Source organism: Ammospiza caudacuta, chromosome 3, assembly GCF_027887145.1.
Source record: "Ammospiza caudacuta isolate bAmmCau1 chromosome 3, bAmmCau1.pri, whole genome shotgun sequence".
Classification (NCBI taxonomy): Eukaryota; Metazoa; Chordata; class Aves; order Passeriformes; family Passerellidae; genus Ammospiza; species Ammospiza caudacuta.
In genome coordinates this window covers 34,549,431-34,661,811 of record NC_080595.1, presented here as the reverse complement: position 1 = coordinate 34,661,811, position 112,381 = coordinate 34,549,431, and the positions used below count along the sequence as shown (strand labels likewise).

The window sequence follows — 112,381 nt, the reverse complement described above, 5'->3', positions numbered from 1 at the left end:
GATCCTTACTGGGGCTAATGGGACTTAACAGGGCTGCAGCACAGGGCTGGGCAGTTTCAGGCTGCAGGACACCTAAAAGAAGCACGAGGCAGAGGTGGATGGCAATGCCAGAGGTGAGAACACCTCCCTGCAAGACCAAGAGGATATCTCAGGGCAGTGGTGGCCTTGCATCACCATAGGGTCAAAGGATCTTGTGGAAGGATAACTGCCATGTAGTATCTTTGGCCACCATATCCCTCACCTGAAGGGTGGTTTGATCCCAACCAGCTCCTCCTTTGTGAGGGATGTGACCCAGACAGTGGTCCCTAGATGAACCACCTTAGTCCTTCCTTCCCCGGCACAAGGCTGCTCCTTTCACCTCTGCCTTCCCAGCTGGTGCTGCTTCTGCCCTGTCCCTGAAAGCTTTGGAGCTGGCTTTGCTAGTGTTACTCCCTCTGCTCCTTCCCCCTCCTAAAGGCATCTGAGGAAGGGCCTGCAAAAGAGGGAAGAGAGGAGATCTGTGAATTACTGAGGTCTAGAAGAGAGGAGCAAATGCTTCATGCTGCAAATATGTCAGCAGAGGCTGCTTCAAAGGCAGGCCTGAGAGGGACAGTTGGGAAAGGGTGGGGATGGCAGAGGCAGGGCATTCTCTGGGCCAAAGCAGGAGGATGAAGGGTGCCAAGGACAGGGAAGCTGTATTTCCTGGGAGGCAGTAGTGTACAGATGACAAAGGTAAAGGCTGTAGAAAAAGGGAGCCTGATCTGATGCAGGGTGGAAATGGGGAGAGAAGGAGTGAGTGTTAGGCAGCTGTGAGAATGCTGGGAATCCTTTCCCTGCAAAGGTCCTTGTGCCTATGGAAGGTGCTATGATGATGGGTCACTTTTCAGGGGGAAGAGACCTGATTCTCCACAGCACACTAACCCAGCTGAGACCCAACTCCTGATGCTTGATGGACTTCTGTGGAAGGGCAAAACATAGCTAGAAGGCAGTGAGGTGGCATTAATAGAAGTGGCTGGGAAAATTGTTTTCTCCTTGCTCAGTCCTTTGTCCTATTCAAAAAGCATCTGTATCATTTTGTCCCTCAGGCCAATCACAGCTGATTGGAGCTTCTGATGGCTTTCTTGACCTTTTGGAAACAATCATTAAAAGGCAGCTGTTGGGGAGAGCCAGTGCAGCATTGATAGCCTAGGATTATTTCCTGTTTGCTCCAGGAGGTTATGGGATTGCCTGTTTACCCATGGCAGGTTGATTTTCAGAGGGTAGGTAACCCATGGCACATGCAGGGCTGCCAAATGGGCTCCAAGAGTCCAGGCAGGAGACACAGCTGCCCTGAGGCAGTGCTGCCCAGGCTGCTGAGAGGCTTTCCCTTGATCTGAGCCCCAGAGCAAGTCAGCTCAGCTGACTCCACCATGCCCACTACAAAGCCAACAGGAGCAAGGCTGCAAAGCATCCAAATCAACCCCATGCCTGTGCTGCCAGGTCTGACACTGAGCCACTGCTCCCAATACATCCAATTCCACCACACCAGCGTGGTGAGCACACCTGCCAGGTGCCCTTAGCACCAGGGAAGAGCCTCCTTCACTGCTCACCCCCTCTGCCTTGGCTGCAGGAATCTCACCCAGCCAGACCTGAGACTCTAAGCCAGTTTCCAGAGCTGGGTTTGCCAAGCAGGTATTTAAACACAGGGGTAGTGCCATAATTCACTATCAATAAACCAAGCCAACACTGTTAATGCACACTCCTTCCCACCCACTCTGCATACACATCACTCACCTATCCTAAAAAGGATTTATTAGACAATATACAGTGAACAGAGCCATGTAGCAAATTCCCAGTTTTTGTCATTTAACACCCAGATCAGACTGAAAAGTAAATAATGCTTGAACTTTTTAAAAAAATAAAGGAAATCACACATCCCTTCCCCAGGAGGAACTGACAGAAATCTACTCACACAGCCAAATTATGCTGCTACTAACATGCCTTACAAACCTTCTTCAACTAATCCTGTTTTGATCTGGAAATAAAAGATTTTTGCTCTTTTCGTTCACACCAAATCCCAGACAGACCAGAAAAAAAAGAGCTGCATGGAAACTGGTGACCTTTGGCTGATGCTCCTACCAGGATTACAGAGATACAAAAAAATGGAACAACAGTAAACACTGTGCTTACTGGAGAGTTTGTAAGAGCAGGATAAATTATTTCAGAGGGTGGCTATGCTCCAGCCAAGACTGCATTTGCACTGAAGCTCTGCCTGCCCATTAACTGAGGAGGCTCCTAGGCTACTGCAGCAGCACCCTGAAAATGCCAGTTGTTCTGCAGATGTGCCAACCTTAATGCTGTTACGTGTAGTCCAGGCAAGTGATCCTGAGTCTGGCTAACACCACTGATCCCACTGACACCTGTGGGGACTTGCCATGCTCTGTGGCACCTCCATAGGCTAATGCTAAGAGTTCATTAGGACACTGTGTTGCAGTCTAAGTCTGGGCCTGAGACACTGCAATGGGCTTTGAGTGAGTTTAAAAAAAAAAAAAGGTGCCAAATGAGGAATCTATTTAGCTTCAGATATAATGAAATTTGTCTGCAGTGGGAGATTGGGCAGAGTGAGGCCAGCTGGCCGTTTTGGAATTTGGTTAATGTCACCACTGTAATCCTGGCGGTGTGAAGCGCCAAAACTGTGCTCCCGCATCTCTGTCAGCACGACCTGGGAAGGGCCACTGCCCCAGTGGGATGTCAGAAAACCAAGAACTCTTTCGGACCTGAGCACTGCCCACCGCAGCCCCCGTCACTGCGCGCAGCTGGCTCTGCCGAGCCGGCCCCCGGAGGCTCCGAAAGGGCTCCCTTCCCCAGAGGGCAAGGAGAACGCCAGGGTGCCCCGCCAGCCCAGCTCCGGGGGATGCCGGCCCTGCGCTCCCCCCGCCAGCCAAGCTCCTCTCCAGAGACCCCGAGAGGGACGGGAACTCATCGGCGCGGCCGCTTCGTTACGACCCAGCCCTGCGAACTGCCGGGGGAGGCCTGCTGTGGGGCGCTGAGTGTGCCCAGACCTGCGAACCGCCGGGAAGGGCCGCTCAGGGGCACTGCGTGTACCCCGGACCTGCGAACCGCCGGGAAGGGCCGCTCTGGGGCGCTGGGTGTGCCCAGAGCTCCGAACCGCCGGGGAAGGCCCGCTCAGGGGCGCTGGGTGTGCCCAGAGCTCCGAACCGCCGGGGAAGGCCCGCTCAGGGGCGCTGGGTGTGCCCAGAGCTCCGAACCGCCGGGGAAGGCCCGCTCAGGGGCGCTGGGTGTGCCCAGAGCTCCGAACCGCCGGGGAAGGCCCGCTCAGGGGCGCTGGGTGTGCCCAGCCCTGCGAAATGCCGGGGAAGGCCCGCTCTGGGGCGCTGGGTGTGCCCAGAGCTGCGAACCCCCGGGAAGGGCCGCTCAGGGGCGCTGGGTGTCCCCGGACCTGCGAACCGCCGGTAAGGGCTCGGTCAGGGGCGCGGGGTGTGCTCGGACCTGCGAACCGCCGGGGAAGGGACCGGGGCGTGAAACGCGCGGGTCCCTCCCGGCACCTGTGCCTGTGGGATTCGGCCGCCGGCTCTGTCCTGCTGCTGCGGGGCAGGGAACGGAGCGGAACCAGGACCAGCCCGGCCCCTGCGCTAGCCACCGCCGCTGTCGCCACGGACGCGGCCGTTGCCGGGGCGGGGCTGCCGCGGGCCGCGACCCCCGGCCGGGCACGCGTGGGGCTCGGGACAGCCGGGCCCGGGTGCGCGGCCCGGTCCGAGCCAGGCCCAGGCAGGGCGCCGGGCTCCCTTCATGGGCCTCCCGGCTGTCACGGGGCCTGCCCGCTGCCAGGGCATGCGGGGCGCCAGGAACCAGCGGGAAGGCAGAGGGACGGGATTTGGGATGGGCTCCCCCGTCACCCCGCCCCGTGCAGCTGCTGGGAGTTAGTGCCGTGGGGAGTAGGAGCCCCCTCTTGCAGCACAGAGATGTGTGAGCTCACCACCATGCTCCACGAGGGCTGGGTGGGGAGGGAGCATTTGGCGAAGTCCCGGACACTCCTGCAGCCGCAGCAGCTGCTGTGGCATCATGGAAAGAATGGGGCAAGGTGTGCAATGTGAATGGTTCAGTACCAGTCAGTATTCAAAGGATGAATACATTGCTATCCTCAAGATACCCGTTTCCTAGAAAGTTTGTATGGCTAAAGGTACGCTGTCAGTGCCTGAAATGGGCTTGCTTCAGGGCCTCATATTTTGGGGCAGACGACATCACAGGCAGGTCTGAGGGGGAGGAAAGCAAATTTGAGAACTCCACTGATGGCAAGAAGATCTTGGTCCATCTGCTCCATGTTCGTCTCTTCTCCTCAACCTGTTCATTTTTCATTCTGTTAAGCATCCTCTATAGACGTGGGAAAAGACCAGAATCCTCATCAAGACAAACATCATGCTGTGGAATATAAAGAGTAAACAAGGGGATGAAAACATGCATCTCCTCTTTCCCGTTTCTCAGATCTAAGCATTGCAGTATTTCCCAGGGTATTTCCAGCCTGAGACAGGTTTTTCTTTCACTCCTTTGGAATGCTGATGTAGCGGGCACAAGAGGAGTGCAGCCAGCCTGTGCCCTGTGGGAGCATACATAACACTGGTGCCAGCTCTCATGACAGTCCTGCAAGTCCCATAATAGCTGGCAGTTTTAGGAAGCTGTGCTGACTTTCATATAAAATTTACCTCCTGGTCATGAAGAAGATGTTAAAAGCATGATCCCAGATCACCCCAAAGGCTCAGCAACAAAACAATAAATGCAAAGAGGCATGGATTAAAAAAAAGTATCAAGACTCTGAGGCTTCCTTTGTGAATTTCAAAGATGGAAAGTTAGACCTTGGCAGCAATGTACTTCTTTTTCTAGGTGTGGCCTGATTCTGTCACTCAGCTCCCCAGAAGTCAGTATCACTGCCTGTGAGTCAAGCTGGTGTTTAGCACAGTGGGGTGGTCAGAAGGCTTGCAAAGCCCTTCACAAACCCTGGCCTCACACTGACCATGTTACTCCTGGGAACACATCTCCAGGGCTTTTGAGACCTTGAAAAGCAGAAGTGAGAGCAACATAAAGCCAGGGATATTTTCTCTTGCACTGATTTCCATGCACACATTCAGTCAGACTCCTGAATTGGAAAGGAGATAGCCAAACCAGATCCACAGAAATAGCACCCCTGAATTACCTGCATAACAGTGATCAGTTTCTGAGCTGAGCCTTCAGCAAGCATCAACACTGATGTTTTTAGCCCACCTCATGGACAATATAATGCAAATGTCATGTTTTGTAGACTTCACAGTCCAAAGGAGCTCAGCTGTGTCTACCCAGTCATTGATTCCCAGAGACACCAGTGCCCAATATTGCAGTCAGTTGTCAAAATAGATGCAATCAGGTGTTGAATCATATGCTGAAAAGAAGTAGTGGTAGTCCAAAAATAGCTGTGTTAACTCTTTCTCTACCTTAGCATTTATTTCCAGTGGGAAATGTAGACATTAGTGTTGTTCCCAGTGGGGTGTGCAGTGGCAGTTGCTACTTAAATGCTGTGGAGTAGGGATGCAGGGTAAAACATTGCATCCATTCCCATTCCCATCCCCACTGTTGACAGCTGAGAGTGAGGATGAGGGAAGGTGCTGCTTCCTGGCCCCAGTGACTAAGGCACTGTCCTACCAGCAGACCCCAGGTGCCCTCTGTATCCCTCCAGCTACCAGCTCTCAGATTTCCCCTAGACAGCACCTGTGATGGTGTTGTGCATTATCAGCTCTGCCAGCTTTGCCTAGAGTTGGAGGACAGTGTAACAACAGTCAAACCTCAAATCACAACAAATAAATTGGACAGTAGCCAGGTCCTGCAGTGCCTTGTGTGGGAGGAACACGTCCCACAGAGCATCTTCTGCTGCTAATGTGAAGATTCAGGTGCTGTTCTGGAAACAAAGCTGTGGCTGTAGGGTGACAACCTTTTTTAGTGTCCCAGCATGATGGACTAGAAACATTATCCTCCCTGGCTTTGCCCAGCCACCAACACATCCTGCAGCCAAGCATTTCTGCTCTACCTCTCCATCTTCCTCTCCCTCTCCTCTCCAGTTACACCAGCAGCAGCTGTCTCTTCAGGGACTGCAGGAGCACATCTGGTGAGCTTTCTGCCCACAGCAAGTAGCAGGCTGTTTATTTGCAGTGGCAGCTGGAGGTAGAAGGAATGAAAAAAAACCTCTCTGTGCATGTGTCCTACTGGTCAGCCCTGCTAGTGCATCTCCTGCAGCCTGCAGTGTCCTCACATCACACCATGATGGCCAGAAGTCACCACACCAGTCCAGGATAACATTTCATGTGAGTGCTGTGCTCCATGTGGGGCAGCCTCTCTAGCTGATGCCTGCAGCGAGGCAACCTCCATCTGTCAGATGTGGTTCATCTCTCCGTGGGGAAGAACCATGGGCACAGCTGAAGGTCAGGTTTGAGAGGAGCCTGTTGGTGTTTGATGTCTGCCTGACACCAAAGGGACTCACTAGGGCAGGAGCCAGTGAGGTTTGTCCTCAGCACTGGAGTCCTCTTTCATTAATGGCTTCTACCTTTTCAACACAGCACAGCACAGAAAGGTGCCAAAACTGGGCAGGACTCAGAAAATTGAGGATGCTGGAGAGCAGGGACTGGCTCCAAAGCTCTATTTCCAGGCCCTCCTCTGGCTGGCTCCCTGCAGCTCTTGCTGGAAAACACTGCTTACAAGCAGCCAGCAGTTCCTGGAGTCCTGGGGGAAGCAGCAAAACAAATGACATCCTGGAAGGTGGAAAATTGCCCCTGTACAGCCAGTGCTGAAGGATGGGGGAGCAGGATGCTCCCTGGGCTGCTGCTCTCCCAAAGCTTTCTGCTCTCCCTGGGTTGCAGCAGGAACCATGCAGCTGCTGAGGGCTATTAATAGATGGGGAGAACGTGGGCTCTTTTTCCTACTGCTTCCTGGGATGAATGGTAATTACCCTTAATGAGACTGGATTTGGTTCTACCTCCTACCTTCCAGCCCCCTTGCCTGCGCTGGCAGGGAGAGCCCAGCCCATCTGCTGCCTGCGCTGGCTCTGTGGGGAGCAGAGCTTGGCAGCAGGAGTGGAGGCTCGTCTCCCCAGGACATCCCCCAGGCCCTGCTCGTGGGTGCTGGCTCAGGGCAGGAGGCAGAGCCTGCCAGAGCCTCCCCCCAGCCTGACCTTTCCAGTGCTCACAGGAGCCCTGTGGGGGGTGAGATAAATGATCCCACCGCAGGCTGAGGGTGCAGCTGGCTTGGATGCTCTCTCTTTGAGATTAATTAAAGAAACAAAACAGGGGAACAAATAATCAGGGAATCTGACCTGTTGCCATGGTTGGCATCCCCATCATCATGCATCACACCAAGGTTTGTGAAAAGGGGTATCCTTCCTCCCTTGCTGGTGCAAAACCAGCCCTAAAGTATTCCTGGACTTGTCCCCCCATCTTCCACAGGGCACAGTCTAGCTGCCATTGGGTTGATCAGGGTATGACCTGCACAAGGGAGATGGTTTTGTTCTCACTCTACCGTGCCTCTGGCCTGAACTCAGAAGCAGGAAGGTTTCCTTCATTCAGATAACTTCAAAATAATACTGATAAATAGTGCAGGAGGTTTTCTTCATCCACTGGGGGGCTGTGACTCCTAGGAATCACCTCCAAGAATATGGATGCAGATGTTAAATCTTTCTTGTACATCCCAGACTCTGTCTCTGGGGCAGGATATCCTCTGCACTAGTGTTTGCCCATGATGCTTGGTAAGGCTGCACTTCACAACCCCACCTCTGTGCTGTCCTTCTTATCTGGAGAACCATGCTGCCTCAATGACTCTTTACCCCTCCCTGAAAACTTAGATTTTTCCTTTCTTCATTCAGGTTAGCATCTGGTAACACTTTAAACCATGGGAACCCCTTCCCTTCACTGACCCTTGCTACTTGCAGCAGGGCAAGAGGTAAAAGGCTGCTTCATCTTGCCAAGCTGAAACTTCTCAGGCAAGACAGTTTATTTGCCTCTTAGTTTTTAATTAGTTTTTTTCCAGATCATATGTTTTCTTGACTGAATCAAAGAAACCTTCCTGCAGGCAGGATCTTTGATCTGTGCCCAGGGACCTCCTGGTTCCCATTTGCAAGCCCCTGCCTCCTTGCTTCTGGAGCCCTCTCTTTTCCCCTCTCTCTGAGATCCCTCCAACGTCAGACCAGAAGTTTCAAGTCCCTCTGCTGACTCCCACTCAGCCCCTTGTGTTGCATCCAAGTGCCAGATGGCACTCTAGGATCGAGAAGGAGCTGTGCCAGGCTCCCCTCCCTTTCTCTCCACGCTTCAGTCTAGGGAAAAGAGAGAGAGAAACAGCACTGCCAGATTTCAGGCTGCCGTGTTTGTGCCAGCTTCTGTGGTCTTCAGCCCCACTTCCAACGGGATTGACATGGGAGGTACTGGCACAATCCTGGAGCAAGGGGTTGGTGCCAGGGAAGAGAGGACCTGCTCTGAAGCTCCCCTCTGTGCCCAGCTCTGGGCTATAATTAACAACCAATGCTGAGGACACAACCACTGCCACTGCTTCCTCCATGCTCCCCCAGCCCTGCTTCCTTCTTGTTGGAAAATGTCTTGTTTGCAAAGGTCTGCAGGTCTGAGGGTGTAGCAAGCTCCTCTTGGGCAGGACAAGTGCCCAGACCCCCTGTATTGAAATGAGGAGGAGGAGGAGAGGAAAAGCAGAGCAACTGCCCTGCTAGAAGGTGGATCACAGAGGCTGTGGGCAGCAGAAACATCCTGTTTGTGAGTCCTGCTGGGAGCATGGGGTTGTGTTTGGACAGCAGAAGGAACTTGGGGAGGATGTGATCAGATATTCCCAGCCTTTCTGCTTCAGATAGCTGTGTGAGCACAGTGCCTGCTGCTTTTGGCTCAGAACTGGCTGACCCCTTGAATAAACCCTCCTTTCCTGGAGGGACTCTGGCACTTTTTGCTGGCTCTTCTTGATGCCCAGGGATGGGCATCTCCATTAGTACTGCCTCAGCTCTAGGGTCTCTGCTGTCACTACTGTGTCACAGCAATCCCCACAGGTCCTGTCCCTGGAGCAAGTGTCTCCTCACTGTCAGGTTGCTGTCAGTCAGCTCCATGGAGGGAGTCCATGGGGACTTGGCTCCTTAGTAGAGTCCAGAAGGAGACATGCACAGAAGAGATGAGATGCATCCTGCTGCAAGAGGGCTGGTGATTAATACAGAAACACTGATCACTGAGATTTTGCCAGCCTTCCTCCTCAGTTCCTGGTGAATGGGGTGCTGTTGTGTCCTTGCCAAGGATGCCAGCTGTGGCCAGCTTCCCTTGGCTGTGCTGGCCACATTCTGCCCTGCCCTGTGCACCTGGCTGCAGGGCTGTGTGACAGGGAGATGTGGCATCACCACTCGGCCAGCCTGGCACTGGCCACGTGAGCCAAGCTGGGGTGCCATGTAGGAGAAGAGAGCTGGCTGCATATTTGCTTGGAGGAGGGAAAGCTTCTAGTTAGGGACTTCTATTCCTGTCTGGGCTTGTTGCAGACTTCACGACTTTCAGAGCAGGTGTGAAGCTTTTCCCTTACCAGGCTGGGGATGAGAGTTAGTGGGAGGCTGTTTTCCAGCACTCTCATGGAGATGATCCATTGGTTTTACATTGGTCTCTTTTTTCCCACAGGATGGTCCATGATTTGCATTTTAGCTTGTGACTCTGTGTCATTCCCTTCCCTGCCCCAATTTCCACCCCTCCTTGTTGTGCTGTATTTAGATAAATCCAAGTGCTTGCAACAGGGTAGGTACTCTAGAAGGGCGTGAAGCAGGATCAGGTCCTACAGCACAGGCAGTGCACCATGAGATTTTGAAAATCCCAGAGGAGGCAGTGCATCATCCTTCCCTTGTTTGGCCACCAGAAAGCAGCTGAGAGGTCCAGGGTCCTTGTTATATTTGAAATGAGGGCATCCTCCCTGCTTGCCTTATTTACCTTCAAGGCCAGCTGGGCTGTGATATCCTTTGCAGAGGGAACAACCAACTACCCTCACAAGTAGACATCCCTTCCCTTGGAGGCTGGGGATGCTCCCTGGAGTCTGACCCACGGAAGAAGGAGAGGACTGGGAGGGTCTCAGCTGGGCTGTGTGGGCTGGGGATGTGGGGGCACATGGGGAAGGAGGCACATTTTCCCGCTCTCAGACCCTTGGTGTCTCCATATAATATATCTTGTAGCAGGAGTTGCAGGGCCTGGTGCAGGGCAGCTTGCAGGAGCACAGGGGGGCCTGTTCTCCCCATGACAGCCAGAACAGCGTTGGGGTGGTGGCTGTGGTGGCAGTCGGACACTGATGGGACAGGACAGCCGGGAGCCTGTGCACCGAGGGCTGCTGAGTTGACACTGTCCTTTGGTGCCCTCTCCCCAGCCCAGCGGAGCCCAGCCCCGGTAGGGCTGTGGAGCTGCCAGCTGCCATCACTGTCCCTCCAGAGCCATGCTCTGTGACAGATCTGCTTCCTGCTGCTGTGCCCAGCTCCCAGGCACCCCCTGGCCTCACTGCAGGACACGGGGGCCATGGCACAGCCAGGGTCCCCTTGGTGTTCCCTTGCAGGGCTCGGCTGGTGGAGCGGGGCCCCAAGGCATCGTGCTGTGTGCTGGGGGGAGCTGGGTGCATACAGCCAGATGCCCCCCTGCAGCTCTCTGCCACTGCCTCCCTGAAAGCCTCTGCTGTGTCTGCAGCATCGCAGGCCAGCTCAGGGAGAACCACTGGGCTTCCCTCCTCTGCCCCGTTGCTGCCTCTGGGTCACACTGGCAAAGGGAGCTGGACTGGCATGCTGTAGGCTCTGCCTGCAGCTGCTGAGCCAGGCTCTCTGGAAACCCTACACTTGAGGATGTGTTCAAGGGTCAGAGATTGCCTGATGCCTGCAGGGTGCTTTGAACCTACAAGAAGCAACCTGGAGTGTTCCCAAGGACTTCTGCAGTGCCAGCAATGTGCCGAGCCCAGCTGCTGCCTCTGTGCCTGGTCTGTCCCTGAGTTATGCCACGTGGTGCTTCCTCTGGACCAGTGTAATGCTTTCCATCCCTGATTCTAAGTCCAGCTGTCCCCCTCCACTGTGAGGCCTCTGGCTCTGCCTGCTAGGGCCAACTCATCCTGCTCAGCTGTGGTTTTTGGCTGCACTGCTTGGTGGGTCTCTCCTTCTTCCATCTCCCTGGCTGGGTGCCCAGGGTGATGCTGCTCACCCAGGGCTGGGAAGCCCAGCTGCAGAGCCCTCACTTGCTGTCTTTCCCACAAAGAAACGCCAGTGTGCAAGCTCCATTGCCCTCAGATGTGGAAAGGGGGGGTCTCTTCTCCCAGGCCCTGCCTCTGGTAGGGAGGGATGGTGCCCATGGTGGCGACACCCCAGATATCCCAGCTCATCCTGATGCTGCAGTGCTGTGAAAGCCAGCACCTCTTGGGGCAACCAGCTCCAGCAGGAAACTCTCCTGGCTCTCTGGCTGTCCAGTCTGTTCCAGGTGGGTGATTCCTGTGTTTCTAACAAGGCAGGGAAAGAAAATTAAAAGCCCAAGTGAGCAAAGCAGCCAGGCTGAGCCAGGAAACGTCAGAAATGCCTCTGTCAACACTGCAGCTGAGGCAAGCAGGCAGGCAGGCAGCTTCTTAATTATTGATGGTGCTTATAAATAAATGCTGGGGTAGGGAGGAGAAGGTTGTAACAGAGCAGAGGAGCCACTTCTGGATGGGGGAGGGAACATGAGAACTTGCTTGTTTTAAAGGTCATTTAGTTTTGCCTCTGTTTCCCCTTTTTTCTGTAAAACTCGGTGATATTTGAGTTGGTGGATTATCTTCCCTGTGCATCTTCTTGCACCTGCCTAACCTGGCCATCCAGGAGGAGGAGAGAGGAAAGGCACCAGTGAGGGCAGTGAGAGAAAGAAGGGGGAGGGAGGGAGGGAGGGAGGAAACACTGTGTGGAATGTGGGACAAACAGGCAAACCAGGAGACAACGAAATTAGTAGAGCAGCAAATCCCAACCCGAGTGTAAATAATTTTTCACCATGTGAAAAGAAGGTCTACGTAGGCTCAGATTTATCTTCCTGTTCCTGGAGCTCAAGCCCAGGCAACCTCTGATGTAAAGCAAGAGGAAAGTGCGTGACATGAGGCTGGGCAAGGACTAGAAGGAGAGGCAAGATCCTGGTTGGGGACTGGAATAGTAACCCAGTGTCTGCACAGCCTCAGGGACTTTTGCAGCAGGCTCTGGGTGGTGTGTCCCAGAAAAACCAGACAATCTGATGGCAGTAGTTCTGGGATAAGGATCCCACAGCCAGCTGAAAACACAGGTACTGCAGAACTTTGAGACTGACAGCCCCCATAGGAATCTTAAATGATTGTGCACGGTAGGACTTCTCAACTTGGTCTGAAGCCCTCCAGCCCACAGAAGTGAACACACAGGCAGTGGGTGCACAGTGGAGCTCCTTCTAGTCTACACAACAGCAGACTCTACAGGGTCATCTTCCATCCTCCCCAGTCTCAAGGGAGCCACTGTAGGTGGTGGGCAGCAGCACCCCAGTGCCTGGGGCCGGTCATGAGTGCAGCTTTGGGTGCAGTTTTGCTCATCCTTCCACTGGAGCCTGCCATGGTTACACACCTGCAGGATAAGCAGCTCTGCAGTGCCCAGGGGATGCAGCAGCACATGGCTCTCTGGATGCAGACTGGGTAACACCATGAGAGCCTCACTGCATTCCCTCTGTGCTGGAACCCTGGGACCCCACAGCCACGTTTCAGCGACCCAGAATGACATCAATCAATCAAATTTCAGCCCTCAATGGAAGTGGGCTGCTCCTGGCCAGGAAGATGAGCTCAGTAGCAGGGTGCTCCTGACAATAGTTGGGATGGTGATGGGGAGGAGATGCAACGGGAAGCAGAAGCATTCTCCCAGCCCTGTGGGTCCACCAGGTGCGTTCTGGAGGAGGGAGGAGCTTTGGGTTGCAGCTGAGGAAGTGACGCCTCTCTGCAAGCGGCATGGAAACGCCAGCTGCAATCCGGGCTGAGGAGCTGAATGCAAAGTGCTGTCGCCCAGGGAACCAGCTGGCCGTGAAGGGCAGGCAAAGGCGGGCTGCTGGGATTCCCCAGGAAATGCCTCTCCCGCCTCCTCGGCCGCTCGGCTCGCTGCTGTGGACAGCGTTCTCCTGCGGTGCAAACTTCTCTTCCCCAAAAATGCTCCCCAGAAGTTGGGGACGCAGTGTTGGAGGGGTGATTCAGCCAGGGGGTGTTCCTGCCCATCCCATGGTGCCTGTCCCACAGCTGAACACCTCTAGCACAGAACCATTCCTCTCCTTTCCCAAGCATCTGGGATGTAGGAGGTGAGCAGCAGCTCACACCACCAGCTCGACACGGCCTCGACTGCTCCTGAGATGGGAAATCTCGCCTCGCCATGGCTGCTGAGTCCATGGTTCCTCTCCACAGCCTCGTGTGTGCTGTGCAGCAGCTGCCCACGAGTTTTTTCTGAAAAATCCCCTCACCAGGATTTCTTCTCCTGAGAAGATGAGAAGCCTCAGCTTCTCCATGTTTTGCTGCTCTGGAATGTAGTCTGGAGATTGTTTATCCAAACATGTGAATTGTTTTAATTTAATGACCAACCATGGTCCAGCTGTGTCGAGGCTCTGAGGAGTCATGGGTTTTTCTTTATCATTCTTGCAAAGCTTTCTGATGTATCCTTTCTCTTTCTTTAGTATAGTTTTAGTATAGCATTATAATATAATATAATATAATATAATATAATATAATATAATATAATATAATATAATATAATATAATAATACATCTGCCTTCTGAGAACATGGAGTAAAATTCTCATCTCTCACCTCGTCCTGGGGACCTCACAAACACCACAAGTGTTGGCTGCTGCAGGAACGGGGAGCCTGTGGTGCAGGGGAAGAGTCTGCAAGTGTAACCCACAATTCCAGATATATGCACGCCTGGGTTCCTGGATTACAAGCATAATCCCTGTGTGGTGTGACCAGTTCAGTGCACACTATCACTGTGCATGTACAGTCACAGGATCATAGAACAGTTTGGGTTGGCAAGGACCTTTAAAGGTCACCTCTAGCTCCCTGCCCCTGAGGTCTCTCCCTCCCTGCAGGGCTCAGCTTGGACATGCTACATTATGTTCAGTGTCACTGGGAGATGGCTCAGCACCACATCTGATGGACCAAGCCCCACAGCTTTTGAGCCTGTGGCTCAGCATGCTGTTAACATCCTCTGCATGGCTCAGCTCTGCTACTACCACAACAATCCCAGGACCTTCCTGAAGTGAGACCTACGGCACTCAAGGTGCAGCATGTCACGGTCCTGCATCAGCCTGTCCCAAGGCTTGGGGAGGCAGGGGTACCCAGGGAGAGCTGGGCTTCTCCCTGACACTGTGTGCCAGCCTCCCAGGCTACTGAGAGTGAAACTCTGGAGCAAAGTGTGTGAGAAGAGACATGCAAGTGCTTTCTGCTCCCCTTTTGCCAATGTCAGGTAGCTGCTTGGGGCTGATGCTGGCAGGCCCTTGCATTGCAGGTGCCCTTAAGGGACCTCGGGGTCCATCTGGCCTTAGGAAGGTGTTGCCAACCTGACAGCCCTGGCTCACAGCAAAAACCCCATCGTCTTTTAATTAGTTTCCCACTTCCTGCCATTCCTTCTGTGTGCATGTGTTAAGAGGTGCAAATGTGTGCCCAGGATACTGCTTGCACCTTAGACTGCTCTTTGATGTTTGTAAGGGAATGTAGGCTGCAATCTTGGCCAGAGAACTCTATTTCAAATGTGTGTTTCCTTTCCCAAAGCCTTCCTAGCTAAGCATTGCCTGACCTGCTGCTGACATGCCAGGCACAAACATGGCAGCTACTGCAGCTGCAGCACAGTATGTGAAGGTCTTGTCCTCCTGCAGCAGGGAAAGAGGAGCACTTTACCAGCCTGAGGTGACATGGGCACCATGGATGACTCCACAGAATCACTCCTTGGTAGGGTAAGATCCATTTTCTCCTTCAATTCCAGAACACTTTTAGTGCTACTGCACTTACAAGATCAGGATTTGGTTATGTTGACATCATTGATTCTTGCAAGCTCAGAAAGGATACAGGAAATACTGAGTTTCATGTCTATAAAAGCCAAGAGCAGCAAAGGAGGAGGAAGAAAATGGGGTTCCCAAGACAGCCCCAGATGAGGCAGAGGAGCACCACTGCAGCAGCTGCAGCCCTGCTTACAGACCAGGTGGTTCTTAAGGTTTATAGGAAGGTGGTGCAGGAGCTGCAGCAGCCCTGCCAGCAGTGGGTGCTGGGGCTGCTGCAAATACCCTGGGAACAGAGTTATTTTCCCATGGAACACAGGAGGGGATGAACACATCTGAAATGCCAAGGCATCAGGTCTTTGCTGCTTGCTCACCACACAGTGCTGAGAGCCCAACAGCACCGCAGTGAAGATGGATCTCCTTCCAACAGCTCCAAGAGCCACTGCTCTGTGGTGCCTCAGGCAGCAGCCCTTCATCTCCCATGGGAATGGTGTCAGGGGCTCAGTAAAGGCATTACCTGGAAGGGCAGCAGCCAGAGCTCTGCCCTGTAAGGGGCTGGGCAAAAGTCTATGAGGTCAGTGGCTTTTAAGCTAACAATCAAGCCAAAGCAGGTTAATTCCATAAGGCTGCTGCTCCTGGCAAGCTCAGGCTGTTTTGGAGCATCATGCAGGAGCAGCTCAAGCCAGCATTCCTTTCCTCCTCCTCACACCTGCTCTCCAACACAGAGAGGAGACATCATCTCCTGTAGCAGTTATTAATAAGTATCACAAGAGCACTCTGGGAAAGCTTTCCCAGTGACACAGAACACCCCTTGCCATCCCCACCCGATGCTGCTGGGGCCCAAGAGAAACACAGGAATTGTGCCAACACCAGGCACTGATGGTGCTTTCAGCTGATGGCATGAACCATCCTCTGGGACTCCACATACCCTCTCCAGCACTCTACCAGCCTGTCACAAGGGCCCTGAAGCACATGGTGTTCCAGCTAGGTGTTCCAGCTCTCCCTACTGCTCAGATGCAGGGATGTTAGGAGCACCAGTAGCACCCCTGCATCCAGAAATGGAAAGAATTTTGAGAAGGCACCAAGCAGCTCTGCTACAGTGAATGCAGGCAGGGTCTGGGATGAGCAGCAACCTGCCCTACTGACAGTGATCAAAGAGAGGGGCATGAACACCCCTCTGATGGCTGAAGTCTTGGCAGCAGGGGCAGATGCCCAAGACCTTGGCTCACAAATCCCTTTGCAATAAGCCCTGCTTTAAGCTTCCTGGCTGGAAGCAGCGTTCACTGAACCAAAGGCTTGAGGTCTGCACTCTTGCAGAAGCTGTCAGTCATTTGGGGGAGAAGGGGAAGACAGCTGGGAGTACTACTAGCCTCTAAAGGCTCCTCATTCCTTCTGCCTCTTGAGTCCTCACATTTATATCTAGCACTTTCCAATGCAAAATCAGCTGCTGGAAAGATGAGTAGGAGCCATATTAAGCCATAGGGACCACATATGAGATTTTGGCTGGACATCCACTGGGATATGGAAGAAAACCCCTTGTCTGCTAATGATGCCCCCCAAAGTCCACATCTCTTTTTCCCCTAAGGTAAGCTGTTCACTGAAGAGAAGGGAAATGAGACTCTGCTCACAGCAGCTATTCCCCCTCCCTCAGGCAGACAGTTAAGTGGGAAGCCTCTCATTTGGACACAGCCATGCCCCACCACATCCTCTTCAGTAATCTGTATCTATGTGACAGCCATTTCCTGCTACCTGTCCATCAGCATCACTGTGCTTCTACACCTCCTCTCTCCCACCCCAAAAGCAGCTACTGGTCCTCCACCTCCCTTCACAGTGACAGACAACCCTACCTGCTGGTGAAATTCATTTGTGTCAGGCTGCTCTTGCTGTTCACAGGGTGAAAACCTGCCTTGTATCACTATTCTGTTGCACTTCTGGCTCAGCTACCATTTATGATCCCTATTTAGGTCAATACTGTATCTAAAGTAATGATGCTTTGGCTAGGAGCTCTTAACACTGAAGTCTGAAATGTCTTTATTAATTGAATTTGCGGGGTCCACCACTGCTTGTGAAAACGAACCAGTTTATGAGATGTGCTCGCCTCAAAACAAAGCAGGGCACAGTCCTGCTGCAGGGACCTCCATGCTGCAACACAGCAACAGTTTCCATTCTCACAACTCATTACATCAGTGCTGATTTTTACCTATGAGACAGTAAAGAGCCAGAAGAAAGGACTTGCAAGGGAGTGTCAGGAAGAAACAGTTAACATTCATTCAAAGCAAAGAGGTGGAGAGGGGGACAATTTTGCTCCCTCAGTGCTGAGGACTGGCTTCAGCTCTAGCCATTGCAAAGCCTAACAAGCCTGAGCCCACAAGCAAGGTGGGATTTCTTTAATTTCTAAATTAGAGTAGCAATTTTAATCAGAGGGGTGCCCTGAGTTCTGCAGTAGGAAGGAACTCCTTAGAGTACGTGCTGACTTCTGGAGCAGCAGGGGCAGAATGAACCCCTCTGCCAGAGCACGAAAAAAAAAGGCGCAGCTACAAGAAACATCAGGTGATTGGATACTCTCTGCCTTTTAATGGCTTTAAGACAACAGTGCCAACTCCCCATGTTCTCACAAAATCTCTGTGCTGGTCTTGTGCCAAGATTTGCAGTGTTCCATGAGAAGCAGATCTGCTCTTGCGACTGGTGCTTTCCAAGGCTCCATTCCCAAAGGCTCGTGCTGAGAATGGGCAGCACCCTTCTGTCAGTGGGGTCTCTGCTGATCCTGGATGGGCAGAAGTCCAGTGCTCCAAGGCAGAGGTTGCAGCAATGTTCAGCTGCTCATGCTTTCAGATGGGCACAGTATATGCTTGGTATCAAGTGTCCAGCTGGGTGCATACAGCTGTGCTGGCACCAAAGCATCACAGTTTGCTCTGAGCGAACTCCAGTGCAGTGCTCAGGGCTCCCTGCATGCCTTTGGCATTTCCACTGCCCTTAGCCACGATGGGAGAGCCTCCTGCCCTCCCTTCCATCTGAGTACAGACAGCCACAGCCCAGTCAGCAGCAGAGAAACCAGGGAGGCAGCTCTGGGGAAGAGACACAGGCAAGTTATTTGTACTGTGGGGCAGCCTGCAGTGTATGAATAAAGAAAGGTAACAGCATCCTCTCCTCACCCAGCCTGAGGCAGTCCTGACCCTGAGGACCACAAAGGCTGAGCTTACATGTTAATGCTGTGTCTTGCCCCTGGGCAAACACTGCCTGGAGGATCCAGGGATATCTGGGCCCAACAGAGACTGAAAGCACATCGGGTCCCAGTACAGGCATCTCAGGTCCTGCCCCTGTGTGATTAACCACCAACACTGGGCAAAACCCCAGGAAAAGCCTCCAGCAAGACCTGCTGAGCAGTGGGTGCAGCCCCCCTTGCCAGGCAGGTTCCCCTTGTGTCTATCAGGGTTCTGCTTACCTTGGACACCTGACAGGCACAGAGCACCTCACCCGAAGCCTGAGGGCTGAGCAGCAAGACTGAGGTGCCAGGAGACTTGTCACACAGCTGGTTCACTACTTTCATTAGGATCTAGGAGAGGCAGGAGGCAGGGACAACAGAGGTCAGGCAACAGCAAAGAAGACCAGCAGCCAGCAGAAAATGTGCCCAGCAACTCCCTCTTGCTGTTTGCAGCACCTGAGGTACACTGGGCCAACAAAGAATGTGGATTACTCACAGAGAGGGAATCAGCTGGGATAGTATCAATGATGACAGGCTGGTTGCAGTATTTTGCTAGCAAGATTTGTGCCACCTTCTCAGCCTGGAGGGAGAAAAACACAGCACTTTGAAGGGCTACAGGTGGCACAGGGTGGGCTGCATGAGGATATATCTGCACTGCTTTGTAGGACAGACAGGAGATGTTTGATAGCAGAAGTCAAAGTCAGACTAGCAGCCTCAAATCTCCATCTCCTGTGGAGACCTGTACAGCCCTCCTTCCCAAATGCAAGCAGAGATGAACCCATGCAAAATGGAATAGCAAGTGACTCATTCAGTCCCCAGACTCTCTCCTAGAACCTATACAGTGCCATATGTCTCAGGAAGGCTTCTGTGGCAAGATGTTCCTACTTTAAGAAAGGGACAATTCTTCCTGAGATATCTAAGTTAGCAGTAAGTATTTCTAATCTGCTTTTAATGTAAATTGGCAGAACACAAACACATGTGAGAAACACAGCAAAATCCATGTAGCTGGAGGACTCTGTCCTGTCACTGACTGTAACTTTGTTAAGCCCTCTGTGAGAACCATCTCATCTTCTCCATGCATAAACAAGGAGGTGATGCCCAATGCCTATTGGTGATGGCCAAAAGTGCTGGTATTGGGGCTCTGTTCTCACAGGCAGGGAGACATGGAAATTCTGCAGGTGCTAAAAGCCCACCCAGTCATTCTCTGCATTTTAACCAAGGGCCCCATAAACAACAGCCAGTGAAACCAACCCAACACAGGGCCTGCGTTGCACCATGAGTGATTGTATGGGCTTTCTTCTGCCTTCTGAGTGACTGAGTGGCTCTGAAGTGTGACAGAGACATCAGGTCCACTGCTGTGTGCCATCAGCTGACTGCAAGTCAGTGTGCTGCTGCCTCAGTACCTGCTGCAGCTCCAGTTTCTTGACAGCTGTGTTGGCTGTTCGCTGTAGTGCTTTCAGGATGGTCTGCAGTTCTTTTCTTTGCCACTGGGGCATTGCAGTGCTGGCCACCACCTGCAAGACAATTTGCTCTGTAAGAACATTAAACTGTACCCCTAGACATAAACTGCCAGTTCTCTGGGAGGTCAGGCTGGAGCATGGCCTCTCCCCAGACCCTGCTTTAACCAGGGCAGCCAGTCACAGTGCTAAGCAGCTTTCTCTTTTCAGTTGCCCATCTGCAACACAGCCACCTGGACACTGGCAAAAATCCTTGTGACCAAAGAGGCAACAGCAGATAGCAACTTGCCCTTGCTACTGACCACGGTAGGATGTGAACCTGATAGGGAAAGAGTCCTGTGTCTCATGTGCCCATGCTGGGCCTTCTGTACAGGAGTGTAACCCTTACTTTGGTCAAGTGGCCCACTTCTTTGGAGAGGTTCTGCATCTCAGGAATAGAGGTGACCCTCTGCTTCATCCGTAGGGAGACAGAGTCCACTTCCATAGCCAAGCACTGGCCTACTTCCCGGGCCTGCAGAGATGGAAGGAATGCATGCTTCAAATGCAGCAGCAGAAACAGTCCACAAGGATGGAGAAAGCAGGGAGACAGCAGGGTCATGAACACTGAAGTGCTGCTCAGAATCCAGTCAGAAGACACCTACAGATGGTTTAGGAATGACTGCTCCTGCAAGACTCTGAAATACAACATTCCTCTCTAGATTTGCAACCAACACTAGATGATCACACTCAGGCAGACCAAGCTGTTGAGCTTTAGGTGATATTTATGGTCAAAATTCATGTTTCCTCAAAAATTTGCACCAAAATCATCAGGATTTCATTGAGAAGAAACTGGGGAGCTCTGTGGAGCATCTTAGAAATCTTTTCCCATTAGCAAATGCAATCTTGAAACTGCTGATTGAAGAAACAAGAGAAAAAACACTAACACTAAAAGAAACCTCATTAGCCATTGAAGCATATTTCCTGAGTTTACCTATCCTGATATATTTCTTATTGTTTTTCACCAACAATGCTACTATAAATAATTTTTTAAAAAATTTATTACAAGCTTTTTTCACCAGTGCCAATCCTTATGTTTTGGAGCATTTCCTCCCTGCCAGATCTCTGTGCCCAGGATGGTCCTGCAAGACTTAAGGGAAGGAGAGCAGAGGACTGCTCTGCCTAGCTAGGATACACAACCCTTGTTCCAAGTAAATCTCTCTGCAGTCTCCCTTGTCTCATTAACACTTGCACAGAGCTCCTCTCAGGGGCTCTCCAGGTCAGCACTTCCAGCAAACATGCAGATGTGCCCTGCAGCTTTTTGTTCTTCTGCATGAAGAAAAGCCTCTCTGGGACACAGATGCACAGGGGATGGCCAGCCAAAAAGTAACAGATTTGCAGGGGTGGGCTTTGCCTTTAGTCTTTCCAATTCCAGTGACTATGAGTCACTCTCCTCTGATAGCAGCCTTAAAGGAAGAGGGAAAGCTTATGGGACACCTGACACTTCCAAATACTCAAAGGACAGAGTGATCTCACAAACACAATAGTATGTTGTTCACTTTTTATACAGAACCAGCCAGACCAGAATCACAGTTTAGCAGGAGAAAGACTAAAGACAGGAAGCAAAAGGGCTGTAAGAATGAGGCCAAAACCCTGTAATCATAAAGTGCAAATCCAGCTGTGATAGGCAGGAGGCAAAATCAATGCACCAAGAATTACACCTTAAAATACCTACTGGGGGATTGAAATTTATAGACCAGAGGCTTCCTGATATTTTGTGCAAGTTTTTATCTGGAAAGGGGAGTCTGAAGGGAGAAATGAAGGTCAAGGAGACGGAGAACTAGGATGGGAGGGAAAGGAGGTGAATAGTGAGGTACAGCAGCAGAGCTGAGTCCAAGGCTGAAGCAGGAAGCCAGATGTGGCACAGCAGGGAGGCTCCAACCAAAGCTGTGGGACCTAATTGTCTATGAGGAACCTACAAAGGTTGGTCCTTCTGGCAGTGCCTTGACATGGCAGAAATGTCATTTCCCTCTTTCTCACCTCTTTGGCTCGTCCCCCTGTCACTGCAATGACACGGCTAATGCCTTTGACAAGCTGGCGCTCGCTGATGATGGCCAGGTCTTCCACAGAGCCTGTCTGGAGAAGGTGCCTACAACGTCAGCAGAGAACAGGAAAGAAATCAAGTTGCTCTTTACAAACAGAAATCAGGAACCCTGCTTTCTTTTTCAAAAACTCTGAAGTCCAGCAGTCCTTTCCTAATCCTAATCCCAGTACCTTGAATCCTTTTCCATCCCTAAAATCCTGATGGAACCTTGTACGGCAAGAGACAGCAGAGTTGAGGCTACTCCAGAGGAACCTCTGTGCTCCCTGCCCAGCAGGCTCCAGTCAAATGGTGCAGCCAAGTTCTGTCCTCCTTTCCTCTCCTTCAGCAGTGAGATGAATTGGTGTTTTTCTCCTCTACTCAGCTCCTCTACCCCACCCCTCTCCTGTCAGGCCAGCTCACTGCCTGGCCAGCAGACTCCAGACAAAGGATAGTTGTGCAGTCTCAGGACACTGACAACCTCCCTTTTCCTTCTTGTTTATTCAATGCTGGGTATGAAAACTACAGTGTCTTGGGTTCTGTTACCACAAGCAATCATTCCAGACATCTACATAAGAATTTATCATCTCCCATGCACTTTCTTGTCCCAGTACTCCCACAAGAAGATCTCATGGGTAAAAAATTGCTCATTTTCAGTTCTATCTGCTCTAAGGCCAGTTTGTTCCTTCTTTTTTTTTTTTCTTGGTGTCAGCACTGTCCTAAGATGGATTAACTTTTATTCTACTCTCATTACTGCTAAAAGCAGAAGAGAGTGAAGATAATTAATTAAAATAATCAGAGCAGTCTCAAGTTCTCACAGCTGAATTGGAGTCTCCAGCCTGGCACCCAGCTCTTTTCTAACCTCAAAGACAAAGCACCATAACCCTGGTGTGACAAGTCACACACATCTTTCCCATCCTCTGCTGGTGCCCTGTGGCTTCTTCCAGGTTGGTTTCAGACTATGAAGTAAGGAAAAATGCTGCGCATTTTGTTACAGTTTGCTCACCCTGGAACTTCCAAAGCTTTGTAAATAGCCCATCCTGTCCTCACAATATTTTTCCAGTGAGGAAACTTAGTTTCACAGGGACAGGGATGTGAGCTTGTAGTGATGTTTCTACCTCAGCCACCAGTGCCCACACACATGCCTTCTGGCTGCAAGAAAAGTCACTTACGTCCCACAGCAGAGCTCCACAGAGGTCTGCATTGCAGCCTTGGAGTCACAGGTCAGCACATTCTCCACAGGGACCCCCAGGGACACTATCCTCACTGGATCTGGATAGCCCTGACAGAGGAGACAGGGATCAGCAGCTAACAACATGGTTGTGCAGGGGCACTTACAGACTAACTACACAGCTTCACGTGTCTGCCTCATTTTCCCCTATTCTAGAGGAGCCCCTGAGTCAGGGGTGGCACTACTTGTCCCCCACAACCAGCCACCAGTGGGAAAAAAAATAATTGGTGACACAACAGGCTTTTGGTCTACAGGCATAAACAGAAAGCCTGTGAATCACCAGTCTCCATGTTTAACAACAGTGTCTTGAGACCTCATCTCTGTCCTATTTTCCCATCTGAGTTTTGGGAGACAATTCCCTTACAGAGAGATGTGTCAACATCTCGTGTCCCAGATGATTCCTGCTGAAGGAGAAGGCTCATGAAGATGTGTGCTGCCACCCTGTCATACCTCATCCACTGCACGGAGTCCCTCAACTCTTCTTGCCAGTGTGAGGGGCACTTCAGCCATATGCACCACCTCATTTTTCTGGATCAGGTCCTGGACCACTTGCTCCACTTGCTGCAGCTGCTCCACAGTCACATGGCCCTGAGGAAGCAAATCAGCCACACTCAGGAGAAGCGTCCTGAGAGGTACAGAATGAAGGAGGGAGATCTGGGGCACAGCCACCAGATGACTCAGCTTGAGCACACCACTCTTCCCCTGCATCTCATCTTCTCTGCTTGTAAAAGGGAACTGTGAACATCATGGCCCTCCCACCTTCTCCTCCCATGAGAGATAAGGATTTTTGATGCAAGAGCCTCAGCCAAAGTCTTCAAAAGAAATACTAGAATGAGTGACAGGTTACCAGGGCCAGCACTCAGTCTGACTGAAAGCTTCACAAATACTCTCACCTGAATGTCCAGTACCGATATCAGATATGTGCCACAGCCAAGCACCATCTCTCAAAGACTCCTTTACACTATTTTGTGTCAGTCTCATGGCCACTGGCCTTGCTAAGTCCTTTCCCTTCTGACCCCCATTCATCCCCTCAGCAAGCCCTGCTCAGGGTCAAATCAATGCCAATGGACACAGTCACATCCAGAGGACCAAGCTTCATTGCTCAGATGAAGTGTGACTTGTGTCCAAAGGAGTGATTATGGGGAGAGGGGACAAATCCTGGAGAGAAGAGCTGCACTGGAATGCTGGTAGTGCTGAGAACAGGGGACTGGATTTCAGAGTCACCTTGGTGTCAAAGTCGAAGCGCAGCCGCTCTGGTGTCACGTGGGAGCCCCGCTGCTCGGTGCTGTCCCCCAGCACGCGCCGGAGCGCGAAGTTCAGCAGGTGGGTGGCAGTGTGGTTCGTCATGCAGGCCAGGCGCCGTGCCTGCAAGCACACAGCACCATTAGAGGGACTGCTGGCCCTCCTCAGCTCAGGGGAGCGGGGCATGGCACAAAGGAAAACGCTCCTATCCCCTCCTATTGGGACAGGAGAAGATGGAGGAAAACCAACAGGTAGTGTCAGATGAGTTATGTGACAGGGCAGATCTAACTCCTTTCTCCATGGGATCATCTTTGTAAAACAGTAACGGGTAAGCTGGATACTTTTGGACAAACCAATGGTGTTGGAATGTTGGGCGACACAAGACAAATTGTGGACTTTGGACCTGGTTAACAGGAGAGATTTGATAACAGGATGCCTTGGCAAAAGCAAACAGAACTTTGAAAATTAGACCTAGATTGCAAGAAGATTACATCAAACAGGTTTACCAGAAAAAGAAAATCCCATTAAACTCTGCAAGCAAGAGATGTTGTTATATGCACAAGTTTGTGTATGTGATTTTAACCTACTCATTGTAGTACACATTACTAGTCTCCCTGAAATAGTATATAAGTACTTGTATCCCACAATAAAATTGGATTCTGATCACTGAGTCAGTCTCCCTGTCTCTCTCCGTTGCCGACACAATGGCTCACAAGGATTACAGTCAGCTGTGATATCTCCTTCCCACTGCACACTATGATGAAGAACAGTCTCAAGAATACAAGGGACAAAGATCTGCTGTGCCTGGGTTCTCAGGGCATCACAAGGAAAAGGTTAAGAGCACTCAGTCATCACCTCATCCACAAAGAGCTGCACTTGGTCGCCAGCACGCAGGGTCTCCACAGCAGTGACCTCATGGATCACATAGCCACCACAGAGATGAACTGACTCTACAGGGAAGAGTACATCCTGAGCAAAGAGACAGAAAAATTAGTTAGGACATAGGGAAGATCCAAATATCTGTGCTATGTACCTGCCTGACCCTACTGGGAAACACAATTCCCACCGATCCCTTAAAAGACAGGGATGGGGTGGGAAAAGCAGAGAGAAGCTTACTGCAAACATAACCAAGGTGTCCCAGACCTCACCTGTACCCAGCCACTCACTACACAGTATGCTGGGGCTGCCAGCTTGCAGTGGAGGGGCAGTAACACCATGCAGGCTGACAAATTTTCTTAACAACTATGCTCATCCATGCGAAAATGAACAGCATCTCCCAAGGCATGTCTCTGGCATCCAAGGCACAATTTCTGCCTCACTGGGATGGCAACAAAACTGGACCACCACTATAGCTTGGGGAGAAGTGCTGAGCAAGGCACTGTAACCCTCTGCAAGGCTAAAAAGGCCCAGGGGTGATTATCAAGACCAGGAAATGGGGAAAGGAGAAAATGCTGCACTCTGTGTAACTTCCCAGGACAGGGTCAAAGCTCTTCCTTTGGCAAGGCTGAAGGAACATGCTGCAGAAGTGGAGGTCCTCCCTGATGCTCTTGGGAGGAAGAAGAGTTTTTGCACTGGGTCTCAGGTTGGGCAGCACTTGCAGCTGTCCAGGACTGACCAGAGAGAAGTTACTCAGTTCACAGACTCTCTGATCTATGTTTGCCTTCTCTCAGCATTACAACCCCAGCTGGCAAGAACACAGCACACTGAAGGAAGACCTGAGAAGGTAGAGACTTTGGTCTTCCTCAGCAAGATGAAATTGTAAAGGGCTGTGAGAGACAACCAGAGCAGCAAGAATGCCCTTGTGAAGTTACTGCTGATTCTGCCTTACCCCACCAACTCTGATGCTATGCCAAGGAAACTGCCAAGAGTCAGCAGCTTGCAAATTAACACAGCAGAACAAGCCATCACTTGGAGGATCCTGCCTGGCCTCAGAACCCATGGCAGCTTTGGGTTAGGCAGCAAAGGGCCTTACCTGCTGTCCTAAACGTATCATGTAGCCTTGGTCAGAGTCCTGCCCTCCCTGCTGTGCATAGAAGTTAGTCCTGTCCAAGATGACACCACAGCGCTGCCCTGCCCCAACCTCCTTCTGGAGACACTGATCTCTGTACAGCATCAGCACAGTGGCCTGGCATGGGCTGAACTCTGTCAGGGGGAAGAAGAGAGCAGCAATTAGTGCACACAGCCTGTCAGACTGCAACAGGAAAGGAGGGATCACTTCCCCATGCCAACCCTGTCAACACTGAAAGCTGGCACTTTGCCTTGGTAGGAGAGGAACAGCTACGGGCAGAAGGGACAAAGGACTGGAACTATGTCACCCCTCACTCTCCTAACGACAGAGTAGCAGCTAAGCAGGCAGGGACACCCAATGCAGCTCCACATAAGCCTGGCAGAAGAAAATGTAACACAGACACATCTGCATCTTGCTACACTGTGAGCTTGGCAAACCTGACTGACTGATGAAGATGCTGTGGACAGGGGCAGCAGGGATGTCACATTCCTGGGTGCAGCAAGCTTCTAACGTGCTTTCCTGTAGGCTCCTTGAACCCAGATTTGGGCACTATGGACCAGTGGACCATGAGGTGGGTGTGCAACTGGCTGGGCACAGAATTGCTCAGTAGTTCAATGCTCAACTGATATTCAGCTACTGGCAGAACTACTTGGTGGCTGATATAAGGGACACCACCACTTAACATCTTTGTTAATGACTATCCATGACAAAATGGGATGTACCAATATCCCACTTAATAGGCAGGGATTGGCTGATACATTGAAGAACTGGACTGTTTTTGAAGGCATCTGAGCAGTCTTCAGAAACAAACTGACAGAAATCTCAGGTTCTCAGGAGCAAGCTGAACACAAGCCAGCAGGGTGCCCTTGCAGCAAGGAAGGCTGCCTGCCTGCTGAGCTGTATGAACACAAACTAGCCAGCAGTCAAAGAAAGAGGTTATTCATCCCTATTTAGCATTTGGGAGACTATATCCAAAGTACAGGAAATTCTGGCTGTATGTGAAGGAAAAAACCTTTACACACTAAGAGTGATAAAGAACAGGGAATGGATAGGCTGTGAGATTTTTGTCCCTGAAGATACCAAAAACTTATATGGACAAAGCTCTGAGCAATGTGATCCAACTGTGAAACTGATGTTACTTTTAACAAGAAACTGGAGATCCAGAGATCCCCTCCAACCCAAATTATTCCATGATTCAGAAGCTGAGAAGGTGGGACAGCTCTAGTTTGGGGATTTGAGCCAATGTCACACACAATGCTAGGCTTTTTTCCTCTGTTGTGCTCTTGCTGTAGTATATATAGCTTGAATTGCCTCCCTTTCTGCTTAGCGTGGGCCGCCACCAGCACACTGGGTAACAGGGAGTTGGCTGTACACAGCCTTCTCTAATTGTCTGTGACAGCCACCCCACCTCTTGCTCCCTGTGGCTTATCTTGATGCAGTCCCTGGAGCATCAGCAGCCTCAGTCACCCTTGGTGACAAAAGCCTGCGCTGGCACCTAGCGGCCTGCCAGGGAAACAGCAAGGGCACGGTTCCACACAGACACCTAAACCCTTGCGTAACCATCCTTCTTTCTCCCGAGCACACACCCAGGAGCCTAATTGCTGGAGACAGACTTATCTCTAGAAGAAATCAACAGTCCCTGTTTCACCACTGCACCCAGTGGTGCCAACCCGGAGCTCAGCCCAGAGCCTTCCTAGGGACGTGCCAACAGCGCTAAGAAAAGCACCCTGTTAGGGATCAGGTACAGAGGTAGGGAACAGATGTGGCAGCAAGGTTTGGAGCACAAAGAACACATTGTGCTTGCATGGGGTCAGGCAGCAAAAGCAGCCACGAGAGGGACTCCAGCAGAGCTTGCTGTGCAGGGGGCTGGGCACTCACCATAGTGCCCGTGCTGCCCCAGGGCGTAGGCGTACTTGGGAGAGTCATCTGTGGCAGGCACCCTGCTGCCCTGCAGCCGAGCCAGCGAGTGCACATCCAGGTGGGTGTTGGTGCTCCCTGGCTCTCCTGCCTGGGGGCCACCAGCCTTCCGCTGCAGCAGAGCAAAGGCACAGTTAGATGGAGATCTCTGGGGGCAAGCAAACAGCTCACTGGAGCTGGAAGGCTAGGAATGGCTTCTTCCACCTCCATGGCTAGTTCAGGTCCAGGCTGATGTAGGCTACTGCTAACTAACCCGTCCCTTCAAGCTTCACAAGCACAGAATACCACTCTGTGCTAGCCTTGAGCCAGGCCATAGCAACTGCTAACACATCCCTGCTGGCACAGCCTGCTGTGTGGCTGTGAAGGCCATTAAAGCTCAGGAGAGCAAGGCCTCAAGGCAATTACTGCACTAGGGAGTGGTGGTGGTGGGTGGGCAGTGCAAGTATTTCAGCACTACAGAGGTCATGGCGATTTTGTAAACTCTTCATAAATAATTTGCTGCTTCAGCTGTCTAAGCTGGTTCTACTTTGTGTGAGAAGTTAGACTACATGACTAACAGAGGACTGTCCCAACCTATATAAATATTTCATAACCTTCACTCCCGCATCATAAAATACCTGAAGAAAAATCACCAACCAATACTTCAGTTCCACATTCAGAAACAAGGGGATTGTGATGACACTGCTATTTCAGACTCACTTCCCCTTCAGGAAGAAGGCATGTAGCCCTGTGGTGCTCTGAAGAGCCTCAGCAGTGAAAGGGATCCTGCTTCCACGTTCACATGAGACACATAAGGCTTTAAATTATTATGACAAGGCAGGTCTCCCTGTTACCTTTGCATCTTCCAGAACAAGTTCATTAAAAGCAGCTGAATCCAAGCTGATTCCCTTCTCTTCAAGCATCAAGTCAATCAGATCCAGAGGGAATCCTAAACTCCCATACAGAGACCAGGCTACTTCAGCTGTAAGACAAAAAGAAGGTCAAGAACTCTGTGAGAACACAGAAAGCAAAGGCATCTCAAGATCTGTCTGGATGGGACCAATCTAGTGTGTGCTTTGGTAACTGGATCCACCTGTATTGTGTGCAACTGTACAGTTAATGGGGAAAAGAAGCTTTGGAGCTCTTGCATGGGACTGAGTATTAATAATGCTCCACAGCCCCCTTCCTGCTAAAATTCAGTGCAGCACATCCACACAGGCAGCTGCACTGGTTGGGTCCTGTGCTACTCCTCTCAGCTGTGTCTTACAATGACTTCATTGATCAGTCAGTAAAACAGCAAGGGAATGTTTCTAACTTGCCTGGTACCTAGTTTGTTGTGAGGACAAAGTACTAGAAATCAACTGCAATCTGAAGAAAGGAACATCTGCTCCTCTGTCTGGGGCTAGAGTGTCACAGAAAATGTAGGGGAGGCAAACATCCACCAGTTTTGACTGCAATGCTTATGAGGACCTGGAGCAAACTGTGTCTAAGTACAGCTTGTCAGAGGAGGGACACTCACCTGGGAAATTTGTGGAGGGCTCCATCTGCTGCACTGTGCGCTCGATGATACGCCTCCCACGCTCCAGGGAGGACAGAAATGCAGCCTCGTTCTCATTGATGATATCCTTGATCTGCCCAAGGATCAGAAGGGTTACCCACATTGCAGGGAGTTCCCCCGCTCAGCTCAGCCCTGCTCAGTCAGCTCAAAGCATATCAACCAGCCTTTTTGTTCTGCACGTATCCACCACAACATGGCTCTGATGCATTATTGAACAGTGCCAAAGTCATTGTGTCTCCTGTCACCATTCCTGTCAAAGAAATATTGACCATCCACTTGGGGAAAGCTTTAGGCTGACAAATGTTCCCTATTGGGCATTCATATCTGTGACCCAATTACAACTGTATGTCTGGAACAGCCAGAGAAGTTGCTGTCAGTGGAAGCAAGCTGGACTAGCCTTAAGTCATCGCTCCACTTTAGACAAAGGGTACTCGGACGAGGACAGGCTGTACTTGCACTCAACCAAAAAAGCCACTATAGCTTTTTTAGAGCAACAGCCGCCTTACACAGGCACATGCAGTCCCTGGTAAGGACCTAGTGGACCATATGGAAATCTGCCACAGATACTTGTGCCCAGAACATCTCAGTCCACCCATGAGAACATGGCTGCGGAGGAAGCTATGTAAACTCCTCCAGCTAAATCCCAAGGGCGGGATGATTTCTGGGCTTGAGAGCAGTGCCTCACAAAAATAACGAGACAAGGGGATTCCACATTGCTCACCTGGTTGGCATTCCTTGTCAGCTCTGGATAAGCATCTCCCTGTGGAAGTGAGCCTCAGTTAGTGATAACATCCTCAGAATCTTCCTCAGGGGATCTCAAAGCATGTCACAAACATTACAGAGGTTACTTGCATACATGCACACATGCTTGTGCTGACTGCACCATTGGTGACACTAGGTCCTCTCCCTCCCATCACAAGTGATATGGGGACATGAGGTTTTAATGCTGGAATGCATAACAACAGGTACACCTTCCTGGAGCTCTTTCCCATCCAAGACTGACTCCTGACAGCGTGCAAAAAATGGACATGGGGTTGAACAGGATGTGTGACGACCCTTTTCCCCCAAGACAGCAGTTTTACTCACGAGCACTTCCACTACAGTAGGCACCAGGGAGGCCAGGAGCCCAGGGGGAGCCTGCAGAACTTCAGAGCAAAAGCGCACAGCCCTGCGCAGGATCCGACGCAGCACCAGTCTGAAAACAGAGCAGGATTCCTCAGGCAGCCTTGTGAGCATCCCTGCCCAGCTGCCACATCCAGCATCCCCCAGCTCATTGGTCTGATTTATCAGCACAGGCCAGCTGCTCCCAACACGCTACAACCATCCAAGGGGAAGTCTGCAGATTGGCACCCCTTCCTGACTCTCATCTTCCTGTCTTCCCAAAAGCCCATGTACTCCCTATCTGGGGCCCACACCAGAACCTCTTCCCTGGCTGTTCATATTGCTTCCTAGACCTAACTTCCTCCACCCCCTGCCATTTCCTCATGTCCTTACTCTGCTCCAGAGAAGCCTGGGTAGATGCCATCAGTGATGCACACACACAGGGTGCGGACGTGATCTGCCACCACGCGGTAGGCCATGTTCACATGCCCAACATCAGCATTCCCGACCAAACCTTGGTATCTGGGTGCCCTGCAGCCCTAAAAGGGAAAGTAGAGAGACAAGTCAGCAGACAGTAGTGGCTGCAGAAGAAGTTTCAATGCAAGAGACAGCCAGCTATGCCTGACATCATGTTTTTTCAACTACCTCCGAACCTCGTGCACCTAAGATGTATTCATTAAATCCTTCCACAGCACTACAGACAAGACTTCTGTACCTAACACAGGTCAGCCAATGCCCTGGCACTGAGAAACATAAGACACTTTGAAGGAAAAATGAATCAGCAGTGCTGATATCCTGGCGGTTTTCCAATCTGGAATTCTCTCTTTTTTCTAGAACATTGCATTGGACCTGGCAGGACATAACCTCCTGTCTCAAGATACTGCTCAGTACCCAGCAAGCAGTCTGTGTTCAAGGAGCTTTTGTTGAGCTGTGACTCTGAGCAGAAGCACCATCACCTTGTGAATGGCATCCAAGATGGGAGTGAAGAGATCTGTGTCATAGTTGGAACGTTTGTTCTGCAGCACTGTCACCAGCCTTTCCAGACCCATTCCTGTATCCACGTGGTGCTGTGGCAAGGGAAGGAGATTCCCCTCCACCTCTCTGTCAGCCAGGCAGGAAAAATAAAAGGCACAAGAGAAGCAAGGATCAGTTCAGGGGCAAAAATAAGGAACAGGTGAATCAAAGAGAGTGGGGGAAGTGAGAGGGGATGGAAACAGTAGGTGACCCAGCATAAGGAAGCTCAGGGACAATAATGACAGCAGCCTGCCTTGGCCCTGTCAGGATCTGACCATGACATAGTCAGGATAGGCTGCAATGTAAGGAAAAAGGCCTCCTCCTCTGCTGCAGACCTCAAGAGATCTCTGGAATGCAGCACTAAGGGAGAACAGACAGTGAAGGCTGAAGAAGACAGGGAAATAAAATAAAGGGGGCCAAGAGCCATACTGGACAAATCTCCATAGCTTCTCTCTTGCTCCTGGTATTGCTACCTTCTGGAAAACAGTGATGTCTGAGAATCAGAACACCTGATTTTGGAGTCAGGCTAGGGGGAAAGGCTCTGGAGTTCAGATGATGTGCTTGGTACCTGCTGTACTGCATGAAAACCAAGTTCCAGATCTCCACTACATCGGGGCTGCCCTGGTTCACCAGTGCTGCAGCATTTCTGCCACCACCCACGTGGTCATAGTGGATCTCTGTGCAGGGACCACAGGGGCCTGTGTCTCCCATCTCCCAGAAGTTATCCTTCAATGAGAAAGGAAGCACGTGACTGGCAGGAACCCTGGAAAGGCAAATAGAGATGGCAGTGCTGAGGCATTCACACCAACCACACAGCAGCCTAGATCACAGAGAAAGCTGGAAGAAAAGAATCCTTTCTTCCTACTACAGACTCAAAAAGCAAACACATTAGAATTCCTCTGCTTCTCTAATTCCTTCTGTTCATACAGAATTACTCTGCTCAGTGAGATTAAGTGAGCCAAGCCATAGAGGACCCCAGTCTCAGCCCAGAATGACAGGCAAAGACAGCCTGGCCCCTGATGACCAAGACAGGCTCTCCACTGGGTCTGTGGAGCACCCTGCTCTTGGGGCAGAGGCAAGACCTGAACACCATCAGTGGCACAGAGCTGGCTGCCTTGGGTTCAAAGCCTACATCCAGCTGGAACAAGCTCCCAAAGCACAGCAGTGCTCTCTGCAATGGCTGCACCCTCTCACTGAAGCAGCCATTGCCTGCTTTCAGAGAACATACTCTCATGATGGAGAGGAAGCAAAGCACTAGAGATCCTGCACATACGTCATCCAGGCCAGCCAGTTTTAGGCACATACCTACCCCCACTGTCTGAGAATGAACCAAAAGTTCAAGAGACCCAGTGAGCTCAGAGCCCAGCTGACTTTTAACAGCCCAAAGAAACCAGAAACAAAATGGGTTGAAAACACACTCTCTGGCCCCTACAGCTGACCAACTAAAGAGCAAATGCAAACTGTGGAAAGTGAGATGTCAGCACCTGCTGCTCAGAACCTCTTCAGTGACACACTCACCCCAGGCGGAGCCACACGTCCCTGCACTCCTCATCTGCGCTCAGCCCCAGCGAGGGGTCGCCCCCAAAGTAGGTGACGTAGAGACGATCTCTGGGGATCTCATAGACCTCTGTCAAGAGCTCCCAGGCCATGCTACATGCCTCCTCCTGAGCAGGTGGGGAACATAAATGAAGCACAGTAATTCAGGAAGGGTCTTTAGAGTGGGAGTTGAACAACAAAGAAGTTAAATTCAGCTGCTTCTCTCCCTTTCTAATTTTCAGGTGTATTGCAAAGAACAGGATGAAGGTCAGGAGAGTGAGACAGATCACTGCTGCCAGTGGAAAACTGACATTCTTAAAATGTTGTGAGACCTTCAGCATGGTGTGCATCTATGTGCTTACTGGCAGAGTTACATGGATTATTTTCTTTCAAAAGGAAACATGTATTCACCACCTAAAAAACCTAGCATCCTTTATTCTTCTTCCCTTTTCAAAATTTCTAGTAATAATCGTCAAATGAACTGGTAACCTCTTTTCACCATATTAAGTGGTCAACACTGGCATTCTCACAGAAAACTTTCATTTTTACATGTTGGTTACAGCTTTGGCAGGCTGAGTGCTTTGAGAGTCTGCAGGACACATGCAGCGACAGAGCCCACCTCTGTTCCAGGCCACAGAGTTCCCAGGAATTAATCTGGATCTTACCAAAATGCCTTCTGCACACAGTCCTATGGCACTACAGCACAGCTCTGAAAGGCAGGCTGTGTTTTCCCCTAGAAAGGGTTCACTCCAGTCACCTCACCTTAAAGTAATCCCCAAAGGACCAGTTCCCCAGCATCTCGAAGAAGGTGTGATGGTAAGTATCTCGGCCCACATCCTCCAGGTCGTTGTGCTTCCCTCCCGCACGCACACACTTCTGGCTGTTCACCACGCGCCGGTGCTGGGCCAGCTCGCTCCGGGGGTGCACCGTGCCCAGGAAAATGGGCTTGAACTGGAAACGAGAGACACCCGCTGGGGAGAGATGCCACCCCGCGCAGGGGCCTGCGCCTGGGGCTCCTGATACACAGAACGGGCCGGGCTGGAAGGGACCACGGTGGGTCATCTGGTCCAACCTCCCCGCTTAAACAAGTTCGTTCTAGAACACACGGCACAGGATTGTGTTCACATGGTTCTTAACTACGGCCAGCGAGGGAGACTGCCACAGCACTACGAGAGGCGCCCGGGAGGACGGCGGTGCGGGCAGCCCAAAGCAACGCCGGACATCGCCGTGGCAGGGGCACCCTGAGACGCGGAGCGCCGCTGAGCCGGAGGAGGGGAGCGGGGAGAGCACCTGGTTCATGCCTGCGTTGACGAAGAGGAGGCGCGGGTCGCCGCGGGGCCGCACGGGGGCCGAGGGCAGGCGGCGGTGGCCGTGGCGCTCCTCGAAGAAGCGCAGGAAGGCGGCGCGGATCTGCCCCGCCGAGGGGCAGGCGGCACCGCCGCGGCGGGGGCTGCAGCGCCAGCGCCACGGCACCTCCAGCAGCAGCCGCCGCCGGAGCCGGGCGGCCGCAGCCATGGTGCCCCACGGCGGATGGCAGCGCCGGGGCGCCCGGAAGGGGCGGTGCGAGGGGAAGGCGGGACGCGGAGGAGCGCGGCGGGGCTGCGGAGAAGCACCGCGGGACGGTGGGAAAGCATCGCGCCGCTGTCGCCGCGGCGCACGCGCGGGCCCCGGTCACAGCCCGGGTTCGGTAGGGGCGGCCATCCCATCCCATCCCGTCCCATCCCGCCCCATCTCACATCCCGCCCCGCCCCTCCCGTCCCCGGCGAGCGCCGTCCCCGCCGCCGCCGCAGCGATCGCTGCCGCCGGTCGCGGCGGGCGGGCGCCATGGCGGTGCGCGGGGTGCCGTGCCTGGTCTGGTGCCTCCGCCGAGTCGGGGCCAGCGGCGACTGGCTCCTGCTGGAGGCCGGCACGCAGGTGAGCCGCGCCGGGCTCCGGCCCTCGGAGCGGGCGGGTGGGCACGGCTCTCGGGGCGCAGTTTGGTGCGGTCTCCTGGTTTTTTACAGCGCTTCCCGCTTAAGGAGCAGCCTCCGTTCGGGGCCGTTGGGAGCGGCCGCCCGGCCGGGCCGCCCGAGTGGGCGAGCGTCGTTCAGCCCCGGTAACGCCCGCGGGCGGGGAGGGCGGACCCGGCGCTGGGGTCGCCTTGGCCAAGCCTTCGCTTGTTTATATCTCTGAATTCTTCTGTCGTATTTAGATAGAGTTGTTCGTGTGACGGTAACGTACGTGAGGACGAAGGGAATCCGTAGCGTAATTAGCAAAGCGATGCTTTTGGCGAGGTTAACAGTCCGACGACATTAGGTATTCAGGTGTAAATGAGGTCGCGTTTAAATTGTATTGGTTATGTTTTGGTGCGGTACAGGAATAGCCATTTTCTCAGCGATCGTGGATTTTAGTTGAAAAATGGGCCCTGGTACCCTTCCCTAAAACCCAGCAGGCAAAGATATGTGATCACGTTGGGGCAGCGTAAAAGGATTGCTGTTCTGGTGGTCAAAATCAGGTAGTGTGGCTGATGCTGTGGTCAAGGCCTTGTGCTCACACACTGCAAAAGGCTCCCATCCAAATGTGTGCTTTTGTTACTCTCCCATCATGGATTCGAAGCCCTGAGATGTGCAGATCTCCTCAGTGAAGGACTGGAGGTAACAACTTACAGCCAGGGCACTGGTAAATGTGCAGGGAATCCAGTTTGGGATATTACTGCTCTGATTGTCTGCACAGTGGTTGTCATTCACAGCCGGGAGGCTGATGGCATTCTGGTGCTGTAGGTGTGCCAGGCCACAGAGCACACACTGCTTTTGCTGAAGATTTTAATTATAATCATAGAATAACCTGAGTTGGTAGGGACTCACAAGGATCATAGAGTCCAGCTCCTGACTCTGCCCAGGACAGCCCTAAGAATCACACCACATGCCTGAGGGTGTTGTCCAAACACTTCTTGAACCCTGTCAGGCTTGGTGCTGTGACCACTTTGGTGCCAAAGGACAGTGCTGATGTGTGGGGATGGGATGTGATTTGCCAGTACTGCTGTGAGCAGCACTGAACTCCAGCAGGTGAGGGGTAACATCTTGGGCCCCTGTTTGCTAAATGAACTTGATCAAGGGGGAGTTTTGTGACTGGCCCTGCTTGCTGTCACTCATATTGGTATGTGAGGTCCTGCAGATGTGTGTGACTGGGCCCTGAGGATGCCACTGCAGGGACAAATGCAAAGCTGGTTTTATGTTTGAATCCTCATGAAGAAGGGAGTCTTTATCCATTTGAGTGTCTGTACCTCTTACATATGCAATCCATGCTGACAAAAACATATATGAAACATGTAAGAGGTGGGCACTAACATGGTTAAGTTTGCTTTTGTCATCTTAATTTGCTTCCTTGCCTTTGGTTATGACATGGGGGTCTGAGTTCTTGCTCTAAACTCAAGTGAGAACTGCTCAGGTAATGCAATGCACATATGAATTAAGAGAAGTGTGCAGAGGAGGCAGCAGAGAGAGGGAGAGCAGGGATGTGCTTTAAATGGCAATCTGAAATTAGATGAGATTTAATAAGATACTGTACAATAGTACAATTAAATTATGTCCTTTCTTCCAGAAGATACTATTAAGAGTCTAATCCAGTTACTTAGGTCACTTTTACTACTGGCTATGAGCTGCATCTGTAGCTTAGATTCTGAGCCATGAGATTGATAATGTGATTTATACAAGTACTGTGTATTTAGGGCAATGTTGAGTGTGCACTTTTTTTGATGGCAGCTTTCTGGACAATTTTTTTTCCTGTATATTTCCTGTTCACAAATGGTTGAACAGATGCAACTACCAAAAGAAGAGGGTAAAAAGTAATCTTGAGATCCACACACAATAGGGCTAGTTTGAAGAAATGGTTAGATAATGAGTGAGGTGGGACATAGATGTTTTGTGAGTGGCTTTGAGCAGCTTTGGTGCTGAGGAAGATTTCCATAAAACCAAGGTTGTAATGTGCCTCAGAGAAATCAAAATTTCCTCAGTGGGAGAGAAAGATAATACTTTGTAAGCTTCCATTTTCTATATACTCTTAAATTTAAATGAAAAAGAATCATATTACGCCAAACTTTTTGGAATAACCATAAGATGTTGATCTAGAGTTTTGCTGTACTTAAATGGAAGTGCCATAACCTGAAATGACCATGTCATTACTGATTGCAATAACTACACTACTTTATTTTTAGGTGACTATTGGCCGAGGATTAGATATCACGTACCAGCTGGTGTCAAAAACCTGTCCCCTGATGATCTCTCGTAAGCACTGTGTCTTCCAGCAGAATGCAGAAGGGCAGTGGACTGTCAAGGATAACAAGGTACAGAGACCAATTGAAGACCTTGTACTCTGAGATTCATTGAATAGAATCCATTGTTTTGGATCTAGCAGTGAATAGGCTATGGTATAGCATAAGTTTGATAGAAGGTCCATGGGAACATGTTTTACCTGTTGTGCACTTCCAGCAGGAAACTTCAGTCTGCTGCAGTAGGGATGCAGACTGGATTACTTTCTGTATGTAGATCCAACTCTTGGTTTAGCATTTTTCAGACCAGTGTGGCCTGGCCAAGGGCACCTTGCAGTCTGTGAACTTGTTTGGTGTCACTTTCTTAAAAAATATCCTACATGAATTTTGACATAGGATTTTATCCTTTCAAAAGGATAACACTCTTGTAGTGCTGATGAAAAGATAAAGTGCAACTCCTTATTTTAGTGACACAATTGCTTTAATTGTAATCAACGTCAACAAGAATCTAGTGTTAGAAAAGCCATGCTTCATGTTGTGTTCAAATGAGTTTGTCCTGAAAGTTCTTCTCAGCTGATTAGGATAAAATGTTGATGTCAAGAGTTCTCAACTGGGTCTCACTTTGACTTCAGTAATCTGTTTTTATATCATGATCTCTCTACTTTCTAATTTGGTCTGAAAACAGTAAAATGAATAATTTGCTTTAAAACAGCACTGGTAGAACAAAAACGTTCATCAGGCAGATTTGAAGGATGTTTGGGTTGACAGCAGATTAGTCAGAAAGGAATGGAGTGGCTACTATTAAAATTACACTGCTCTTAAACAAAACCCTCTTGTAGTACATGTATAAACTTGAAAACCTAATGCTAGTGCATGATAGGAAACATCTACCATAGATTAACTATTAACACTTCCTGTCTGTTTTCATGGTTGACCAGTTGGTCAGCTTCTTTCATTGAATCTAATTGAGACATGTCAGTTCCTAGTGTTTCTGCAGTTCATCCAGAGCATAGACCAGTTTTGCTGGTTTTGAAAATTATTTCTTGAGCTAATTTTGAAACCATTTTTGTGCTTTGAACATTATCTCTAGAAGAACATTTTCCTTCTTTACAGTCTCCTTGTATTTATGAAAAACTTTGTTTTCTGCAAGGAGTATAGCCAATGCTTCTTTCTATTTCCCATTTTTTTCTGGAATTTCAGGTAACATTAATTGTCAGGAAAAATTACGGTAGTATTCTATGTTACTGACAATGATCTATTGTGGAGTCTTTTTATTATTTAGTTCTTATTTCTGAAGCTTTTGTGCAGGTTTTCCCCTCAGCATTCATTGTTTCCCTTCTGCACAAGCACATATGTCAGAATGTTGTTCTTGGTGCTTGTACACAAAATCTGTAATGCAAGAATAATGTGCAGTAAATAATACAGTGCAGTAACTGTAATAAATGCAACACTGAGCCTGTAAACTGGATATTACAAGGTTTATTTGAAGAAGGTGGCTTGTTCTGATTGAAGCACTGAAGAGGCTGGCTGTGTTTACTTACAGTTGCCAGAAATAACTTTCAGAGGATGCTGTAACTACATATTAAATTTTGGTGGTTCTGTGTTTATCGGCAGAGTCTAAATGGAGTTTGGCTTAATAAACAGCGCCTGGATCCATCAAAAGTCTATCCTATTGCTGAAGGAGACCGTATCGAGTTGGGAGTGCCTTTGGAAAACAGAGAGACTGCTGAATATGAGTATGAAGTGATTAAAGATGAATGGGAGAAAATTAGACCCTTTTTAGCCCAGAGAAGTGACCTGGGGAAAGCTAAGAGTTCAAGACCTAAACGTAAATTTAGTTTGGGGGAATTGGAGACATGTGAATCAGAAGGCCCTTCAAACTCCAGATGCAAAAGAGACAGAATGTCCTGTGGCAATGAACCTTTAGATAAATCATGGGGACAGGCAGAAGAGGTGAAACGGCTAACAGAGAAGATGGATGTCAAGCTGCCTTCTCCTGGGCCCAGTGAGGGGGACGGTGCTCCAGTGCATGGTAGCCCTGTGCACTTCAAAGCTGTGACTGTCCCCCAGCAGGACCAGAAAGGCTCTGGTCTTGTAGAGTCATGGACTGGCTTGAAAAAGCTGAGGAAATCTCTAGAAGATACAATGAAATTAAAGGTTAAAGTGCAGGAGAAGCAGACTGCAGTTCTAAATGTCAAGCAGAAGCGCAGGAAATGTGATCAGAAGGAGATCCTAGTAATGGAACAGGAGCTGCAGGAGTTGCAGAACCAACTCTGCATGGAGCAAGAGCATCAGCAGCAGCAGGTGGAAGAGCTGGAGAGGACATTCTGTAAAGAGCAACAGAAGCTAGAGGTATAGTGGTGGCAATAATTTTGACCTGTGTCTTCACTTTGATGGAATGCCTCGTGTAAGGCATTGATCCAAAATAGCTCTTGAACTGTACAGTAACAAAAATAGTGCTTGTGTGATTTACCCCTACTAAAGTTTTCGTGGAAGTATTTAACTTAGCACGTATCACAGTGCATATACCAAAAGAAAGTGCAGAGACAAAAGAGATTTGGCTGCATGGGGAATTCAGAAAAAGGTGCAAAATAAAGCATTTCAGTTGGAAAGAAGCATGTTTTTAAATAAGAAAATGAAAGTCATTGCCTGATCTCTGTTGCTTATAGAGAGGACAAGTTGAAAAGTAATTACTTTAAGTGTGAATATCTCTCAGTATATGGCTGAAGTAAAGCCCAGTTTGCATGGCAAGTGCACTGTTTTTACAGTCAGTGAAATACTGCATGCCTTAATCCCTGGGGGGAAGGAGATTATTTTCCTACTTTCAAAAAACCCTTTCTTGCAATCTGTAAGTACCTTTAAGCAGTAAGTATATGTGATAAGTTGCTTTTTTGGTAACAGACCAAAATCTGTTTGAACTCGAGACCACTCAAAATCAGGTTTAAAGAAAGTGAGGATTCATCTTGGAGTGAGTCTAATAATTTATTAGTTACTTCCTTAAAGTCCATTGCTAAAGACAAGATACCAGTATGAGAAGTACAGAAAGTTCGGAGTTGTGTCCTTAGAAACAATGGGACATTTACCTGGAGCTTTAAGTATCTCTGAAGTCTTTGAATGTACTCAAAGACAGAGTTGCATCTTTTAGGCTGTTGCTGATCTCTTTGCTTCTATGAATATGCTGGTGCTTTTTGAGCTAGAATAATGTGGAGATATTACAAATATGGAATTGTAAATGATATATCCATTTTAACTCATCACAGTAAATGGTAGCTCTAATTTCTGTTGTACATATGTAACCCAAGAGTGGAACATATCACTGTTTATTGAAATCAGTGTTGTTTCCTTAAGCATATCCTCTAAAGAGAGTGTGCAGCGTAGTAATTTTCTCTCTTATGTTCTTCAAGTCTTTTTTTTTCCCCCTGCTTCTTACCCCACCCAGGGAGAAAAATGTCAACAAGGGGAAGAGAATCTGAAGGAGCAGCTGGCCCAGGTCCTGCAAGAGGCAAGTGATTATGAGTCTAGGTTTGGTCTAACTGTGTAGCTCGGATATTTAAATCTTTCCAAATGTTGTGGCCTCTTGGTAGAAGACAAGGACTGTGCCTTAGGTGACTGAAGAAACCTAACTGAAGTGAAAGAGTAACCTGGAAGAGGGAATGCAAAGTGTGATGGCACTGGGAAGGTCATAAATAACTGGCAGTGCATTCCAATTTTAAGTTAAGGATAAACTGCCTTAATACCTCAACTTGCATGTGTTGCTCTTCTAGGAGAATAGGAGAAATGAGTGTGCTGAACCTTATAACTATGGCCACATATCTTTAATAGGATAGCTTAGAATGGTACCCTTATAACTTCTGGGATGGTGTTGTTACAGCATCGTGCTTTGATGGAAGAACTGAATCGTAATAAACAAGATTTTGAGGAGATAATTCGAGCCAAGAATAAAGAACTGGAAGAAACCAAGGTAAGGAATAACTGCATTCTTAGTTTTATTCATAAGTGAAACATTATATGCTGCATGAGCAGAGGAAATGGTTTATTTAACATTTGTCTTGGCTCTGCCTGGCCTCCTATAGTGCAAAATTTCTGTGTTTTGAGATGGCAGCTGACACTGGAAGGAGGCACCTTGCCCTTTTCATAAATTGGTGTCAAACAGTTGTTACTAGATCTTTCTCAACCATAAAGAAAGCCCATAGCAGCTGAACAGTGCATTTTGGAAGAGAAATGGTCCCATTGCACCCTTTCTTTGAAAAACAAACAAGCAAAAAATCAAGCCAGAAATAACAGGAAAAAAAATCCACTGACAAACCAAAAGTGTTTGAAAAGTGAGGTGCTTCATTTTCACTTAAAATGTATTCAAGTAAAAGTACATTGTGACAGCAGTTCCAGAAGGGACTGTAGGACAGAACTAACGTGGAATTTGAATAATGAATGAGATAAACCACAGTTCTTCCTGCCCTTGACACAAAGTGATGAGTAGAAAATAATTAAGGAGATCCTTTCCTGTGTCTTACTTTTGGAAGTTATCACATTGTCCACCACTGGCAGTTTGCTTTGTTTTTTTAATGTCATCTTTGGAAATTTGTTGCTGTTTCAACTATAGCTTCAGTTAGTAGAATTTTCCTGTTATTTTTAGAAAATACATCAGGCACTTAGCCTAATCAGCCTAATTTAACTCTTAACAAACAAACAAAAAGATTATTAGGTTGTTAAATGCAAGTAGATGTTTTAAACTTTATTCCTTCCTTTTTTTTGTATTTGAGGTGTTTAGTCTGTTGAGTGTTCCGCTTTTTATATCAGACACCAAAAAAAAACTGATTAAAGCCAAACTCTTGCTAGGAACAGGTTGAAAAAGATTCTGAAAAGATTGATCTGCTGGTAGTTCCTTTAGGCTGAAGGGAATTTTGGGTAATAGCTGTTCTCTCTTCCAAGTTCTCTGTAGTGGGTAGGAATATTCCCAATACTGCTGAGACTACAAAGAGGAAAGAGATTACAGATCTGGGTATGTGATAGATATCCACTCCACTTGACATGTGGAGATCTGCAGTATGATTTTCTTCCCCTGCCCACACTCATGTCAGTTGAGAAAAACCTTGTTCTTTGTTGATACACAACAACATGTACTTTTCCACCAGGAGGAGAAGGAAAAGGTGAGAGCCCAAAAAGAAGAGGTGTTGAATCAGATGAATGATGTGTTGGAGAATGAGTTGCAGTGCACAATCTGTTCTGAGCACTTTATCGAGGTATGTTTAAATCTGTATGGGTTTGCCAGTAAAAAAGAGACTTGAGAAGCTTTCCATAGCTCTAGTAACACAGTATTCAAGCCCTTTTCCTTACTTACCCTGTTTAACAGTCCCAACAGACCCACAGTGAGTTCTTATGGGAAAGAGTTGATCCAGAGATCTATTCTGTCTGCGCTGACTATTCTTTGCTCGACTGCAAGTTCAGCTTTAATGTCTCTATCTGCATAGACAAGAGTGCTTAATCCTAAAATGCACATAAGTTTGGAGCACTTGTGTAGGTTTTTGAACTGGTGCCCTGAGTTGCTGCTGACAGCTGCCTGGGGCTGACTAGAGTTGGACTGTTTGAGGTTTAGCTATATGGAGAGGTTAGTAAAGGAAGGGAGGTATAGTATTCAATCAAGTCCTGGTATGTTTATATTGTTCAGATAATTTTTTTCTTTGAGAAATTGGCCTGTTTTAATGAAAACAGGCCAATTTCTCAAAGAAAAAGATTATCTGAACAATGTAACTGATTCTACAAGTAATAGGCTATGTAATAGACTATCTGAACAATATAACTGATTCTACAAGTAATAGGCTATTACTGATTCTACAAGTAATAGGCTATACTTGTCGTGTAGACTATTATTTTTGTTTATGTTTTGCTATAAGGTCAGTTTCATGACATTATTGTTTTACTATGGGAAACCTGTTGTGTTAGCCTTGTTATAATGGCTTAAGAGCTAGCTGAAATTTTAATTTCTGGTTTCTCAGTACATTAAGATGCTATTTTGCAGTATCTTGAGTTTTTTCCATAAGTTATGCTTTTCAAATTGGGGTAACTTGTAAAAATTAATTACTTTTCTCTGTTTCTGACTTGCTGTGACTTACAGTGACTCTATTAACTGACTTGTAACGCTGGTCTGGGGGAGTTTGTGTGTGACTCCTGTGAAGGCCCTAAAGGCTTTGGGCTCTCCAGTCCCTTTCTCTTTACAAAATATCCATCTAATAGTTCCCTGTATTCAGTACATTTTTGCTTGGCAGTGCCTGTATGAGCTTGCAGTGACCAGTGTCCTTCTGCTGAATTCCACAGGCAGTGACTCTGAACTGTGCACACAGCTTCTGCTCCTACTGCATCAATGAGTGGACAAAACGTAAAGTGGAGTGCCCTATCTGCAGGCAGGAGATCAAATCACAGACACGCTCTCTGGTGCTGGACAACTGCATTAACAGGATGGTAGAAAAACTGGATGTGGAAATGAAAGAGCATCGCCTGAGCCTTATCAGAGAGCGGAAAGGTGAGAGGTGGGTGGATGTGGCATAATGAGTACAATCTCTTATTCCATCTGTTTTGCACAACTTTCTTTGGCACCTATATACCAAGAAGATGCTCAGGGAATACTGCAGAAACACTAAAAAAATAATAATGAGGTCTGTCTACTAACGAGCTTTACTGCATAGTAAAATAAAATAAGTACAAAGTTTGGAAAATGACTTCAGTATGAATTTCATGGTCTGGCAGGAAAACTTAGTTTAACCATGCTCTTTCAAAGACATCACTTAATAAAAGCAAAAATACATAGAATGGTCCTTGAAAAATGTACCAGGCACTTTTGATTAAACTGCAGAGTACATAATTACAGAAACTCAGCAGACCTGACAAGAAGCTCTGAATTCTTTTCTATGTGCTAGATTTATGTAGGAAATCTCTGAAAGAGACACTGGTATATCATGTAAGTATGACTGAACTGACAGTTGCTCTGACATGTTTATTTTTGTGGAATTAAAGCCACTGTGGCTTACAGGCATAACATCTTGCCTAGCTGTTGCTAAAATACGTGCATCATGGTGGTTGTTTTATTAATAACCCCAGTATGGGTTATTTCTAGTTTGCTTCCTTCTAAATTTCTTTGTAGAGCACTTGACATTGGTATCTAGGTGCTGAAATGTAGATGTCTGTTCCTGCTACCCCTTAAATTTCTGTTGCTGTGTTCTCTTAAGTAATTGTTTTGTTTTCCCTTCATAGAGATGAGTGCATGATCCTTAATTTTGCAGTGTATCAAATTGTATTTTTACCAAAAGAAAGGTGCTTTTGATAGATGTGCCATGGTGACATAGAATGACATGACTAAGCAGTGCTAGTTCAAGCCTGAAATGATAACCTATGTAAGCCTTTCAGTCTGATTCCCTCAGGAAGGGCTGCACTGCTGAGAGGCTGCCTGGCTCAGCTACAACGATTGCTTTTACCTCTGTGGAACTGAGGCAGCCCCTGTGCAATGCATGCATCTGCAGAGTGCCACAGTGCTCCTAGGTGTCTGCTCAGGTGGCTGATGGGCACTGGCTGAAGTGGTGCCTTCAGTGCAGCCCATTGTGTGCTACACCAATGGTCTTCATCCTTGTTCAAACAAAAAGCAAATGAGTTCTTAGCCTACCTTCAGAAATAGCTACCAGTAGGAAATAATTTACATTTACTGTGACACACTTCAGCTGGAAGGTGAAATGGTTTCTGTGTCTCTTTTTGTGCCGTGATGGAAACATTTTGATTGAAATGAAGATAACCATTTGTCTATTTAAAATTAATTCCTAAGAAATACCTATTAAAAGAAGAATGATATTGGAAGTCACACTTGAGAAGCTGTCAAGGCATTCCAAGAAACCTTTCTAGGAGTCTTAGTAGCCCCAGCACTAGAAGGACAGCTTGCAATCTTAAATAGATGAAGCTTTTGATGAGGCTATAAATGTCCTGAACAATCAGTACCTGTTTGAGAGCCCCTTACCACGCTTTTTCTTTCCTTTTCTTACCTGGCAAGACACTGAAATAGTTAGCCACTTCCATTGCCTGTTGTGTCCCTGTGAAGGGGTGGAGAATGTCTCCTCCTCACCTGTGTTACCTTAATAGGAAAAGACATAGAGAACACTTTTGAGCACTTAAAACAAGCAAATAAATAACTCCCATTCATTTGTTTTTTTTTTGCTGAAAACTGAAATGAAAAAGGCCTATATCCTGCAGCTTGAAAGACTGTGAGAAGCTAAAACATAGTTTCTAAGAGGAGTAGTAATTAGCACTTGTGGGTACAGTGGTCACAGCTAACTTTTGTTTCTGTGTGTTTTGAATGCAGAGAAACAGAATGTGATGGTGAAGCCAGCCACAGACAGTGACAACGGTGTCCCTTCTACCACCTACTCCATCTCGTCAATGAACAGTTGTGACAGTGAGGACTCTGAGGAGGATTCTTCCTATAGTGAAAGCTACTATGTTATCTGAACATTGTTACTGCAGACTCATTGCCCCTGTGCTGCCTCGAACCAGCCTAATGGTGTTTGGTTGACTGCTGCTGGAGGAGTGGACTGGGCACCTGGAAGGACCTGTGAAGAGGCTGGAGCTGTAAACTAGCAGCATTTGGAAGAAGGATCTTGTTTTCCAAATGAATGCACAGAAGCTTGATCTCTAAAACAAAATTGGGTTTGTGAGAGAACAGACTGCCATTATGCTGTCTAATTGAATTACAAACCCTAAACTTCCACTTTAGCTTGTGACCTGCTCAGTGTAATGAAAGAGTTTGTATTGAATCATTGCCCTTTCCTTAACGAATTACATGTTTACATCAGCATCCCTTATTTCAGGCAGCAGAGGGAATGTCCCAAGCCTTTTGAGAACTTGGCCATCCCCACCAGCAGGCAGGAGATAGGTATAGCAGGAGAAAGTGCCAATGTGGGTTTTCCTCTTGAATTTCATATGGCAACTAGAGTCATCCCAGGCCTTTGGCATTGAAGGTGATAAAGGGTGGGATGCAGACACTGTTGGCTGCAAGTGCATTGTAAGCTAGCTGCTGGCCATCAGCTTGCTCTGTTTATGTAGCCCATTTTCCATTAGATAGGGATAGAGGAGATTAAATCTTCCAGAAGTCTTTAGCTAGTGTTCTTTTCATTTAGTGTCTTTGGTTTGTTCCCTCTTCAGGCTTTTGCATAAAGGATTTTAGAACTGGGAAGCAGCGCATCCAGAAATTTTTAGTAATGACTTTAAAAACATATAATCAGCAGCAAGAGAGGAACCTCTGTATCTTCAGGTGTGCTGTTCTCCAAATTAATGAAATGTCCTGTTGGCAGGGTAGGAAAGCAGCATCCATAGACAACCATAAGATACAGAATGAAGCACTTCTTTTTATTGTTTACAAGACATAACTGTTGAGTTGTGGGTTGTACTACTCTCATACCAAATCACTCATTCATAAGAGATTGATCAAGTCTTGCCTCATCCTATCATGTATTTGTCTATTGAGTTCCATTTTCTAGTGACTTATGCTTTTGATTTAGCTGTTACATGGAAAGGACTCTTACACTGTGAGAACAGGATGGGGAAGCCCTTCTCATCTGTAATATTTCTTTGGCTCTTTGTATATACCTTTTTGGTTCTATGTTTATTTTGTTTAAGAACAAAAATATAAACCCATTTCTCATTAGTCTTCTTTGGTGCAGCCACTGAGATGTCTTCTAGTTGTCTTAGGCTTTTTTTAGAAAACCGACTATGTAATTTAAATACTTTGCTTCATGTTTTGATTGCTGTATGCAGTGTGACTATTGTAAAGTTAATTGAAAGACATTTGTATTCAGGAACTGATCAAAGACAGCCCAATCCTTCAAGACTGTGACTACCCTAATGCTAATTTAATAGCTACAATCATACCTCTTACCTGCTTCCCCCAAGAAAGATCCCATTTAAAAGGTGCATGAATGATGTCCTAAGGGAGGAGTGCTGACAAATTTGGTCAGTAGGATTCAAACAGGGGAGGCCTGATCTGTGGGCCAGGCAGCTTGCTTAAAACTTTACTGTAAGGTTTCTTTTGTGAAGGAGACATTACATCTTCTGTATTCTTCTTTATCTTTTAATGTTCATTTTCTCTATGTGCTCTTGAGAGTTTCTTTTGTGAATAGATGCTTTCTAGAATGAGCAAGAGAAGAGCATTCCTCAATATGCTCATGAAACAGGCTGATGTGGAACAGGCATTTCCAATGAAGAGGAGTAGAAGGAAATCTGGTTATGTAGGACTCTGAATTCTTTGACTCTGTATCTCTTCCATACTGCTGTGCTTTTTTTCTCATTTCATTTTGCAAAATACATATTTATTTTATTATGTTGGTGTTTATGCATATTGCAGAGAAGGATAATACTTCCCCTGGTAACAGAGTGGTAATCTTTGGTTTGGTTGCTGATTGTGTCCTCTTTTCACTAGAACACAAAGAATGTAAGCGGTGTATTCCAAATTATTTTCACTCTTACTGGTAGGTGCACAGTGTGTAAATGTCCACAGAGAGAGGTTAAGTGTTAATAATGTCCACGTACAAAAGCTTTTCACTGACAAAAGCAGACCTGTGTATCTGCAGTGTGCGCTCCTTTGCTCTAAGGTCTGGATCTTTTCTTCTCCTTGGTTGTCTACTTGTTTCTACTTGGCTGTGCCCTTGGAGATATTATGCCCTGAACTGTTACCTGTCTTGGGATGGCATCAAGTGCTTCCAGCTGTCAGGTTATAACTGAGCTGGTCACAGATGATGCAGGGCAGGTTCAAGACTTGCTGTTTCCCTTGGAAGACAGCTGTTAGGTAGTGTGATAATCAGACACTTACAGAGCAATACATTGTCAGCATCAGTGGAAGAGTTGGGAAGGGGTGCCAGTAAAAGGGGATCACTACAGAGGGATGTTTGCCTCATACAGATCTGTGGAGTCCAAGACCAATCTGACAATCTTGTGCAAGAAAAATATACCACGTGTGTGGTGAGCCTGCCACAGGCAGAGTGGGAGCTTCAGACAAAGTTTAATTATTAAAGAAGCCCTCCCATTGAGTCACGAGGTGCAGACAAGGCCCCCTTGCTTTCCAAAATCCTTCTCAGAGAGGAGCATTGATATGGCTGGATCCAATCTTAGCCCCAGACTGTCAGTGGTTCATGTCTAAAGGATTTTATAGGTGTAAATGAACCTTTATACAACTTGGTCCTGGAGGATTTAAGGATGGCAAACCAGATATATAAATACGTATGATTTATTATAATAATGATTGGACAAAAAGATCTTAATCAGAGTAATTTACTAAATAATATAGGAGGTAGAACAGCTCTTACAGTGCATTATGATGCAATATTGAAGTAATTGTTTTAAAGCAATTGTATTAAAGCTAAGAAAAAACCACAATTCAGTAGAGATAAGGTTCACCCATGACTGTGGACTAATTTATTTTTCTCAGTCATGAGGAATAGCCTTGAACAGCATCCCCAGTCCACACTGGGAAATGCACACATACACTTTGAGAAAGGGTATATTAGAAGACTCTGCCCTTAAAATGTGGGACTGGGCTTTTATAGTATGAAGTTATTGACTGTCAATCAGGTCTCCAGGCTAGCAGTGTCATCTCAGCAGCTTTGGATAAATTATCTGTAGTGTCACTTACTGGTTCTGGGTATTTTAGCAGGCCTACCACATCTTCAGCTCACTATCAGGATGTTTAATTTCGGGACTGATGAGTCAGACTGGTTTCAGCATTACTGAGCATCAAAAGCATCATGATGACCCCATCTTCATTTACCATGGACAGCTTTTCCCATAGTCATTGTTTTGAGTTGTTTTTCCCATTCCAGGCAAGCATCCTGCTACAGAGCCTTAGCAACAACTGTCAAATTTGACTGCAGAACATGTAACAGGTAATTCAATAATCCAGCTGTGCCCCCCTTCCCCCAAGTGAAGTGCAGGTTTTCTTTAACAAAGGCTCTGACTAGTCAATGTTATACTTTCTCCTCTTCGTCATCCCATCCTGCCATAACTCAACCTATTTAGACATACAGTTTACAGCAACTACATAACCATGAGCCACACTTCCCAAGTAGGATCCTCCTGTCTCTTGATACTACTGTGTTTGCTTTGGTTTTGTGAGACTAAGCATTCCAGCTTGTGTGCTGAGCTCTGTGTCCTCAGGGTTCGAGCTTAATGCAAACTACAAGACGGCTCCTAGGATCAGGTTGGAAAAGACCTGAGGTCATCGAGTCCAACCCATGACTTAACGCCACCATGGGAACTAGACAATGGCACTGAATGCCACATCCAGTCTTTCCTTGAGCACCTCCAGGGATGGTGACTCCACCACCTCCCTGGGTAGCGCATTTCAGTGTTGAATCACCTTTCTGTAAAGGAATTCCTCCAGCTGTCCAACCTGAACCTCCCCTGGGCAGCCTGAGGTTGTGTCCTCTTGTCCTGGCACTGATGGCCGGCAGGAAGAGGCCGATCCGCACTTGGCTGTGACCTTCTGGGAGCTGTAGAGTGATTAAGTCCTCCCTGAGCCTTCTCTGCTCCAGCCTAAAACACTCCCTCCTTCCGCTACGCTACACGATCGATAAACATTTTTATATCCATACAGTCATAAATTATTCAGTCTCTGCAGCGTGTTCCACGGAATCCCGGGGTTCCGGGGCTGCCCGGGCCCGCCCGCGGTCGCGGCCCTTGGGGCAGTGCGTCACTGCCGTGCGCCGGCGGCCGCCGAGGCCCCGCGCCAGGGGCGGGCCGGGGGCGGGGACGGCGCCGCGTCAGAGCGGGGAAACGAAAGCGGCGGCAGCGGCCTCGCGTCCTGCCTCACCGCGCCTCGGGAGCCCGAGCCCTTCGCAGCCGGAGCCCTTCGGAGCCCGCCTCCTGCCGCGCTTTCGCCGTGAGTGCCGCCCGCTCCAGCGCGGCGCTGTCCGCCGACCCCGGTCGTGTGCGGGTCAGCGCGGGGCGCGGCCGCGGCGGCTCCCGCGGTCTCCCCGCTGCCCGCGCTCCGCCGGCGGGGGGGTCTCGGCTCGGCCTGTGGGACCGGGGCTGCGCGGCGGGCGGGGTGACGGCCGTGAGGGGCAGGGAAGGCAGTGGAGCTGGTGAAGGGTTCGGAGGGTAAGGACTGTGCGGATCGGCTGAGGGAGCTGGGGGTGTTTAGCCTGGAGAAAATGAGGCTCAGGAGAGACCTTATCGCTCTCTGCAACCCACGGAAGGAGAGTGTGGCCGGGGGGGTTCGCCCCTTCTCCAGGCAACCAGGACAAGAGGACACAGCCTCAGGCTGCACCAGGGGAGGTTTAGGCTGGACATCAGGAGGGATTTCTCCACAGAAGATGTGATTAGACCTTGGAGTGGGCAGCCCAGGGAGGTGGTGGAGTCACCATCCCTGGAGATGTTCAAGGAAAAACTGGACGTGGCACTTACGGCCATTGTCTGGTTCCCATGGTGGTGTTCACTCGTGGGTTGGGGTCCATGACCTCAGAGGTCTTTTCCAACCTAAACGATTCTGTGGGAGGCCGGTGGGGCGGTGCAAGGGGGCTGTGGGGCATGGCTGAGGATGTGGAGGGGCTTTCTCTCGCACCTGTGGGGCTCCTGAGGGACCGAGTGTCCCTAACTTGTGCCTAATTTTGCATGGTTCGAAATTTGTCGGGAAGACAGGTGTGCTGAGGGACCCTTAGTGGGGTTTGGAGGGTGGGGGTTTCGATAGGGAGCTGGCAGAAGTGAGCTGAGAGTGTTGGCCTCTCATTTGGCTCTCTCAGAAGAAATATAAAATGGCTGGTTTGTTAGAGATAAACAAGGGTAAAAACAAAACCCTCAATTGAGGCAAGAGCAGATAAAGGTGAGCTGTCATTAAAAGAACTTCTGGTGGAAGGGAGAAGATTTCTTAGCCATAGTGCAGTGAGGTTGTGGGATCAGTTTGTAGTCAGAGTTGTGGGGGTAAAAAAAGGATTTGGCCTTAAGCTGTTTGTGGAAATAAGTTTGATAACTAAAGGTTTGAATTGGTGACCTGGGGCATCTTTTATAGCCCAACAATCCTATGTACAATAATAAACACTAATCAAGGTACAGTTTAATTTTTTTTTTTCAGTTGCAAGGAGGTTTTAGCATTTTTGCCTTTACACTTTTCCCTTTCCTTGCTTGTTGTCTTCTGCAAACCTGCCAAGCTGGCTTCTATTAACTCCATCTTAAGCATTAGACCTTTCTCTGAGTTCACGCAAAATTTTTCAGCCACATCCAGAAGCTGGATATTTTGCCAGTGATTCCTGGTGAAAAACACAACTTCACACACAACTTGAGCATGCATATTTAATAAAGTTCTTTTATCAAAGCTGTGCAGAAAAGTTCCTTTATTAATTAAGATTTGCAGAGGTGAGGTCAGAGTTGTTTGGAGTCTTGTGAGAAATTGGTTCCACCTTGCATAATCTCTGTTAGATGGATCTGACATTTTTTCAGTGTGTTTGGATAAAATGACTCTTTGATTCAGTAATGAGCTGCCATATATTTAAGTTTATAACTTTAATAACTGTCTACATCTGGGTTGACTTCATCTATGTGCATTTGGGGATAAGTAGGTTGTAGAAGTGATTTAAAATTCATCAGTTATAGGGGAATTTCCATATCAGTTTCCCATTTGATTAGTTAGACTAGATGTTTACAAAGGTGAGTTAGCTAACACTTTTACCTGAAGACATTTAAGTTGAAAAGCCTAATACTGAAGAGCATAAAATGATCTATGCCACCATGCTGCTGTGCATTACAGAAAATTATGCTTAATGTTTGCCAAGTGTGATCTTCTTCTTTTAGCATTTCAGGAAAACATGAAGAGAAGGACAGAACCCGAATTTAGCAGCCCCCAAAATAAGCAGAAGAGGATAGAAGACTTGGGATTAACCCTCAGTTCTACTTCAGATGATGAAAATCAATTCAGTAATCATACCACTCAAGGTAAGGTTGGAGATCGGGAATGTGCTGCTGCAGGGGATGTAAATAATAACCAGGAATTGAACCTACATCTCCTGAATCCTAAATCCTGATTGATAGCCTGAACTTCAACGGTACACTCTCTCTTTGGGAAAAAGGCTACATTATTTATTTTCACAACCTTGGATTGGTGTGAATTCTCTTAGGCTTTTTAAAAATCTTATGTAAACCTTTTAATCTGGGAATTGTGTGAATTCAGACGTAGAAAACTGGATTTGGATCATGATGTGCATGATCCAAGGCTCTAAACATTCTTGTCATATTGATCTTTTCAGTCTCAGCAGTTATTTCTGGTTTGGAAACTCAGTACTCAGGCATTGTGGGTGTTACACCATAAAGAAGCATCATAATTTTGTTTAAAAAGGAAGAAAGAAACCAGTAGTCTTACCACATTTCTGCAGATGGGAGAAATTGAGATGAATACAATGGAGCCAGTTGGTTGGGGCTTCTACTTTGTAGGACCATCTCTTATGCTGGCTCAATGTGATTTTCCCAGGGCACAGAGTTGTGAGAGCTCACAGGTATTTCTTTTCAGAAAGATCTCTTGCAGAGTTAACTCATTGCCTACTTTTTCTTGGAGTGTGCTGTCTCACCTGGAGCTGGGATGTACCACAGATGAGGCATGTGACCCCCACAATTGGTGTCGCTGTTGTGGGACACTCTAAACTCTCCCAAGGTGGTACTTCAGGTTGCCTCACTGTGTGCCTGCTATGTCAGAGCCTTGGGATTTCTCATGGTCATGAAGTGTTCAAGTGCCTGAACACATAAAGAAGCCTTCCCTTGTGAAAATGGAAGGGGTGTGTGTGGAAGATGAGGAGGTTGGTGTGGGAGTAGCTGTAGTTGCAGGATATATATAGTGTGTGTACCTGTCTGAGGAGGCCGGAGGTGCAGCATGTAAGAGCTGGGGTAGGGAATGCTCTGTGCACTCAGGCCTGAGCTAAAAAATTCAAACTGATGTTGTTTTCATTTTTTCCCCCCCTTTTGATTATTGAGTTCATACATGAATCAAAATAGGCTGTAAGCCTTAGTGTTTAAGAAACAAATTATACAGTTCAGCAACAATATTATGGGTTCAGTTAATTGTTTATTATTCTATTACACCCATTGTGGTTTCTAATGAAAGAAGGGAGGTTGGGGAAAGAAGTGATTTAAGATATGCTAAGCCATGCTCAGCTGATCATGGCTTAGCATATCTTAAAAACAAAAAGAGTTGTAAAGTGACTCCATTGTAACTTATGCAGTAGGTAATTGTGTTTAAGGCACTTTGAGTGTCTAGCAAATAAGACAGGTAGCAATTAGCAAAAAGTTAAAAAGCAGGTAGCAAAGTTAACTGAAGCTGTGTACCAAGAAGCAGAAAGCAGTAACTGACCCTAAAGCAAAAATCCTTTGTGAGTGTGTTCTTAGGTAAAAGCTCTGTGAAAGAAACAGGAATATATCTTGTGATAGATATTTGAAAATCGAGATGGGTACAGAATGTTGCAAACACAGGTTGAATCAGAGCCTTCCTTTTTGGAGCTGGAAGCCTCAAATGTTCATACTGTAACTGATTGCTCAGCAACAAGCACTGAGGACACATTGAAAGGTTTTTAACTACAGTTATATATTTTACAGTAGTGTCTTTCATTTTTGCTTCACTTTCTTGTAATGGCCTTTTTTTGCTGATTTTCAGTTGTGTCCTCTTACTTCACTGATGCTCAGTTTTCCAGAACAGGAAAATACAGAGATCTGTGAGTTGAGAGAGAAATAGCCTGTGCTTTGTCTTAAATTAGACAAATCTAAGAAAATTTCAATCCTTCTTTTCAAGTATTTTAATATCTTTTGGGGTTTTTCAACACTTCTGTGGAACTAAATTATTCCTTCTTAAGAGAAAAACAGAAAAAGATCAACTCTGCTAATCTTCTGTGATTTATGTCAGGAGAACTTTTGTAGTTCAACTTCCCCTATTTGTACAAACCAGCACAAAATTATTTCTAGCACTTGGCAAACAAGGGAGCTCAAGAGGCTGAGCTACCACAGAGCAAGGCTTTGCCTGCTGTGAATTGCTGCTCGTGTAGTCTGTATGAATTAGCTGTAGTAAGAAACTTGTGCCACTGCTTCATCCTCATAGTGATATTACCCCAGGAAAGCCAGAAGGACTCATTGGATTGTAGGGCCTCCCTGGGCACCCAGCTGGTACAGAGCAGGCTGAGACAAATGAGACTGCCAGGATTCCTGCCCAGATCCCAGTTACATCCTGCCTGGAGTGAGTACATTTGGGCATTTCACAGCTGGAGAGTAGCAGTGAGGACTTTACAGCTCATACAGGCCAGGTTCTTGTCAATAGATCCCAAGGTGGAACTGGGCACAGACAGAGCTTCTTTATTTGTGCCCATGAAGGTTCTGGTGCATCAGTTTCTGGTGAGGAAGGTTTATTTTGAGTGCTTGCTATGTGTGTTGATATTACCTTGACTGAACCATTGACTTAAGTTCTTCCTCAAACCTCTCTCATGGTATTTTAAAAAAGATTGGTGTCCTCTGACCTCATCTTTCTTTTAAGTTTGTATGTATCTGTAAACTCTAGAGGTGAAAAACTCTCTCACTTGCTGTAGTGAGCTTGGGAATCCTTACAAGTTAACTGAAGTATCATAAATGTAGCTTTCTCTTCTTTCTGCAGTGTTGGCCATTTGGTAGATGCCTGTGTACTTGATATGAGTTTCTGGCTAAGTTAGGGATGAATTTGCACTTGTAGTTATGGATATGTAAGAAAATTCAAAATGTTTCATCAGGATGTAATTGTCACCATTCTCACGAGAGAATCCCTGTGGCCCTTCTCAGCTCCTCAGGATCATAGCAAAGGTCAGGCACACCACAGTACTATTGTGGTCATGCTGTGGCTGCTCTGCTGTGTGATGGGGCTTGCCCAGCCCTCTGTGGGGCCTGGAATCCATGGGGTCAGAGAAGCTGTGTGCTTCCCTGAGGCAACAGGAAAGATAACCAAGTGTTGGTTGCACAGGGTGTGTTATATTGCACCTGTAATTCATTATATTAATTCCTGTAATACATTTGAGATACTGAAGTGTCCTCTGTATGTGTTCAGAGGATTTAATGAGTCTCACTATATTCTAATGTGATTACTGAGATATCTTTCTTCCATTTTATTTTTATTTTCATTCTCACTTTTTTGTTTGTTTTCAGAATCTTCCAGTAGCACCAGTGGCTCTGACAGTGAGGGTGATGAAAAAAGACCAGTCTTCAGCAATGAGTTCAAACAAGACTCTCTTGTGGAGGGTACTTCATCTCGCTACTCAATGTATAACAGTGTCTCCCAAAAGCTGATGGTAGGTCAAAATAGTTTTGGACCAAACTATTAAGAGCTGATGAGAGCAAAGTGAAAAGACCAGTTTGTTATAAAAAATACTTTGATTCTGATCCATTTTGTAGCAGGGTTCTCTGTCTTTTATTTCCTTACTGTTTTGTACATACATGAAATTGACTGCATCCCCACGTTTTGTTACTGTTCTCTTATTGCTAAAATTTACTGAGAGAAAACCTGAAAAACTAGCAGATAATGAACATAGTTCTTTTAACCTAAGAGATGTGTACGTGTTTCAGGTGCAATGTCTTGCATTCCTCCTCTGAGTTTTATGTGAAATTTTAACTGGTATTTGAAATGCATCTGAATGCATGTTCACAACAAAGAAAATCATCACAACATGAATTTTTTTCTATACCAATGTCTTTTTTTATGAACCATTCATGCTTACTGAAGCCTGTGATGAATGGCTCCAGGCTCCTCACTACTTTTCTCTCTGAGCAAGCTCTTCCCGCATTACTGAGTCTTTTGCTGTCATTTCAAACATCATTCTTCAGATCTAGTTTTTTTGTATCCTGCCTCAGTGAAGTGAACTCACTCAAAAGTCCTGAAAGCTGCAATTGAGATTAAAAATGCTCAGTGCCTTTGAGTCACTTCAGGGCGATGTGCCATTTTCTGCACTACTCTTTGACCTCAGCAGCAGTACAGAAACTCGAGTCCACTTTTCTCAGAGTGCTCCCTTTGCTCCCTTTTTAGGCCAAGATGGGCTTCCGGGAAGGAGAAGGTCTGGGAAAATATGGCCAAGGCAGGAAAGATATTGTTGAGGCCTCCAATCAGAAGGGAAGGAGAGGCTTTGGCCTGACCCTCAAAGGATTTGATGGGGAGCTCAATGTTGATTGGCAGGATGAGCCAGAGGTAAGTACTTTCTGTTTTAAGCCATTTCTCTTCTTGTGTTCAGCAAAAACTGGGTGAAAGAATGTGTAAACTGTGGTTTTTCTTGGCAGCTGTCTCTCTTCCAGTGTCTCTAAACTGTACTTTGAGTACTAGACTTCTGTTCTGCGTTGAGTAACGGACTCTAATAAAGGGGAATGTGGTGAGGGTTTTTTTTTTTTGTGGCGGAGGTGTTTGAGGTTGTTTTTTATTTTAAAAATAAATAAGACATGTTTTAGTCCAGGAGGAAAAAACTCTACAGTTTTGGTAGAAAAAACTCTACAGTTTTCTACACCATGACTTGGTGCTGAAGTCATGGCATAACCCCTTATGCTAGCATTGGGAGGCAAACTTTTGGGGAGCAATTAGTTTTTATATTTTTCTAGTAAGAACATCTTTGGCTCTTCCCATGACTTGTATTTGCAGCCTAGTGCCTATGAGAAGGTGGACTGGTGCCCTGAATGTACCACAGAGATCCCAGATGCTCAGGAGCTGAAGGAGTGGATGACTGTGGGGAAGGTAATTTTGTATGTCTTGGTACTTACCAGCCTAAGATAAAGCAGGATACTCAGCCTGGGCCAGTTGCCCTGTCAAATAGCTGTAGAATAGCATGAACTCTGAACAACCTCTTGAGGTTGCTAGTTTAGCTTCCTACCTAAAACAGATCCAGCTAGATCTGATCAGGTTGCTCAAGGCCTTGTTTAATGGAATTTTGAGTATTTTCAAGGATGGAAGCTTTACAGCCTGTTTGGGCATCTATTCAGTGTTTGACAACCCGATGGACAAAAGAAAATTTACATATGGCTAATTAGCATTTTTTAATGTGGCTTTTGTCCATTGTTTCTTGTCTTGTCACTGTACATCTCTAGGAGCCTAGGTCAATCTTTTCTGCCTCCTGTTAGGGACTTGTCCCATTGTTAGGTACAGCAATAGGATCTCCCTTTCTGCATTCTGAACAAACTGTTCTCAGCTTTTTCTCATATACCAGGTGCTTTTTGACCCTTGTCATTTTGCTGGCCCTTTTGCTGCTTTTGTTCCAGTGTGTCCATTCTTATACTGGGGAGTGCTTAAACTGGATATAGTATTTCATATGTGATCTCAAGATGCCTAACATGGGAGAAAATTCCTCAGCCTAATTGCCACACTGCTGCTGATACAGCCTAGTGTGTGATTGGCAGCCTTCATGCATTATTGGTACATGCTGCATTCTGAAATGACAATAGCATGCTTGCTAATTGCTCCCTGTGCTCTTGTCCTGTTGCAGAGGAAGTTGATGATTGAAGATGAAACAGAGTTCTGTAATGAAGAGCTTTTACATAATGTCCTGCAGTGCAAGGTGAGCCCCCTTTTTAAAGAGGAACTGAAGTTTTGGGGAAGCAAGTGAAATAAATAATTAAAGAGGATTGAGTAGTTAGGTAATTGACAAGAGCTCAGAATGCCCTCTGTCACTTCGATGTCACTGGGATGACCTAGCATCCTTTTTTATTTTACTATCTGTTCAGCAGCCTGTTTTGAATCTCAGCCTTCTGAGAGATTTTCTTGCTATAACTCCAGCTGGCAGCTAAGTCCCCTGCAGCTGCTCACCCATTCTCCCACCAGCAGGATTGGGGAGAGCATGGGGAGGGTAAAAGTGAAGAAGAGTCATAGGTTTAGACAAAGGCAATTTAATAAGTAAAGCAAAAGCCACTCAATGGAAGGAAAGCAAAACAAGGAATTAATTCAAGGAATTAATTCACTGCTTGCCATGGGCAAGGTGATCAGCCATCTATCTTCAGGAGAGCAGGGCTCCATCAGATGCAAGGCTTACTTGGGAAGACAAAACCCTAACTCTCAATGTCCTTGGCTTCCTCCTTCTTCCCCCAGCCTTATATAGTGAGCATTATAGGGTATGGTATGGAATATCTGTTTGGGCAGTTGGGGTCACCTGTTCCCGCTATGTTCCCTCCAAACTCCAGAAGAATGCATTCCCCACCTACTTGCTGGCAGGGTGGTATGAGGATCAGAAAAGGACTTAATGATGTTCAAACGCTGCTCAGAAGTAACAAAAACATCTCTATGTTATCAACACTGTTACCATCACAAATCCAAAATGTATCTCAATACTAGCTAATATGAAACTACTACTATGAAACAAATTAACTCTACCCCAGGCAAAACCAGCTCGGAGAGGACAGAAAGCAGTCACCCGCCCTTAGGCCGACGGAAGGGCTAAAGGCTTGACTAAACTAAGGAAATGAGTTCCCCTTCTTTTCTTGTCTGTTCAGTCTTTCCTCCTAGATTTTATCATGCCCTTGTATACAGCAATAGAGTGTGTGTTTATATATGTGAAAGAAATACTTTAGGCTGGGACTGCTTTTGAGGTGGCTAACCATGTTATCAGGCTCTGGAGCTATCAGTACAGAATTTGTCAGTGTTATTAAATTTGCTTAAGAGCTGAGGTGGCTTAGAAGAAGAGCAAATATCGTTATGAGACAGAAAACCATTTTGTATTGGTGAACCAAATCCTGCATGGAGTTTGCTGTCTAAGGAGAGAGAAGCAAGAAATAAGACATGCTGATGCCTACCTATCCCTCCAGCCAGTGCCAGGTCCAGATGAGCTTTGTTTCTGTTTGTGCAGAGTGTATTTGATGAGCTGGATGGAGAAGAAATGCGTCGAGCCCGAACAAGGTCTAACCCCTATGAGATGATCCGTGGAGCTTTCTTCCTGAACAGGTTTGTAGAATCTCTGGTACTGCAGTCCCTTCCCATGTAGGTCCACTTGCAGCTGAGGGAGCCCAGGATGAAACTTATCAAGGCCCTATTTATGTGTTCACAGGGCTGCGATGAAGATGGCAAATATGGACCATGTTTTTGACTACATGTTTACAAACCCTAAGGACAGCCAAGGGGTGAGTTCCTCTAACTTTCAAACAGCAGTGCTTTCTCAGAAAATGTGGAAGGTGGGAAGAAAGGAGAATCTTTAGGATACTAGCTGGGAAAACAGGTCCTTGAAAGATTCCTCTGAGCAGTGTAGTTTATGATGTATGTGGTTTGACTGATGGGAGCTGTTACAGGTCAGAAGAATTTCCTCAGTTTCCTTTTGCAGGTGCCTTTGATAAAGGAGTATGATGCAGAGCTGCTCTACTTTGCTGATGTGTGTGCTGGTCCCGGAGGCTTCTCTGAATATGTCTTGTGGAGGCGCAAGTGGCATGCGAAAGGATTTGGCATGACCTTGAAAGGACCAAATGATTTTAAACTGGAGGATTTCTATTCTGCTTCCAGTGAGCTCTTTGAGCCTTATTATGGTATGTAATGCACCCATGAATGTTACCTGATGTTTTTGCTCATGCTGCAGCCTCTGTATTAGTGGCAGGACTGGTATCGATACCAGCAGGGGGATCTAGGAGAAGCCTAGGGAACCATTTTGCAAGGTAGAAGGGGGCTGTCATTGGAGAAAAGGCTTGAGGCTGGTGAGCTTGCATGTCAAGAAATTTTTCTGAGAAATAATTTTCATTTTTTCAAAATCATTTGCATTTCTTACCAGTCTGACCTGGGAATATGTTTCATTGCAGCAATTGATATTTGAGTTCTTTGCTTATCTGAACATTATAGAGTGCTTAAAGTTTGCTTGGCAATGTTCATCGCACATCACTGATCTCAGCCTGAAACAGTGAATGAGATGATTTGTCATAGAATCATAGAATTGTGTGGGTTGAAAGGGACCTAAAATCATCTAGCACCAACCCCCCTGCTGTGAGCAGGGACACCTTTCCAAGGGACCAGATTGCTCAAAGCCCCATCCAAGCTGGCCATGAACAGAGACTGGGCATCCACAGCTTTTCTGGGCAATGTGTCCCAGTGACTCATCACTCTGAGTAAAGAATTTCTTGTTAATGTCTATTTTAAACGTGCCCTATTTCAGTTTAAAGCCATTATGCATTATTCTATCACTATATGCCCTGATAAAAAGTCCCTTCCCATCTTTACTGTAGCCCACTTTAGATACTGAAGGATGCTTGGACTTCCTAGAGCCTTCTCTTCTCTTCTCTAAGCTAAACTGCCTCAGTGTTCTCCATCTATCCTTATGGGAGAGGTGCTCCAGCCTCCTGATGTGCCCAAAGATCTATTAGCAGAGCCAGTTAGACACCTCATTTACCCAACTGTCAGCATGTTTCTGTATCAGACCTTCCTAGCTGTGCTCTCATAATTGATTGTGGGCTCTTAGTAAAGATAAATAAAACAGATTTGGGCTAGAGGCTGTATCTGAATCACTGCGACTAAATGAGCTGCTTAACCCAAGGAGGTTTGTTATTTTAACATGTTTTACCTAGCATTGAGAAAGACTGAACAGGTGTACACAGACAATTGCTGCATCTCATCTCATGCATTGTAACTAGTTAATATTGATGATGTGTTTGAGCCCTCTGTCTGCCTTGCCTTTAGGACTAGAAGGAGAAATCCAAGGATTGCTAGTATTTGTGCTTCTTATTTCAGACTATTAAAGAAACTGGAAGGTGACTGTCGTGTAGAGCAGGGAGTTTGCTTTTCTGTTGTTGTGCCTTTTGTGGATTTTTTTTTCTCTCCACCACTTACTCATGTTGGCTGCCACTCTTACACCTGACTATGAGCTCTTAGTGAATGGTTAGTAGCACTTAAGGATTAGATCTTAGTTAAAGTGAAGGTTCATGGCAAGGGCAGCAAGGCAGATAAACACCTTGGCTGCAGTGTTTCGATCTTCATAGTTCACAGCAAACTGGTGTTACGGAGAGGAGGACATACCTGGAGAAATTAATAGCCCAATGATTTTGATTAACTTTCTTGATCCCTTTCTGTTATGCTATAAAGTCCAGTGAGGTGTGTACAGACTAATGAGAAGGAAGTAGCCTGGCATGCTATTTCTGTTGTGAAGAATGGTAAAAAATTCCAGTGTCACTTCACTTACTGACAGGATGGTTGTGAGGAGTTTGGTTATCAAAACCATTTCATGCGTCCTGATCTCTTCTGCTTTCTAGTCCTCCAGCTGAGGTAATAGAATCTGTAGTTGTAGAAGATTTACAGGGTCTAATACTAAATAGAAGTTCAGGGTTACTTGAGGCACAGCTGGTAAGCTCTAGAATGCACCTTAGCTCAGCTTTCTAAAACAGCAGCTGGGGGACAATGTAGCTCTTTTAAAAGAGCCACAGAGGAAAACTGTATGAGTATTTATGCACAAATCCTACGTCTTTTTCCCTACTCCCTTTGTAAACTTGTTCACAGTTTTTTGCTTTTTAAAGCTCAAATTACACTGTGCTTGAAAATAGGCTATTATGTTTCTTTGGAATGATTAGAATTCTTAGTAGAAGGGTTCAAATGCACAATCTAAATAATTTTGCCTTGTCTGTAATAACATGTTTTTAACAGGTGAACTGTGCAGTGCAGTTGGATCTTATCTTTTCATTAGGTTCAGCTATGTGCCACTCCTGCTTGGATGAAAATATTATTTTGTCATATAGTCTTCATTTGTTTTGTGCTGAGGCTAACGTACAACTCATCATTTGAGCATGGTTATTGTATGGTCTTGTTTCAGCCCCCCAGCCACTCAATCTGAATAATTTTTCTGAATTAAAAAGCATCTTTGGTGGTGAACAAGGGACTTTGTAATGTTTATTCCATCTATCAAGGTCTATTCAATTTCTGACTAAATGTTGATTGAATACAATAGATCATCTGCACATACTGATCTTTTATTTGTACTTGCAAATGTATTATTGATTGTCTCCTTTTTTTCTTTAGGAGAGGGTGGGATTGATGGAGACGGAGACATCACTCGATCAGAGAACATTACTGCTTTCCAGAATTTTGTTTTGGACAATACTGATCACAAGGGAGTGCATTTCTTAATGGCTGATGGGGTTGGTTTATTTCTTTTTCTTCCTGCACTAAAAAAAGCCTGACAAAACTGACACCTTTGTCTGCATGCAATAGGGTGTTTGACATGTGTAGCTACAATTATGAAATTGTACAAGCCTTGCCATTAAAATTCCTAGTGCTGATTCTTCTACTTTAAACAAACAGAAATGATCATGATTCTATTATTTAGTACCTCAGAATCCTTTGCTTGACCAACAGATTTGTGGAGATACTAATCATATGCCATGCACTTTGCAGGGTTTCTCAGTGGAGGGCCAGGAGAATCTGCAAGAAATCCTGAGCAAGCAGCTCATGCTTTGCCAGTTCCTCACAGCACTGTCCATTGTCCGGACAGGTATGTTCTGTCCATTAACCTTCCTCCTTCTCTGAGGTGTCTATGGCACTGGGGAACGTTGCTGTACAATTTTTATTAGTGCCTTGAAGTCTGCTCTGCCATGAGTTGCACAGAATTGAATGTGTATGCATAAGTCCTGAGATGGTTGTCACAAAGCTAAGAGATGTGGCGAGAAAAATAAGCTAATCTGTTGTGATAACTGGGCAGTCTACCTGAGATTTATGGCACTAGCTGGACCAACCTCCTCAATATCCCAGCTGATTGGAGCTGAGTGGTGTTTATCCAGTTCTTTCTTTCCTCTAGCTTTTCTCCTTTAAATCTGTCATCTGTGGGATAAGAACTAATGATCCCTTACCCTGTGTTAGTGCACCTCATTGTTGGTAAATGATGGACCTTACACTGTCTCCTTCCAATGGGTCCTGTCTTCCACTGAGTTTAGTTAGCCTTTGGCACTGATATAGAAGACAATTTGTAACAAAATGATAATTTGTATCTTATGCCCTATGTTTTGAGGAACCTGAGGCAATGATCTACTAAGGAGTAGTCTCAAATGAGATGTGATAAAAGGGGCAGCTTTCTTTAAGTCTTTCCTACATGGGTAGACAATAGTTCTGTAAAAATGATGATAGTTCTGCCTGCTTTTTGTTTGGGGAAATTGGGAATCTTGTTTGAAGGAGAGGGGCAACACAGACTCTTTTCTCTCTGGATGGCAAGTTGTTCTGTTCAGGTAACATCTATTAGTCTTTTCCTCTAGTCTGAGGTTCCTTGTTGCATATATCAGGGCTCCTCTTCCCTGGAGGCTTTGGGATGGCATACTGCCAGGCTGTAGGGCACAGTCTGGGCCTGGAAGGGAAGGATGGGGGGCAGATAGGAGGTTTGCTTGTGAGACAGCCTACGTACCAATTAGATTCTTGCCAAGGGAATGCTTTTTTTCTCTTTGCTGCAGACATATAGGGAAGATGTTTCATGAAGTCTTGCTGGCCCACTTCATAACTGTGTTCTGGATGCTGTTTAATTGCACAAAAACTCTGTTACTAGTTTTGCAGAAGGATTGAGGTGCTCAGTATCTCCTTATTTCCTTATTATCTCCTGGCATCAATGTACTTCCTCTTTTTTTTACAGGAGGACATTTTGTCTGCAAAACCTTTGACCTGTTTACTCCATTCAGTGTGGGTCTTGTTTATCTGCTGTATTGCTGCTTTGAGAGAATTTGCATCTTTAAACCTGTGACAAGCCGCCCTGCTAACTCAGAGAGGTGAGATGCTTGAGCATGAGGGCCTACTAAAGAGAGCAATCCTCTAAATACAGTGATAGATAGATTTGGGTAAGCTTAGTGGAGGCTTTGTGACCTGCCTCAATTAGCAGGTGTCTTGGAGGAGGAAACATTTTAGCTGTTTGGTAAATTATAGACAAGGTAGAGATGATATTTGCCAAATTACTGTTATGGGAAGGAAGCTATGGAACTGGGTATGTAACAGATCTTGTTTTGCATGAAACAACTATGGTTTCATGAAGCCAGAGGATATATGAGAGGTTGGACATGAGCTGGCACTGTGTGCTCACAGCCCAGAAAGCCAGTTGTATCCTGGGTTGCTTCCAAAGCAGCATGGCCAGCAGGATTAGGAAAGGGACTGTGCCCTGCTACTCTGCTCTGGTGAGACCCATCCTGCAGTGCTGCATCCAGCTCTGGGGTCCCCAGCACAAGGAAGGATATGGACCTGTTGGAGCAAGTCCAGAGGAGGAAAACCAACATGATTTCAACGATGGAGCACATTTCCTATGAGGAAAGACTGAGAATTGGGATTGTTCATCCTGGAAAAGAGAAGGCTTAGGGGTGGCCTAACTGGGGCCTTCCAGTACTTGAAGGTACTGGATGATCTTTAAGATCCCTTCCAACCCAAACCATTCTATGATTCTGTGATATTATCTGTGTTTTCATTGTATCTGTCAATTTTAGCAGAATTGATTTATTACTTGGGGGAGATATGTGGGGGGTTTTCATAGGGTTGCATTTCCTTGTCTTTCCAGAGCTTAGAAAATGTACGATGACTCAGTGATAGGTCAGTTTGCATCTTCCTAAGGATATTCAGGAGGAAAGAGTTCCTGGAGTTTGGGAAGCTCCCCTTTAAATGGGAGTGTGGCAGAAAAGTTGGCTGTGTGAAGGAACTGATGTCTCTGCCTTGCTGTGCAGGTACGTGGTGTGCAAAGGCCTGAAGTCAGGCATTGAGGATGTGCGGGATTACCTGTTCACAGTAAACATCAGACTCAACCAGCTGCGCAATTCCGACGTGGATGTGAATCTTATCGTCCCGCTGAACGTGATCAAAGACAACCAGGACTTCTACAATTACATTGTCCAATCCAATGAAAAGTGAGTTACTGTGGGTGATGAAGGCTGCTGGCTGTAGGCAGATTAATTTAGCGTGGCTTTCCTGTGTAACTTCTTACACTCATGGAAGTACTTGTTGATGCTGCCACACTGCTCTGCTTTTGTTCCCTGAGAGGCTGAGCAGAGCAGGGGTCCCTGTGCAGACAGAAATTCTGTATTGCTGTTAGTGACTGTTTGGCCTCAGAGAACTGTGTAGAAAAGAAAATACTGCCTAATTTGTTCCAGTGATCTTCCTGTCAGTTTGAATCATATTGGCTAAGATCCCTCATTGCTCTGTGAATCAGACTGGCTTCCCCCTGTTGTCCCAGCACTCTTTCTTGTTTTGAACAGTAGAACAATGTTGGTGGTGATTAATTTCCTCCCTGACTAAAACTTTTCTTCTCTTTTAGCCACTGCAAAGTTCAGATAAAGGCACTAGCCAAAATCCGTGCCTTTGTTCAAGACACGTGAGTATATTCCTCTGCCTTTTGGTGAAGATTGAATTAACCTACTATTAATGAATTGTTTTGCCCTTATTTAATAAGTTATTGATTTGAGTTGGTACTTGTCTTGGCCTTTGGAGCCAGGAAAGTGAAAAGTGCTTTTAGGTAGCTCAGTTTGTGTCTCCACCTGAGTTATTTGCAGAGATGTGTGGGTGGCTGGAGGAGTCCTGAAAACTGACGGTCTATTATCACCCTTGTCGAGAAGGCTTCCATGCATTGGATGATTTCCAGTTACCATAAGTGAGCTTGCTTCTTACCAGGAATGTAAGCAGAAGAGTAACTTGCAGCTGGTATTTTCAATTCAACAGTAACCATCCAAGTTGATTGTGGGTCATAGCTGTTCATCTTTCCAGGGGCAATTCAAAACATCTATGTTACAGACCTAGAATTACCTAAAGTTTGATGTTAATTGCTTGCATAAAAATAAAGCCATTGCAATGTTTCCCTGCTATGGCTTTTCTGCTCAGGTGTTATCCAGACATAATATGGGGTAGAAAGTTGAGAGAATATGGTAGTTAGAAATTGTCTTAGAGCTGATTCTACCTTGAAACTGTAATTTGTATGGCCTTCAGCAGGTTTGCACTGTTATTCTTAAGTAGGTCTGTGTACCCAGCTCTTGGAGATTAGCATAAGTTTGTACAAATACATAACTTAGTGAAAATATTTATACCCAGTGGTACTTTCATGGAATGAAGGGATGGCTGATAGTCAGTAGTGCAAACCATGAAACAAAGCTAAACACAGGAACTCGAGGGTGGGGAGGGAAGGCAGCAGCCTCTTTCATACAACCCTTTGTGGAGCAGTTCATGTTTGTTGTTCTCAAGCCAGATGCTGAAAGTTCCAGATTTTATAAGGCTGGGATATAAAATGCTGCAAGATCAAGGAGGTTTCACCATCTTTAACAGTTTGCTGTCTTTCTTTAGAACGCTGGTTGAGCCACGGCAGGCTGAAATCCGAAAGGAGTGTCTCCAGCTATGGGGGGTAAGTAAGGGGTCAAGCAGGCAAATTGTGAAGGTGTCCTTGCTACAGTGAAACAAGAGTGGAGCTGCAGTAAAGATAGGACTTTCTAGACAGAGGTTCAATATCTTGTCTTGTGGGAAAGTCAGAAAGCGTTTCAAGCTGTTGTGTAATCAAACAGGATGTCCCTGATTTATTGTGTATGGCTTAACTGAGCAGGCTTCTTTACAGTTGAGAATATTTCATTGTACACAGGGTGAACTTAGCACCTAGATCCCAAGCAGCAGAGCTTTCTAAAAGGTCTCATTTTATGAGTCTGCAGTTTCTGTTTCCTAAGCTTTTGACTGCAGTGAGGCCATAGATATGGCAGTTAGTTTCACAGGCTGATGGTGTGTCTTTGATGAAAGGATATTTCATCAAAACATGCATGACATCAAAGGTTTAGACGAAATCTTTCTGGAGCTGCTGGTTGGTTTCTGTGAGATGTGGCATGCCTACATTAAATTTGCAAAACATGTGTGACATTTTATTTGCCACATGACATATCTTCTTCATCTTGAATCCCAAGAGCAGGAGTTTCAGGGGCAGAATGTCCTGTCATATATTGAAACCAGAAATGTTCCTTTCAATGTGCCAGAGAATTAGCACCCAGTATCAATTGTTTGAATTTGTTTTCAGATTCCTGATCAGGCTCGTGTTACTCCTTCATCTTCAGATCCCAAGTCCAAGTTCTTTGAGCTGATTCAGGTGAGAGCTTGCCTAGAATCCTTTCATACAAATACAACTTTTTTTTCATATTGGAATTAAGAGATGAAGAAGCTAGTCCTGGATTATTGCTTCATGTAGAATTGTTTACCTGCGTGTTGATGTGTCTATCTTGCCTTTTCCATATTTTGCTCTTTAGGGCACAGACATTGATACCTTCAGTTACAAACCCACTCCTCTGAATTCCAGCACACTGGAAAAAATTCGCCAAGTGTTAGATTACCGGTGTATGGTGTCTGGAAGTGAGCAGAAGTTCCTCTTGGGGTTAGGGGTAAGTGCTAAGAACAGTCTGGGAGTCTTGCTGATTAATTTCAATGCTACTATTCTGCCTTGCAGTTTCATCTCATCTTTTTCTGCCCTTAAAGGCCTAAAAGAATCTCATCAGCAGTACCTGAGACTGCTAGTTATTTATGTTTCTTTCTCCTGATGTCACTGCCTTTCACACTAATTAACCCTTTTTCTGTAATCTCAGCCTACACAGAGACCTGCACTCCTGCTAGTGTCTCTAATTATCTTCACTGTCCTTTTAAAGGTCTTTGTGTGGGTGTGAAAAGTCACTGGTAGATTAGAATTGGTGTTTTTGTTCCTTTGCTGTAGAGGTTGAGATTCTTCCTTAAAACTTATGACAAAGAAACTGCCTGTGACAGCCTAGGACAAAAAGATTCTCTGAGGGTTGCTCTGCAGTTAGAGGTCTCTTCTCCACCCCTGCCCTCAGGAAGCCTTGGCTGAATCTCACTCAGTCTTTATGTACAGAAATCACAGATCTACACCTGGGGTGGTCGCCAGTCAGACCGCTGGACAAAGCTGGATTTGAAAACTGAGCTGCCACGAGATACTCTTCTCTCTGTGGAGATTGTTCATGAGCTAAAAGGAGAGGTAGGAACCTACTTTCTCTTACCATTTTGCTACAAAGAGCAGTTTCACTTAATCTCTGTATGATACTGCAGAATAAATGTTCCATCTGTGCCGGGTACAAGGTGGGCTTTTTTTGTATAAGATCTTTAGAGTAACTATTTTGAATTAAGTTCTTTCTGTCCAGTCCTAGAAATATGAGCCTTCAACATTGTTTTGAAAACACTCTGGACCTACCTGATGTGTTGCTGTTCTAAGTGGAGCTGCTCATGACACTGCCACCATGACTTCATGTGTCTGTGGCTCTGTGGGTACATAACCGCTCAGTAGTGACTGCAGGCTACGGGGAGGAGATCCTCGGGGTATATTTACAGTGTAAAGTGAAAAATCCCAGGTGCCTGGGAAGTTTCCCTGTCCTCTTGCACCTCAGGCAAGGATACTGTAGAGTACTGGGCTTTGTGATACCTGATAAGGCACAGATAGCTGGTGATGGCAGCTGTGGTCCTGCCCTCTCTCCCTCCCCTAAGACAGAACTGGGTATTTGAGATGCACCAGTTCTTGGAGGATGCCATGTTCCTGTATAACAGGCAGCAGGGAATTTGTGTGCTTCTAATACCTGGAAAGGTGCCTTCTTGCTAGAAGAGATGTCCTGTCAAAAAACAGGCTATAAATCAAAGCTGAAATATCAACAGTGTGAATAATCAATCTCTGTATTGCTGTCCTTAGGGGAAAGCCCAGAGAAAAATCAGTGCAATCCACATCCTTGATGTCTTGGTGCTGAATGGCAATGATGTTCGAACGCAGCATTTCAACCAGAGGTATGTAGGTTCTGGAGAAGCTTTTTTCTGTACATGTGTAGGAGTGACTGGGAAACAGTGTTCAGACAAAAAGCAGTATGCTGAGCATGGGGAGACAAGTGCATTCAGCTGAAACACTGCTATAAAGATGAACTGGGAATGAAGCTGCTCTGAACTGAAGTACATATAGGCTTTTCCAACTGTATCTTCTCTGTGTATGAGGGCAGCTCTAGTTCTTTCTTAGCTTAAGGTAAGCCAGGCACGGCTAGGGTAAACTGACCATTCTGGGAATATGAATGACCTGAGAGAGAAGGAGCAAACCACTCTGTTTCCTTCCTCAGGGACATAATGTCTCTGCTAATCCTGCTAGCCTGATAAATATATCAGTGTTCAACAGCATGAGGACTAAGAGAGTAAGCTATGAAGACTCATTTGTAATGGATAATAGGCAGTATCACTGGGCACTGAATTGGGAGGGTGGAATGAAAAGAAATCTTGCCAGACCCATTTGCCTAGCAGTATGCATGTCCTGAGTTGTCAAATCACTCTGTTGAAGCTGTTCCCTCCCTGCTGTGCCAAAGGCCCCGTTAACTTGCTGGGTTCTGTTTCCATGTTCATTCAGGATTCGGCTGGCAGAGAAGTTTGTCAAAGCTGTTTCCAAACCCAGCCGGCCGGACATGAACCCCATCCGGTGAGTGACACCTCCTTCCCTCAGCCTCGCCTGCCTTGGTGTCACTGTGTGGAGGACAGGAAGGGGTGTTAAGTTTCAGGCTGAAATTTATAGTTCTGGTATGTTCTTTGGAAAGAGGCTAAAAGCTTTTAGTACATTTAAGGTAAATATTGTTAATGGAGAAGTTGTGCCCTTCTTTCACATGTCACCTTTCATCATAGGTGGATTGGCTGGTGTTGATTCCAAATGTGTGTGATGGTAGGTCTAGTACCCAGTGAGCTTAATCATTGCAAAGAATTCTCTCCTTGTCTGCCCTGAAGGGTCAGCAGCAGTACAGTGATGCTGACTGTTAGTAAATGCAGGACTGACCAGCATCTCTGAGGGCAAGGCTTTTGTTACAACCCCCAGGAAAGTTCCTGACAAAGGGTTTCAGCTTTGGTTGTCTCCTGGCCTTCTATTTCATTAATTCTACTGCAGTGTAGCATAAGAGCACCACTGTGAAGGCATCAGTTACGTATTATGGACAAAACAGCTTCTCATTCACAAGCTGAAGTGTAGCAATATCAGGAAAAAATCTGGAGGAAGGGAAAGAGGATCTTCTCCTTAATGGCTTAATGAAAGGTAACGAGTGGAATCTCTGCCTAATGACAAATGGACATTCTAATAATTGGAGGAACCCAAAATGCTGGGGAAGGCTGAAGGTGAAGTGAGGAGGAGAGCTGGAGAAATGGATTGTAGAGGGGTCATTTGCTGCTTTTGTGGAAAGGTGTTAAAGTGCTCCTGCTGTACTCTTTTGAAGCCTGATACTTGTAGCAGTATGTGAGAAATGAGTGGTTGGGGTGTCCAATCAGAGGCAGTGCTTTTTTAACTTACTCATTGTTTTTCTGTATCTCAGAACAACAAAACCAGTTTGATGTAATGACAGAATGAGGACTCAAAACAATCTTTACTGATTAAAAAAAAAAAGCTCTTTTTACCTCAGGGTAACTAACAAGTTTGTTGTACCTCTGAGGATAGTAATGGTGAAGATCAGATTGTTAATTTTACTGTGAGGCCAACATGTTGAAGCCAGAACATGCCTGGGACTGAGCTTGGTCAATTTATCTAATGGGAAAACAAAAGCACCTGACTTTCACTGTTTTCATTTTCTGTATAGTCAACCTGAGGTAAAAATGTACAGTTGCCTTAGCAGCAAGGACATTTATCTGCTGCTTACAGCAATCCAGCCATGGGCATGCAGGTGTCAGGTTTTCTCAAGCCAGGAAAAACTAGGCACTGAAGCATAAAGATAGAGGAGATGAAGAAGGGTAAAGCTCAGTTGAGCCTGACTACCTCATGCTATATAAAACCAACAATTTGTCTGCTACCTGTAGCTGGGCAGAAAAAAAAAAGCACAGTTTAAACTTTTTTGAAATAATGTTTTTGTCTTGTCTTCCCAGAGTGAAGGAAGTATACAGATTGGAAGAAATGGACAAGATTTTTGTGAGGTAAGCATTTGGTGCAAATAAAATGTCAGGGCCCACTGAGGTTATCAGTCATTGTGCAGAGCAATGGGAGGGAATGTTCTGATCTGTGCTAGTGGGGTCATGCAGAAAGAGCTGTTAGAGCTCTGTTAGAGCTCGTGGTGGCTGCTGTTCCTGAGATGCTGCTCACTCAGAGCATCATTCTAATGCCATAGATGTGGCCAATGCACTTCATAACAGTTGGAGTAGCAACAGTGCCTGAGTTTGGGTGCAGAAGTATCAATGACTTCTCAGTGGCCTGAAAGGTCAAGAATTCACACTTGAAACAGGAACCCTATTTGGATTAATTATGGTAGCTTATCACAGATTTTTCCCCACAGCACTCAATTGGCAGCCTGATATAGACAGGTCTGACTGGTTTCTCTTGTCCTGGATGGAAAGGCAAAAACTCCAGTTTTTCAGGGTGTGATGATTTTGATCCTATCCTGTGCAGTGCTGTCAGTTCTCACTGTGACACTCTGGGGAAGGGGATGCAGGTGGTACCAGGTGTGTAGAAGCACAGTAAAGGAAGGAACACTCTCTATCACTGCCTTCTCTCAACGTTTAGGTTAGAGATGAAAGTCATCAAGAGTTCAGGAGGAATGCCCCGGCTGTCCTACACCGGCCGAGATGATCGGCATTTTGTGCCCACAGGACTCTACATTGTACGGACTATGAATGGTAGGAAAGAGAGTCCCCACTCCCTCTCAGCTTTTCTTTGTCTCTCCAAGTAAAAAGTACTGACTAGGCTTGCTCATCTTGTAACTTGGTAAAAAATGAATGGCAATGTTCGAATGGCTAGAGATTAAGTGTTTGCATGTAATGGGGGTAGCTTGGATTTGGGTGAGGTTTAGGGTATTATATGTAAGTTTTTGTGTTGTGGGTTGATTAGCTATCATGGGGGTAATTCCATTTTTTTTACATGACTGACTACCTTCTTTTTTAATGAGATCACAATTTTTCATCAAGATGTTTTCCAGAGTAATAGGAAGTGGAAATACCCTGTTTCAAATGTCAGCTTCTAAATGGAGGGAGATGGGGTTTTTTTTTGTGAATAGAGAACAGCTTGGAAAGCAGGTTGTCTTGGGAGAAGGAAGGAAAAAGGAGTAATGGAAGGATCACAGTTACTCTTATAGATTCCTCTTCCCTGCTTTTACTGTATGTCTATTTCTTCTGTGATTTTTTTTTTTCCTCTGATCCCTGTAACCCCTCTGGCTAGATCCCTGGACAATGGCATACAGTAAAAACTTCAAGAAGAAATTCTTCTTCAACAAAATGACCAATGTAGCAACATACAACCTCCTTCCTGAAGCCATTGCACCCTTTCAGTGAGTATGAGCCAGAGCTGAGGCTATGGATGAGTATGTGTCTGCCAGTGTGTGTGTGTGCCTGGGTGTTTGGGAGGGAGCTCTGCAGGGCTGTGTCCTTGCAGTCGTTTGCAGTGCAAGTGTAGCTGATCACCAGAAGGGTGTGCTGCAGGAGCTGGCACCTTGTCAGGCTGGCAGGAAACTGCTGATGTGGAATCATGGATTTTGCAATTAATGGCTATGAATAGCGAACATGTCACAACTTCGTTCCTCTGTCTGCATCAGACTACAAGTTACTGAACCTCCTGCATGCAGGGAAGTAGAAATTGAGCCCAGCAACTGTAATTTGCTCCATCTATGTATTTAACATGTTTGGTTGGAAGTTGCTAATTTAAAAGCAAATCCCAGCTCATTTAGCCCAGGCTCTGAATAACCTGTGGGAAGCTGGGAGCTTTTTTAAAGAGAGTGAGAGAGTAAAACAGTAGCTCCTTGGGAAAGGATGGAGTGGCATGCCATTGGACAGTTATTAACATTGTGGCTGCTGAAAACCATCCCTATCTACTGAGTACTAGGCTGAGGGCATTACCCAAGTACAGCAAATCCTGAGTCTGGTGCCTCAGGGCTCCTGGGTAGAGATGTTCTGCACTACTACCATTACTCAAGACTGTGCCTCTGAGTAAGAACTTGATATGAAATAGCACTCCTGATTTTCTCACTTTGAACCTCCTTACTGTCTTAGAGCAGTGCTTTCAAGAATCCTTAAGCCTTTCTTCATGTGGTGAATGGCAGAACAGGCTTAAAAGGAGAGGCACATGATGCTTTTTCCCTTAGTGTGTCAGGGTGGGGTTAGTTCTGCCTATGTACTCTGAAATAGGCTAGCATGAATCTACAGGAATGGCTGAGGAGGTGGAGGGAGTGCTTGTGTGGGACTCCAGAAGGGATGTGTTGTGGTTAGTGAGTACTAATATGTCTATAATTAGCCACTGACATGTGCTCTTGTCGCTGTGCTGGTACTGCTTTGTTAGAACAGAAGCATTAAATAAGCTATGAATATTAAGTGTCAGTAATTGTACAAAACTAAAGGCTGCTGTGTTGGCAGTAATTAGTAGCTCTGATTTCATTATGGCTGGGACTGTGTTGATGCAGTGAGGGAGGGCTGTGCTTGATGGATGGAGTGGGAGATGGCATTGTAGGACCAGAACTCTCAGCAGCAAAGCAGGGCTCAGTTATTTCACATGAGGGGAAGGAGGGAATGATCCTAGCTGCTTTTGTGCCATGGGAAGTGCTGTTTGTTTGCAAAGCTACATAGGACAGCTGTTACTGATTATGGTAGGTATGTGGTGAGGGATTAGGTTGCTGCTCCTGGCAGACTTTCTAAATTCTTCATTAAGGTCTTTCCATTGCCTGCAATGACGGTTTCATCCTCTGAGAAACTTAGGGGGAGGTAGGGTTTTCCCCTAGTGACCTGACTCCTTCCAGCAAATACTGAACTGAATTTGAGTGAAGCTAGAATTAACAAGTTTGTTTCCATGGAAATCTCTTAGGCTTGGCTGTTGCTGTACTTTGAGGGCTGTAGAGTTTGTAAATTGAATGAATAAATGCACTGGTCTTTTCTAAGGCACCTGCTCTGAGTATTCCTGTGTGGCTCTCATAGCAAGGGCAGCTGTCTCTCACTGGGATGGAAGTGTTTCCTTTCCCTTCCCTGTCAAACTAACCTTGCTCTCCTCTCTGCCCACAGTGTCTGCCATTACAGCCGCCTCTTCTGGGAATGGGGGGAAGGTGTCAAAGTGCACGACTCTCAGAAAAGACAAGATCCAGAGAAGCTATCAAAGGAGACTGTTCTGTCTTTCATCCAAGCACACTACCCCTAACCCTGCTCTCCTGAGGGTGCAGGGAGGGGCTGAGCCCAGCTTGGATTCTTCAGGGACTGATGGGACTGGGAAGGCTCCACAACTTCTATCCTGATATTCTCCAGAGCTGATTTCCTGGAGATGATGGAACCAGGGGATGGTATGCAGAAGGCACAGGATGAGGCTTTGCCCTGGTAGTGTATATAAGAGTATAGCCCAGGTAGCACCTGCTGCCAGAGTACCCAAGGTAACTCCTGGAGCCGAGGCCTAATGTCCTTTTGTCCTGACCTACTGCATGCATGAGGCCAAGGGGCTGGCAGCTTTCTGTGCTCCTATTGAAACATTCAGCAAGGTTTGTGGAGCTCTGTGTGTGCCAGAACTCCCCAGGCTTCTGCTTCTCTTGCAGTGTGGGAAGGAGCGGAGATGTTTTGATGTTTTGATGGCAGAGCTAGGCAACAGCACATTGAAGAGGCCCTGCATTGCTCCTGGCAGCTCTCTCCTTGGCCTTGTCAAAGGCTACACTATCCTGTGGAAGGTGTTAAGTCTTTGGTGAGCTGTGAGCAAAAGTTATATATTCTTGTCAGTGTCTCCAATGCTTCTGTTTATCAAGGCACTCAGCTAGCCACTGGCAATTCTTATGTGATGGTTCCCTGTTGGAAAAAGGCCAATGCAGGTGATGAGTACAGTTCCTGGCATAGATCTGATGTGCTCACACTTCTGCAAGCTGCTGTGACAAGGATTTCCCGTCTCCAGGTTAGTGACTGATGCCAAGCCAGCAGCCTGGGGCTAATTTGTGAAAATGTACCATGGTTGGTGTATGTGCTTCATGGTACTTCTGAGACCAAGGTGCTTTGGTTCTTGGTACTTAACATTATTACCTAAACCTTCAGCGAGGAAAGTGGATGTGGGAGGGAAGACATAGAAAAGCTAGGATGCTGAAGTCCCTGGAAGAAATGATGGGAATGTCCAACTTAGTTAAAAAGACCCAGGGCTTCAGTAGAAAGATATTTCAACTTTAACCATGTAGGTTAATAAGAAGCAATTCCTGTCCCCTGACTGTACCCACTGGAAAGGTAACCAGACTTTACTTTTAAAATACCAGACTGGCTTTGAAATCCTCTGTATCCTATTTGACTCTGGAACTGCATCTGAGGTGAAGGCACAGAGCCAGGAAACTCCTCTCAGTATGGCATTTGTGTCAAGACTTCTCCATGCACTTCTGTGCCAGGCTCAATGTTGGCTTCTGTTGCATGTTTTACCTTCATTTCTGGTTTCTGTGGCACTTTGCCAAGTCTTCCACATAAATCAGAAGATAACACATAGTTGAATGCTTTGGGATAAACAGCAAGATAGTCCAATTTTTGTTTTGTTTTGTTTGTTCTTGGCTTGTTTTTAAACACTGATTGGCAGTAGGGAGAAAAGTGATTTAGGGGTTTATCTGAACTGTGCCTTAAGGAAAGCTATAGTTCTATAGAATCTATAGCGTTGTTTAGACTGTCTTTTTCTCCACATCCATATGAATGATTTGAACAAACCTGCGCAGCAAGACATAGAAACCTTGACTTAGACACAGGTCTGTCAAAGCAGTTGAAGGACTGCAGGCTGTTAGTGCATCCTCTTGGCTGATCTGTAGACCCTCTCTGCTCTCAAACATTGGTAAAACGTGTATGAAAGAAATGGTGGCTCTTCCCCCTAAACAAGAGGTGTGTCATTAGTAGCTTTGTCTTGGCAAAGGCACTTCCATGAGGGATGGGGAGGAATCTCTCCCAGTGGGCAATAAAGTACCTCAACCTCTGGTGTCCAGCCCTGTGTACAGTTGGCTTTTTAAACCAACCAGCAATTTGACTGCCTTGAGGCTGTTCCAGTGCCAGCAATGCATGCTGCTCCCTCTGCCAGGCTCCTTTGCAGTGTTGTGTCCTCGGCTCAGAGCTTTGACTCCTGGGGGCTGGCAGACAGAAGAGTGACTAGGAAGTAAACCAGGATCAGTGTAGGCCTTGGAGGGTACAAAAAAACTTGGTCAGTCTGCAGGCTAGCTTTTATGAATAGATGCTTTGTTTATTCAGTTGTCTCTAGTCGCTTATTTTAATTTGCTTTTATTTTTATTTTTGATGCACTGAACCTTGATTCTAAATCTCCCTTCAAGAAGGCAGGCATGAGCCACCAAGCTAGTTGCTTCCCTGCTGAGGGATTATGTTGGGAAGGGCGGGTGAGGAAGGTCTTGCTGAAGGGAGTATTTATGTATGTTAATTGCACAATGTATTGTTATTAGGCTTTGTATCATTTTGTGTTGACTTCTGTGCTTTCATGTTCTATTACCAATACAGCTTCTTTAGTTCTCAGCAGTCCTTCTTTCCTTTGCTTCCCACACAATTTGGGCCAGCAGTGCCTGTCAGTGTGGCAGCAGAGAAATGTCAGCAGAGCTAAATATTCAAGGCAGTCCATTTTAAAAGTTCTTGTGGCAAGTTTAGAGCATTGAAATGAGAGGGCATTACAGGGGACAGTCTCTGGAACTCCTGCAGCATGGGTAGGCTCCTGTTCCAGTCAAAGGAAGTACATTCCAGGCCACAACAGAGCAGTAACCCACTGTTGAGAGCTCACTGACCAGGGGCTTAAGTGCCTAACTTAGTCTAGGCTTACCATAGTGCAATATGTGCCAGTAAGGAAATAGTAGGATGAGAATAAAGCAGTGACTGAGAAACAGGACAGAACAGGGGGAAAAAAGCCACCAAATAAACAAAACAGGAAATTAAAAGGTCAAATTATTTTATTTAAAGCTTTACAGAAGCACTTTCATCTCTAGGGGTTGATGGTAAATTGTCTTCTGCAAACACTGATTCTCAAAGGCACAAAATGGCTACCAAGCTCTGATGCACTGGAGAGGTAGGCAGATCATCTCACAGTCCAAGCACCCATATCTCAATGTGGATGCTCCCTGCTTGCAGAGATACCTACGTGCCATCTGCTTTTGTGAATGTAGGATTCCTTTGGTCCTGGAAGTCGGGGTGGAGGAGGAAGCATCTTTAGCTCAGCTCTGGGAATATATAGAATTGCAACACCTACAGATTACCCTTAGCATCAAGAGCTTGGTCTCTTCAGTTTATGACTGTGTCACAGGAGCCAGGGTGTGTATTCCACCTGGGCTGGGCAGAAAGCACCTGTTTGTAATCACAAAGGTCCTCTTCAAAAGGGAGAATGTATTGCCTTCCTGGATCAGGCTGCATGGTCCTGACTGTGTTTTGGCTAAGATGGCACCACCTTGAGCTCTGCTTGACCTGATTTCCAAGTGCAAGCGTGCTGTGATTTCTGGTTTGTCTCCTGTCCTCCTCAATTTGCAGAGAAAAATCTTCCCTACAACAAGGCTTGGAGACAATAAACAAGAACAGTAATTTGAAATGCTGATCCTCACCCTTGGGGGAGGCACAATGGTGAGAGGAGGAAGAGCTCCTTGCAGGAGTCATTTGTTCAGCGGGGAGAATTCTTGAGTGCAATCACATTGTCCAGCAGGCGTAAATAAGAGCAATCAGCAATGCCATGGCCACAGCAAGGGCAGCATTCTTGCGATTTTCCTTACGAAGCACACTCAGTTCTTTCTCTGGGAAACAAACAAAAGACTTGTCTGTGAAGGTTCTTCATGTTGCAGCTGCATCTCCTTTCAAAACTCTCTTAAGAAGCACAAAGCTACCTTGGCCACAGGCAAAAAATTTGGGAGCAGTATGCAAAGCTGCCAACAGGGTATTGTGCTGAATGGGAGGTAACTACCCAAACTAGTAGGAGCCCTTTCATTTGCTCTCATCCTGACACTTGTGGTAGCTGTGCTTGGGAATACTTCAGTGCCAGACCAGTTCCTGTTGGGAAATGACACTGCTGTAGGCCTCTACTAAGGACAGACTGTCATTAGAATAACTGTGTGTTCCCTAGGAAAATGAAGGAGCCAGGAGGGCAGAGAGCTATTTCTACTATCTTCTAGATGTAACAGCCTGGTAGCTCTTTCTAGTGCTAAAATTTAAATACAACTGTAGCCACCTTTGAATGCTGCAGAATCTGTGTCTCCTTACACCTCAGAATGATCAGTGTGGAGAAGGCCTGAACCTGGGCACTTATTCTGTTTGGGTCTGAAGCTTTTAGCTTTTTAGAGACAGGTAAACCAGGGAGAAGGAAAGCAACCTTAGAACAACAGATGCAGAGAGAGGAAGACGGTGGCTATTTCAATCATGGAGTCTTACCAATCTCCATTTCTGTTTGGTTCCCTTTACCAAAGATGAGAATCCCACTCTTACTAGTTCTCTTCCAGAAAACTTTGCTGGCTGGTACAGGCAAGCAGTGAGGCCTCCAGCCTTACAGACTGCAAGGCCAAACAGCACTAAGTGTGTGTCAGGCAAGGCTGGGGTGTGCACTGTCCAGAGACAGACTGCTTCTGTTGCTGAGTTCATCTGCACAGACTACACACCTTACTGTCTCTACAGTTTGCACAAGCAGCCTCCAGCAGTTCCCAAGTGGTGCTGGTAATCAAAAGAGACTTTTAGCTGTTCTTTCTGCCCCATTCTTCACCTAATACAAGCACTCTCATGCAGCCACAGAGCAACCTGCTTGAATGTGCAAGGCCACAAAGGAAGTGACAGGGTCACATAACCTCACACACAGCAGTGCCAGCTTAAACGGATGCTGACAATGCCACTGTCAGCAGCTGCTGTTCATGGCCTCAAGTGCATCAGCTGGAATAAGGAAAGATTTAGTCAGAGGCCATAGCAGTGATGTCACCATTAGGTGAGGCTGTTGCTGCTGTCTGAGCTGCTGTCACACTGCTCTGCTGATGCCACCAGGGCTGCCTGACTGCTGACTGGTGAAAGGGTGGCAGCAAATTTCAATCTTCTGCTGTCTCTAGTGGTAGGCCCTTAGGGAACAGCTTTCAGTCTGTTTAAAATAACTGTTACTCTTCTGGAAACAGTCCTCTAGCATGAGTTATAATTACAAATTTGCCGGCCATACCCCAGCTTTCAACCCTCTAGACCCAAAAGAATACTTGTGCCTCTTTCCCTTGTGTGAGCTCTGCTGCTTGCACAGCTGCAGAGTACTGCCAAGCAGGTAACACACTGATCAGTTCCTGAAGATGTACAAAGCAGCACCTCTAGTGGAATGGAAGTCCTGTCAAGTATGGTATCTCAGAGAGGCTTTCATTCTAAGTGTCTGCAGCAGGACTTGCACCAAGGAAGGACCCTGGCTCTCTAGCAGTGCAGGCAGCACGTCAGTGTGAATCGCTATGCTCTTGTGCTGAGTGGCCTCATAAATTGATGCAGTAAGAACCTTCCCCAAGGAAGGTATATTTTGCTACACTCCTGATAGCACTTAGCACTTACCTTCTTGCCTAGCAAGCCTCTACTAGGAAAAAAAAAAGAAAAGGTTGGGGAGAGGGATGTTAAAAGCTACTCAAGCCAATCTGTTAGCTATGATTATCTAAAGACTGGTAATCTGGGGTGTGTGGAGGGGGACATTTTCTCCCCTTCATTAGCTGATGCTTATTTTTTTCCCTATGGAAGTACAGCTCAAGTAGGAGGATGCAGACTCCTATTATAATATGCTGACTACATTTCCATTAGTTTAGCTCCCTTTGGTTGAAGCTAAATTCAAAGGCAGAAGTCAGAGGTGGCAGGAGCTTGAAGACAAAGCTAAGCTGCAGCACTGATCCCATCCTGCCCAGAGGGACCATTTTTAATGAAGCTCTTACCATAGTTGTCAGCTTTGGTCATTAGTAAGTTTCGCTCTCTCTCCAGTGACTTTCTGTAATGAGAAGAGGAGTTCATTACCTGCGAGGCAGAACACAGCCTATTTCTTTGCTTACATGATGGAAGAGAGACTGTCCCCACTGCGGGGGATATCTGCTCAGAGGATGAGCCCCTCACCCCCTCCCTGCTGGAAGGGTGACAGTTTAGAAGTACCCAGTTGTGCAACAGAAGAGATGCAGCATTTTAGATTATTTTTTCCTTCCCCCAAATTGCTTCCTGTCTCTCCTTTCAGGAGAGCATTGTAGAAAGGGTTCTTGGGTCATTTCCCTGCTCCAGTTCCCCCTAGGTGAGGCAGGAAGTTCTGAAACAGCTATGGGATGGGGGAGGGTGCTTATATGCTCTCTGGAGGATCCTTCCCCCCATCACATTGGGCTTAGTGCTTGAATAGCAATTCTTCTCACCATTTGAAGCTGGGATCCCTTTTTCAGAGGTATCCAATTTGCAGAAATTGGTGAACTCAAGGAAACAAGCTGAATCCAAGCCCAGTACTAATAGAGTTAAACAACCTGTCATTAGACTGAAGACTCATAATAACAAAGAAGACTAAGTTAGGCCAACCCAGCCCTTGTCTTAAATTGCACAAGATTAATTAATATGCAGATTAAAATATAAACCTAAAGTGAAATTCCTGAGAGCAGCAGTGTTTCCATTACAGCAGTGAGGACATGGTCAGTCCTCTCAGACTCTGCACATAAATAAACATGCACTAACAAATTATCTCCTGGTTCAGAGAAGGCAGAAAGTGTAACAGAGTTTGTTGTTCCCCTTGGGGCACAGTAAGAACAACCTGTAGGAGGAAAGAGATCCAAATCTATGTGTACAGCTAGTTAAGTGTAAGGGAGGGCAAGAAAGCAAGCTACATTAGGAGCAGCAGGAGAGGAAAGGGCTCTAGAAGAAAACTGGGTGGAGGGCAGCCAGTAGGAAGTGAGAAGACAGATTTACCAACATGACTGAGCTGCTACTTAGAAAGTTGCCTTGTGAAGAGAGTCAAGGGAAGAAGCTTTGAGAAAGAGACATGGAGAAACCATGACAACTGAACTTCAAAGTGGAAAAGCAGAGCTCCTCTTTGTGTGCTATACACTGAATCGATAATTTTGATCACGGTACCTTCCCTCCAGGGTTTTTCAAAGGGTCTGGAATTGGACAATGGAAGTTCTACTTCCATACAAGCTGTAAAACTCATAGAAGGCCCCAAGAATCTTAATTCGTAATTCTTTGCTCTAGGCCCTGTATTTCAATCAGAAACTATCATATATCACATCCTGTCAAGTTCCCGCAGCTGTAGGTTTGGTTGTTGGCCACCTAAGCCCCAGATAAAGAATACAGACAGTAACAAGGAGAATTTAGGCCAGGAAAGGATTGTTAAGACGAGGAGCTACAGACAAGAGGGACAGGAAGAGACAGGACCCTGTCTAAATACTGATGGGGATATAGAGCTCCAGTAAAGGAAGAGGGGGAAGTGCAAAGGAGAGTTTTAAGTTTAACAAAGAAGTTAAAGTAAGCCTGATAAATGTCAGGGGATAGAGACATCACTATTTTTATGATCATTTCTAATGGGGTTCTACAGGACAGTAGTGTAGAGCAAACATGAGGATCATCAGGACCACTCCCTGGGCTGATGACTGAGCTTCCCAGCCTTTTTGCTAGGAGCAGACCAGTAGGATGCTAGTGACTGAAAAAAATGTTCTCAAGCAGAGAGATTTGAGAATCAGCTGGGACATCTAATTCTCTTGCTTCACACTCAAGAGAAACAGCAGGTTCTGCCTATGTCTACTACAAAATCCAGGTCAAAATCCTTGCCTGACTCCCAGTTCTAGAAGCCAACAACTGCTGCCTCTCTGGCAGCCACAGATTTCAGGGGAATTGTCCCTCTTAGCATTCCCAAGAAAAGCCAGTGTGTTAATTCATCCCTACATCCACACACATTAGCAACACAGGCACAGATATTTTCCCTCAGCTGCTTTTGCAGCTGGATCCCAGCCTGGTTTGGCCCTCAGCAGTAGTTGCTGCACATCTCCTTGATTGAACCCAGGTGGCTTCAGCAAGGCCTGAGCAGCAGTGTGCAGAAGACCTTTGCCAGATTCACAGAGCAGGTTCCTAACAGGCCAGGAGCCAGGCCTGCAAATGAACTGGCAAGTTTCAGGCACTACTTGTCTGCTTGTGGCACAGGCTGGAGTCAGGCTGTTAATAAGATATAGCTCTCTCTCTCTATCACTGTACTTCTCACAGAGGCAAATTCCCCAAGAAAGCTCCAAGCTGTGGGAAGAGAGTTGTGTCATGGGAATGTCACACATTCCCGCCCCTTCAAGAGCCCTTGCTTGGTGCTACAGCAGGATGACAGCTAAGCTGAAGTGCACACACTCAGCTGTGTAAGGAGCTGGTCAGCAATACCTTCCTTCGGGGCTGAGCTTCTCCCTGCGCAGCTTTAGGTCCACCTCTTCCATGCTCTGTCTGCAGCGTGCCAGCTTCTCCTCCAGTCCATCAATCTGAAAAACACCACTCCAGTCACCATCATTTCTTCTCCCAGCTTACAAAGACTCATCCCCATGCAGATGGTGGCAGTTCAGCTACTATTCCTCCCCAGATCAAGGGAAGAATCCCAGATCTGTGTAGAGATCACAGCACAGAGAACTCATCATCTCCCAGCTCAGCCTGTATTCTAGCCCAGACAACTGTAACATCTTCACCCCAGACAAAGCCAAGCCAGCCCTGACACTGCCAATTGTGTGGCTGGCCAGCACCCTTTTGCTAGATCTGATCCTGTTCCAGCCTGCTTTAGTTTCTTTGCATGTGGGTCTACAAGGAAAGGTGTGATCTTAGGTATCTTTATGCAATTAGAGGATAAAAGGAGAGACACTGGCCTAAACCAAAGCCTGAGGGACAGGGTCTTATGTTAGCACTGTGAATGGATGCAGAAATCTACAAAGCACCCCCAGCTGTCTGGTTGGGTGAAGAGGGAACAAAGAGAAACTTCCAGTCTCTTTTACCCAGCAAAATCTACAACAGCAACAGAAGTCTACACAGTATGGTCAAGAGAGCATTTGCCTCTTCAACCTGTACCAAGTGTTGGCAGCAATAAGTTTCTGTGCAGAAAAACACTGGTTATCTCCTTGTGTCTCTTCATCAAGTATCCCAACAGCCACCCCTGTGTCTTCCTGTGGAGGGCAGTAACCACAGCTAGGCACAGGAGGGTTCATTTCCTTGTATGCAAACAGACTGCCCAGGAGGGGATCCTACCATAGGCAACAGTTCTGGGAATCACTCCTCTCTTCTGCCTGGCAACCACAGCATAGATATCTCAAGGAAAACTTTGTCTTTCAAGCTTGCTTCCAGCAGGGAAACAGTGGGCTAATCAGACAACATGAACACAATAACCTAGCCTGAAAGAAAACGGCCTCAGTGCACTAAGGTGGCAGTGACCTCTGTGCAACACTGCTGCTGTGCCTGGTTCTCCAGGGAAGGCCAAGGCTGGCAGCACAGCCTCCCTGTGGTGGGAGCTTTCACACACCAGACACTAAGAGGCAGCACAGTGCCAGGTAAAGGTGGAATGAGCTGCCTGGACACCAGTCTCAGAAGCAGCCCAGAGCACACACATACTCATAAACAGTAATAAGGGAAACAAAATCAAAGTAGTGATCCCTAATTATTGCTGCTTTGGGATCAGCTCTGTTCTGATCAGCTCCTGTTAATGAGCTCATTAACAATCTCACACCTTCTGCTCAGGAAAAGCAGGCAAGCATTATAACTAAGCAGGACTGGAGAGAAGAGGCTTGACATAAAGCAGACCATGAAAAGAAGTTTAACCAGTCAAATAGTCTGGAAGAGGCACAGCAGAGCTGGGGAGAGGGACATATAAGAAGGCTCAAATAAATATTTGATTTATCAGATAGCAATCTCAAAGTCCTGGGCTATTAGGCAACTCTGCCAGTGCTCAAGATGCCAAACTCCCCAGAGGCACATGCCCAGCTTCCTGAGCTCAAGGGGAGCACCAAGGCATGTCACTGATCCCAAAGCTCAGGGAAGAGCACTTCTGTTGTTGGCAATGCTTGGTTTTGCCTGGATGAGGGTAATTGTCCTCCTCCATTTCCAGCTGTGCCACTTAAGGATGTTAACTGCAGCTGCTCATCGCCATGTCATGCACTACAACTCAGCATGATGCATTGCCCCAGTCTGCTTCAGGGCCAAGAAAGGGCTTCACCCAGGCCAGCTCTGACCACACTTATCAGCAAGTTACTTTAAGTACCAGAGTGGTACAGCACAGGTGAGGTGTTGGTCCAGTGAAATTTAAGGATTACCATATCCCTCACCAGTTCCTACCATTTGCAAATGGCAGTTTCTGCTCCCTTAGCTGCAGAAACCCTTACATGCACACACAGGAAAAGATTCTTCAGCATGTGTTACCTGGCTCCTCCTTAGCCTGTTAAATTATTACAGTGCATCGTGGCTTCTCTGGAAATATATTAAAAAAAATGCTAAATAATACATTAAAGAATTAATGAGAGCTTTACTCAGTCAGCTGCCAACCCCACCACTAAATTATCCATGCTACTGCACTCCAATCCTCTCCTCCATGCCTGCTCCTCCTAGCTGGCAGTTGCTCTCACTAGTACATTCTCTGCCCATACTTCCCTCATTTCATGAGACTTAACAAGAGTATATTCTGCCCAACTTTGTCAGTGCGTTCACTTTCTGCTGACTAAAAATCTCCAGATTCCACATAATACTTTAAAGTTTCAACTGGTTTTACTGCTCTTAAATCAAACCCCAAGTTTGGGTCCCCTGCTGGAGAGCAATAATTTGCTAATAAACCACATGCCCCAGAACTGCACCATCAGCTGTGCTAAGCTGGGGGCACAAGGGATAAAAAATAACCAGAAAAAAAAAGAAAAAGCAAGCAAGGAAGATTGCTGAATGAACAAAATACTTTTCTTTCAGAATCCCACTACTTCTTTTCTTCTGGCTAGCCTAGGTTATTAGGGGTTATAAGGAAGGACAAGAGTGGGGATTCACAGATGTTATCCATTCACTGTGCCTCAGTTTCCCCACTTATAAATTAAGACAATAAATTCTGCCTCCTGAAGGCAGGTCATTTGAATAAGAAGCCTCAGACACCAACCCAAACTATGGGCAGAGCATATCTTGATATGTCAATGCCATAGCCTTGCTTGGCATTTAGGAGCTGCTCCTGCAAGCCAGGAGTCTCTCAGCAACTCAGCCATCCAAGTAACTCTTCACTGCAGAACAAAAGAAATACAGAAAAGAAACTAAGCACAAGGAAAAAAATCAGAGTAATATCTGGGAACTACTGCTTACTCTCAGGGCTGCTCAGGAAACTCCTGGCAGGGGGTAGAGTCTGTAAAATTGTAGCACAAGAAAATCTGTAGGGCTTTGCCATAATTCCCTGCTACAGCTAGCCCTCCAGGAGAGCAATCCTAGAAGCAGATGCTCACCTGAGCGTGCTGTGGATGGAAAGCTTTACCTCCTACTAAATAATATGTGAGGTTAGTTTGGGTACATACCTGGGCACAATGGAAGCCCAGAGGAAAACAAGGAGCCGAGCTCGCTTAGCTGAACCACCCTTGCACTTCACACTTGCATTATTTCTTTAGTGGCAATCTCAGCACAGTGCCTCCTAAGTTGCAAAGATGAACCTTTCCTCCTTTTAGCTCTCCTTTCCTTGAAGGGGATCCTCTGGGACAGAGCTGAAATGCAGCAAGCAGAAAGCTTACATGACAGCTCCTCAGGTTCACACAGATGGTAACAGGGACACAGGACTTCATTCACAGCAACATCTTTAAGTAGTTTCAGTTAAAAAGGGGGAAGGAAACATGTGATTCACATCCAGGCAGCAGATCTGGGCACACAGAGCTGCCCTTCTGAAGCTCCAGAAAGTCAAGTCCCAGCAGCTTTGGATCCACGCAGGGATCTAAGACCAGATGCTTCCTTTGCTCCACAGGTATGACAAGACATTCAGCTACTTTTGCTGAATTCTGGCAACATCTGCTCATGATCTGGAAACCTTTTTAAACTAGAGAGACCTGGAATGGATTTCAATCCAAACTGACTTACATGCTTATTACAAATTCCATTTGTTGGGACCATCTTGGGCAGAGAGCCCAAAATGGCTCACATAAAGGCAGAGAGAAAGAGAGAAGTGAAAAAGAAGCAGGTTTGCTTATAGAATTGAGCTGGATCCCATTTAATACATTTTGTAGCAAATTAATGAAGGCTTTCTTTCCAGCAGAAAGGCTAAAAGCGCTTTTCAAGAACTGGCATCCACCCTCCACTTTCATGAATTCCCTAATTAAGATACTGGCAAAGAGCCATATCACACATACGTCGACATCCAACAGCATTAGGTAATGAGGTTTTCATCTTCTGACCCTCATAAAACAGATCAAAGCCAACTGAAGAGGTGGGGGCAAAGAAAAAAACCCTTCCCTGAGCAGTCTTTACATGCCTTGTCACCTGCCAGCACACTTGAGCTGTTCTTTCACAGAAGAATTAATGGTTCCTGCATCCACAAATTCGGCTGGATTATTAAAATCAGTCCAGCAGAGACAAATTTTGTTTAAATTCAAGTGCTAACTTGCTGTTCATGGACACACTTCCATTTTCTCCATGCTCTTGGAATCATTTTGTACACTGGAAAATCATTTCACAGACATGCCGCCCACAGCATGCTTGGAAATATTTACCAGACAAGCTAGTCACAGCAGAGGATGATCCACCAGCAAAGATGGCTCCTACAGAACAACCCTGTGTGCTGCTAAAGGAGGAAAGGCTGGATCCTACCTCCACCTCCTCCTTCAGCTTTGCAGGCACCATCTCGTTAGTCAGCCCATCCTGCCTCAGCGCAGAGCAGCGGCTTTGCAGGACCGCACACAGGTGTGACCACAGAGCAGTGAGCCACATTTTCAAACTTCTGCCTGAACAGCTTCACTGAGCAGGAACTGTGTCGGCTTTCCCCTATTCTTTATGCTCCTCCACAGACACTGATCAGCCATTGCCCTGCCAGAAGCAGCAACACATGTAACAATACTTTACAGAAGCACACATGTGACATTTTGCTGCCCAGGCACTGCCTTTAATTTAATGCACTTTTCTGCTTCTCTGATATCTTTTTTCAGTTGTTGCCTGAGCCACAAGTATATTTACAATATTCTTTGGTGAGAAGTTTCACAGCAGAACCAACCCCTCCTGTTTGTTCTGAGCTTGTCAGCTGCTGGTTTCATTTGATAGCCCTAACTTTGTATTGACAATGTATGTTCATTCTTTGTTTAAAGCTACAAATAGCATGCAGAGGATATAGGCCTATATTGGTTCCCTTGCAGTCATATTTTCCAGCTTAAAAGGACCTGAAATGCTTGGTAGTTTCTTGCATAAAGCTCTCCACACCTTTGGTCATCCTTGTCACTCTCTTGAGTTAATTTCATTTTCACTATTTTGGTACAAAATGGACTAGTCTTGCCAGTTTCATTTTCCTGATGAATTTCCTCAAGCAAGTCCTATGCAGCTCAGCATTGTCACTAGGGCTGCCTGTCAAAAGACTAGAGCTATATGAAAGAAGTGGCACAAATTTAAACCAACACAACATTATGGAGACCCATTTATATCCATTTAAACAGATCATATCAATTACACCTGCAATTTGTAAGTGCAAGGTAATCTGATAAGTGTCCATATAGAAAATTGCATTCATTTAGCATCATGACTTCAGTTAAACAAGCATGACTCTGCCTAGATGAGGCCTTTCAAAGCTAGTCATGCATCACACCACATTAAGACTCGTTTGAAAAGTTTTCTTTACAATCATAACAGTTCAGAAGGTAATACTGAACAGAGTAATTTTAACTTATGAATCAAGTATCTTGGTTGTCATGCAAACTAAAACACAGCCCTCTCTTCCTCTGGCTTAAAGGCATTTTTTCCTTCCTCCCTAACCTCTCTTCAGTAGTGTTCTCATCACTGCAAGTGGAAAGAATTTTATCTAGTAGTAGTGTCTTTGCACTGTGCTCCTTCCAGACAGGAGATTTTTACCTGTAACACACAAAAAGGAGTAATTCAACAGTCCCTTCAAAACTAGTATGTTCCATCCTGAAAACTTCTAAAAATCACCACAAAACTTAATCTAAAGCTACTACAAGTCCTCAAACACTTTGCAGGAATTTTCTGTGGCAGCTAAAATCAGTCCCTTTTCATTCTGTGAACAGCAGGTCCCTAACAGGCTGAGCCATTTTGCCACCACTCTTTTTGTAAGGTAGACCCTACCATCTCAACACTTCTTGTCTACCAATTCTCAAACCACAACCACAAAAAAAAAAAAAAAATTGTCACTGTTCAATTCTCTCTGGCAGGCTCACCAAAGGAAGCCTGGACAGTCAGCAAAGCCCTCTGGACCCTCTGGTGGTTATATTTGGGTTAGAGTGCTCAGAACTGTGTTTCTCTAATGCAAGCCTAACCAATGAAACACACTAGATAATCATAAACCAAACTCCCATTCCACACAGCAGGATGAGAGGGGGTCTCATCAATACATATAAATATCTTAAAGGTGGGTGTGAAGAGATTGGTGCCAAACTCTTTTCAGTGGCACCCAGTGAAGCAATGATGAGGAGCAATGCCTGCAAACTAAAACACAAGTTCCAGCTCAATGTGAGGAAAAAACCTTTTTAGACAGAAACAGACCACTGGAACAGGCTGCTCCAGCAGGCTGTGGGGTTTCCCTCTCTGGAGACTTTCAAAATCTACCTAGTCACATTGCTGTGTGATCTGCTCTAGGTGACCCTGCCCTGGCACAGGGGTTGGATGAGATGATATCCAGAGGTCCTTTCCAGCCCTAAGGAGTTTGTGACATTCACCTTAATGTTACTAGCTGGTGACATATGGCATGCCCTGCCATTTCCCTGGCCTTTCCATTCTGGTTACATTGGTCTGTTGTGCATGTGCTCACCTGAAAACACTTCAGGGCAGAGAGGTGACCAGTGAAACTCACTGAATGAATTGTGCCCCATTGCAGCCATTTGTGAGGAACATTCAGGATTTACTGTCCCCACAGACCTGAACTCAAACAGACTTGAGTCCAGACAGCACTGTTCAGTGCAGGAGCCAGAAAGGCATGTGCTTCAGGGAGATCTTAACTAACACAACTCAGGTTGTTTACAGAAAGACAAAGCTTCAGCAGAGCTTAGCAGCAGCCCTCCTGCCACCCAGGAGATCACAGTTCCACAGAATGGGTAAGATTTGAAGGCACCACAGTGCTCCATCTGCTCCAACCTCCCTGCTCAAGAAGAGCCATCCTCAAGCACATGGCACAGGTGCAATCTCCAGTGAGGGAGACACAGACAAAACACCCAAGCACAATGAAAAGGCAGCCTTAGAAGGAAGACATACTCCTGAAACCCAGCCTTTCCCCTTTCTCCTCGCTGTGATTACAGGCCCCTCACATGGCGGTTTATCACTGGGCTCCCCTCAAGTAGCAGCAGCACACAGTTGACTTCCAGCGCCGCACGTACACAACGGGCTGGTGGTCACGGCCCGCCGCAGCATCCCCACGGGCACACACACACCCACGGCCCCTCACGGCACTGGCTCAAGGGCTCGGCAGGAGCAAGGACACCACACGCCATCGCTCAAGGCGGGAATAAGGCTGTGGCTCCAAGCCCCTCGCCTGCCCAGCCGCTGCACCCCCCTCACCTCCCGGGCCACGCTGGGCCCCGCTCGCCGCCTGCCCATGGTCCGGCCCCGCCCGCCGCGCATGCGCAGGGCGCCCCGTGCGCCACCGCCCTGGAGCGGGGCCGCGCTTGGCTGGGCTGGGCGGGTGCCATGTTGGGAAGGGCATTGCTGCCTGCCCGCGCCCTTGGAGCCGCTGCCCCGGGACTGGGTCTGGCCCTGCGAGCCCGCTCGGGTGGCTCCGACACAGCCGAGGGCGAGCGGCAGCCAGGGCACTGCCTCCCCCGTTGTGCAGCTGCTGGCCCTGCTCTGTCCTCTCTAGTGGTAGCGGGTGAGGGATGGCTGCGGGAGGACCTGCAGGCTGGGAAGCTGAGGTGGGACTTCTTGGTCATGCCTGGTCCTGCCTCTCCGCCCCTCAGGGACCCCTCGGGTGCTGTCTGGGCAGACCTGAAGTGATCACTTGGTTTTCCCGCAGGTGGAGCCAGCGCATTCCTGGCCTCTCCAGACCAGGGCTTGTAGTCCCGGGTGTTACTCAGGAAAAAGGCAACCTCGGAAACCCAGGCAAACCCGGAACGGCTGCTTTGTGGCGTGTTGGGATAAATGAGAATTTTTTGGGGCATCAGGAGGGATTTATTCACTGAAAGGGTTGCCAAACACTGGAACAGGCTGCCCAGGGAGGTGGTCAAGTCACCATCCCTGGAGGTGTTAGGGAAAAGATGGTGTGGAGCACAGTGTCGTGGTCTAGTTGACAGGGTGGTATTTCATTACAGGTTGGACTCAGAGGCCTTTTCCAACCTAATTGTGTCTGTGATTTTCTTATTCAGATTGTCCTTGTGGCTTCCTATTCAAATGCTAGAATTGTGCTAAAGCAGCTGAAGAAAAACTGGCTGTGTGATCCCCCTGGAAATAGCACTTTGTGCATGCCAGCCAGTTCAGTGCAAGAAACTAATCATGATGTTACATATGCATGACAACACTTATTCTGACCAAGAAAGCTTTTTATGAAACACTGCAATCTTGTATTAAAAAAAAAAACCAACACCACCGAAGTGCATCTGTCTTCAGGGCAAGACATGGCTGCTACATGACAGAGAGCAACAGTGCTATTTGCTGGCAAAAACGAAGGCTGGGCAGCAGCACCATTTATTAGACATACAGTCTGAATTTTCATTTTGACTAAATACCCTCTGCTGACTGAAATTTTGCTAGAATGGCAGGAGTGCAGATGTGTGCCACACAAGCAGTGATAATACTGATACCTAATTAGTGTGTTTCATTTTTCTTTCAAACACCTCCCCTTTCTTAATTTTTACTGTGGGAGGTAGCATGTGTTGGTAACAGCATCACTCTCATTTTATGTCTGGAGAAAAATGAGGGACAGCTGGACTCTTTTCTGCTTCCCAATGTGGTACTTGACTCTATGCAACAGAGTCTCTACTTCTGAACCCAAAGGAGCCAGAACTCCCATCTCCAAGCTGAGACACTGTGAGATAACTGCTTTCCAAGCCAGAAGGCAGTAAAGAAGCTGAGTAGGACCCAGCCAGCAGCCCTGGGGAAGCACAACATCAGGGGGAGGGAGAAAATGAAAAAGTGGGAGAATGTTATTTTTTCCCATCTTAGACAGAAGACTTGATTAGTGAGTGTAAATACAATCTAAAAATGCATAGAGGTTTGAAGAAACCCATCTGTTATGGTTTACAATGGGCTGAAATAGCCATTAGTTCTACAGAAAGCATTTTCTCCTTCACAAAGGTGAGTATTGATTCAGGGGAGGACTGTCAATTCTCACATACACTTCTCTACAGAGAGACAAACATGCAGCATTTTGTGGGCAGATGACTGTGACCTTTGTTGTCACATCTTTTGGGAAGACAGAAAAGGGGAACTGGCTCCTCCCTCACAAGCAAACCCCCATTCCCACCATTGCAAGCAGCAGTTCTCAATTCATGCATTACTCCTCCTGGCACCCCTAAATCCAGCAAGCTGATAACCTTATTATGCCTGTTACCTGGTTTTGAGTCACCTGGTTCTGCCCTCAGCTGGCACCTTTTCTTCATCCATCCCTGTTATGTCTTCATTTCCTATGTAATGTCATTCATGTCATCTACATGCTAATGCAAGAAAGAAAAACTTCCTTTTCCTCTGCAAATTTATGGTATTTTTCTTCTTGAAACATGAAGGACAGATCTGGGGGTTTTTCACATGCAATGACATCAGCTTCCATGGTTTAGAATATTCACAGACAAGAGTACGAGTTTGAACTTCTCCATATCAAGCAGCTGCTACTGTCAACATGCATATCTAAGCTGGAAATCAAAAGTTTTTAGCTTTGAGAGCATATTATGGAACACACCTCCTGCAAGAAAGGTGGGAGGAAAAGAATGAAATGGTTTTTAGTAGGCTCTGGAATGGGATGGTCTAACAGAAAGCCTATGAGAGAAAGGTGCAGGATGTGATGACATACAGGTGGGCATCAAATAACATATCCAGTAATGAGTCTGGATATGGTCCTGGTGAGACCCTGCTCAGTGTCCCCGATTATGCTGTCCCTACTGCATCCTTGCAGCCAAAATGAGTGACAAGGTGGTGTTAGAAACTAAAAATACTCAAGTGTCAGCCTTAAAGGAACATTCATTCAGGAGACACTGCACTATGTGTCCAAAGGCAGGATCAGATACACTGATGCCACTCAAGCAGGTGTTTTCCTTACCCATGCATAACACAGCAGGAATGCTGGCACCTCCTCAGCACCTGTTACGCTGCTCATTGACTGGCACCAGGGAAGGTTTGTCTCCTCTCTGTAACCTAATTGAGTTTGTTGCATCTTGACCTATTCTCAGCACACATGGGGAGCAATTGATCAGCATCTTCTAACAACCTTATGTACTTGAGGTTCATTATCATATGCCCTCTTCAGTTTTCTTCCTGTTAGTCCTCTTCTTTCAATCCTGTGCATTTTGCACCTCCTATACTGTTTGTTTCCATTCTCCCATCCAAACCTAGACTAATCCTATCTAATTTGGGTGTATTGAGAAAGCAAAAAATTATCCCCTTTGTCTTATAGGCAGTATGCCCTACTGATGCAGAAGGAAATTTGTCTTTTAATTCAATACTTTCACAATGGCAATTCATATTTGGTTCACAGCCCTGTAACTTCTCAATGTTTCCTCAGTGCTGAAGTCTAGGTAGGTGTTACCCTATACCCTATTACCCAATTTCTTTATTGGTGCATTTAATTTCTTCCCCTTCTCAGTTCAGTATTTTGCACCAGTTTTATGAAATTTTAGCTGGCTGAATGTGAGCTATTTCTCCATTTTGCTAAAATATTTTTCCCCTATTGTGCCTTCTTGCATGATCTTCCAGAAGCCAACTATGCATTTTATAAATATACTTTATTTGATTATCCAAGTCACTGGAGAAACCAGTTGATAGATCTGTTCTTTGTAAGTCCTCCTGATCTGATGACAAACTACTGATAACTAGTTTCAGAGTGCATACCTATGAAAAATATTGTTTCAAAAAGCCTTACTACACATCAGGATAGTCTGCATTGCTGGGCTTGCTCTCTCTACTATTTCAGTTACTATGACAAAGAAAGCTAAGCAGTTTGCATTATTTGTTCTTGGTTTTTCTGTGCTGGCTTTTTTGAATTACCTGATTATCTTTAAGTGATAACAAATTGATTATTTAATAATTTTTCCACATTTATTGAGGAGATGGGAAAGTAATGAGTGAGGAATCAAAGTTTTCAGGAAGGTTTAGGAGCACTTGCTGATTTTTATCGGGGCAGTGCTGACTTTGAGGGTAATTTAATAGAACAGACATTAAGTCTTCACTAGTAATTAAGTCTTTACTAGTAAATTAAGCAACATCAGGAAACGTTCCTAGAATACAAACTCAGATTACAATACAAAATCAGATTTAAGTGTCAGCATACCCCCAAATGATTTTATTTGGTCCCACTAGGACTGTTCCAGACAATTTCCAGGCATGATTTGGGAGTTATAGGCAGAGGACCATTCCCAATGGGCTGCTCAATGAGGTCATGGTTTCAGAGGTGAAGAGAGTTTAATAATATGGATGTGAGCCATTTGGTGCTAGTTTACAGGATGTATCTAGGACAGTGTTCCTGGGCACTCCTGATTTACTACCTTCCTACCTCTTTTTGCATTCTCCATCTGCAAGATTCACTGCGCTTTGTAAGGACAAATGAATCAGTCCTCTGACAAGTCTGAGAGGAAGCTGAGGCCAGATGTCTCACTTTATTGATGTGAGGCAGTATCTGACCCAATCTTCACAGCAATGAAGCAGCTGGGCTAGCACTGAATCAGGGGCCTGACCTCTTATGCTTGGCTATACCATGGGGAGCAACCCTTTGTGTCCCAAGCACATCCTTCCCCAGCTTGTTCGGCCATGTCTCAATGGGCCGTGAGACAGGAGGGGACCTTCCAGGAACCTTCTGAGAACAGGTGTCCCCCAGCATAGTGAGTGTCCAGCTCTAGCCCAGTGTTATGTCTTCTCTCCCTGGCCACTGGGGGCACAGAAGGAATGAGGTCCCTGTGCTGTGTCGATGGAGAACCGTCTCTGCAGGGAAAAGCAGAGGTGAGAGCAGGCAGGGTGAGCTGGCCTCTGTCTGTATGCTTGCACCTGTGAAGAGATGGAGGGAAGCATCTTGATGCTGAAGGCAGCCAGGAATGGAGAATCCCTGGGACATGATGACTCCCAACACATTGGAATAAGTAGAAGATTTCTCTGGGGCGGAGGTTGTGTGTTGACCTCCTGGGGAAAACAAAAACTAAGTGCAAACAAGGCAGACAACAAGCTGAGATGTGCTGTGAGCTAGAACTCAGCTATGGAGCTTAATTATTCCCCCACTTCCCTCTTGTAGGACCAACATATAAATTCCCTGCCTTCTCCCCAAGCTCTATAAGCAGGGATGAAATTGCCTCTTTGCAGTGATGACCAGGGGACAAAAATTCCAGTGCAGACATGTCTGCCCCTACCAGCAAAGACAGTAGAATTAAATACCACCAGGGAGCAGAAGAGCAACAAAAAGCACTGTCAGATTTCAGATGTTTGAAAGATGCTTCTGTAGTGTGGGATGTTTTTTTCCTCTGGGAAGATAAATATTGAGAATCCAATGGACTGCATCTTCAGTTTGTGTGCATCATGTTCTCTGCTTCCACCTTGATGGGCTTCACACACATTCTGGGAACAGCTTGAGATGATAGAATTAATTAAATGAAATTAATCAAAACAACCTACCGGAGACAAAACTGGCATCGGTGAAATGCAGAGTTGGACCAAGAAGGGATTCTGTAGTTCAAGCTGATGCCTGCCCTCATCAATAGGTTCTGTTTGGATGAAAGCCCGTGTCACATACAGCTCGGTCAAACATGAGGGGCTCTCAGGAGCTGTGTGCCTCATGCAAGATCACGTCTGTCCATGCAGTGCAGTAATTGTACTGGGAACAGATGGAGTCCTGCTTTGCACAGAGCCAGGCACAGCGTGGAATCACAGATCTTGCTTTGATGCTGAATGAAGCTGAACTCCAAATCGTGGTGTGTTAATGCAGAGGATGCAGGAGAACTGGAGCAATGGCTTTTAGGGATGTGATCTAAAAGGGTTCCATGGGTCCAGTGGATGTGTCTCCTGTGCAGACCTAGAAACAGAGGTACAGATTTGCCCAAATAGATTACAGAAACTGGAGATTCCCTTCTGATTTAGTCTCTGCCCATTACCCCAGCACATGTCAGCCCAGCTGTTCTTATGCCAGATACCAGTTTGGAGGCATTCTTTTGGGTCTGTCCCAGTAATTTTTGTTCTATGCTTTATGAAAGTATTTCTGTCCTCCCCAAATCACACTGCATCATCTTGAGGACCTAAGAAATTGTGTAGGCAGGGTTTCTATCTATTGAGCAAGGATAACAGCACAGTTACAAGAGAGAGAAAAAAAAATCTATTTGAGTGTGAAGTGGTCAGATATATTGTGGGGATGGGTCCCTTATAAATATCTGAGACTAGAGAGAGAAACCCAAGCAGCTTTATGAAGTGCTGTGTTATTGGGGCCACAACCCTGTGCCTGAGTTTATTCTGCAGCCAGCAGAGGTGCATCCATCACAGGGACAGGCAGTGTGATGCAGAGGCAGTGCAGGTCCTGTGGCTTGCCTCAGGAGTCACGGGGAGGGAGCTGTGTATTTCTGAATCAGGGCATGGCTGAGAAGAACAGCGTGCCCTGCTTCTAACACTTGCCAAGTATCAGGGCAGGGAAAACGTGGCCATCACAGTTACCCCAGACAAGTTTGCTTCTGATGTGCTTGAGGGATCTTGAAGTGTCTCTTGAGGAGAACCCCCTGAGCTCCCCTGCCAGTTCAAAATTGGGTGACTTGGCTTTATACAATATTTTTAACTTGGGGTCCCTCAGCTATGTTCAGAACCTGAGCCCTTTCTTGGAGATTTATACCCTTGAATAGGCTTCAGGGAACCAGAAAGTACTTACTTGGCAAGTAGGCTGCAGAGATTTAGGGTGGCAAGATGGGCCTGGCGATGCAGAGCTCACACACTGCATTTGTAGTCCTGTGCTGGGGGTCTGGTTTCTAGCTCAGTCACCTGGTGCACAGCGTCTCTATTACTGCCCTTGTCACCCCATTCTCACCTGCTCTACTTCCTTGCCTGTCTCTTAGGAGATAATGGGCGAATGGCAAATCCTCCTCTGTTCCCATCTTGACTTTTCTACTCAATTTATGTGTGGCATTCCCTCATCTCCTTGTCCCAGGGGCATGAAGATCTCCGTTTTCAGATGACAGTGCTGTAAAAGGCATGAGGAAGCTGAATCACATCTGCTGTTTGTCAAAAGCACCATATTCTCTATTCAGATCCCATGGGGAACTTGTCCTACAAGGTTCCAGGTAGTGTTAGAGTAGTGAAGTGTTCAAGGATTTTGTAGTCTTGCTGACAGAGGCAGGAAAAACTAAATCTGTACCTCTCCCCACATTCTGCAGGCCTGTCATGTGGCAGAGAGGCTGCTGAGTGCTGTGGCAAATCCTCACAGAGCTGTCAGTTGTTATGAGAGAGGACAGCCATGTAAATGTATTCCCTGGCTCATGCACCTTGCTGTGCAGTCAGACTGAGTCCATCCTCGTCTGCAGGGACAGTGAGGGACTTGTCCTCTCGCGTGCCCTGTGGTTTTCTGGACAGTGAGATGTTTTTTGAAAAGAAAGTGCCTAATATTTATGCTAAGCACTGTCCTTCCCAGTCACCCTCCTGCTTCAAAGCCCCTTTTGTTCATCCTGGTGGTCATCAGGCCCCTGTACTCCAGGGAGAACACGGGTTGACCCCTTGCTTCTCTTTTTCCCTGGGGTAATGGGAGAGAGGCTTGTAAGGACAGGGGGTGCTTTGGGCTCCCTGAGGAAGGAGAATAGAGAAGTTTGCTCCTACACAAAGATCTCTGCAAATGGGAGATGACAGCCCTGTGCATCCCTGCATGCTCTTATCTTGTTTAGGTAGAAAGAGAGTGATTAGATCCTTCCAGGTCTTTGCTGAGCTCTAAGGGAACGTGCGGCTCACTGCCTCTGATCAGGAGGTTAGTAGGGAGTCTGAAAATAGCATTATTTCTCCTGCTATCATTTCTGCTTTCTCAAATGACTTACTGGGTGATTGGTGGAGACAAATGCTCCAGAAATGGGAACCTGGCAAGAAATCTGAATGCCCCCAAGTCTGAGATGACCAGAGAGCTGAAATCAGACAGACAGACACGTGCACACATCATTAGCTGCTAGCCTGCATGTGAAATCAATTGAGATTTCCTGAGCTGGGATCCAGCTGGCACCCTAATGAAGTCTTCCTTTCGTTCTTGCAAGCAGACAATAAAAAACAATCCTGATACACCCCCAGCTTCCCCAGCCATTTCTGTTATATAAGTAGTCTGGATCTTGATCAGTGGTTCTTTAATTATCTCTGTGCACCCACATAAATATACTGTGTGTGTGTTCACACAAAATCCATCTATTTATCCACCCCACAAACCATTTTGCTGGAAGACAGCATGGTCTCCTGAATTTTTTATGGCTCTGCTTAGGTTGGAAACAATCCAAAGGTCAAACACTGTGCTGTATCTCCAGTCACCTTGTCAGTCAGCACTGAGCATGGGTCTCTGATACTTTCTGAATCTCCGGATCGCCCACAGGGCACTAAATTACAGCTATTACACTGCAATTCACTGTACAATTTTATTCTTTGATACACTACCTGCCTTTGTCTATCTGCATAGCAGCGAGAGCAGTATGCATTATTTACCAGGCTAAGTACACTGCTGCTGCTACTGAGGGGAAAAAAATAAGAGAACAGGAACAGGCTTGAAATATAAAAAGATGGCACAAATACAGCTTCCTGGGAAATGGTTTCACAGTTATGTAAAACTTTCTGAAATTTTGCAGTGCCTTTTGCTCCCTTCACAGAGGTGTCAGTGGCCTCCCAAAGTCCTTTAGGAAGAACAGGTTCTATGGCAGATGGGAAGTCCAACCTGTCCAGTGCCCTGGCTTCAGGAGGACCCATGGCAAATGCTGTGCCTGGTAGGGAAGAATACTGAAAAGCACACAGTGAGGAGAGCAAGATGCTGCTCCTCTCCTCATGGGATACTCCAAGCCCTTAAAGTTGCCCTGTGTTTCTTCTGTTTTGTTCAGAAATCCTTCTGGGCACTAAGAAGCCATTCCTATGTTACTTCAGTTAATATGTTCCAGCCTTTCTTCAACCTAGCTATGGTTTGCATTCCCTCCAGCTTGTCCCTTTGTACCTTGAACCTACTGGGGTAGGGATCTGGGGAATAAAATCAGTTTCAGAAGATTTCCATTTAGTGCAGAGATCATCAAAAAAGTGCTTCCTCTACTTTGACAGCCTGAGAAAATCAGGTTTTGCTGCCCTGCATTGGCTGCTGTGTCCTTTGGGCTTCATTCCAGGGCAGGAGTCTGTCTGCCAGGCAGCTTTTGGAACGTGCCTGGGTGGAGCTGTCTGGGTGATGCTGCCCCTGGCTGACCTGCTGGGAGGCAGCTCCAGGCTTCCCTGTAGTGTAAACAGCTGGTGGAGGTGACAAGGCAGAGCTGGCCAAATCCTGGCAGGAGTGAGTGGCAGAGCCAAGGCCAGCCCAGAAAGGGTGAGCCTGGGGATATGGAGGTTTGCTGTTTCCACCTGGTGAGAAGAGGTAGGATGTGCACGGTTACCCACTTGTTTCTCTTCTTCCCTGCAGATGTTCCCTTCATTTTCCCCTCATCAGCTGGCAGCAACAGCCTGACCAGCTTGCTGTGTGTCTGGTTTAGGCACTGCACAGAGCAATGGTCAGATATCACCATATCCATCAGATTGTGAGTACACTGGGTGCTAATCCTGCAGGGAGAGTGAAAGCAGCTCTGCACAAGCCATCTGAAGGAAGAATTGAGTGAAGTCATGCACTCAGGCCAGCTCCTGGTCTTTTATTTGTTGAGATAAGCTGCAGACAGACTGGTTTTAAATCTAGTGTGTGGTCAGGAGTTTGCTTACTGTTTGAATGTCTTGAGGTAGATTTGGAAGGGAGAGATAGCTGGGGCTCTGATTAGTGCAGAGCTGGTTGAAACAGCATCATCCTGTATTGTGGCAGTCACTGTTCTGATTGTTTCCACTCTCCCCAGTGACTGGAGCCTTATTCACTTTCTTTCTATCTGCTTTTCATCTCACCTGGTCCCATTATTGCTCAGCAATATGAAGTAGATTGCAGGTTGCTTTCTGTCTTTGGCCCCCAAAGCAGTCCTTACAGGAGATGTATTTCTGATTGAAATTCTCCCTGTCAATTGCTGCAGGGGTGGTTCCTACACAGCATGAAGACAATTCTTGTGAAATTGCTAGGAAGGGACGGCTGTGTTTCCATGAGGCTCAGGCTCCCACTTCCTTCCTTTTCCTGGCAATGCAATAGTGTCCCCGTGAGATGTTTTGCACCCCTTTCAGCTTTTGGAGGCTCCTGAAGTGGGAGCATCAAAGCAACCCATGGAGGAATGTCCCCAACCCTCTCCCTTCAACAAGCAAGACTGCAGGCTGGGACACCCCAGATAGGCATCATCCTGAAATCACTGCTGAGAGCTGCGTTTTCCCTTTCCCTGACGAGATAAACTAGTCCTGGGTGAACCCCAAAGCCTGTGTTTCTGAAACACAAACCTTCAATTGTCTTCATGTCTCTTGTGGGGAGCTGGGCTCAGGCCACCAGCTTTGGGCTGTGCTGGGCAATGTTGCTCTTACCTGGGCCTGAACAGTTCTGACTATGGGAACAGGAATAGAATCCACACCTGAATGAGCTACAGCTCCCTTGCTGAGAGCCCATTCCACCCTCTCAGCATTTGTTCCACATTGACAGTGTATTTTTTAGCCTAGTCAAAGTGTGTTCAATTATGGGAATTCTGACCAGGTGAACCTGTGCATACAGGTTAAACACAGTCTGAAGTTGGGATGGGGTCCTGTGTGCAAGCTGTGCTGGAGGAATGCACGAGCTTCCTTTTTGTTGCTGGTTCTGGAGACTGCTCTGGCAGAGCAATGTGGATATAGTCCAAGAGATTCTTTAGTTCAGCTGGGAGGTGGTTCAGGAACAGTTTTATGTGTTCCTGCTTTGTTTCAAGGGTGACATTTCAACCATCAGGATGCTGGTGTGAAAAGGGACTTCCCTGGGCCGTGACGTTTTCCTTCTGGGCACAGCAGAGGCTGTAGCTGTGTGAAGCAGACTAATAACCTTATTACCTTCTCCTCTCAGACTGTCTGTCTGATGAATGTAAAGAGGTGAAACATCAGCATCATTTTCTCCATCCCATCCTTCATCTGACATTATCTGCGTGTGTCTCAGACCTGAGAAAAGCTTTAAGTGTCCAAAAGCTCATCTGTCTTTTCCAGTTAGAACAGCTGGAAAACTGATTCTCCAGCCTCACTTATTAGGGATAAAGCAGCTGTCCTGGTTGGGCTGATTCCTCTCCCAGGAAAAATATGGCACCTCCATGCTCTTCTGATGGCTCTGAACGTGAACCAAGCTTGCACATTGAGATGAGGCCAGATACAGCTGCCTGTGCTGCTCCAGGTTGTGTCTCACAGCCATTGCCTTGGCTGGGGATGTGGCATTGGCAGGCAGAAGGGACACCAGGGTGTGGGGGAAAGAGGCCACAGCACAAGGTTTGCATTTTCTTTTCTAATTTTCTTTTCTAATTTGGAATTTGAGCTGTGTGTGGCAAATGCAGGTGGAATTTAAATGCTTTTGATAACTTTACAAAAGGACTCCACTGTTCCTAGATTTCACTACCAGGAAAGAGGAAGCAAGTAGACAGGCAAAAGCTGTTTTGTGTACCAGCTGTTGCTAAGACTGACAAACATGGCTTAGCCACATTTTGCTCCCAGGTAGAGAGGACTCAGGTGTTTTCCACACATATTCATCCCTGCAGTTTAACTCAAGAAGAGAGTTCTTTCTCTTGACTGACATGCAGCCCAGCAAACACCATGCCTCACTGACCTCACTTGCATTCCAGATGCTCTTTTGAAGGCTTTATGGATAAACTGACCTGTATCTTACTGGAACATGTTGAGATCTTGGCCTGGAACACCAGTCTCTGATGTTTTGAGATTGATGTAAATTCCTCTGAAGAAGGACCCATGCTGGGGCTGAAGATGTTTAAGTACCATGAAAATGTGAGGCCCCAGAACACTCCTGTCACTTTGCTTCTGTGATGTTTCTTCCCATGCAGGGCAATTTGAAGATGGAGGTCATGTGGTTCCCTCACTGAAAAAACATGCTCTTTCCCTGCTTCACATTTTGGACTCTGAAGGTCTCTGCCAGCAGCAGAGCTTTTAGAAGACTAGAGACTGAGGAGAGATCCCACTTCGGGAATTTCCCACGTGCATTTCCTACACTTCCCATGGGAGTGTGCTGAAGGCAGCACTTTATGTGCAGGCTGTCCTGACTTTGGGCAGCCCTGGCAGCTGACAGCTTTGTTCACTCTGTTTCCTGACACTTCTTCACCCTCTTCCAAGAGCTCTGTGCCCACTGGTAACCCAGAGTGTGGGCAAGAAAGAGAGTGTGATAGAAAATCCAGCTTTTGGCAGCCCTAACTCTGTGTAGAGCCTGGCTGCTCTTCCCTGGCTGTCCTGAGGGACTGTGGGTGGTAGTGGAGCATGCAGTTGACCTGATGGCAGGGTGAGAGATGGACAGGGACATCAGTGGCTCTGTGTTTCCCCACCACAGGGGCAGAGGATCCCTGTGGAACACAGAGTGCTGCAGAGCCTGGCTGCAGGAGTCCCTAACACCCAGTGCCAGGTGCCTGGAGGAGCCTAGGGTTTGGTTGGGACCTTCTGTGTCCTTGTCTCTGCTGACAGAACTGCTTTTTCCCCAGCAGACATATGTTTGGCATATGCAGGAAGCAGATACACCAGCAAAGACCCATTCCATGAACTGCATTGAGGCAATGCTCCTTCCAACTTCAAAAATGCTCATCAGGAGACCTGACTTTTAAATTAGCAAGAACAGTGGTTTTGTGACTTCTTTCACAGTCCCCAAGTGGCTGTGAGCCCTGAAATCAGCAGGGATCCCAGGCTGTCATTTGAAAGCCCTGACAGTGGCAAAGTGGTAACAGAAGCACTCTGGATAATCTTATTGGAGAAACCCTCAGAACAATTCAGTTCAGAGACTGGTATTAGCTAATTTCTGCTTTCCTGTGCCCTTTATTAGGAGCCTGGAAGCAGACACCTCATCCCTTTGAAATGTCTCCTGACTCTCCCCCTCTACTCTCCATCTCCTGTCACCAGCAGCCCAGGTACCTCCAGGGAAGTGAATAGAAAAGCTGTGCATGGCAGATCAGCAGGCTTGGTAAGAGAGCAGACACCAGGAGCTGGTAGCAGTTCAGTTCAGAGGTTAATATTCCATATGGGAGCGCTCCAGGAACACAATGAGCACAATACCTGCCATGAAAGAAAAATTTACTCAGCAGGATGGTAGTTGCAGTTCAGGAGGAGCCAACCCCTCATTAATTTTGTGCTGTGTGTAAAATAAAGCTGTTAATGATATTTAGTCCTTCTTTTGCACTTTCCTTTTGAGGAGCTTGAAAGCATTTTGCAGGCACTAATTAGTAATGGGTTGCAACTCCTTGGGAAAACACAGAAAAACTTAATCTTTTATACCTGGGGAAACTGAGGAAGAAGGACGACATTTCCTATGTGAGCCCAGGAGAGCATAAAGCAGCAGGTAACTAGGCTGGAGACACAGTGGGGGTGTCTGTGTCTGTGTGTGTGTAAAACAGCCAGCCCTGTTCACTCAGAGCGGGCCAATGTGGGAACACAGGACAGACAGCACAAGGCAATCTGCAGCCATTGCAGGCTTTGCAGAAGCAGCTTGCAGGACTGTAGGAAATCCTGACCCTTGCTGTCTGCCTCTCAGCTTGAACTGCAGTAGCTCTGTCTGCCTGGCTCTGGCAGAAAGATGGAAGCAGGAATGGGTAAAACTGTTTTGTCTGTTGAAAGGCAGGCTGAACTGAGTACCTACCAGAATGCTTTGGAAGGTTCTCTGCTGAGGGTCAAAGAAGAAAAGAGGAGTGAGGAACTGAAGATGCCCCCATGTCACTGGGTGGCTGATGCCTCTCCAGAGTTTGTTTGTGCAAGCTTTTCAGATCAGAGGATCATGACTTGCCAGCATGTTTCTATTTGCTGGGCTGCAAACCCAGCACATTCAACAGCAGACAGTAGACAAGCAACAGTCAAATTTCCCTTGTTCTACCCAGCAAAGACACCAAAAGGAGTGCTTTTAATTGGAAGAGGTCTGGGAGAAGGACTTTATCCTCCAGGTGACCCGGCACTGCTCTTTAGTGGGGTTGGGTGTACTTGAGTTTGACTCAGTCTGTGCTTCAGCCTGAGTGTGAGAGGGATGTGTGGATGGGTCACAGGCAATGACTCTTTTGTGGCCACACTGGAGATTGTTCTTTCAGAGCTTTACAGGCACAGACAGTAATTTTTAGGCCTGGCAAGCCAGTAGCTCATCCCATCTGCATAAAACAGGCTGTAGAACTTCCTGCTGGTTCCTTCTCTTTTGTCCAGCTGTGGAAACAGTCGCACACATTAGGCATTGAAGTCCACTCTCCTGCTCCTCTCCACTAAGCTCTGTTCCTCACTGCCAGCTGGGATGATTTATGTCTCCTGCAGAAATATTCCCAGCATTTTATTCTTGGTTTTCTTGCCTCTGCAGTGACAGGCTTGGTGTTTCCCTCCTGCCCTTTTAACAAGCACTGCTTCTGCCGGAGCTGTTCTCCAGGGGTTCTGCTCCAGTTTGCTCACGATGTAGCATAAACCCTGCTATGAAGGACAGTGGGATTTTGAACACAGAAGGAAGATGGGAAGTTATTTATTTTACTTTTTTTGCAGTCTTATCTAAGTTCAGTAAAGGTGACTTTTAATCCAGGGAAAAGGCTAGCTGTCCTCTACTTTATTCAAGTGAGAAGAGATTCTCTTGCAACAGTGTATTTCTACTTAGAAAAATATTTGTCAATTATTGTTATTAAGGCCTGGTGAATGCATGGCAGCTACTGTGTGAAATGAGTTTGGCAAGCTTATTTCATGTCCTAGACTGTAAAGTATAGGTGTCAGAATCCAGGAGCTGTCTCTTTCCTGGCTGTGGCCACTAAAGAATTCAACAGCCTTTGAGATCTGGGACCTTAAGAACTGCCAAATCAATTGCAAGGCAAGGCAGAGGGAGAGGAGCAGGCAGTGTTCTTTCTCAGCATCTCTGCAGAAAAATTACAGGCTTTCTGGAGGTTTCAGCTGGCTGCCTTTGTCTGGGGCTACACAAGAAAGTGAGGAAGAGGCATTTCAAGGTCTGACAGGCACAATCTGTAAGTTCCCCAACACCATGCCTTTGCTACCGTTTTAAAAAGGTTGACTGACTATGGGTTAATTGCTGCTGAAAAGCCTCCCCCAGGCAGCTCTTACCCTAATGTAGCAACAGCATGGCTGCAGTATCCTCTGATCCATTAGAGCCTTATCTGGAGTTCTTTATTCATCTTCTAAAATCCCTCTAATTCATGTCTTCCCAGAAGACGATCAGCCATCTTCTGACTTCATCCTACTTAGCCATGTGTATAATCACCTAAAGTAATTCACAAAAACAGTCCTGGTACCTTGCTGCATGGGTAATAAAAATCCACTTTATCCTCCACAGGAAGAACTTTTTTATCTCTTTCTTCCTTTTTCTTCAGACAGATTAATAATTTCCTGGGTTTATCACAACCCCCATGGGTGCCAGACTATTCCTCATGCCTGGTATAGACTGTACTGTTCTTTGATGCTAAGTTCAGCATCACTTCCACACATTTTAGTAGCACTCCATCACAAACAGTTGCTTACTCTTTGCTTACTCTCAGTTCTTTCCTATTTTTCCCCTCTAGTATCATATGGATTTGATTTAATCTCTGGGGATATGACTTGGTGTATCCCTCAAAAATACCTGGGAGCAAGGGCTACTGAGTGCAGTTGTGCATGGTGCATGAGAGTGAGCAAGCATCTGCCACTCACCTGGACCTGCAAGGACAAGTTGACTGGTACCTCCCTCACCTGGACTCACAGAGCCCTGGATTAGGCATCTTGGCTTTCTGATAGGGGGAAAGTCTCAGCCAACACAGCCTTCTTTTAGGGCTAGTGCATCCACTTCAGCCTCTGCAATCCTCCCTTGAGGGCAGGAAACGCTGCCTGAAACACAGCTTCTCCTCTCACCAGCTTTTCATTTATTGCTTGTCCAATGCAAGATCCAGGAGCTCATCAAGCTGTGCTGATGTTCAAAAAAGAAGCCATGTGTTCTTCACACATTGTGTAGTTAAGCAGTAGAAGTCCTTGCCACAGGGTGTTGTGTATGATTAAACTATACTTATTTTCAGGAGAGAATTGGATAGGCTCCTGGTGGCTAGATGGGCTTTGGTGGCACTGAGCCAGTTTCAGGGTGTTTCTTAGAGTTCTTGACCCAAAAGGGAAATGGGTTCAGCTCCTTGTGGTGTGCTTGGGATGATCAAGCCCAAATCCCAACAGGAGACACGTGGCTGAACACCAGGGCTGGTGGCATTCCCCAGGCCTTCTCTGGGGAGGGAAGAAGAAGCCAGATGTGGGTTTGCCATGTCTTGGCTGTGCCTGTACCTGCTGAGCTGAGCTAAGCATTGCAGGCAGAGCAGCAGCAGAGTTTCCCCCAGCTGTGCCTGCATGGTGGCTGGCTCTGGCAGCATGCTCAGAGCAGGCCTAGCAAGGGAAGCAGGCAGCTGGAGGGTTGCCTGGTGGATGTATGGCAATGCACTTAGCTACTCAGGGAGCAATAGTTGTGCCTTATAGGCCCTGCAGGGATGTTTTGAGCGTTTGCATTTTGTGCTCACACAGGCTGCTTAATTCACATGTTAATTTTTCAGGTCCAAATGGAAATGGTTTTCACCTACCTACCTTGTTGTGTTGGGCTGCCTCTCAGGCAATCTTAATGAAGCCTTTTGTATTCTTGGGATAAAGATGATCCACAGAGAGAAGAGTTAACGTGATCACTCCTAGGCAGGGGAAGGTGGCCGCAGAATGAAGGCCTGAGAGATTGGTTACAGGTTTTCCCCTTGGGACAGATGGCAAGCCACATTCCTCTGCCACACTCGCTTCTGCTGGGAAGAAGGGATAATGCAACATGCCTCATGGGGAACCATCAGTGCTGATCTCAGTGACCTGCAGTAAGTGAAGCTGAGCTCTTCTGAGGGAGAGGTAAATACTGAATGTAAAATGGCACTGAGACAAGGCCAGTCTCCTCTGTAAATCCCTTAAAGAATCACTAGCACCTAAGTATTTACTCTCCAGCTTCAGGTTGGAGTAATTATTTTATAACTGGTTTTTCTATGAAAATACAGAAGTTATGGGTGATGTCAAGATGGTTAACTGAAAACCAGCCAACTCTTCTACCAAGGAGGCATACTTTGGTCAGATTTGCAAGAGCTAAAACAATAGCCTCATCTGGCAGAATGCAGAAAGCAGGCTGAATTCTCCTTTCCTGCAGAGAGATATTAAGCTGCTGTGTTGGCCTTGGGAGCCAGCAGATGGTTGAACAATGCAGGGATGGAAATGGAAAGCAACTAAAATCCTTTCTACCAGACTTCTGGAATTATCATACAAGAGCATCTCTGGTGTCCGTCTGACTAGTTTCTGTCCTCCCTCTCTTCCCAGCACTGAGAGTTATAGAGAAGGTGGCAGCCACTGTGGTGGACATACGCAATTTAGAACAGAAAGCATGCCCAGGAAACATCTCCCCTTTCCCCTCCTAGTCAAGCAGCAGAGGTTCTCACTGGGCCTGGAGGAGTTAAAATTCTTTCCACAGAGATTTTATTCTGTCAAGTGTAATGGTGAATATTTTCATTATTCATATCAATGGCTTTTTCTCTTCTGAACGCTGCTAAGCCTCCGTCCTCAGTAAAATCACACTGCAGTGAACTTTACAGGTTAAGTATTCATTGTCTAAAAATAGTTTTTCCTTTTATCAGTTCAAAATTCATTGCCTTTCATTCTAATTGCATGTCCTCTCTTCTAGTATTATTGGGCAGCCTATATGAGGGGACAATTTACTTCTGCCTGTCCAGGGGTTATTTTCTACCTATTTTTCCCATCCCTTGCATTCATCTTCTTTCTATATTACACCACCTCAATCTCCCTATCTGTCCCCATCAGAGGGCTCTACTGTCTTCTAATAGTTTTTGCTACGCTCATTGTTTCCTACTGTGTCATTTGGCAGAGCTGACATAGACAAAGCCAGAAGACAGGACTCACCCTCATGTGTCCCATGCTTCAATCCCAGAGCCAAATAGGGCTGCTCTTGGGTGACACAGTGGCAGAGCAGGCACAGGCCATTATCACAGAATCTTCTGAGTTGGAACTAATCCCAGGTTCCATGAGGATCATCAAGGTCGACTTTTAAGTGAATAGCCCATATGGGGATTGAACCAACAACCTTGGTATTTTTAGTACCAGGCTCCACCAACAGAGCTAGTCTGGGTCTATCAGGTTTTTGTTGTTTGTATCTCATTCTCTATGCACCCAAATGCTGTCTTGGCCTTGACAGCGCACAGCCCAGAGGGCATTTGCCTTGTGAACACCCTTTGGGGTGCCACATCTGGCAAGGAAAGATGATTCCTGTCAGCATTGCTTGTGTCAGTCATTAAGAGCTCTGCATCATCCCAGCTGTGGTCCCCCTAACACATCACAAGGCAAGAGGCAGCTACAAAATGAGCTGGCTTCAAAGTTATGTTGCTATAATTACTTTGTTGTTTTTGAATTTCCTTTTATCTGGGCTTTTAAAATGCTTAGCAAATGCAACTTCCAGCTTCTGTTTCTGTAATCTTGTGGTTTGAAAATCCATAGAGAGGTGAGACAAGCTGAGATACAGGAAATGGTATGCCAGCAGGAAGTGAGGATTTGAGACTCCCCCTTTCCCTGTCCTTTGAGTAGTGTAACGTTTATGGGAGAAATGTAGATTGATAGCACAGGCTCAACTGGCTTTCCATGGCTTCCTCCAGGACAGGTGAACACAGACACTTTTGTGTAATCTTGAAGAGGTGGGCAGAGGTGCTCTTGTAATAGAGCTAGACAAAGGGAGGAGGAGAATGCTGAAGACTCCTTGGGCTGTGATCATTTGTTAATTCTATTGCCCATACAGCTGCTGCTACCTGTGAAATCGTTCACCAGATTGACCACTGATTGTGTTTCAGCAGTTCTTTGAACCTGTTTTTGATCTTCAATAGCTGCTTACATCTTGCTTTTGACTGCTTTGCTTTCAAATAGTTCCAGTCAGCTTGAGGAGTGTAGATGGAGGGGTTTTGACAGTCCAAATAAACCACCTCACTTTTCCTTTATCTGCTGTTTTGCTGACATGCACAAAGCATTCTAGAAGTCGTGTGAGGCATGAACACTTTTGCTGAAGCAGTGTTGGTTTGTTCCTGTTATATCACCACTGTCATCTAGATGTTTTATTCTTTGAGTTTTAATTATCTTTTCAGCTAATTTGCCTAGTTCAGAGTAAGGCTCATTGGTCTGTAATTCCCAGGATCATCACTAATGCCAGTTTTAAAGATAGGTATGCTTTTACTGCCCTCTAATCCTCCTTCTATACAGTAGCTTATTTTAATGAAACATTGTAAGCATTAGAAGACCTGGATAAAGCATTGGGGCTCTGTGCCTTCCTGGATGTCTGGATACATTAGGTTGTTCTGGCATCTGCTTTCTGAGCTTCTCAATCCTTTGCAATCCCTTTTCCATTTTTCTCAAAAAGAGTGATCCTGGGCTAGCCTCATCCTCTTACTCCCCTGTCCTCCAAGAGTGTGCTGGGAGGGATGCTGAGGAGAGACCACCTTCTTTCCCTGCAGTGTCTTTCCTTTCTCTAGCAATCTCTCTCAGACTTTTGCAGCTGACTCCTGGTGGTGCTCCCTGCTCCTGGCAGTGCCTTGAACAGAGATTTCCCAGCCATTTTGATCCATGGACTGACAGCTGTGGTCCCTCAGCGGTGGTGCAGTGCCCAGCAGATGTAAGGCCTCAGGTGGCCAGTGTGCACTCTTCACCCCTCTTTACTTCCTCAAAGAGAGCACAAAGGCTTTGGGGGGAAACTGCCTTGTTGCAAATCTCGTTTCTCCAAGGCTGAGTTTCTGCTGTCACTTCATGGTTCTCTGCAACATTTTGGGGTTAGCATTTCCTTGTCTCAACTCCCCCATGGCAGCAGAACAGCTGTGGGCTGGTCACAAGGCAGGATCTGCGTTTCAGACAATGGAAGCAAAGAGAGGATAATGTGCTTTCATCACTTTCTGGGTCTTCAGGCTGCTGCTGTCTTGTTTCTTGCTTCCTTCAGAAGTGCTGAGTTCTCATGAGTTGAGGTGAAGAGCCCCACACAAGAAAAGGCTTCATGATTTGAAGCCTGCAGGGTTTGGTGCCTGACTCATGTGAAGGGCTGAGGGGCTTGCTGGGGGTTCTAAGCCAGGACAAAGGCTGTGCTGTGAGTGCTTGTGGGGTAAGACAGAAGTCTTTCCTTCTGGGGACTCGAGGTGATCCACGGTGCCTCCAAGCCCAGGTGTAGGAGGCTAAAGAAGCTTTGCATGGTTCACATCAGGGTTTAGCAGAGACTGTTGTTGCCCAGCTTCCCTCAGCACACAAAGGAATGATATACATGCTGAGGCCTTGTGAATAACCTCACTGGTGAATAAAGCCTGGAGCAGATCTCTTAGTAAAGCTGGATCCTTTATGAGGCATAACGGGAGGCAGGTACACTGCTTTTTCTTTCACCTCCTCCCATGCTGTTCTTTTCAACTAGGATTGATTTATTTACATAAGAATGACATTTAAGGGCAATCTGTTCACATTTGGTACATAGCAATTTATAACCCATATCTGCACCTTGTTTAATCTTGCTGCTCTAAAGCAAGTCTCTTTATCATCAGCTGGAAGGCTCAGTAAGTGAAATGATACATCTTTGCTCATTAAAAACACAACTCCCTTTCTTTGTGATGAGTATGTAGCATAAAATATTTTAGCATCCCATTTGCTTTTCATTTTCTCATGCTCACTATCTGTCAAATGGCTCTTTTGCCTTTTAATATACTGATTTTGTGTATGTATGCATCTGCCTTTCAACAGCCTTCTTCATTTCTGTAAAGTGCTATGTCAGAAATCACAGATCTGATGGTGGTTTACAGGCAGTGACTCGGGTGACCTCTTGCTGAATTTTCTCCTAGCCTTTCCTGGTAATGTCACACCTAGGGACTTCAGTAAATGTGCCTGAGGCCTGAGTGAGTGTGTCTGAGGATGACATCTAAGCATAAACTCAGTCTTGCTGGCACAGGATAAGCTGTGGTGACTAATAGCACATCTAAATCACACCCTGATCATCAGCAGTGTCAAACCTCTGTGTCCAGTGCTGTCTGGAGATGGGGCAAACGTGGTTTAATGGTATCATCTACTGTTCCACAGGAGGCAACCTGCTGATAGCTTGGATTGTCTAATAATTAGCAGAGGGATGGAGAAGACACCAATTGTTCAGTGCCAAACAGGGGCTCAGCAATCCCGTTTCAGCCAGAATAAGTGGAGTAAAGGCAGCCAGCACAGTCTGGAGGAAAATGCCACACAGTGAGCCATGCATCTCTGCAAGCTGCATAGGCAAAAGTAAGATTTAGTTGCTGAATTATAGATGGATGCTTGAGCTGTTTGAGACACCTTGGGGCATCCAGGGTATTCTCACTGGACCCAGAGCCCCCTTAGGAGCTGCTGAGGGGGGCTGGAAGTCCACAAGTCATTGTGCTAGAGTAGTGAATAGCTCAACCATGTGGGAAACATGTTAACTTGAACTCTTACTCTGTGTTCTGACTGATTTTGAGATGGGAAAATGAGTGGTCATAGATATTGATATAATGACAGAAGGCATTCATAGAATCTCAAGGTATCAACTCAGACAATGGTATCTGAACATCTTCACCCTGCTCCATTGTGTCAAATTGGTTTGGGTTTGGAGAGGAAAAGACTTTTTTTAAAATGCAGATTAGGGAGCTCTTAAACTTAAACAAGAGAGTCCTTATCAATGCCAATAGAAACACAGATTTTTGCAGGCACTGAACAAGCATCAGAATCTGCTTCTTTTCTCAACAGGATTTCTAGTTCAGAAGTTGGGGGGAAAGCTATAAAATAAAGTCATGTTCTGATATCCTCAGCAAAGTGCCAGATACCTCTTATATACCCATCCACCTAATCCCTGCACAGAGTCAGTGTCCCGAGGACATATACTGATGACACAGCTTCTGGAGAGATAGATTATTGCACAGATACTTTATGGACTTGCTTTCTGTGTGTGCATAGAAAATAATCTGGCCGCAACATGTGAGGAACCTGCTTGGGTAGCTAAGGGACGAATGAGGACAGTGTGTTTAATTTTAACTGTCGATGCTACATGCTGTCCTCATTTGTTCCTCAGCCAAGCTATTAGCATGCTTTTCTCTTAATTTGATCTACTACTCCTAACCTACTTTATTTCTAGCACAACCTTTTACCACAACAGTTACCCATCTGCCAGCTGCACAAACATTCTTAATGCAGGGAATAAAATAAAATAAAACATCTCCTTCTGTGCTGGAGCTCCTAAAAGCCCTAGACAAAACCTGTGGGTGATGGCTGTAGGGAAGGCAGCCCTGATGCCACCTGGAAGAGGCTCTGAGCATCTTGCACCCTCTGGGCATAAGCCACTGGAGGCTGCTGCCATCTCATTCCCACTCTGGCCCTTCTCAATTTGCTTTTCAGCTTGAAGCAGCTGTATTACACCATTAGCATGTTCTCCCTCTTTAGATGACCGGCTGAGAGAGAGCATTAGGTACCAGGCAGTCAGTGATC

The 112,381-nt window shown here is 46.6% G+C and overlaps 4 protein-coding genes across 6 annotated transcripts; 2 read left to right on the top strand and 2 right to left on the bottom strand.

Moving 5' to 3' along the window:
- Positions 1-17,550: 17,550 nt before the first annotated feature.
- Positions 17,551-34,975, bottom strand: AARS2 (alanyl-tRNA synthetase 2, mitochondrial). The gene is made up of 22 exons (XM_058801462.1): positions 34,575-34,975; positions 34,047-34,235; positions 33,267-33,412; positions 32,317-32,511; positions 31,691-31,835; positions 31,128-31,273; positions 30,720-30,828; positions 30,355-30,393; positions 29,595-29,706; positions 28,930-29,057; positions 28,058-28,208; positions 26,144-26,313; positions 25,027-25,140; positions 24,154-24,294; positions 23,380-23,517; positions 22,871-22,980; positions 21,659-21,767; positions 20,031-20,153; positions 19,589-19,699; positions 18,682-18,765; positions 18,426-18,536; positions 17,551-18,048 (listed from the first exon to the last, which is right to left on the bottom strand). Exons 1-22 carry the CDS (start codon positions 34,797-34,799, stop codon positions 17,884-17,886), a joined length of 2,961 nt encoding a protein of 986 aa, XP_058657445.1. The 5' UTR covers positions 34,800-34,975; the 3' UTR covers positions 17,551-17,883.
- Positions 34,976-34,989: 14 nt separating this feature from the next.
- On the top strand, positions 34,990-47,881 carry RNF8 (ring finger protein 8). 2 transcript variants are annotated; one of them, XM_058801463.1, is made up of 8 exons: positions 34,990-35,198; positions 37,477-37,605; positions 39,145-39,882; positions 40,970-41,032; positions 41,402-41,491; positions 42,663-42,770; positions 43,843-44,047; positions 45,869-47,881. In XM_058801463.1, exons 1-8 carry the CDS (start codon positions 35,109-35,111, stop codon positions 46,012-46,014), a joined length of 1,569 nt encoding a protein of 522 aa, XP_058657446.1. In that variant the 5' UTR covers positions 34,990-35,108; the 3' UTR covers positions 46,015-47,881. The 2 variants fall into 2 exon arrangements, with proteins under 2 accessions (XP_058657446.1, XP_058657447.1); XM_058801464.1 differs by having other exon boundaries at positions 43,843-44,054.
- A 2,441-nt stretch (positions 47,882-50,322) lies between these two features.
- Positions 50,323-76,870, top strand: CMTR1 (cap methyltransferase 1). 2 transcript variants are annotated; one of them, XM_058801616.1, is made up of 24 exons: positions 50,323-50,434; positions 52,339-52,479; positions 55,690-55,832; positions 56,564-56,722; positions 57,164-57,256; positions 58,002-58,073; positions 59,355-59,449; positions 59,553-59,625; positions 59,823-60,021; positions 62,489-62,607; positions 62,864-62,960; positions 64,083-64,215; positions 65,152-65,331; positions 65,739-65,795; positions 66,755-66,812; positions 67,467-67,535; positions 67,693-67,824; positions 68,307-68,429; positions 69,132-69,223; positions 69,825-69,893; positions 71,312-71,359; positions 71,943-72,055; positions 72,594-72,702; positions 74,420-76,870. In XM_058801616.1, the coding sequence occupies exons 2-24, from the start codon at positions 52,353-52,355 to the stop codon at positions 74,550-74,552; spliced, it is 2,493 nt and encodes an 830-aa protein (XP_058657599.1). In that variant the 5' UTR covers positions 50,323-50,434; positions 52,339-52,352; the 3' UTR covers positions 74,553-76,870. The 2 variants fall into 2 exon arrangements, with proteins under 2 accessions (XP_058657599.1, XP_058657598.1); XM_058801615.1 differs by having other exon boundaries at positions 50,429-50,652.
- A 409-nt stretch (positions 76,871-77,279) lies between these two features.
- Positions 77,280-90,138, bottom strand: CCDC167 (coiled-coil domain containing 167). Its single transcript, XM_058801617.1, is given in 5 exon segments — positions 77,280-78,123; positions 80,254-80,306; positions 82,703-82,797; positions 90,008-90,078; positions 90,081-90,138. Coding segments are annotated over 5 exon segments (381 nt in total). The 3' UTR covers positions 77,280-78,019.
- Between the last annotated feature and the right edge of the window lie 22,243 nt (positions 90,139-112,381).

Excerpts from the sequence above, each read along its gene's own strand:
- AARS2 (XM_058801462.1), bottom strand. The coding sequence starts at position 34,799 with ATGGCTGCGGCCGCCCGGCTCCGGCGGCGGCTGCTGCTGGAGGTGCCG. Across the intron at positions 26,314-28,057 it reads GGGGCAGCACGGGCACTATG|AGTTCAGCCCATGCCAGGCC; the intron begins GTGAGTGCCCAG and ends TCCCCCTGACAG. Across the intron at positions 19,700-20,030 it reads AAGTGGGCCACTTGACCAAA|GTGGTGGCCAGCACTGCAAT; the intron begins GTAAGGGTTACA and ends ATTGTCTTGCAG.
- RNF8 (XM_058801463.1), top strand. The coding sequence starts at position 35,109 with ATGGCGGTGCGCGGGGTGCCGTGCCTGGTCTGGTGCCTCCGCCGAGTC. Across the intron at positions 35,199-37,476 it reads TGCTGGAGGCCGGCACGCAG|GTGACTATTGGCCGAGGATT; the intron begins GTGAGCCGCGCC and ends CTTTATTTTTAG. Across the intron at positions 42,771-43,842 it reads GTTCTGAGCACTTTATCGAG|GCAGTGACTCTGAACTGTGC; the intron begins GTATGTTTAAAT and ends TGAATTCCACAG.
- CMTR1 (XM_058801616.1), top strand. The coding sequence starts at position 52,353 with ATGAAGAGAAGGACAGAACCCGAATTTAGCAGCCCCCAAAATAAGCAG. Across the intron at positions 59,626-59,822 it reads ACCCTAAGGACAGCCAAGGG|GTGCCTTTGATAAAGGAGTA; the intron begins GTGAGTTCCTCT and ends TTCCTTTTGCAG. Across the intron at positions 66,813-67,466 it reads AGTGTCTCCAGCTATGGGGG|ATTCCTGATCAGGCTCGTGT; the intron begins GTAAGTAAGGGG and ends ATTTGTTTTCAG.